General features: G+C 45.6%; 1 protein-coding gene across 1 annotated transcript; it reads right to left on the bottom strand.

The window, feature by feature from the left end:
* Nucleotides 1–25,191: 25,191 nt before the first annotated feature.
* On the bottom strand, nt 25,192–82,993 carry LOC146018483 (baculoviral IAP repeat-containing protein 1e-like). The gene is made up of 15 exons (XM_083151877.1): nt 82,925–82,993; nt 66,390–66,972; nt 64,040–64,139; nt 60,344–60,425; nt 51,210–51,261; nt 49,667–49,786; nt 47,552–47,651; nt 43,706–43,787; nt 41,860–41,902; nt 39,270–41,363; nt 36,273–36,449; nt 33,388–33,549; nt 30,505–30,591; nt 27,874–28,041; nt 25,192–25,626 (listed from the first exon to the last, which is right to left on the bottom strand). Exons 2-15 carry the CDS (start codon nt 66,967–66,969, stop codon nt 25,262–25,264), a joined length of 4,212 nt encoding a protein of 1,403 aa, XP_083008003.1. The 5' UTR covers nt 66,970–66,972; nt 82,925–82,993; the 3' UTR covers nt 25,192–25,261.
* Between the last annotated feature and the right edge of the window lie 21,220 nt (nt 82,994–104,213).

The raw sequence follows: 104,213 nt of genomic DNA, 5'->3' as shown, positions 1-104,213 counted from the left end.
TGAGGACTTAAGTCAGGAGGAGACAGGCAGCACTTTCCCAGCTGGACAGCTAGCTTTCAAAGCCCCATGGGAATTGCCAGGGTGGCGATACGCCGGGCTGGTTACTTGGGTGCCATGAAGGTAGGTGAGTCAGGCGTATCATCTCGCAGTTGCTGGTTACACATGGTTTGGGCATCACCACCTGCCACTGCATGCTGGGGAGGTTTTCAAGCATTACTGTCTGCGACTTTAAGATAGGTGAGGTAGTGTTTGGGCATTAACTATAAATGTTGTGCCCCCCTGACCCCATATGGTATTTTAGTGCTACTTACACCTAATGCCCAGTCGTAGTGCTGCCTGTACACATAATGCCTCCAGTAGGTCCACCAATACACATAATGCTCCCAGTAGTTCCACTTATACACATAATGCTCCCAGTAGGTCCACTTATACACATAATGCCCCCAGTAGGTCCACTTATACACATAATGCACCCAGTAGTTCCACTTATACACATAATGCTCCCAGTAGGTCCACTTATACACATAATACCCCCAGTAGGCCCACTTATACACATAATGCACCCAGTAGGTCCACTTATACACATAATGCCCCCAGTAGGTCCACTTATACACATAATGCCCCCAGTAGGTCCACTTATACACATAATGCACCCAGTAGGTCCACTTATACATATAATGCATCCAGTAGGTCCACTTATACACATAATGCACCCAGTAGGTCCACTTATACACATAGTGCCCCCATTAGACCATTTCTTGGTCGACCAAAAATTGTAGACATGCCCAAGATCAACACTTGGTTCTCATGGAAAAGGTCATGGAAAAGATCAACATGCATTTTTTTTAAAAATGTTGTGTCAATGTCAAGCACATCATGGCGCTCACCATGCTTCAGGCACGGTGCTCAATCGGAGTTCCTCTGAACGGTAAATTATTAAAAAGTCCACATATAAAAATAATTATGAAAAAACACATCAACATTTTCATGTGTAGACCATTGCTTGTTGACCCCTTGCTTGTGTAAAACTTTTGACCATTTCAACCATATGTATGTCCACTATACAGGGCCGGCGCCACCACTAGGCAGGACTAGGCATTTGCCTAGGGCGCCGGCCACTGGAGGGCGGTACTGAACCGCCGAGGTACCATAGAGAGGTACCAGAAAGCATGGAGCGGGGAGCAGGTGAGTAGGTAATCCTCTCCCCTCGCCGACCCCCATACCACCCATTAATTAACGCTGCCCCCCCCCCCGCGCGCCACCCGCTTCCTGCTCCCCGCTGGGGGGATTTCAGTATCGCCCGCACACCCCCCCCTGCCGTATCGTACCCGCCGAACCCCCCCCCCCCCCCCCGTGCTGTAGCGCACCCGCCGAACCCCCCCCCCCCCCCCCCCGTGTTGCAGTATCGTCTGCACCATCCCCCCGAACAGGCGGTGGGCTGCACGGGGGGTTTTGCCTGGGGCGAGCGGGGGGCTTGCACTGGCCCTGCCACTATATGTTGTCATTTGTTGACTGTCTATCTAGACATTGTCTGTCAGCCATCCGGATACCTATTTCAGCCCCAAAACATATTCAGTATTACAGTATAACGTCCAAAATCTTTGAAGTACTCAGTGATTATTATTTTTGTATAAAAATACTGTATATAAAAATTACCTATAGCAAGCAGTACTCCCCAATTAGACAGAGTATAAGGCCGGGCCATTCGGTAAAGCCAATCCCAAGGGGCTGTCAGGAAATACAATCCAGGTTGCGGTGGTACTTGTTTCAGGAATGGGGGTTATTCAAATCCAAAATGATCTGCGATATCAGGCTCAGGATCCATTCTAAGCATGAGCAAATGGGTCCTGCAACATTGGATGGTGATCGGCATCCAGTGATTGACAGTCTGATGCCGGTGGGGGTGGGAAGTGGATCATGATGCCATTGAAGGATAGCGAAGAGATCAGGGATCTCTATCATTGGAGAGAGTTTTCCATGCTTCTGTAAAGGGGGTCTTGCAGGCGACTCAATGGTGAGTGATCTAATGCTGCATCCTAGGATGCAGGTTGGATCACTTTTGCAGCAGGGGCATCTACATGTAATAGACACCTCCTGCTGCATTACCATACAGAGCCATACCAAGGAAGCAACAGCGTTAGCAACTACAGGCACATCTATATTATCCCAACTTTTGCAGGTTATTAAAACATTGCTTCATCTTACCTACAACAGTGTCGTGCATTATCTCTATACTGAGCAACACTGCAGCCTCTCTATCTATCTATCTATCTATCTATCTATCTATCTATAGATATATATAGATATAGATATATATATATATATATATATACACAGTGGTCGAACTGGGGCGGTATGCAATGGTATGCAATGGTATGCAATGACACCACTATCATCGGCCTAATCAAGGATGGTGACGAGACCGCATACAGGCATGCAGTGGAGAAGCTGACACAGTGGTGCAGCAGCAACAACCTCGATCTAAACCCCACCAAAACAGTTGAGATGGTGGTCGACTACAGGAAAAAAACAAATGCACTAACCCCGCTAACAATAGCCAACGCAGTGGTGTCGCGGGTTGATTCCTTCAAATTCCTAGGGACAACCATGTCCAGTGACCTAAGATGGGGATTAAACATAACCACAAACATCAAAAAGGCCAAACAGCGCCTGTTCTTCCTGAGGCAACTCAGGAAATTCAACATCCCACAGGAGCTGCTGTGCGTATTCTACACCGCCATCGTGGAGTCTGTCTTATGTTCCTCGATCACAATCTGGTACGGTGGCGCAAGCGAGAACGACAAACAAAAACTGCAGAGGGTAGTGAAGACTGCGGAAAGGATCATAGGGACCGACCTCCCCCCGATAAGGGATCTGTTCTCATCCAGGGTAAGGAAACGTGCTGAGAAGATCGCAAACGACAAGCTGCATCCTGGTCACAACCTGTTCGACATCCTACCATCCAGAAGACGGTGTAGGTCCATCCCCGTCAAAACGTCCAGATCAGCAAGAAGCTTCTTTCCGTTAGCCGTCCATCACCTGAACAATCCAATCAAAGCGAATGCAAGTGTGATGAACCGGAGTGTAAGGGGAGGGGATTACCTTGCGTTGCCGGACGCTCTCGATTCCACACGGATTCTTCACTGAGGGGGGTTGAGATCTCACTCCGCAGGAACCAAGATGAGGCGTTCAGTGAGTGCAACTGCGTATGTTTTATTTTAGTGCAGATATGACATCAAGGGTTAGCGTGTACTAAATTGACAACAGTATTTTAACGACTTGCTTATCTAATAACAATTTATATCCGTCTCGCGGATGAATACTCCAATACTGTCAGTAAACTCTGTAACCCATTCCCGGCCAATTATCCAGTATACTGGGGAGTGGCTATACTGATCTTGTTGACCACCAACCGGGTCCTTACAAGCAACAATATTCCCACTCGACTATGCAATGGGAAATGAATGGCTCTAGCCACCTACTACATATGTGATCACAATTTACACGTTCTATAATGCATACAAAACTCAAATAGTGCAAGACATAGAATATGACTTTCAACTTATCTTACTAACACGATATTAAATAAGTACCGCCCGGGTAAACACCCTAGACTGATGTCCCTGAATGGAGAGAGAACAAAAGATTCCGGGATAAGGATAGATACTTGCTCTGGGCAATATAAACTTTAACCACGAGGTGGCAGTGTACTCCTCCTCCTGAGTAGGTGCAGTACAGCAGCGTCCCTACACTTTTAGGTAGTTCCCAATGGAGTTGTACATGAGGGGTGACTCCTTTAGGCTAGTGGGGCTCCCTGGAGGTAGGAACAATAAGCGGGGCAGTCCTCACCCTACTTGGGGTGTCCCCTTTGGTGCCAGGCATACCTGGTGCTCTAATGCAGGGCTAACACCCCTGATAGTCCCTGCGCGTGGCGTGAGCAAGGGGTTCTGGTGCGGTAGGTGGGGAAACAGGTGAGTCTGCTGCGGTACAGTACATTGGTGGCAGGGAGTGGATGGGGGTAGGCCGGGGGTGGCGAGCACCAAAGATACCTGGTCTCGGGAGCAAGTTACTGGCTCCTGCCCGTAGCGATAGGACCTCCTCACGTCCCGACGGCTGCTGCTGGGCTTCTTCAGTTGCAGGAGGGTGCACTAGTGCGGGCGCTACTGCTGCAGCGTTGCCGCACTCAGTCGCACCTCCCCCGTCCCGTGTACTCCGCTCTCCCTTCTTCCCCGCTGGCGTCTTCTCCTCTCTGCGGCATCAGCTGACCCCTGGGCGGTGTGCAGTCTTCATCCTCGGCTCACCACTGGACATCCTCTGCTCCACTCTGCTTGGCTCTGTCGTCCCTCTTCTCTCTCCCCGCCGGCACACGCCGTCTCTCTTCTTCACACGCGCTCTGCCTCGTGCTGGGACCTCTGACCCCCAGTCTCCGCCTCCCCTCCTATATATATATCACAGGCTGTCAATCAGCCTGAGGACAATTTCCTTTGCGCCCTTCAGTCCTCGGGGTATTAACCCCTTGAAGTCCGCTGTCTGGGCGGTATTCAGTGCGGTTGCCCAGCAACCGTGTTAGCACGGCCCCCCACTGGAATAGGTGGCTCAGGTTGGGGTGCCACATATCTCCACACTTAAACAATACCCGTCCTCGGTATTGATAGGGGCCATGTGAAAGGTTCGGGCGAAAATCCCTCACTTTGAATTTGGGCCCAAGTGTCCACGGTTCCTGTTGGGGGCCTACACATTTAAATCACAGAGTTACAAATCTGAACACAACATATAAAGTACACAACATCAAGCAAAACATTCACACGGCAGGCTTACTCTCTGTACCGCAGAGGCAACACGCCTCCCGTTCTCCTGACTAAACGCCTCGCCCCAGCCACAGGGGGTACGATCTCAACGGGTTCCGGACCAGGTTCATCGATCCTCAGACTGGTCTGCGGCGGTTCATCAGGAGGAAACTGCACTGACCATCCCACATTCAGCATCAGCTCCAACGGGTCTTGGGGCCACCTCACGACGGGATCCTTGTTGTTCAGGCTTCCTGTGCTGCTTGACTTGGAAAGAACTGGGATTCGATTCGGATACGCTTTGATCCGGTTGTGATGGATCCAGTGTGAGTGTGCACCATCGCGCTGGGTGATGTGGTAGGCTGCTGCCGTATCCCGCGGTTCTTCTACCACCACGTAGGGGTCCGGTTCCCACTTCGCATCAAATTTACTCTTGGGATGATTGTTTCTTTTGAACACCGGGGTACCAACAGGTATGCGGTCAGCGTAGGCATTCTGGTCATGGTGAATCTTCTGGCGGTCTCTACTTTGCGCCAACTTTTGGTCGCCCACGGCTCTTGTGTTAGTCAATCTAGGCTGATGTTTTTGCACCCGGGGTGCACATGGTTCCCAGCGGGACGGCACTGGGTTGGTGAAAGTTGGTGTCTCTATTTGGTCCCTGCTATCCTCCACCTCTCCCTCCAGGTGTAGAGGGAAGCGGGAGGGAGCATCAGCGTTGGTGTGGGAGCGCCCACTTCGGCACCGGTGAAAACGCCTGCGGGCCTGATTCCTGTTGGGATCAAACCGGCTTCCTTTTACCGGTACCCCACCTGGGCCCGTCACGTCCACTGCTTTAGCACCCTTTTCTCCTTCTACCACATCGAATTCCACCGTCTCGCCATCTTCGACACTGTGCAGGAACTTCTGCGGGTGGTTTCTCTTTATGGCCGTCCGATGGACAAAAACATCATCTTTCGTGTCATTCCGGTTAATGAAGCCATATCCTCTTCGAACATTAAACCACTTGACAGTTCCTTGTGCCCGTGTGGCCAGCGCTTTCTTCACCACCTGACTCCTCTGGACGCAGATGATGTGTTGCAGGGTTACCTCCTCAGCCTGATCCGGGTTAACCTGTTCCTGCTTTAGTGCCGCAATCAGCTCTTCAGGGCAATGTCTTAGGATGTTCATGCCCAGGATGATGGGGGAAACCTTACCTTCCCTTCCCCACAGGTGATCACCAAATATCCCTGTTTGGGTAAGTGTGTTTGTCCGATCTTCAGGTCGGCTTCCCAGTACCCGTTGCAGGTGACCTCTCGGCCGTTGGCAGCGACCACTTTCACCTGCGTGGGGGGCGGTCTAAATGGTACTTCTTTTCCCCAATATTTTTGGAGGGTGGGTAATTGTATCATAGACACTTGCGACCCGGTGTCGATCATGGCTACTGTCTCTATCCCGTTGATGAACACCTTGCTCCTCGGGCATTGTCCTACGTATTGGGCCCACCATTCCTCCGAGTCTGGGTCCCAACGGCTGTCCGTTCCGCTGCGCCATTCAGTCCGCCCCTCGGACTCTCTATCGTTATATTCTGGTGTTCTGGGTGGCTGGCATATTTCCCTCTGCATGTCTGCCATGCTGCAGGTGAGGTTCTCAATTTGCTTTTGTAGAACCTTGAACCGGTCGTCCGGTAGGTTCTGTGTGGCCCGTATGGCTGTGTCTCTGTTCTTCTTTGCCCCATCTGGGCTGGTAGAGAAGACTCTCCGTGCGTACGGTTGTTCGTGAAACCCTAGGAATTCAGGGTCCTCCTCTTCTTCTTCATCTCGTGTCCCGACCACCCCAATGGCGGCGTCTTTGAAGTCGGCGAAGGTCGCACCTGACATTTGCCTTCGCAACAGCCTCAGTTGCGCCCGTATGCTCTCTCGCCCGGCCCCTTCGATCAGCTGAACTATTAGCGTCTCATCCACATTCCTCATTTCTTCCGGGTCGAGGGCTTGTATTTCCTTACTCATTTCTAGTAGGCTGAGAGCATAGTCCCGTAACGTCTCACCCGTACGCTGCTTCCTTCCGTACAATTTTAGCTTCAGTCCTGGGAGGCTCCTTGTCTCAAATGTGGTGGACAGCTTCTTTAGTATCTGTCTCACAGTCATCTTTTGTTCGGGTGGCCATGACATCACTTCACGGAGGGCGGATCCAGTCAGTTGTCCGATTAGGATCTGGACCTCCTGTTGCTCTTGCAAGGTATACAGCAGGCATGTTGATTCAATTCCTCTTCTGAAATCTGCGAACGTATTTCCCGGCGACTTGTGCTTGTCCCCGCTGTAGCTAGGCAGCCACGATGCTCCGAAGTAATACGGGAGTGTGATTTGGGTGGTTGATGCAGCGGCGGCTTGCTCTTGTTGTTCGCCCCCTGGTGCTGGTATCTTTGCGCCTTGTGCTGGTGCCGCTGGTTGCGCAGGTTGTTGCTCCATCTTTCCTGTTCGGTTGTCTTCTCAACCCGACTCAGATCCTGTTCGGTCTGACGCCAAGTGTGATGAACCGGAGTGTAAGGGGAGGGGATTACCTTGCGTTGCCGGATGCTCTCGATTCCACACGGATTCTTCACTGAGGGGGGTTGAGATCTCACTCCGCAGGAACCAAGACGAGGCGTTCAGTGAGTGCAACTGCGTATGTTTTATTTTAGTGCAGATATGACATCAAGGGTTAGCGTGTACTAAATTGACAACAGTATTTTAACGACTTGCTTATCTAATAACAATTTATATCCGTCTCGCGGATGAATACTCCAATACTGTCAGTAAACTCTGTAACCCATTCCCGGCCAATTATCCAGTATACTGGGGAGTGGCTATACTGATCTTGTTGACCACCAACCGGGTCCTTACAAGCAACAATATTCCCACTCGACTATGCAATGGGAAATGAATGGCTCTAGCCACCTACTACATATGTGATCACAATTTACACGTTCTATAATGCATACAAAACTCAAATAGTGCAAGACATAGAATATGACTTTCAACTTATCTTACTAACACGATATTAAATAAGTACCGCCCGGGTAAACACCCTAGACTGATGTCCCTGAATGGAGAGAGAACAAAAGATTCCGGGATAAGGATAGATACTTGCTCCGGGCAATATAAACTTTAACCACGAGGTGGCAGTGTACTCCTCCTCCTGAGTAGGTGCAGTACAGCAGCGTCCCTACACTTTTAGGTAGTTCCCAATGGAGTTGTACATGAGGGGTGACTCCTTTAGGCTAGTGGGGCTCCCTGGAGGTAGGAACAATAAGCGGGGCAGTCCTCACCCTACTTGGGGTGTCCCCTTTGGTGCCAGGCATACCTGGTGCTCTAATGCAGGGCTAACACCCCTGATAGTCCCTGCGCGTGGCGTGAGCAAGGGGTTCTGGTGCGGTAGGTGGGGAAACAGGTGAGTCTGCTGCGGTACAGTACATTGGTGGCAGGGAGTGGATGGGGGTAGGCCGGGGGTGGCGAGCACCAAAGATACCTGGTCTCGGGAGCAAGTTACTGGCTCCTGCCCGTAGCGATAGGACCTCCTCACGTCCCGACGGCTGCTGCTGGGCTTCTTCAGTTGCAGGAGGGTGCACTAGTGCGGGCGCTACTGCTGCAGCGTTGCCGCACTCAGTCGCACCTCCCCCGTCCCGTGTACTCCGCTCTCCCTTCTTCCCCGCTGGCGTCTTCTCCTCTCTGCGGCATCAGCTGACCCCCGGGCGGTGTGCAGTCTTCATCCTCGGCTCACCACTGGACATCCTCTGCTCCACTCTGCTTGGCTCTGTCGTCCCTCTTCTCTCTCCCCGCCGGCACACGCCGTCTCTCCTCTTCACACGCGCTCTGCCTCGTGCTGGGACCTCTGACCCCCAGTCTCCGCCTCCCCTCCTATATATATATCACAGGCTGTCAATCAGCCTGAGGACAATTTCCTTTGCGCCCTTCAGTCCTCGGGGTATTAACCCCTTGAAGTCCGCTGTCTGGGCGGTATTCAGTGCGGTTGCCCAGCAACCGTGTTAGCACGGCCCCCACTGGAATAGGTGGCTCAGGTTGGGGTGCCACATAATCCCAATATCAACAGCCAAACAACGTGTCCCTACTTGGCGACCTGACCACCATAGTCGTACCGTAGCTAGAAATTAAATGCTTGTAATGTCTTTATGTAATATATGTAATGTCTCCCTCCCCAGTAGCGCACGCAGGGGGGGTTTCTGAGTACCCAGAAACCCCCCCAGGAGTCTAAGGGAACTAGGCTGATAGCTGTGGGTCCCCTCTTTCCATGGGTACAAGAATTTTAAAAATCGGCCCTTGGGAACCGGAGATATCTGACTTCAAAGCACTGGTCCCCATCCAAGCCTGTTGATTGCTCTTCCCAGTCAGATATTTCAGGTTCTGTCTAACTTAGAGTTTTTCTGAGGGTAGATTCCAAAAGCTAGGACTCTTCCCCTTTGATGGACACTAGTTGCTTGTCTCTACTCTTCCCAGAACCAGAGATATCAGCCCTCCAGCAGCTGGTTACTGCTCCAGCTCCACACACCTGGTATGTAGTTTTATATACTCGTTGGTAGATTGCTCTGCCTCCTGAACTCTGATCCCCTAGTCCCCAGTACCATTCGGTAGGTGGGATTCTCTAGTTTTTAATGCCATTAAAATCTAAGAAATCTATTTCTGGGAACTGGAGATATCTGCAGTCAAGCAAGCTGTCCTCCCACCAGAAAATTGTGAATAATAAGCCCACTCCAGTATACACCCCTCCTCTGCGTATTAAACATCCTCTACCACCCTGGAAGTTATGTATCAGGGCCCCTTCATTCAGCCCAATGCCCCCTTCTCCCTCCATCTGTGCAGTAAAGGGGTAATTAGTGGAAATTACTGATCCAGGCCCTACATGCTGAGCGGTTGATATAATACCCCCTACCACCCGTGGGACATCAAAGCTTCCCCCACCCCTACCGCTGGAGGATCGGTAGGTGCCCCAATACATTGCTATGGCCAGGGGTCTACACTGCTGTTGACGCCCCTGTGTGTGTGTGTGTGTGTGTATATATGTGTATATATATATATATATATATATATATATATATATATATATATATTATTTATATACATTTGGTCTATCTATAATACTTTAACTGACCCGGCATATACTGGGTCACCTAAGTGTCTATCTCCGTGCTTTGCTCCGCCCCTCTGGAAACCCCCTTCTGAAAATCCTGCGTTTGCCACTGCTCCCCCCCTTTTCATCCCTGCTTGATGCTGCACTGTGTGTGCGCATTCCTAGTGTGCGCAAGCACACATGGCCAATAAAGTTGATTCTATTCTATTCTATTCTATAGCATACCGTCACCTTTCTTCCACTGATCCGGAAATGCTTTTTTATTTTTACACTGATTAGCCTTCAGAGGCTGCCCTTCGCAGCAGGAGGCGGGGGAGTGGCCATCCTGCCGCACTTAAAGGAGGCTCCTCTGTTATAGGCTGTGAGTTGTTGGTCCCCTCCCTTCTACTACCGTTCACACTCCCATTCGCCCTGCCGCACCCAGCCCCTCACGTTTGTGCTGCCAGCCTGCTGCCCACCACTGTGGTCTCGGCTCTGCTCCCGCTACTCTCTCCGCCCTCCCCTGCCTGCAGTGAAGTGGGTCTCCTCCAAGCCACTGCTGGGTCCCCGCCGGGATGCTCAGTATGTTCCTGCTGACAAGTAAGTGATGGTGCCGACCTTCACTGCCATGTCACTGACTCACCTTCCCTGCTGGAGTCCCGCCGCCTGCACCTTCTACCCTCCCTAACTTCCAAGAGTTTACCCATTAGCCGCTGCCCATCAGTAGTGAAGTCCAGCTGGCTGCACTTTCCACCCTCCCCGGGGTTTACCCTGCATCCGCTGGCCCACAGCAGTGAAGTCCCACCGGCTGCACCTTCCACCCTCCCTTCCCGGGGCTGCGCCGGCTGCACCTTCCATTCTGCCGAAAGCACCCCTCCCCGCATATTCACCCTTCCAAATTCCACCCTCCCACCGCAAGCACACTCGTTTTAAATTTAAATTAGACACACCCCTTTTGACTGACCACGCCCCTGTTGATTGACCATGCCCCCTTTCTTGAGCGCATGTTTTCATTCTTTATTTTTCCAATACCCCCACTTTATATAATTAATTTAAAGTATAAAATAGGAAAGCTTTCAGAGTTAAATTGCTGAGCGAAGACTTGTTAAAAACCTACATGCATGCTTGCCTTCCTGTGGGCACTGTTACTGTTATATATGACTTAAGGGGGCAGATGTATTAAACCTTAACAAGAGATCAATGCGAGGGGGATAAGGAGAGATAAATGTCCAGCCAATCAGCTCCTTACTGACTTTTTTCAAACACAGCCTGTAACATGGCAGTTAGCAGGTGATTGGCTGGACGTTTATCTCTCCATATCACACTTGGATTTATCTCTTGTTAAAGCTTAATACATCTGCCCCAAGGTGCCCAAACATGTTACAATTATTGTATACAATATCGCATCTTGGGTTTTGCGATGAGATGAGATTTAGTACAAAAAGTTTGTGCTGCACGTACTTTTTGAACTAGATCTCATCACATCTCATCGCAAAACCGAGATGCGATGAGATGCGATATTGTATACAATAATTGTAACGTGTATGGGCACCTTTAGGAGCATTTTATCAAAAAAATTAATTTACATCAGGTTCAATAGAGATTAATACTAAACAAGGCTTTTAATATTTACCACAATAGTTTAAAGCATAATAATACATAATAAACACTGCTTTGTTGGGATATGATGCATTATATTGCAGCCTGTCCATTATACACAAAACTTACTTTAGCTCCAACACTTATCTATGGTTAAAAAGGAAGAATCTGTATATGCTATATAGTAGGAATCAGCTCCTCCCAGCATTAGTCATACAATGAATTGTGCAGAGGCACATTGTGTTTGTCATTGTTTGTGTATGAGTCAGAAGGAAAATCCCCATAATAGGATTACAATTCAGTGTAGTTGTAATATTATTTTTGTCATTTTACAGATTCATCTGAATATTTGTCTTAAAAAATAATTGAAATCCATTTGAAATCCATTGAAAATCCCAAAAACATGTGCCGAAAAAAAAAAAAAAACATTAGGAGGTCAATATGGTTTCAGTGTCATCATTGACATAATGTCTACATTGGAAGCTCCATTCTTCTACACATCCCCTCTTCTACACTTCTTCCACCCACCCACCCCCCCCCCCCTCCCCCACACACACACACCCACACACCTCATTAGGCAGAGCCTAGATCAGTGCCAGGGAATTTGTGTCCTACCTCCCATAAAGGGATAATGCTCCAACAAGGAGGGGGTGTGGTCACAATAGCAACGCCATTAAAAATTACAACACGCAGTATCATAACCATATAATCATTACACCAAATTTAGTGCCCTTGATTCATATTAAATCACACAGTGGTGCCCCTTATACACATAGGGGGAAATTGACTAAGAATAAGAATACGAAAAATCATATTAGTATTCTTAATACAAATGGATACGACTGCATACAGCTGTTTTAGCCATATGCAAATTCGTATTCCAGAGGAAAATGTACTAATCAGTCGTATTTGACCGATTCATATTTTCCAATGGCGTATTCATACGCCATTAGCCAATACGAATTCGTATTTTTTTTTCATCTTTAAATTTTTATTGATTTTCATTAGTTAACAGTGAAAATGGGGAAGGGTATAGAAATAAAGGAGGGGAGGGGGAAGTAATAAAGTAATGGGGGGTACAGAGTTGGTACATATCCGGTGATAGAGCAATTAAAACAATCAATTCAATTGTAAACATAACCAAGTCTCCATTGAGGAATTGTGGTGGTACGCCAGTTGCGTGTTTAGTAGTGGATAAAAGACATATACGTCTGAGGGGGGGGGGGGATGTTTTGTGGGAATAAATGTAGAATGGCTATTTTTGGGTGTGCGTGAACTATACATTGTGAAATAGAAGATATTAATTGAAATACCTGTTTCCATAAATTGGTTAACAATGGACATGCCCAAAAAATGTGATAGATCGACCCTATTCCCTGACAGTCTTGCCAGCATGCTCTCGAAGTACAGTATCTGGCCATATCCTATGGAGCAAAGCCGGAGTCATATAAAGTAGAGATGAGCGGGTTCGGATCCTAGAGATCCGAATCAGGTTACAACTACTAAGTTGGCATTACTAAGGCTACTACTAAAGGGGGCTGTTACAGTATATGCTACTACTGTTATATGGGACTACTGTGGGGGACATCTAAGGGGCTCTCTTAATAAAAAGTTTTTTGTTTTTTTGATTTTTTATTACAGGGCTGCCCCAAATTAGTCCAGCTGTGCTGCCCAGTGTCCCGTATCAGTCCAGGGGAGCTACCTCCATTTTTTAATTGAAATAAAAAAAGGTGTTGTTTTTTTTTTCTTAACCTGCAAGGGGTGTTAAGTGTGCTGTATCAGTCCAGCTGTGCTGCCCAGTGTCCCGTATCAGTCCAGGGGTGACTGCATTTGTGCCGTATAATTCCAGGGGTGCCCAGTGTCCCGTGTCAATCCAGGGGTGCGCCCATGTGTGCCGTATAATTATATGGGTGCCCCCATGTGTTCCGTATCAGTCCAGGGGTGCCCCCATGTGTCCTGTATCAAACCAGGGGAGCTGCCTTTTTTAATGAAAATAATAAAAAGGTGTTTTTTTTTTTTTTTTTTTTTTTTTTACTGCAAGGGCTGTTAAATGTGCTGTATCAGTCCAGGGGTGAGCCAAGAATGCCGTATAATTCAAGTCTGCCATATTATTCCAGGTGTGTTTGTGACAGTGCCCCTGTAACGGTGTGGTGTAAGATGGTACCTGAGTCTGGAGCTGATGACGGCGGCAGCTTCTGGATTTTTAACGGCTTCTTCCGGAGAACCTGTGGCAGGGAACGGCACAACCCAAGGAGACCCACAAAAGACAACTCTACCACAATTAGCAGCGACAGTAATTTATTTACTAACACACGGACTGACCGCTGCAATATCTCAATGACAAATGACAAGAAGAAATACTTAATGAACAAACGTCTACAGTAAAGCATACAATCAAACAATAATCACTCTATCTAGCAATCAATTTAAATGGCTCAGAAATCTCAATATAATCTAATGGCAAATGAATCAACATACACTGTCACGGAGTACCAGTCTCTGGCCCAACATAATGGTCCCACGTCGACAGGTCCTCACATGTAAAAGGGTATGTCCCTATAATATGCACACTGACGTAAAACGATCCTCTGAATCGAGGGACAGGCAGATTCCCGTTTCCTGGGGCAACCTCCTGTATTAATGGCAAAAACAGGCTTCAGGGGTATCCTCAGACTAAAACTGGCCTTGACAATCTGGGGCTCTGCAACGGGGTCAATGGGGTTACAGAAGGATGTTAGGAGCTGGATCCGGGGGTGTCCCCGTGACTCGGGGTTAACAGGGCTGTTTGGAGCGGGGTTGTAAGTGGGGCAACTGAAATGTCCCTGGTATCGCAGACTGCCTGGGTTGGGGTAAATGAACACTTGCACACTGGCTGTCTCTAGCAATGTGAATCAGTGGGTCTGGCAGCTGGGTCACAAGGGGAACACAGGTGAGGCCACAGGGTCACTCCTTGCTGGGGAACAGTAGCGTACAGGCCGGGATAGAAAGCACAGGTTACCTGGGTCTCAGCTGCAGTTGCTGGCTCCGGCCAGTAACGATCTTTCTGTGTGGCTCCTGGCTTGACTCTTCTGCACCCGCTACACTCTGTTCCTGAGCCGCTCCTTCCTGGCTCCACGCTGCTGGCTCTGTCCTTCCCACATGCTGCTGACTTGCTTTGCTCTCGCGGGGTCAGCGGGGGTCATGGCCGGTCTGTGCACCCAGCGGTTCCTGCGGTGCTCCTGCGCCCGGGTCTGTCCTCTGGCCAGCGCACCCTGTGATGTCACCCGGCGGCGCCGCGGCTGTCAGTCACCGTCGGCGTTCTCTACTCCCAGGCACTGCGTGGCCGGCTCTCCTCTGCCGCCGTCAATCACCGCCCGGTCAGCTGTGGATGCTTGGGGTCAGCGGGGGTCATAGCTGGGCAATGAATCCGATGCCGCCTCTCTCCTGGTCAGTCCTCCTTCCGCGCTGCTGCACTGCGCCGTCCTCTTCACTCTGGACGCTGACAGCCGGCTGCACGCTGCTGCCGTTTCCTTAGTTCCTCGGCTTCTCTCAGCAAAAATGACAGCCCACCAAGCTGCTCTCTCCTCTCCGCACACTGCCAGCTCCCAGGTCACCTTTGACCTCTCTCTTCGCGCTGTCCGGCCAGCCAATCAGGGGGGTGTCAGACTCCCTGCACGTGGATGTGAGCTGGGTCTGTTAACCCCTCACATCCCTGCAGTGTCTATGAAGATGCAGTCTTTCTTAATAGCAGCATTGGCTGCAAATAAACCTTTGGGGCACAGGGGCAAGGGGGCATCCGGAGTGGACTGCCACATGTTGCTCTTTTTTTTGATTAAAAGAATAAAAGTTTTTATTTTTTTCACTGCAGGAATGTTGCCACGTCTGCCGTATAATACTATGGCCCTTATTCTGGTTGGTGCGGCCAGAGCCGCACACGGGGCTCCGGCCGCACAAACCAATCCCCGCCCACGATACGGATCGCCATGGCCGTCCGTACACGGACGGCTGGCGATCCGCAAGAAAATGGTGGGGCGTACGCCTCCACCATGGTGGGAGCTGCCCCCTGCATTCGATGGTCGTCGACCATCGAAGGCAGGGCCGCACGCCCCACCAGGTCCCGCAAGCTGAGACCACACGGACAATCGTCCGTGTGATAGCTTGTATGGGGCCGGAGAACTGACATCCGGCGACGTCAGCTTTTCGCCCCCATCACTGGCGTCATACCCTCATTAGCATGCATACGCCCCGCGTTTGCATGGGAACGCCCATGAAACGCGGGGCGTATGCATAGGGAAATGAGGGTATGAAGCCCCTCACGCCCCTATACGCCCCCTTTGCGGCGGACGAACTACGTCTGCGGCGAATTGGGCTGCACATGCGCAGATTGACCTCTGCGCATGTGCAGACTGAAAACATCGGCGGTACGGCCGCACGCGGGCCGTACCGCACGATGCAGAATAAGGGCCTATGTCTGCTACCATGTGTGCTGTATCAGTCCAGGGGTGCCGCCATCTGTGCCGTATAATTCCATGTGTGCTGTATCAGGTCAGGGGTGCCACCATCTGTGCCGTATAATTCCTGGGGTAAGCCAAGTCTGCCAATTCATGGGGTGCTGTCAAGTATGCCATATCAGTCCAGGGGTGATGCTAAATGTGCCGTATCAGTCCAGGGGTGATGCTTCCTGTGCCATATCAGTCCAGGGGTAATTCTAGGTGTGCAGTATCAGCCTAGAGGGGATGCTAAGTGTGCCATATCAGTCTAGTGTTTGTGCCGCACACTTGTGTGTTCTATGTTTCTATGTTATCATAGTTATCCAGCTACCTCGGTGCAACCTTTTGCCCTAAAAACAATATTGTAAGGTGTGAGCTGTTCAGAATAGACTGGAAATGAGTGGAAATGAATGTTATTGAGGTTAATATAGCGTAGGAGCAAAAAATAAAAACCAAAATTCTGCAATTTTAGCAGTTTTTATGCTTTTTTAACAAAAAATCAGAACCCAAAACCCCAAAAATCCAAACACAAAACACTTAGGAGGTGTTTTGCCAAAACCCATTAGAACCCAAAACCTCAAGGTAATTAGAACCCAAAACCCGAAAAGTGGCCGGTGCACGTCTCTAATATAAAGCCTATGGATGAGTTTGAACTGCTGTTCAATATGTGATATGCATTTAGAGCTGCCACAATTAAGATAAAGCGAGGGCTGTATAGGCATGAGGGCATTTAAGAGCCTTAAAATTTTTGTGATTGTCCTAATAAAGTTATTTGAATAGCTTTCTTACCCATAGAATTCAGTGATGGTAGGTGTAGCCAATCAGGTGTAGAATGGGTGGTAGCTTATGCAGGGGTATATAAAGGATAGTCAGGTGATTCTGCTTCCTCTTTGAGTCTGGATTCCCACCCTCCCTCCCTTGCTTTTTTCAATTACCACCTGGCCTTTCGGCCTTCACCTAATTTGGCTTCACAAAATTAATTACTAATTGGCCGGAAGGCGCTCTCGACCAGCGGTCAATTTTGAGGTACAGGAGGTCACTGTGCGGTATTGCCACCCTCTGCCAGGACAGCTGGTGAGTCCTGCCCCCGAGGGGGGACGATGGCCACTTCCTTGAACTGTCCTCGCCATGCAATAGGAGGGGCGGTAAGACCGTCACAGTGCGGGCTGTGTCTTAAATTCAATAGGGGCGGTTCATCGCCCTGGTTACAAGTTGGGGCGTTGTAGTCACCACCATTGATAACATTTGTGACTTAGCTGGTCTCCAAGCACTTTCCTGGCCATCCCTTTCGATAGGGTCATACCATCAATAAATACTGTTGAACTTTTAAACTTATGTAGTTGTTGTCCGTGTGATTATTTTAGGATAAGGTGTCCGTGTGATTTATTTCTAGGGGTAATTAGAGTTAAGCTAAGGTAAATGTCAATCGCAATAATTCAATAGGCGCCTTACATAAAATACTGCATGCCTTTCATCATCTGTCACTGTACATCCCATGTCTATCTCCCAGTTTCCCAGTGTCGGAAATTTAGGTTGTTTGCCTGGAGTCACAAGTGCCGAGTACCATCTAGAAATTGCACCCTTCTTGTTTGACCTATTTAGCAGAGCTACCACCAGACTAGGCATCGGTCGCAGGGTAGCTAGGGAGGGGGAGGAGCAGTGTAGCCAGTGTCAACTGGAGGTACTTATAGTGACAATCGGTATTAGACTGCATGCGCAGTCTAATACCGAAATACCGGGATTGAAATCCCGGACTTTTTCGGCCAAATCCCGGGATCCCGCCGATCCCGATCCCAGGATTGGCCACCCTACTCATGACCCAGGAGCCGCAGGATGTAAACAAACATTATACGTACCCCTATGGATTACTTCAGGACCGGACCACGAAGTCACCCAGCTACCTCAGTGCAACCATTTGGCCTAAAAACAATATTGTGAGCTGTGAAGTGTTCAGAATAGAATGGAAATGAATGTAATCAACACTCTTTTGCTTTGTCAGTATAAGAGAGATACTTGGGGACTCTTACATCTATAGTGCACTTTTCTTATAGAACATGCTACACATGTATGGTGCTCTGAATAACTACTGAGTAAGAGTAAGATACATCGGGGCAGATGTATTAAGCCTTAACAAGAGATAAATGCAAGGGTGATAAGTAGAGATGAGCGGGTCCGGATCCCTGAGATCCGACAGATCCGAATATCGGGGATCCGGGCCAGATCCGAGCCGGCTCGGGTGTTCCCGCCTGAATTCCGGACCAATAACGAGGCCGAACGTCATCATCGCGCTGTCGGATTCTCGCGGGAGCGGGATCTTATAAAAGACGCACGCGCGCCCGCCATCTTCACTCCAATCTTGGAGAGGGAAGAGGGTGGTTGGGAAGCTCCGTGTGCTCCGTGCTGTGCTCTGTGCCATGTGCTCCGTGACCTGACCTGTGCCCTCACTGCCCTGTGCTGTGCTCCGTGCCATGTGCTCCGTGCTGTGCTGTGCTCCGTGACCTGCCCTCACTGCCCTGTGCTGTGCTCCGTGCCATGTGCTCCGTGCTGTGCTGTGCTCCGTGACCTGCCCTCACTGCCCTGTGTTGTAGACTTGTGGCCTGAGCCCTGTAGTGTGATTTAACTAACTAGGTGCTGCAGTGCTCACACGCAGGGGCTGCAGTGTCCACTGTCCAGGGGCTGTCCTGTGGCCCGTGCCCTGATGTGATTTATTTAGCCCTAAGCCCTGTGTTGTGATTTATTTTATTTAGCCCTGAACCCTGTGTTTTTTTTGTGATTTAACTAACTCAGTGCTGCAGTGCTCACACACAGGGGCTGCAGTGCTGCTGAGTAGTACACTGTGTACAGGGGCAGCATTAATACAAGGGGCTGTGTCCAGTGTGACGGCCTATATCTTATCCATTGTCCAGTGTCACAAGTCACTCACGACATATATCCTGTGTCCTGTCCTGTGTGACGACTGACGACATATCCTGTGTCCAGTGTGACGACATATATCCTGTGTCCAGTGTGATGACATATATCCTGTGTCGTGCTGCAGTGCTCACACGCAGGGGCTGCAGTGTCCACTGTCCAGGGGCTGTCCTGTGGCCCGTGCCCTGATGTGATTTATTTAGCCCTAAGCCCTGTGTTGTGATTTATTTTATTTAGCCCTGAACCCTGTGTTTTTTTTGTGATTTAACTAACTAACTCAGTGCTGCAGTGCTCACACACAGGGGCTGCAGTGCTGCTGAGTAGTACACTGTGTACAGGGGCAGCATTAATACAAGGGACTGTGTCCAGTGTGACGGCCTATATCTTATCCATTGTCCAGTGTCACAAGTCACTCACGACATATATCCTGTGTCCTGTCCTGTGTGACGACTAAATAAGTGCTGCACGAAACGCCCACTGCTCCTTGGCTGAACATGAGGAAGAGTGCTCAATCAAGCCAAACAGGGGTTTTGGTACTTGATTGGATCTTCTACCAGAGGAGCGCAGCTACTAGTATAGCTTTGAACGAAGATCGGTCCTTCTCTATTGGGGAAGAATAGATGTCATCAGTGACATCCAGAGTATATCCTCCTTTTGGGATAGTATGGATGGATTGATAAATGTTTGGGAAGAAGTAGTCCCAACAGCTGCTGATGGTCAGTGTACTAGACCAAGTGCGTGCCTTCGGGAGGAACACATGTAATGTGGTGAAGTGGTGAGGGAGGAAATGGAAAACGTACGCCTAGCCTGTTTGATCAAGTTTGATAAGGAGGTATCTTCACAAACCACGTGACCTCACGCCAGATAGGGGTCTTGTTAGATATTAAACTAATCAAATGTTCTCTTCTCTTGCTAATGGTGTGGAGGTTCTAAAAGAGGAGTGCAGCTACAAGGGGGGGGGGGTTTATTAAACTGCCACAATGTCTGCCCCTGTAGTGCTGCTCTGCTTCCGACATGTGCCAGGTTGGAAGTGTAAGGTCCACATGTATGTGATGCCCACTGCTGTCGCCTAGCTTAGTCATCCAGCTACATCGGGATAAACTTATGGCCCTACTACAGTAAATGAAAACGATTTTGTGAGCTGTGAAGTGATCAAAATTGTCTAGAAATGAGTGGAAACTAATGTTATTGAGCTTAATAACACTTTAGGGGCAAAAACAGGCCTGAAAACTATTATTTTAGCAATTTTTAGCATTTTTCCAAATAAATCCAGATCCAAAACCAAAACCAAAACCCGCAAGGGTGGTTTTGCCAAAACCAATCCAGATCCAAAACACGAAGGGAGATCCAGAACCAAAACCAAAACCCGAAAAAGTGGCCGCCGCACATCTCTAATGATAAGGAGAGATAAACGTCCAGCCAATCACATCCTAACTGCCATGTTACAGACTGTGTTTGAAAAAAGTCAGTAAGGAGCCGATTGGCTGGACGTTTATCTCTCTATATCACCCTTGCATTTATCTCTTGTTAAGGCTTAATACATCTGCCCCTTAGAGTCTTCTGTGAACAGACCCCGGTGAATTGATACATGCAGATACTGGCTGCTTTCTAGCGCCTAGAGTGGTTTTTGCCTCAGCTTCCATATAAACGATACCAGTAGAAAGTAAGTTGTCTTTGTAATAGTTTCAGATAATTTACATGCAGGTGGAGTCATAATGATTATTTTAGGCCATATAAATCTTGTTTGGCAAGTTCTTATCTGAAGATTTGTCACAGGTGACTCTGGAAATGGGAGGTCAGCCATCTCTAGGGGCCAGATGTATCAAGCTTCAAAAAGTGATAAAGTGGGGAGTGATAAAGAGCCATCCAATCACCTCCAACCTGTCATTTTTCTAACCCAGCCTGTAACATGGCAGGTAGGATCTGATTGGCTGGCTGTTTATCTCTCTCTGTTTTATCACCTTTGAAGATTGATACATCTGGCTCATTATCTTAAGAAAACACAATTAACTGCCCCCTAGGGGATCTATAAAGCAAAGTAACTGAGCCAAGCTCAAAAAAGGACTTTTACAACCTTTTTTTTGTTTTTATTGCATTCTGAATTATAAAATGGTATACAATAAAAAAAAAAGAAAGGGGGGGCGGGTGGAGCTAAGGATTGAGACCTATTCACTGGGATGTGTGTGTTCAGAGCCCAGAAAGCAGGTTAACGCCACCCTGCCGAATGCATGCCCCTCCAGCTGTGCAAATCCCTGTGCAGGACTGTGGACAGATGTGTACGGGTACTTGGTTACTTGCCATCATAGGATTTCTCCTCTGTCCAGTGCTCGCAGCCACTGCGTGACCCAGGAGTGTCTCTGTGGCTGCTTGTAGCTATGCGAATTCAGGGTGGGCACCGAGGTCATACGCCAACCCCGAGCAGGCAGTGCCGCAGTGGAATGACTATGTTTGCTGGGGCATGTCCAGCATTTCTATGGACACGCCCAATGTTTTTGTGGGCACGCCCATGAAACATGGGTGGTCCACCCCAGAATGGCCCCTGCCTATCAATCAGGTTACGAGTGCCTCGGCGAAGGAAAAATCAACCGAAGGAGCTTGCATCCAGGGCCTGCACAGGCGCATTACAGACTGTGCATGCGCAGATCCCCAACACTGGAAGAGAGGCAGAATTTGAACTGAATCAGCCCCTAAAACACACAATATTTTATATATATAGCAAAAAAAAACCACAAGATTGTAACCATAAACATACTGTATGAAACATAAAGTAGGTCATTAATTGACCCAATAATTATCATTTCTTCTATCAGTTATTCATGGCAATACAAGATTAAGTACATCATGTATGTATCATTATCCATGTGCAGGTTAGCGGATTACCGTATGTTTCCGAATGTATGTACTGTAACAGGGATTTCTGCAGTACTGTTATCATGTAGAATGTAAATGTCATTTGCTGCTCCATTGCATTAAGCTGGGGGAACTTGTTTTGTTGTATCAAGTTATATTCAACATGTGATGGCTGTTGGGATCATGGGGCCAGAATCCTAACTGCCACCAGAAGATCTTAACTGAAACTCCAACCTGAACTACAAATGCCGTCACGGGAATCCCAACAGCCAGTATCTTCACATGTAAGTGTGAAGGGTTTCACAGCATTAGGTGGAGGGTTAGGTTTAGGGACTAGAGGGGATTTAGGATTGTGAGGAAAAGGTTAGTTTTAGGTTGTAGGGATGGAGTGGGTTAGGTAGTAACAGGTACGTTCTGGCGGAGCCCCTGTTGGGATTCTCTGCATTGGAATGCTGGTGTTGGTCTTTTGACTGCCGGCATTCCAAGCAATGTGAATATATCACGTGGATATATCTTGCTTAGTCACCTGATATATCTTCCTTATTCATATCTCAATGGTGAAATTATCCAAGTGCAAAATCCAAAAATGTTATAGAAATAATTAATTTAGAAAATGTATGTCGAAATATAGAAGACTTGGTTTATATTTGGTACATATAAAAGACACACTTCCATCTCCCCATTAATTATGAAAGAGATAAATCCCAGACAGTTTAATCTATCTATCTATCTATCTATCTATCTATCTATCTATCTATCTATACACAACAGGTCTCATTTAGAGTAAGAATCACACAATTTCTTTTCATAAGATACTTTATTCCATATTGTACATGTGTAAGCAGACATTTGTATAGAGATCTTTAAAGTAATGTTGACTTGCATATCCTTATGACTGGACAAACATAATAAGTGATGGCAGGCATAGGCCTTTAACAGAAAAACCATGGTCATGCCACTGCGGGGCAATAAAATATAGATGCAGCTTTTAGTAGGTGTGCTTAGCAAGCGGCTGGTGGCCAAGATGACAGGCAGAGGATACACCCTGGTTTTTTCCGATTGCATCAGAGGCCTCTGCTGTTTTTCAGCCACCTGTCACATGACACATGCACTGAGCTGCTGCTGGAATGGTGATTGGTAAATGATCTGGCTATCTACCAATCACAGTGTTGTGACTGCTCCACATTAGTGATTGGCTGGAGCCATCCTTTAGTCAAAGTACAGGAAGCTGAAGTGTACCTCTATAGATGATGAGGGGCTGAGAGAATGATAAGTAATCCATTGGGTCGCTTTACAGATCCAGTTCTATTTAGTTTGTCCCTTAAAAGTTACATCTTATTATTTTTTACAGTAAAATAAATAGAACTCATGGATTGTATGTAGACAATATACTTTAAAATAAAAAGGATGGTCCTGAATCCAATTTGTACAGTATTACAGAGTGGCTATTACAGCAAAGCTGCAGGAAGCATTGTGGTGCCCCCACCTCCCCACCCCCCGGCCCCACCAGGCTCCTCTCCAGCGTGTTTCCCCAGCGCATGACGTGATGACCTCACACGCATAACGGAGAAGCTGAAGCAGGAGAGGAAGAGAGACCAGCAGACACTGCTGCTTCCTTTGGCTCCGACGCATCCCAGGCCGCCCTAGCACATCCATCTGCCTGCCCATCCTGTACACAGTAGCCAATAGCTGGCTCTGTGTACAGTCAATTGAATCAGTGGGGGGATTTATCTCTGCCATGGCCGCACCCATGCTGTGGATGACTTGCCTCCAGTGCTCAGTCAGAGGGCAGCGGTGGGCAGCGGCATGCAGCAGCATGTCAGTGTGTCGAGCGGGTGCCGGCGCCCACACAGAGCCCTCTTCTGCTTGCTCCCCCAAGTGGCTGCTGGGGCTGCCTTACAGTAGTTACGCCACTGAGTAGGAAAAAGACCCCTCCTGCCAGCATCTGCGATCTGAGTGCTGTGTCCAAAGATGCAGCATCGGATCACCCTTGTGACGATTATCACAGCTGTAAACCATCTGCATAAGCTAAAGCTTACCCAGACCATCGAAATGGCCAGGTCCAGGAAGTGTGGATTATGTACAGTATAACCTGGGCTGTGCACATCTGCAGAATGGGGGCAACATGACCAGTTTTGTAAAACGGTACCAGTTGCCGCTACCACACTGTTCTCCAAAAGCTGAACTCTAGGGCTTGTTTTGCATTTGCAGCACATCCACCATTGGCATTGTACATAAACCATCAGGTTTACATACAAATCCAAAAAAAGGCCCAATCAACATATACACCAATGTCTTATAACGAGCAATGGTTATATTGTCGGGATACAGTCGGTTGGTCGATCTAAAGAGGGTCGACAGTCATTGGGTCGACACCACTAGGTCAACATACTGCACGGTCGACATAGGTCTAGATCGCATGGGACAAGGTTGACAGGTCATGAGGTTGACACAAGCATTAGGTCGACATGGCCTAGGTCGACAGTCAAAAGGTCGACATGGGGTTTTCACTATTTTTTGAGCCAACGTGTGCCGACAGGCAGTATTTCATGCCTTACTATCCACTAGGGCGTGGTGGGAGAATAAAATAAGGTACTTGTATACTATCACGGCTCCCATCGCATGCCATACTGTATGTAATGGCATACGATGCGATGCGATTTTACTGGGTTTTTAACGCATTTGTGTAAAAATCGCATGCGATCGCATCGCATACGATTGCATGCGATCGCATGCGATTTCATTTTTCACAGAAATCATGGACAAGTGTTCAAATCATGTGAAATGCACCCCAAATGTAATTTTTCACACTATCACCCCCGCTATCAATGCCAACCCGAAGCGTGGCGAGCGTCGTCGGTACGCGTCCTACGACCTTTTCATACCCCCACTATCCACGTCGGCGTGGAGTTGAGAATAGAAAGTGTGGCGAGTGCAGCGAGCCCCGCGAGGGGACGCGGATACCTTTACAGCTATCGGTGTCCCCTCGCGGGCTTCACAGGTATCCGCGTCCCCTCGCCACGCTTCGGGCCCGGTGGCACACTGCGCTCGCCACACGTTCTATTCTCAACTCCACGCCGACGTGGATAGTGGGGGTATGAAAAGGTCGTAGGACGCGTACCGCCGCCGCTCGTCACGGTTCGGGTTGGCGTTGATATGGCGATGCGATGCGATTTTTCCCTGTTCGATGCCCATCGTGCGAGCTGTGATAGTATACAAGTACCTAAAATAATAGTATATAAAATAGTGTCCCAAGCGCAGCGAGCCATGTGAGGAACGTGGTGCATTTAATCCTGTGTCCATGTCGACTGTGTCGACATACCGGGTAAAAAAAACAGTGAAAAACCCCATGTTGACCTTTTGACTGTCGACCTAGACCATGTCGACCTAATGCTTGTGTCGACCTAATGACCTGTCGACCTTGTCCCATGTTGACCTAGACCCATGTCAACCTTGCAGTATGTAGACCTAGTGGTGTCGACCTAATGACTGTCGACCATCTTTAGGTCGACCATATGATCCAGACCCATATTTCAGGAACTACAACATGCAGGGGAAAATGATTGGTTATTCCGTGACAATCGGAGGGAATGGCAGTATCGATTGCCACATGTGCATTAGACTTTTTGCCTGTGGATGTTTTGATTTCATTGCATTAAACATCTCAATATCTTTGTCGTCCAGCAGCCATCCAAACATGACTAACATATTCATGCTATGAAGCCTGGACACGCACTGAACTAAGGCAATCAGAGTGACAGGGTCTGTTTTGAATTGATGAGAATACGGTCTTGAAATATTGAGTTCATCCAGTTTTGGCAGATTATCTACAACTTGGAAGAAGTCTCTCCATCCAGTCTGTGTGACACGGAGATTATTGTCAAGATTTAAATTCTGTAGATTTCTTAAATGGCCATCTGCGCACACTCTCGCTGAAAAAGAAATGACATATTTTAAAGAATGATAAATTATTTACAGGAAAAAAAAAGAAGAAATCTAATATAAATACTTTTTTTTGTATGCTTGATAGTTCAATGCTATGGACTTCCTAGTACTAAAGCAACTAGTGGTATCCTGTTGCACAATAATGTAAAATAACAAAAGTAACAATGTAGCAGTGGCGCACGCAGGGGGTGGGGGGGGGGGGGGGGCTCCAGAATACCCAGACTCCCCACCCACCTGATAACCAGGTTTTATTTCCTTTGTAGGCAGAAGCAGATTTTCACCCACAGTGATAGTGACTTCAGCCTGTGACTCCTCAGGAATAACCCCACACGCAGTTGCTTGCCGTTTCCCTTTGCAGTCACACAAACTAGTGGCTGGTCTGCCCTGAAAGCCAAGAGCCTCCTCTTTTGTACCAGTCTCATGTCTTCAGAACTGGCGCAAAGTGAACTCATTTTCCCACAGACTATAATTCAGACCCACCCTGGGTTAATTCAGACCCACCCTGGGTTCCAAAGCTTGCCGTTAGCCTTGTGGGGGTCACATAAACTTAGGGTTGGTATTATCTGATAGCTAATCATCTTCCCTTCCACACAAACCCAGTTCTGAGCCAATTGGACCCCTAAAATGAGAGAAATTAAGCTTTAAGCCCATTTTAGGTTTGGTTGGTTCCATTGCCATCATATCTGCTTATGGTGTATTGGCTACGGGACCATTGCTGGTTTATGTTTGTATATGCTTTTTTGTTAAATGATTTGTCTAGTGGACTTGCATGCACATACAAGCCGAACGTCAATGGACAATTGATTTAACATGTTTGTTTGCGTCTGTATACGGTATTTGTGTAGGGGACTTGGGCACACACATAAACCGAATTTTAGACAGTGCCTCTGAATTCCGCTGGATCCCCCCACCCCTCCATCCCCCAGCCCTAGGAGACTGCTCAATTGAGACTGCTAAATTGGCAACACAATACAGTATGTAAATGAAGGGCTGATACTACAGTCGCTTTGGTTGGGGGAAGGCACTACAGAAAAGGCCCAAGTGCATGTTCAATACAGTACATTAAAGAGTTCAGCAATTTGCTTTGGATTGTGCGTGTCAAACGCTCAGGCAGTTAGTTATGGAAACAGGGCTTTTGTGATTGCATACTTCTATTTAATCTAAGTTTCTTAAATATATGAATGTCAGACAAAAAGCATAAAGAAAAAAAAAAACGTTGTCACTTAGGGAATCAAACCCGGTGGCACACTTATCCACTGTCCTATGACATGTGGTGATAGTGACCCAAGCTCATGTGTCAATGTAAGCAGTTATCCCTTGCCATCAGATCTGCCTGTGCTGTATTGGCTACTGGACCATTGCTGTAACACGTTGGTTTGGGTTTGTAAACTCTATTTTTATTTAATGATTTGTCTAGGGGACTTGCACGCACACACATAAGCCTAACGTCAATGGATCATTGATTTAACACATCATTTGCAACTGTATACACTATTTTCATTTATTTTTTTATTGACTCTCTTTGTCTGGGTTACAGTATACAGTAACGTTACAGTTGTCACTGTCCATTTGCAAGAGCTTGTACTACATATTATATCCATCTGCCGTTATTCGATCTACGGTACTGGATTAGTGAAGCATTAGCCACCCAGTGCTGGAGAAGTGTATTTCATGGGGTGCTGGATGGGGTCCCGACAGGCATTTCCCCGTTGTCGGGATCACGACTGTCAAAACCCCAACACTCGGGTTCCCTCCCATAACGGGAGAATAGAATAGGTGGCTCACGTAGCGAGCCACCGTGCCCGCAGCGTGGTGAGCACAGCGAGCCCGCAAGGGGCTTAGTTGCACTCACCATGCTGTCTTGGTCCGGCCAGTCGGGATCCCGACGTCGTGATAGTGACTGTCGGGATCCCGACTGTCGGACCCCTATACCACACCCATTTTATGGTATGCTTATTGTCGTGCCGCAACGCACCTGTCCGTGCTCCAACTGAGGCGCGTCAAAAACCTCCGATAAGGCAGAGAAAATGCAAGGATGAGGAAGGCTCCATCTGTATACTGTATTTATTGCTCAGAAATGCTATTGTTACCGTCTAGAATGCCAAGCTTTTTTTCATTTGGAAATATATAATATATCAAGTCTGTAGTATATCACTGAAGTCAGTACTATATTTTTAAGATAAGCAAAAATGAATCTGCTAGTCACTACGCAGTGAATCTCACACATCACTTACCTAACTCCAGCAGGCTGCTGTCACTCAGTAATCTATGGTTGATGCTGAGCTTCCTGAGGTTGGGCATATACTGGAACTGCCATATAAAACAGGTCATTGTTTCCATTACTGCAGACCCGCCTGGCACACAAAATTCTTCCAGGAGTGTGAGAGATGACAGAGCTTCAGCTGAGGATCAAGCAGTCACGGGCATAGGAGATACAGAGTAGTCAATAACATGGGATAGTCATATGAATATACATACAGTATGCGTACAAACAATGGTCATTGTGGGAGTTATGTCACCCAGTTCTTCTGCTTGTTATAAGCCTCACTATATAGGATATATAGGAAAGGGCCCTATACCGCACACTCTAACTACATATAATATGTTGTGCACTCTGCTGAGACTTTTAGTACCACACAAAAAGAAAGAACGTACCTGTAGGTGCACTATTCAAACTTTACTCATCCTAATTTAATTTTTATTTTTATTAAATCTAATTTTTTTTGCATTTTGGCCAAATCCACCACGTCCAGTTAACCTAATCATCGGGTGAGTGTCTAATATCCTAAGTCTAGGACATGTATAAACCCCACTAATAGCCTCATAATTAGGCTTTAGAAACAGATCCATGTTTCACCCATAACAGCAATCTTTCCAATAAAGCCAAGCATTCCTACAAGATATTTTACACGCTGTAGTGTAAATTTAGTAAGAATTAGTTTTGACTAGGGATGCTCAATCCCGGGATCCCGGGATTGGCATCCCTAAAAGAAAAACACGCCCTGTCCACCCCTACATGGGCAGGCGGGTGCATGGCAGCCAGGAGCGGGGCAGAGCAGCACTGCGGGGGGTGCCTGGTGCCGCCCCGCAGAATTACTTCCATAGGAGGGCAGGATCAGGGCAGACAATCCCGGGATTGAAATCCCAGACATTTTGAGGCCAAATCCCGGGATCCTGCCGATCCCAGGATTGGCCACCCTAGTTTTGACATCTATCCTACTTATCCTGTTGTTTTTCGTTCGTCCACCCACCTATTTTTAGTATGTTAACTCTTATGAGTAGGGTCCACCTGCCTCACGTACTCACCCTACCTCTTTACCTCACCTGTCCTCCTGTCCTGTTCTTCCCTTCCTCTACTTCATCTTCAGTCTCCTCGACAATTTTGACACCTACTTCTGAACTGATGCTGATTTTATTTCTACCAGCTATACCCCTATTTATACTGTATTTTTCAACACACCCTGTACGTTACCTTGTCATTTGTTTTTTGTTTGCTATGTACAGCGCTGCAGACACCTTGCGGCGCCTTATAAATAAACCTACTACTACTATTGCAACCCAATGGACACCACTGCTTGCTGATTGGACACCACAGATCGCTGTCCAAAAAAAAACAGCATTTTGATAAAATTTGCATCATATCTGAGTGTCCATCAATTCTAACAGTCATGCTCATTGTATATTTGTTGTCTCAACCACTGTTGGGTTACCAGTTTCTGAGAGAATCCTCCATCAACAGTTGTTTCAGGGGCTTAATTAACTTTAGTAAATATTGTTGGAGAGAGTGCTCTGCGAGCTGTCTTTCTCTTCTGTCCAGGCACTAGGACAATTTTGCTGTTGCACAGGCGTCATTCTACTTCCAGTATCAGAGTGAAGGACGTGCCCCTTGGTGTCTCCAATGTGATTAGAAAGAATAAATTTTTGTTTTATTCACTTTACTCCATTGCCTTGTTTGGTTAAAAAAAAAAAGTGCTATGTATACTGCAGTTAAGGTGTATACACACTGGGCTATTTTGCCCAGCGATGATGAGGACAATCGCTAGGCTGAAAATTGCTCAGTGCATACACATTGAGCGATTTTTGCCCTTTTGAGCATTTTTTCCGGGGATGGATGACTTTTTATAGCAGGATGCTATAGAACGCCGTCCACCCATCGCTTTACTGCTGCTAATACCAGTAGACAAGCAGCGCATCAGTGTTCAACGCTCAACGCTGGCCTGTACACACTGGGTGGCTTTTAAGCTAATAGCAGCTCAAAATCGTCCAGTGTGTATGGGCATTTAATTTTATACCGCTTTCACACTACCAAAACGTTTTAAAAACCGGTATTTTTAAACGGTATTTAAAACGGGTCTGAGCCTTTACATTGCAGTAGATTACCGTTTTAAATACCATTTAAGTACCATTTGCATCAGTCAACCCGTTTAATTTCCTGAACACGTTTCAAGGCAGAATGCAGGCGACAGCCTATCACAGGTCTGTAATCTGTTGTTTTTACTAAATACCATTTCAGAGCCATTTTCACTGCATAAAAAATGGCTCTGAAACGTGTAGGACTCTGCTTTTTAAACGTTTTGAAATACCGGTTATCTTTAACCGGTAAATCAACTCAGGCACTTTCCCACTGCAGCCTTAAATGTTTTGAAGTAGGAAAAAAAAACTGCAATATACCGTTTAACAAGTGCAGTGTGAAAGGGGTATTATTGATCTTACATCTAAAGAATTTATCCAGTGTTTGCATAATTTTTGGTCTTCAAAAGTTTTTGTATTTGAATTGTATCATTTTTGGAATATTCTTCTAGCAAACAGAACACCCTGCTGTTATTTATATAAATGAACTGTAAAAATAATGAAAATATTCATACCAAATTTTTTTGTTGCTTCAACTTTCACGGAATAGTTAAATCCAATCTCCAAAGCTTTGAGGTTTTTAAGAGAGGGTAATGCCAAAGCTGAAAGGAATAAATAAGAAAATGACCCAAATAAGTAGTGACAGTAAATTATGTCATATACTCTGAAACATGTATACTGTCATGTGCTGTTGACCACAAGTCTGTGCAGTGCATCTTGCACAACACATTTCACCTTACATAGGCAATGTATAGTGAGGGCGCATCAATGACATTACCGGCTATATAGATTTGTGTGTATGTGTAAATACTCCTCATTTCAGCTGGACACTGTGAACCAATTACAGGGCTGTTACAAAAGTGCACGCTGATAATGGTTATGGCTCAAAATGTACAGCTAGGAGCCCATCAGCCTCAGTGATATGGACGGGGGTTGGATGGACACCTGTGTAGGTGTCTATCGGGGGGGGGGGGGCGCTCAACACGGGGGGCTTTTCACAGCAGCTGCGAATGTCAGGTTAGTCCTACCCGATAAACTACAAGGAAAAAAGATTTGAACCCAACAGTTCCAAGCAGCGCTAGTATATTTTTTATATATATGATGTCAATTTAGATGGTAAATATTACCATGCACATATTAAAAAATCCTTGCTAAAGCTGTATTTGGGAAAGCATTGAAACACATTGGAGACTCTAACCTGTACCTACCACATACCTACAATATGAGTGGATTCTGAACCAGCCTTATTACCTTTGGAACTCATAGATAACGCATACATATATTGGTAGGCTCCTTGACTTATTGCCATATCTCATTCTGTGGGAAGCTAACAAGCCAGGAGTGCCTCCAGTGACCTCTGAGCCATTATCCATTGTGCCACTTATATCGGAGAAGATCGGCCAAGCACCCACCAGACTACCATTTCCCCACTGGCCAAATGGGATCGATATTGTATCACCAAAACCCACCACTTCTTAAATAGAAGAAAATTTTATTCCATACCGGCCCAACGGGACATTCTACTCACCTGTGATTGAGCCAGTTGATATACAGGAGGACTTTTAACATCACAAGACTAATTGGAGTGGTAATTATAACATATTCCTTTCATACTGTCATCCCCAATAGGACAGTTTATATTTAAGGCATTAGAGGAACAGATTCACCACGCAATATATATGGTATATGTGCAGATACAAAAGGTGCCATTCTTTTATTGTTTTATGTGCTGTTTATTGTATTTAATTGGCTGATGCCATTTTTGGAAATAAGATTTTTTATTAAAGAGATTTTGTAAAGATCATCCAATTGATTTAGAAAATATGTGTATACTTGCCATCTAAATTGACATCGTACTGTGTATATATAAAAAATATACTAGCACTGCTTGGAATCTTTGGCTTCAAATCTTTTTTCAGTGATATGTACAACTTGTAAAGTATATGTGCATGTGCATTTTGTTAACATATCAGTACTTGTTTATATAACTAGAATTTAGTAGTAGCAATAAAGGATATTGTTTGAGTTTAAATGTCATTAATGATTAAATTTGATGTTAACCACAGTTAATAGTTTATATCAGGCTTGCCTACCCTCCCGGAATGGCCGGGAGCCTCCCGGAAATTAGGTCCGCCTCCCGCCCCCGCCCCCCGAGAAGGTGAGCAAGTCTCCCGTATTCTGGTAATTGCCCCCGCTCCCCCTTGCCCACTGGTATAATTACCTGAAATCGCGGGTCTGCGGAGAGGGGGTGGGGCTAAAATGACGCGATCGCTGCCTTTTGCGTCATTTAAGCCCTGTGAATCACATAGCATGGGGGCGGGTTCAAGTGATGTCAGCCTTGCTCCCACCCCCCTGACGTGTTGCCTCTCCGGGCTTCTCCCGAATAGGTAAAATTGGAAGTAGGCAAGTATGGTTTATATATTTTGGAGTAAGGAGTATATGCAGTGCTAGTTTTCAGCAGGAACCAGCAGGAACTCAGTTCCTGAACCTCTAATTGAACATGACATTGAATATAACATCAAATTTTTTCCCCCAAAAAATAGTTCTGAGTATATGTGTTACAATAATAGTATTGGGGGCAATCCTAATAGGTCATCCCAATTAAAGAAAAACAACAAAAAAACACATTATTGACTTTTCATTTCATAGCTTTATTAAATAGATCAAAAGGTTTCAAATAATAGTCAGCATTAAAAAGCAAATTTGAAATGAAAGATCCTCAATCTAAAATGATAGGATGCCGTAGTGGAGATGATTAAAGTTAACATTTAAACTTTTTACTAATTATTATTATTATTTAAATAAGATCATCAAATTCTTTGTAAAAAAAAAAACAGTGAGCATGAGCTGCATACTTCATACCAAAACTGAATCATATATATAATGTATATTGGCAGTAATATAACGAATATGTTGAAGGCCATTGCATAAGTGACATTTGATCGCCTTGGCATCCAGAAGAGTGGGTGGTCCTCCCGGATTCCTGTTCAAGTGGCTAGAATGGGGAGAATAATGCCAGGACTTGTGGTCATTGGGGAGGGGTGGGCCAGTGGGATGTGATTCTATAAAATTGCATTATTTTAGTGTTGCCCCCTCTTCATAGATTCATGGTATTATGCTGCACAAAGGAGGAGCCTAATCATGCTAAGAGGCCTGACACACCCCAATCAGCTGTGAGGAACATTTTCTCTCTGGGCTAGGGTAAGGAGAATCATACAGTTGAAAGTTACCGTATATTTTTTTTGTTCAATATGTACTAGACAGACAAAAGTAAAATGTTATTTGCCCTTAGTGGTTTCAGCATAGACCTGTGAGATCTTTGAGCAAGATTAGTAATTAACCTTTTATGTGTGCATAGCAAAATAGTAAGGACTAAAAGAGAACTTAGAATATCTTACCCAGATGTATTATATCCTTGTCCCATAATTGATACTCAGATAAACAGATTTCCTGCATTTTTCCATTCTGACATAATGCAGTAATAAGCTTCTGCACCTCAGGGCACCAATTAGAACTCAGTGTGAAGGACGTCAGATTGGGGAAATGTTCAATAGACTCTGCTGCAAAGTACAATGCATATATAGTAAGTAATGACAATAGTAAATTGGGACTGGTACAATAATGTTTACTCAATCTACATCAACAGCTATAGAATATTTAGCACCTATTATTTCATCACTTGTTTAACCCAAGACTTTGTTTAGTGACTTAAACCATCAACAACATCAGACACCATCTTAATCTTTTTCTAATGGGCAAATCATGCTACACTGCAGATGAGGCAAATGTAACATTTGTAGAGAGAGTTAGATTTGGGTGAGTAATTCTGTAATTTTTACACTGCAATTGAATACATCATCCAAATCTAAATCTCTCTGCACGTTACATTTGCCCCGCTTGCAGTACTTAAGCACTTTCTGACCAGACCAGCCCTGGACCCCAACTGTTGTCATCTTGAACACTACAAGATACCCAGGACCCTTACCATTTCTCTTTGGAGATTGGCGCTTGTTTACTCCACTCTCCATGTGGACAGCCACTAATACTATCTAAGAAGAAAGCTCCATTACCACAAGCCCCCGGAGCAACCATGTACCTGCCTGACTTTTATAGGATTATTCATTACCAGGGCAGGGCATCATAGGAACCAACATTATGCTGTCTTTACAAGTGCAATGACTGAATCATTCTCTATTGGTTGAATATTATATGAGATATACATTTAATTTACTCATAATTTCCGAATCATGTTTTTAATGAATGTATATTGAATATACCCCAATTTTATTCCAACAGTGGACATTTGTTAAATGAGCACTGTTAAATTTTGTTCTGTTTTTGTTAGAGGCCGCATGAGCAGCTCCAGCGCTCACACGGCAGCCTCTAAGCAGCGTGTCCCGCATGTTGCTAGGCAACCGGGACGTCGCCGCGTCATCACGCCCCGACATCCGGCGGGCCTCGCTGAGCGCCCGGGATGCTCTGCACGGCCTCTTCCTCCACTGCCACAGCGGTTGCCTAGGTGACGGGGGACGCCAGGTGGCCGCAGGAAGGAAGAGGTGTAGCGCTCAGCTGCGCCGTTCTGATTAGAAACAGCAGCAGCCCATTGGTCACTTGTCCTATTGAAACTTCCTGGGCAGGCTGGTCAGACGCCGGTTATAGTTCTGTGTCAGCGTGTCCAGAGTGTTCCCGGTTCCTGGTGTCTTGCTCTTGTCCATTTATCCAGCCTGGTTCCCTGTTTATCCAGAAGTGTCATCTCAGTGTTCCAGTGTTCCTGCCCTGGTGTTATTCTGCCTGTCAGTGCCTCAGTGTTCCCACTTCCCTGCTGTATTACCACCTCGCAGATAAGTTGGGGATTCACCCACCGTTTCATTATTGACAAATTCTTGGTTCTTGTTCATAACATCTTTTGTGTATTGTTACACTGGTATTGCGCATAACATCTTTTGTGTATTGTTACACTGGTATTGCTCATAACATCCTCTGTGTATTGTTACATTGGTATTGCTTATACGACCCCTGTGTATTGTTGCACCTGCGTTGCCCAAGGTACCGTCACCTTCCAGGGTCACGTCAGGCTCTCCAGTCTGTTGCAGGATCGGTGCCCCGCTATTATCCTGTTTAGTTAGTCTGTCCACTTGTTCTTGGTCAGTCTCCACGGATACGTTGTCCTCACATAACTCCTGCCTGTAACGGAGTCTGGGCGGACCAAATTCGCCCTTACAGCCGCGACGGGTACAGGCGAAGCCTAGCTCTAGCACTTATCCGTGGACACTAGGCCAGGGCAATAGAGTTAGGGAGCGGGGCCACCGATACCTTCATAACAGTTTTAACATTGTTTATTTGAAGTATACTGTGAGGCTGCTACTGTAATTGGGCCTACAGGTAGCCATTTTCTGAGCGATTTTACTTAACTTAATTACATCGTTGTGTGTTTAGGAGCCCAAGCGATAGCAATGCATGGCCCCACGTCCCGCTATCTCCCGGGGATTCATGTCTATAAATATAGACGCAGGGATTACTAGGGCGGCCACACTAGGGCTTACTCTACTACAATCTGCTGCCAACCTGGACACAAACATAAGGTATAAAATGCCACATTGCTGCCAGTGCTATAATAGCGGGGTGTCAGGGCCAGTGTTCTAACCGGAGAACACTGGCCCTGACAGATTCCTCAGCGGCACACTGCTATGCAGCGCTGTGTGATCTAGCATCGCTGACAATGCACATCAACACACATGTGTAGGCCCCATTAGTAAGCCATCTAATTACATTTTCCAGAAGCACGGTTGCATGTTTAATTAAATGTCACATGGAACTTGGTCTAATGTTCACATCTATAGAGATAGTCTCTATTACAGTATGTAGTACTTTTATTTACCAGGCTTTTATGTGTCATCTTTCTAGGTATCAGACTATGGAATATGTAATGGATACACCAGTCCACCGTACTGTTCCAGAAATTATTTTCATTATTATTGTTGCTTTTTTCCCAGTGTTGTTTAACATGGTGGTATATTTATGTTATTCTATTAAATAAAAGTCTAACGCTGCTCCTCAACTCTATAAATTCAAGTGTGTTTTGCCATGGTGGCCACTAAATGGCATCGAAAAAAAGAAATACAAGTTTTGCTCAAATTGTGAAAGCTCAACTGCGGCACTGATATTACTGTTATGTCGTTCTGTCATTTTGATGAGTTTGTAACTAGTAAATGTATCAAATAAAATCCCCAACTAAGCAAAACAGATTCAATCAATAATATTATTATTGAAATACATTAATTACCTAATCGGGAGCTCTGTCCTTTCATATTAACTTTTTTAAACACAAGTTTTTCAATTCTGTTCAGGATTTTAAATTCGGGATGAGGGAAAATCTCTGTTACATCCCATTCACCATCTGAGCATTCCAGCACTATTTCCTTTAGCTCTTTCAGTTGATGTATGTTTAAAAGTAAGTACTCTGTAGAAGAGAATATATGGTTATGTAGCATTAGTATGGAAGAAAAACTAACTGTAATTGCCATTTTTCATTGATCTTCCATATATTCTTTACCTTACATGCCCTCAACACTCTCTCACTACATTTAGGGGTATATTTATTAAAGTGTGTTATTTTTTAGCAGTGGAGATGTTGCCATAGCAACACATTCTAGCTTTTACTTTCTAGAAGGTGCTAGATGAATGATCACATCTCCATTTCTAAGAACCCACACTTTAGTAAATATTTTCCTTAGCCTACATGAAAATGGCCTATTACCTCCCAGTTACACACATTCAAATGCAAGTGGAGTTGCTACGGAGATGGCATTGAGATGTGCATACTGTATCTTGGATTTGTAATTGTATGCATATACTTATTGTTTAAGTCAACTCCAGTCCTCAGGAACCCCTAATGCCCCGAACACACGGTACAGTTCAGTGTCACTATCGGTTTGATTTAGATTGTATTGTCCAAATTGAATCAAAAGTGACCCTGACTCGTACAGTGTTACAGTGGGTACGAGCAGCGCGATTTTGCATGCGATTCGATCCCAATTTGATTGGGATCAAAATCATCAAATCGAACAGTACGCAAAACACATTTGATTCGGACTATATAGTACAGATCTGCACTATATAGTCTTGCCTGCCAAGACTATTTTTCTATTCAATTTACACTACAGGGGAGCGCACATCAGAATCTAATCTGAATCAAATGCTGCTAAAAGCATTCGATGTGCATTCGATTTCGATTCTGTTTTTGCTTCTATAAGCAAAATTGAATAGAAAAATAGTGCATATCTCACCGTGTGTACGCACTGTTATTCTCATTTGAAGCAGATTCAATCCCAATGTGTTGCCCTCCGGCATCGGGAGTGAAAGCAGAAATAGACTGTGCGGGCATGTCTATTTCTGCTTCGATCTGTTGATCGAAAGCAGTGCCATGCTGCTAAATGGTCCCTGAGAATTAGACTTGGACAACTCATAGAAAGGTATTAGGGTTGTTTGTGCATATAGATATTTAGGTATTTAGAGGAGAAATTCAGATGTGTAATCACTCAACTGTAGGGGAATTCAATTGCATGCATTAAGGTAAACATCCATACAGGGCCAGTGCAAGGCACCAGATCGCCCTTAGGTGGGAGAGGGCGCCCTGGTGCTCACCCTCTCCACAGGGGGGGTGGGGTTGATGCGGCGGCTTCACTCCGGGTAGCTCTACATGCGGGGGGGGGGGTGCCGGGCGATGTGGGTGTGTGCAGGAGGAGATAGCCCACGCAGTGTGTGGTGTGCCAAGTCACTCCGGGGGGGGGGGGGCAGGGGGAGGGCGATGCGGTGCAGGCCGTGCGGCGGACCCGGGCTGCTGCTGCCAGGTAGCTCCACATGCGGGGGGGTGCCGGGCGATGCGGTGCGGGCCGTGCTGCCAGGGTAGGACGTGGGTGCGTGCAGGAGGAGATAGCAAACGCAGTGTGTGGTGTGCCAAGTCACTCCACGGGGGGGCGGGGGGATGGGCGATGCTGCTGCGAAGTCATCGCATGGGGGGGGGAATTACCGATCACCTCAATCCCATTCAGGGGGGGGGGGGGGGCACTTGCTACAAATTTTGCCCTCCAGTGGCCGGCGCCCTAGGCAAATGCCTTAAACTGCCTAGTGGTGGCACTGGCCCTTCATCCATAGCTTCCGGCCGGCTAGAGGAAAAATCATTAGATTTTTACTCACCATTAAATGATTTTTTCTTTTGACCCTGGTGTTCCCAGCCGCCATGTAGCCCAGGGCTTACTTGGTGGCTGTGAAGAAAACAGCAGCTTCCGGTTGGCTGCTGACGTCATCCGCCCTCCCCCTGCAGGCAAAAACACACCTGCATTTTCCCGGACACTCCTGGTGTTCCATTTGGCCCACCCACCGTCCATGAAACGGCCGAGATCCACTTCCACACACCCACTCCCTGTCAATCACGCTGGATCAGCTTGCGAATATAAATATTTGCCAAAGCTGATCGCAGCCGGGCCTTGTGCATGCACATTGCGGACAATGCACAGTAGCCCAAACATCAGCCAGTGTCTGAATCAGACCCATGGTTTGTAATGTACACATTGGTTGAGATTTTAAACGGTATCGCTCAGAAGAGCGAAAATGAGTGACATTTTAAAATATCATGAAGTGTGTACACACTTTTAGAAAGAATAATAATAATAATAGTGCATCGTGATACAAACGGTGTATAGTAATAAAGTCAGGGTATTTATAGCATGATATATTAGCATAAAGTTTTCTCACTGGCTGGTATAATTTAGGGATGTACTTTTTAAATATCTATATAAGAGGATCAAGGGTGAAATTTAATAGGATGAGAGAATCAGAAAGTGAGAGATTTGGTAAGTAATCTCCAGTTTTTTTAAAGCGGCAATCATTTACACTGCAAAATCATACTGGTTTGCAGTGTAAATGATTGCCGCTTTAAAAAAAAACAACTGGAAATTTCTTACCAAATCTCTAGCTTTCTGATTCTCTCACCACGTTACATTTCACCCAAAATAATCTGGAAATAACCGATTATCAGCGCTTTCTGTTTTATATTTTCTTGTTCTAACTATAGAGGGTTAAGTAACCGCTTCTTAATTGGCACCAGGTGTGCAATTAATCTATTTCTTATGGTGTACACACAAGGTACGTTTTGTACTAGATTGCATGCACAAACCCTGACCATCTGGGCTGAGGCCGATTTCAGATCGCAACAAGCGATCCTGAATCGGACCCTTAAGGTGTTCTTTTTAAACTTGAGTCTTTCAATTACAGCATTTACCTGTTAGTAGTTTCACAGTTATATACAGGTATTGCAATGAAGTCATGTGCGTAATCAGTTCTTGTTCCTCTCTGGTCAGCTCTGCAGAGATAATGCTGAACTTCACAATGGACTCTTTGTATTGATCAAAGCATGGCAAGATACTGTTTAGAAACCCTGGGCAATTCATCAGGTCAAGTTCAATGTGAGTGGAGAGGCTGCAAAAATGCATAACATTAACCAGAATGTTTTCATCTTCTACAGGGCGGCCATAGGATTTAATTCGCAGCACAGAAATTCGATGGATATCTTGGGTGAAGCCAAACGTGGACAGATCAGCAATTTTGATATTTGCATATTTAAATTTTGGTTTCTTTCCTAGAGTATCTGAAACAAGCTGAAAGGCATTGGAATAGTCTGTGTCAACTGTGGGTACGTTCCAAAGAGATGCAAAGCTCTCTGTGTTCCAAAACTGAAGGCTTGAATCCTGTTGACTGTGAGATACATCTATATCCAGGCTCTGTATTAACAACAGTCCTTCTGGGTACCTCTGCAGAAAATCAAGCAGCCAAAATTGCGGCTGTTGCAAACTGATCGAAATGGTTTTTCCTTTGAGAAATTGCAAAATGATGGGAGCGCAGGAAGTCATGTATTTACTCTTATTGGCTATGGTAATAGCAAACTCCAATAATAAATTGATCACATACCCATGACGGAAGCCTAAATTGATGGTAATTACTAAAGTCAGTACTTGTTCTAAGCACGCTAGCTCAGGGTGGTGTTCCAGGTAAAGATTTGTTTCTCTTTGACAATCGAATGCGTCCCGAGACTCCAATAAACTGAACAGGTGGGAAATGATCATCTTAGTCGTTCTGGGGGAATGCATGCAAGAGTGCTTCAGAAAATAGTTGTAGCGCCCAACAACTTTTAAGAAGGTATTAATCTTCTGCAGGTATGACAAACCTCTTTCATTTTCTGCTCTGTCTCCAGATTGCAGAAGTTCATGTAACCTACTTCCAGCTAAATACTCCTGGAGTGAGGGGTGGAAGAACTTGAAAATGGGGTGAAGTCTCTGTGATGTGAACATATTCAATATTCCAAATTGGAGAGCATCATTTGTATTCACACCAGATTCATCAAGATCCTTACGAGTAAATTCAAAGAGTGATTGGAAGATGCCCCGTAGAGCAAGTTCTCCACATGTCATGAGCACAGATTTGATTCTCTCTGTATCAGTGGGATGCTTTAGGATGCTGTGCATCAGATAGGACTTGCATAGAGCTGTTTCCCCTGCTATTCCTTCATTTGGGTCTTGCACCCAAAATATACAGAGAGAGAAGGTAAAAAGAGGAGTCTTTAAAGCAGCCTGAAATGCGTTGGTCATGCCCACATTCACCAAGAAGCGCTCAATGAATGACACATCGTGTGACAAGAGCTGCCTATAAATATATATTGAGCTATAGAGAGGAAAGGCCTGGATGCTCATTATGTTCCTCGCATGCTGACGCAGCTTCCACCCCTTGTCCGTTCTCACTGTAACTGCCAGACTCACTCTATTCCAGGGGTTCTTCAGTAACAGTTCATCTATGGATCCTGGAGTGGAGTCCATCAAACCATAGTCATCCAGGAGAAACAGGACCTGATTGTTTAATTTCTTTATCATGTCCTCCAGGGTTTCCTCAGTAAGAGATGTTGTGGATCGAATCAGCTGCTGACAGATTATGTCACTCAGAGAATGCTGGCTGTCAATGCTGGACATGGAGATGTAAAACACAAGTTTGAATCTGCTGAGCACAGGACACCTCCCGGAGGCCCAGAGAATGGCAATCTTCCTGAGCAGAGCGGTTTTCCCACTGCCAGCTTCTCCTTCTATCATAGTGATGTCCCTCAGCTCTGACAGGATGTCCGGCAAAGTGAGCTGCCTCATTATCTGGTTTCTGGTGTCCTTCAATGCAACAGAGATATCTGCAAACAGTGAGCTAAGATCTACAGAAACGTGGGAGGAGCCTGGAAATGGTGCCAATTTCTTGAAGTTAGAATCATTGTACAGATCCATAAGACATTGTCTTAATTCAGTTGCTTTATCAGACCAATCTTCCTTGTGGAGATTCAAACCTGACAATACAGAATTATTAGTTAACAGTCACATCACATAAACACAATGGACCTGAAGACATGTGCTTGGTAAGAACATATGTTACTATTGTCAAAGGGCATTCAGGGCTTTCAGGAGGGGATGGAAATTAACCAGGACCGGGCTTGTCAGCAGCTGGCTCGGGTTCATGCCAGGCACTTCTAAGTTATACAGAAAGATTCAGAGAGAGCCAACAAAGGAAGATCTCACATCGGATTAGTCATACCGGATGTCACAAAGTAAATACTGCTGCATTGCATTTATAGGTTTGAGGACATATTTGTGAGATATAACAGAAATGCAATGAATGAATACAGTAACCACATTATGGGTAGCACATGGACTGCAGTTTTCCTAACAAAGAGAAGTACTGCCAAATCCTGCAACTGGGGGTTTGGGGTGTCAAAATCATTAAGAGCAGACAAATAAATCTAAGACAATAATATTTGTGCAAGTTTGCACCAAACACAGACTCACCACTGTACTCATCGTGTATAACTTGTTTTTTCTCTTTAGCAAGCTGCAGAGAAAATAAATTGGATGAATAATACCCTTCTCAAAAGCAAGAGTTTTTTCAACACTGAAACTCCTTGCCCACAAAAGTATCCCTCGCTTACCACAGCTCAGTGACTCAATCGTTGTGCACACTACAGGGGGTGGCTGATGGTGATCACAGGGGTGCATACTTATGGAAGAGAGGTTTGGATGATTGCTACAGGGGTGATGTACATTGGATGCAGTCAGCATCCCTGTGGGCAGGATACCAGTGTTCATTGTTCATTATGCCAACATGGGCTGGATCATTTAAAGGATCTAGATGCCAATGCCAGAATAGCCTGTCCACATCCCGGTCTGTAAGTAATCGGGACTGACTAACAGGTGGCTGGGGAAGGGGGTTAGGCTTATGCACCAGTGGGTGGACTTAGGGTTTGGCTACAGGAAGGGGGGTTTGGGTTAGGCTGGGGGGAGGGGTGTTAGATTTAGGCAATTAGACGGAGGGTTAGGTTTCGGCTGTGGGTAGGGGGGTTAGCTTTGGGCACTTAGAAGGGGGTTTGGAATGATCTGTGGGTGAGGGGGTTAGGTTTAGACACTTAGAATGGGGGTTAGGAATAGACTGTAGGTGGAGGGGGTTAGGTTTATGTGGCAGGGAGCAGAGCTTAGGTTTAGGCGCTAGTGGGGAGGGTTAGGATCAGGCTGTGAGGGCCGGTAGTTAGGGTTAGACTGCTGCAATGGAGAGTTAGGGGGCCAGTGGGAGGGTAGGCAAACTTACCTAACCTCTACTGGAATTCTATCCTTTGTGATGCTGGCATCGCTACTCTGACAGGTGACATCCTGTATCCGTGGTACACTATGAAGGGTGGCTGGGGGCTGGCTACAGGGCTAAAATTTTGGTTGGGGCTTGGTTACAGGGGTGCACACTATTAGGGCTGAATGGAGCCTGGTTATAGGGGTAGACATTATGGAGGGGGGGGGGGGGTTATGGGTCTGTCTACAGGAGTAGATACATAGGGTGGGAGGCTGGAGATTACTGTAAGCGGTCACATAAGTATAGCACATCATCACAGGAGGGAGCTGGAGTGGAAGCAGAATGTTGAGCTGTTCTGGGAAAGTATGATTCCCGGTGCTTGCTGTGTGGTGTTTCTGTGGCCACTTCCCCCGTTACAGCCGTTGCCAGAGTTTGCAATGGTATCTTGTCTCACTCTTCTGATTCTGGGCCGGGAGAGCAGGGTGCCATCTGCACCCTAGGCCATTGCACTCTTAGTGGTATGGGGCCAGGTCCTGTATACCTGACTGGCTTAGGGGCAGGAAGAAAGACGGCTGCGGGGACAGGATGAACTCCTGGTCACTCTCAGCCAAACTTAGCAAAGTCGCTTATAAAATGCTCTAATATCGGCATGTGTGTAGGGGCCATAACAATACATTCGGAGCCAGCAGCAGCTCATCATCCCAGAGCGCCTCTCACTCACAGCAAGCAGCATGTGCAGTTGTGGGTGATGAGCGTATGGCTGCATGCCACCCCAGGGGAGAAAGCTGCTGTCTTTCAAGTTAATCAGCGCAGGAACAGACCACACTAAAGAAATATAATCAGCACAGGAACAGACCACACTAAAGAAATATAATCAGCACAGGAACAGACCACACTAAAGAAATCAGCAGGTGATTTTGCTGCCCCACAGAGAGTACTAGGGGGTGGTGGGCATTTAAGGTGCTGGGGGTGGGAGGTTAGTGAAGGGTGGACATTGAAGGTCATCCTAGTGGCCCAATATGCCCCTGAGTGAAATGAACAGAAATAAGGATATAGAAATCTTAGGAACAAATGTACCTGCAAATGCTGGTTATCTGCATCTCTTGCTGTTTCCATAGCTTTTGCTTTTATTTCACAATGTTTTTGCAAAAAATCACAGCTGCGAAATAGGCATAAATGACAACATCAAATGAATCAAAAAGAAATGTACTTATTTTAGAAACTGACACAAATATTAGTCAAGGCAGACAGCAATCACAGTTCTATCAAAAAATTGTAAAAACCCCACAGCAAACGTTCATGTTAGTGTAGCATAGCCACAAACACTTATGGTTACCAGAACCGAATGGCAATTCGATTTACACATGGCGCACTACACGGAGTAGTGTAAGCTCTATTTGAAGAGATAATGGGACATCTCAGAAGATCCTAACAGATATATATATATATATATATATATATATATATATATATATATATATATATACTGTGTCAGTCTCTATAATGTTGGGGCCCTGCTATCCCCAATCCATTCCATTGTCTATTGCTTTCTATTCAATCACTGGAACCCCAGGCTCTGGTTTCTCTTAAGCCGAGGTCAAACATATAAAAACTTCTCTGAAAAAGTAGAAAGCTCCAGATGCAGACAGTTAAATCTTTTTTGAAATGAAACTCCCATTCTGATGGGGATGTTTTAGCTAGGATCCTCCCCTGTTTCCTATAGAGATGCTGGATGTCCAGATCATCACTATTCCAAAATGGGTTAAAGATCCAGCCAATACACACAAATACCATTCAATAGCATCATAGCTGCCTACCCTCCTATATTCTGCAGGAGACTCCCTGAAATAACAGCAATCTTCCTCTCTCCCTCATTAGTCTAGCAATCTCCCTCATTTCCCCCATATTACACTGTTACATTTTTGGGGACAAAAGGAATGAGAGATAGATACATTTACATTGAATCATCAGCACCATTTCCCAGCACTTTACCAAGTATAATATCTCTTACTAACTGCTTTGGGCTCATCAGCATTTGGATAAGTCATTTTAAAAGATTCCTCTCAGATATAGCAGTACACGGCCATGCTTCTTGGTGCCACGTTGAGCACCTCTTTTTACAATCTCTCCATATATGAAGCTAGGCACGCCCTTTGGGTGGAGCATGACAGGCCCCCTCAATGGTGAGCTGTGCAAAATTCGACTACCAACTAGTTTTCAAAAGTAGGCAAGTATGATAGCATTATTCAATGCTAACATTAAGTTAGTGTTTAGTAAGAGAAAGTATGAGATTTGTAGATTGAATCCACTACTTCCTCTGTCAATTAATCTAGTTTTCTTTTTGATATGTCCAGATCCACAGTGGGGTATTTGTAATCCAAAAAGCGCTGGTGACTGGTACACAGGGCCTTATTCTGGTTGGAGCGGCCGGGCCGTACGCGTACGTCCCGGTGTTTTTCATGATCTGCGCATGTGCAGATACGCTAATGCGCCGGCGCGAACACTCCACAACGCTTACGGCCGGGTCTCAACGTGCGAAAAAACCTGTACGCGAGTGTACGGGTAATGGGGGCGGCATAGGGGCGTGTTGATGGGAGCGGCCGAAATAATGAGGGAAAATGGGCGTAAATATGGGCGTACACGGGGGTGTGCACCAAAAATGAGCGGTGCTACTACCGCACGATCGACTAAAGCACCGCTCATTTCGGACACAAAACAGGCGGCCGCCAACCGACATCTCAAACCACCCCTACAGATACCGCATGCCAGCGTGCGCCTGGGTTAACTAATTTACGCGGATTACTACTCAAACACATACACCTGAATGTAATAAGCAATGCTGCAGTCTATTAAGTCCAAACCATGATTTCACTGCCTGCAAGCCACACACACAGCACGCAAACACATTGGAAGGTTATCTTTCTATACTTCTCTCCATTTAAAGGTTTGTTTAATTTAAGGTAAGAATCTTTGTAAGACCTGCTTATATATGCTAAGGTAGGTATTTGTTAAACAGGTCGACACATTCACTACGTGCTTTCATCGACTTTACACAGTAGCACACTCAATCTACACAAGTCGACATGTGTCAACGTGTTCACTCTAATACAAACATAGGTTTTGTATTTATGATACAATAACATAAACCACATCTAACACCTACAAAGGATGTTTCAGCAATGTTTTAAGCCCATGGCCACTATTTTGCACATTAATTAATTCAATCAATTAATTAATTTTCATAATTATAGTTGAAAGGCAACATTTGCAGGTCCATATATATGAAGGGTATGTCAGCGTACACGGACGTACGCTCACTCTCACGAGCGGTGACATAAGCTGACTTTTCTATTGAAAACAATAGGGACCCGTCCGTGCAAACTGGCGTACGCTCAGATCTCCGCAAGAAGTCGGTGGGGAGACGGACGGAAGACGTCCGTAAACGGCGCCGTACGCTCAGTTGTACGCCTGTTGTCGGAGTGCAGGGGCTGGGCCGTCCGCGTACGTTGCCGTACGCTCATTTGTACGCCACTCCCCTTCTACGGTATTTCTGCCCGTAAGTAAGCGGCTGATTTGTGGGTGGACCTAACCCTAACGGCCGCGTACGGCTAGCGTACGTTAATGGCGAACGTACGCACGTTTGGCCGCTCCGATCAGAATAACCTCCACAATGTGGCTAGAGCGGGCTCTAAAACGAGTTCCTCTGCCTTTTTTCTATTCGGCGGCTTCCTCAGCATTGTGTACCAGTCACCAGCGCTTTTTGGATTACAAATACCCCACTGTGGATCTGGACATATCTTGGGGTGGAACCAGTGCCTGGAGCTTACCTCCCATAGCAGGGAGTGAACAACACACTGCAATACAACAGCAGCCATTGCTCAGATATAGGACCTGGTAACCTGTATCCATTACAGCGAGAATTTACATATCCATGTGGGACTGGTAACTATTTGCTCATTTAAAGGTTTATATTGCCTCATAATAATATATATGCAGCCATAAGCCTCATAGCCAGCCCATGCCTTATGTGTTCTATGTTGTATGTCTTGTATGTCTTTTTTGAGTATAATTATTCATATGTAAAATGCGCATTTTTTATTGATGTATGATATGGTCTTTTATTAAAAGAAAATATTAATTGTATCTTTCTAACAGTGTCTTATTGTTACTTTATTGAGCGGAGCAGCGCCACCTGGTGGGGATATATTATCTCCACACACACCTAGTCTGCTTCCTGATCACAGAGATACACAATCTCTCTGTACAGGTGGCAGCAGCCCCACTCAAAACTGTATAAACCTATTAAGTGTGAAATCGGGTCCCCTGGTGTAACAGCCAGCGCTACTGAGTGATTCATTCACTCTTCCTTTTTCTTTTTAAATTTGGCTATTATAGTATAATCCGCAATGCCTTTCTTGCTCTATACTCATCCCCTAGGCTGGTCAACAGCTTCCTGTCATCCATCTTTTCCATTACAAAATAAAAACAAAAAAGGACTGCCCACTTTGACCACATGACAAAAACAATAAAACTATTGACTCAATCAGCTGCTCTGTAATTCACGTTTTTCATCCTATACTCAGTCTATATTGTTTGCAAATTACTTGCTGGTCTTCCCTGCATACCCTGAGACCCCATTGCTTGATATCCATGCTGTGTTGGATGCTTACTTCAGTATGTCATATTACTAAGTAAATAAAACAAGATCAAAATCCATCAGATGAAGAGGGGCTTTTCATCTGTTGTTAGTGCTTCAGTCTCAATAGATCTACATCTAGCAACATAATTTCTTAGTCATTTATGCACCACCCCCTATTGCACAAATTGGAGTCAGAAAGCACTGGATGAACCATAAGGTTAAAAGTTGGCAACCATAGAGTACATGGATAGGAAATGGCATGGCTTTCTCCAATATATTCTTACTTAGGGTTGTGCTTCTTATGCTCTGTCCACGCATCTTCCCCAGGTTCAAATGCAAAAAGGCCGATAGTACATACGAAGCATCTCACGGTGTCTGATTTTCCTACAATTAAGAACTTGCTTAGTTTCCATTATGCCCGTATTTCACCATTTCATGCTTCACTGATAAGTTTGCTTTAGAAAAAGTATATCACGTTCCAGAGTGTCCTTCCATAATACTATATAATGTACATTGTACAGGGAGGGGGTTGTTGTACTGTAGATAGCAATGCTCTCTATAGCTTAATGATCTACTGTATGTACTGTATATAGCAATGCTCTCTATAGCTTAATGATCTACTGTATGTACTGTATATAGCAATGCTCTCTATAGCTTAACGTGCTATGTACTGTATATAGCAATGCTCTCTATAGCTTAATGTACTGTGTACTGTATATAGCAATGCTCTCTATAGCTTAATGTGCTATGCACTGTATATAGCAAATCTCTATAGCTTAATGATCTACTGTATGTACTGTATATAGCAATGCTCTTTATAGCTTAACGTGCTATGTACTGTATATAGCAATGCTCTCTATAGCTTATTGTACTATGTACTGTATATAGCAATGCTCTCTATAGCTTAACGTGCTACTGTATGTACTGTATATAGCAATGCTCTCTATAGCTTAATGATCTATGTACTGTATATAGCAAGGCTCTCTATAGCTTAATGTACTATGTACTGTATATAGCAATGCTCTCTATAGCTTAATGTGCTATGCACTGTATATAGCAAATCTCTATAGCTTAACGTGCTATGCACTGTATATAGCAATGCTCTCTATAGCTTAATGATCTACTGTGTGTACTGTGTATATAGCAATGCTCTCTATAGCTTAACATACTATGTACTGTATATAGCAATGCTCTCTATAACTTAATGTACTATGTACTGTATATATTTATTATTATTATTTATTTGCAGTTTCTTATATAGCGCAGCAGATTCCGTTGCGCTTTACAATAGTAGACAGTGATAAAACAAACTGGGTAACAGACAGACTTGGTGGTTAGAGGGCCCTGCTGCAAGCTTACAATCTATTAGGTATATAGGAGGGAAACACAAGGACAGGCATCAGTAATAGCATAGCAGTCCCAACAAGTTACAAGTCCAGAAGGGAAGCTATATAATACATAAGTGCCTCAGAGGGTTATGCGTGTAGAACTTAAATATGATAGGCTTGCCTGAAGAGGTGAGTTTTCAGGGAACGCTTGAAAGTTTGGAGGCTAGCGGAGAGTCTAATTGTGCATGGAAGGGCATTCCATAGGATGGGAGCAGCCCGATGAAAGTCCTGTAATAGTGAATTGCTGTATATAGCAATGCTCTCTATAGCTTAATGTACTATGTACTGTATATAGCAAATCTCTATAGCTTAACGTGCTATGCACTGTATATAGCAATGCTCTCTATAGCTTAATGATCTACTGTGTGTACTGTGTATATAGCAATGCTCTCTATAGCTTAACATACTATGTACTGTATATAGCAATGCTCTCTATAGCTAAATGTGCTATGTACTTTACATAGCAATGCTCTATGAGCGTCAGCAGCCCTCCCTCCCAACAGCCGGGGAATGCCTTCATATTCTCGGGCACTCCCAGAAAATGCCCCCAAATGACCACAGGGTGTCAATCGCATTTGGGCAGGGGGCTTGAGTATGCGCAATGCGTACCATGCATGGTCATTCGATAATCGCTCGGGCTGGAAATTCGCAGCCAGGCGAACAGGGCTGAATGACCCCCAATGCCTATATTAGACAGAAGCCTACAGCTGATGCGGTCAGCCTCCATAGGCACAAATATAGAAACATCCAACATACAGCGGCACTCAGAGGAATAAATAACGACTCAACCTATAAGGTAGATAACTATATTATTGGTTGAGTCGTTATTTATTCCTCTGAGTGCCGCTGTATGTTGTGTAGTGGACCGTTGAGGTTTTTTTGGTGGATACTGGGGATAAGCAAAGCAGGACTTAGGAGTGTCGGTTCTATGGACAATATAGAAACATGAAAGGAAACAAGAACCATTGTGTTAATTAGTAAAAGTTATTTATCAAAAAAATTTGAAATGACCTGTGTAGTAAAATCCTGCCTTGGCAAGTGCAGCAGGTTGGACGTTGGCATCTGGAGGCCATCTCTTAAAGGACTCTAAACGGACGTTCTCATCCTCAAAGATGTTGCAGCTGATCATGCCTTATAGACACATACAGTATAAACATCATATATGAGTGTATTAATATGTTATGCTGTGCTTCTACATCATATTATTGTTTCATAACAAAAAAGGCTAGTGTCTGTTAAAAGCATTATTAACATAATACACTGCATACAAAGTTTTACCATTACTAATATAGAATAGAACATATTTGCATATTGATCTTGAAAATTGGATTGCGAAAAAATTTGGAGAAAAAACTGAATTTTTAAAGGTGGCCATAATGCACACATCTGCAGCTTGTGGGCACTTCTCACATAAGATTTTGAACATAAGTGACAATCACAACTAAAGACCCATACACTCTGGGCTGAAAAGCCGCCCAGTATGTACAGGCCAGGGATGAGTGCTGATGCCCGCTTCATCATCGTCACCAGTGGTAGTCGCTCATCCGCTGGTATTACCAGCAGGCTTCTTAGCAATGAAGGCAAACTTCAACCTTCTGCCCCCACCACAACAACACACAGCCACCAATAGCCACTGTTCACCCCTCAAGTGAAAATGTGAAGGTGGTGTTTTTGAAGTTCCACAGCCATCACCTGCATTAAGTACAACAAGAATGACTTTCTCATAGACACCCTTCATTTTGTTATAGGCCGAATCTGTGCGCTACCTGGGCAGGCCGGTGCAAGGCACCTGAGCACCCCAAGCGAGGGGTGGGTGTGGGCGCCCCGGGGAGGTGCGAGGGTCCGGGGGGGGGGGTTGCGGGGGCCTGAGGGGTACCTGCTGCACCGTCTGGTCAAGTTCGCCCCCCCCCCCCCCACGGATGGAGATGAGCGTGCAGAGACTGGAGCTGGCAGGAGCAGGCAGGGGGGTCCGTGCCGCGGGGATACCTGCAGCGCTGTGTATTAAGCTAGCTGGGGTCCCTGCAGTGATTAGGAATCAACTAGCACTATCCGTTGGGTGGCGGCGCGGGAAGTGCTTCTGATTGTGAAAACGCTGGCCACATGCTGATTGGCTGAATCTCAGCTAAACAGCGTGCGGCAAGTGTTTTCAAACCCAGGAGCGCTACAAGCGCCGCCGACCGGCGGATAGGGCTAATTATTTCCCAATCACTGCAGGGACCCCGCCGCCGCCAGCTTAATACACAGCACCGGAAGTACCCCCGCTGCACGGACCCCCCTGCCCAATCCTGCCAGCTCCAGTCTCTGCACCTCCGCTCACCTCCACCCGGGGGGCGGGGTTCCAACTGCCGCCCTCCAGTGGCCTAGAGCTGCCTAGTGGTGGCGCCGGCCCTGTACCTGGGATATGGTCCCGTCTAAGATAGGCAACTTTTAGAAATGTTTCCAGGGCCACTTTTTATTTCCCAATCCGTCCCTGTCTGTGCAGACCAAAAAAAACTGATCCCAGCCTGCATCCGCTATATATTACATTTTGTGTACAATTACTGTAAGCACTTACATGGTTCAGTGAGAACAATCTTATCACCAGCAGCAGGAAAGAAATGCTTCCCCTAGAATAGACGGTAGATGTTAATCACTAGTTTTGTATGCATTAAAATGTTTATAGTAGAATCATAAAAATGTTAAGCCATATTGGTGTTACTATAAATAATTACTAGTAATAAAATAAACTTTTTTCAAATACACAGTGTTTAATCTTTCCAAATTTTAAGGAAGAAAACTATTTTATCTATAAAAATTTTAAGGAAGATTTATACAGTAGGAGTAAAACTAGGGTGGCCAATCCCGGGATCGGGATCGGCGGGATCCCGGGATTTGGCCCCCAAAACGCCGGGATTTCAATCCCGGGATTGGAGTTTCCAATCCCGGGATTTCGGGATTAGACTGCGCATGCGCCCAGTCTAATGCCGGGCAGCGTCTGAGCATCGCTCAGACGCTGCCCGACTTCTCCCGGCAGCACTGTGTGCAGCGTGAGATCAGGGGTCACGCTGCGCAGGCAGAGGACGCGCCCGGCATTGTATTGCCGTGCCGGACAGCGCGCCCACCCACCCGCCCAGCCCAAGCACCCACCCAGCCAGCGCGCCCACTCGCCCAGCCCAGCGCCCACAGCCAGCGCGAAGCCAGCACGCCAGCGGCATGGACGACCCGTCCCCCCACCCGGCAACCATCAAATGTAAGTTTGTGGGGCAGTCTTTTAATTAGGAAAGCCAATCCCGGGATCCCGGGAATCCCGGGATTGAGCATTTTTCAATCCCGAATCCCGGGATTGAAAAAATGCCCCGGGATTGGCTTCCCTAAGTAAAACACATTTATAGAAGTAAACAACACATTTCTAAGAGTGAAACAAATTTATAGGGGTAAAATGCCCTGCTGTGAGATCTTACATACTAAATGGGAGGAGCAGACAGACAGGGGTCAGTGAGTAGGAGGAGCAGACAGACAGGAGTCAGTCCTAACAGTGGGTTAGGATGAGAGTTGGGCTGGGTTCGGTGAAGAAGTGGTTCTTGAGAGCCCAGTAGAGAGATGGAGAGTCTGATGGAAGATGTAAAAAGATTTCAGAGATAGGGAGCAGCACGTGGAAGCAGGAGTGGGAGGAAGTAACCAGTTGGCAGGAGAGGTGCCATGCATTAGCGTAGAAATAAGGTCAGAGATGTAACTGGGAGAGGAGTGGATGAGGGTCTTGTAAGTAAGGGCCAGATGTTTCAAGCTTCAAAAAGTGATAAAGTGGAGATTGATAAACAACCAGCCAATCAGCTCCATTATTCAAACCCAGCCAGTAACATGGCAGTAAGGGGCCTATTGAATGTATTACATTTGGTGAGGAAGATGAGTTGAGCAGCAGAATTGAGAATTGAGGATAGATTGGTGTGGAGAGAGGTAATTGTCAGTGGTACCACATAGGAGTAGATCAAAATAATCGGTACTTGTTTCCTAGCACGGCGCCCGTCGGGTCCCATCACATTCCATAACTTAAGGTATGCGATGGGACCCGATCAGACCTGACCGACCCGATTTTCGGGCTTTAAAGAAGATTCTGTACAATTAAAAAATCGGTTGCATCACATGCGATGCGATGCAACGCGACCGACCCGATTTTTACATTGGGCCCAATGTTAAATGGTCCCTGAGACCCGATTTTACATTGGACCCAATGTTAAATGCCCCCCAGACCCGATTTTTTATTGTATACCCACCCTGATGGTTAATTATTATGTCAAATGTCCCCCATTGTTAACGCAACGCCGCGATCAATGTCAAAGCGAAGTGTGGTGAGTGCAGCGAGCCCGTGAGGGGCGGCGGTACGCATCCTCCGTCCTTTTCATACCCCCACTATCCACGTCGGCGTGGAGTTGATCAGTGGCGTAGATACGTTTTGGGCGCCCCCCCGCCGTTAGGGGGGGCGCCCCCCCGTCGCCGCCGCCCCGCCAAGCACCCCTACCCCGCCGCCCATGCAAACCCCCCCTCAATCCCCCACAGCCTTACCTATCGCGCTGGTCCCGGCGGCTCCGTTCTTCTGCTGAGGACCACCAGAAAATGGCCGCCCCCATACAGCAGACAGTTTCAGAGAACTGTGTGCTATATGGGGGCGGCCATTTTGTGGTGGGCCTCAGCAGAAGAATGGAGCCGCTGGGACCAGCGCGATAGGTAAGTCTGCGGGGGATTGAGGGGGGGTTTAACTATAGCACCGCAGCCCCCGGCGCCCCCACATGCACAGCGCCCCCCCCCCCCACGGTGGCGGGGGCTGCGGTGCTATAGTTACGCCGCTGGAGTTGATATCATATAGTGTGGCGAGCGCAGCGAGCTACCGAGCCCAAAGCGGGGCGAGCCCAGCGAGCCTCGCGAGGGGACGCATAATACGTGTGAAGTCATGTGCAGCCCCTTGCCACATTTCGGGCTCGGTGGCTCGCTGCGCTCGCCACACTATATAAGATCAACTCCACGCCAACGTGAAAATCGGGTCTGGGGGGCATTTAACATTGGGTCCAATGTAAAATCGGGTCTCAGTGACCATTTAACATTGGATCCAATGTAAAAATCGGGTCGAATCGGTCGCATCACATCACATGCGATTTGGTCGCATGCGATGCGACCGATTTTTCTGACCTGATGTCATAAAATTCAAATCGGTGGCACCGTGCTAGGAAACAAGTACCAAATAATCCAGTCTGGAGATGTTCTGTGAGTTAGTAAGGTTCTTCGTAGCATCCTGGGTAAGAAAGAGTCTGAATCATTTTTGAGATGAAAATGTTAGATTTGTGAGAGGGGCTGAATGAGAGGGAATATTTGAAGGAGAGGGAATATTCTAGGATTACTCCAAGACAGAGGACTTTGGGATTAGAGTAGATAGCATAGATAATGAAATTGTGGGAGGTGAGATAGTGCGGGAGAGTGGGAAAATGACCAGCTCAGTCTTGGACATGTGGGGGGAAATTTAGTAAGATGTTCATGTCTGACAGATCCGTGCAGGTTGCAAAACTTGCCGCAAAAAGATGTTCTACGTATCATTTGTATTTACTGGTAAATTCGTATTCACTAGTACAAATGATAGTAAATTTACAGATGATGCCCGTGTTCTTTCAATGTTGAATGCATTTATATTACATACGGCATTTGGCTGATAGTAAATCATCTAATGTGGTGTTCCCGTCCGTATAACTGCATATCATGGAATATCTTAGTAACTTTTTCCCGTTGAGTTTAAGAAACTGCTAGGACATCCAGTGGGGAGAGCAGGTGAGAGGTCAGAAGAGGAAACATAGATCTGAGTATCATTAGCCTAGAGATGCTATTGCAAGTCACAAGAGCGAATGAGTTCACCTATAGAGAGAGAAAAGGAGAAGACCAAAAACATAACCTTGTGGAACACCTACTGTTAATAGAATTGGGGGGGGGGGTGTAGTCATGAGAGGAGTCAGAGAAGGAATGGTCAGATAGGCAGGAAGACAGCGAAGAGAGGTCAGTAACATGCAGACCAAGGGAGTAAAGGATTTGGAGAAGGTAGTCCACAATGTCAAGAGCAGCAGAGAGGTCAAGTAGAATAAGCAGAGGGTAGTGGCTCTTGGATTTAGACTTTAGTGAGGTCAGTTTCAGTGGACTGGAGAGGACGGAAGCTGGACTGGAATGGGTCAAGCAGTGAGTGGGAGTAAAGAAAGGAAATAAGGCAGTTGTAGATGAAACACAACCAAGGAGTTTGGAGGCAAAAGTGAGTGAGATGGGTCGGAAGTTGGAGGGTGTTAGGATCAATGGTAAATTTTATTATTGGAGATGAGTGCATGTGTAAGGGGACAGTGCTTGATGAGAGGGAGAGATTGATGAGGTGGGCAAGATGGGAACAGAAGGGGACAGGTAGTCAAGGAGGCAGGAGAGGATAGGTGGGGTTGGATAGGTGTTAAGGTGGGGTCGGATAGGAGGAACAGATGAGGGCCATCACTTCCTCACCAGATACATGGGAGCAGTATGTCAGAGCTGGTAAAAGGCATGTGGAGGAGTGGTAAGTCAAGGGATCAGCTGGTTGCTGATGCTTTTGTGGGATGTGAGGTCCTGATGTACAGTATGAGTAAAATTTGGATGTGAAGTAAATGGCAAAGTCAAGAGCAGAGAGGCCCTTATTCTGATTGACGCGGACTTTACCGCGTACTTACGGATCGCGTCTTTATGGCGTCTGCGCATGCGTGGAGAACGCTACGCGCATGTGCCACGCCTTGACTCGGTACCAGTTCGGGCAAATCCCGTCCAAAACTGTTCACCGCTATCAGTCGGGAAATAGGGGCGTATTATGGGCGTCATGCGGAATGACACATGGGCGTAGTTTCAAAGTGGGCAAAACGGGGCGGAAACATGGGCGGACACGGGGGAGTACACTTATGTTGGGGGGCGTACATTCGGAAACCACTCCGAATGCACGCGATCAAAAAGGGCAGAAATGTGCGGTGTCCACAAGTGTACTATTGCTTTGCGGACACCACTCGTTCATGCGGTAGGCGAACGTACGCCTAATGACTACAACCATTAACACCTGAACCCAATAGAATCGACTCCTTTACTCATTACTCACTAATAGGACGCTTGTCAGTGCTTTAATTGAAACCATTGCTGCTTCAAGGAAACCGTACTAATCCCCCACATATGCTGTACTTGTCAGACACTTTCAAACTGCTAACAATGGACATGACAGAATATTAATACTAGCAATACACATGTGTATTCGACATGTTCCAAATAAGCAGTTTTTTATGAGGATAGGTAATTGAATAAGTGGGTCATGTGATGTATAGCAGAAGATACTTCATAGTGGGTTGTTTGGCGTAAATACTCCGCTTACGTGCGGTAGCACCGCTTGGCTCCCGTTCGGATGCGGTATTCCCGAGCATACTCTGTAATACTCTGTAATACCGTGCCGAATCGGAGTGTTTCTCCCGCACACGCATGCTTTGTATGTCGTCCGTAAACACGCCCTGTTCTTAAAGAGTGAGTCCGTCCGAATGCGGAGGACCCGTGGGCGTTTCTACGGACGATGGCCGCACGCGGCAAAACACCGTGGCGTGCGGACCGCACCGTAAGAATGCGGGAATATCCGCACCGATCAGAATAAGGGCCAGAGTGAGGAGGTAAGAGGAAGTGGAGGCGGGCAGAGAAGAAAGTTGACAGTTGGTGGTTTTTAGACTTGGATGAGATACTTGAAGTATGACTGAAATAGCAAGGAAAAGGGCGCTACTGAAGGATGGCAGCATAAGTTTGAAATGGAGGAATATGGTTTTCTCAGCAGTATGTGAGCATTAATTGCAAAAAACAAATTTATAATAGGGGTATGCTATAGACCACCAAATATAAATGAAAGGGAAGAGTCTCTTCTTTTAAACCAAATCAAACAAGCATCAAATCAGGGTCAGGTATTAATTATGGGGGATTTTAATTTACCCGACATTGATTGGGAAAACGAAACAGGTAAATCAGCAAGAAGCAATGGGTTCTTAAGCTTACTTAAAGACCAGTTTATTACACAAACGGTAGAAACTCCAACTCGTGATGAGGCGCTCTTGGACTTAGTATTAACAAATAACACAGACTTAGTTTCAAACACAAAAGTAATTGAACAATTAGGGAATAGTGATCACAATATGGTTTCACTGGAAATCAACTTCAGTAAATTACATCAAAAAGGATCTGCAAAAATACTAAACTTCAGAAAAGCGAACTTTGAATTATTCAGGGAAGCCCTTACAGGAATTGGGTGGGAAACGGTTATGGAGGGAAAAAATGCAGAGGAAATGTGGGATACTCTAAAAAAGGTGCTTGATTCACTAACTATTGAATACATTCCTAAAGTAATTAAAGGTAAATTCAACAAAAAAAAGCCACCATGGTTGGACAAAGAAGTAAGGTCAGCTATCAACAATAAAACCAGAGCCTTTAAATTCTATAAAAATAACTTGAATGAGGAGGCGTTCGCAAAATACAAAGAATCAAACAAAACTTGTAAAGGGGTAATCAAAGCAGCTAAAATATTATATGAAGAGTGCATAGCCACTGAAAGCAAAACCAACCCAAAGAAGTTTTTTAAATACATAAATAGTAAACGTTTAATTAAGGAAAACATAGGCCCACTAACTGATACTAGTGGAAAAAGTGTTACTGAGGACAAGGGAAAAGCAAAACTGTTAAATGAGTTCTTCTCATCAGTATTTACTAAGGGAGAGCAGACTGTGGAACGAACATTTACCACAAACGGGACAAATAAGCCAGATCTCATTGTGGATTTCACGCCGAAGGAAATAATACTGAGGCTAAGCAAACTCAAAACAAATAAGTCACCAGGGCCAGATGGGATTCATCCGAGGGTATTAATGGAATTAAGGGATGAACTAGCTACCCCCCTACATTATATTTTTAGCAAGTCACTATCGTCAGGTATAGTACCAAAAGATTGGAGAATAGCAGAGGTAGTGCCAATATTAAAAAAAGGAAAAAAGGAAGATCCCGCTAATTACAGACCCGTTAGTTTAACATCAATTGTGGGTAAACTATTTGAAGGATTTTTAAGGGATGGTATCCAGGAATATTTAGATAATCACCGTCTACTCAGTACTAACCAACATGGGTTCGTGAAAAACCGTTCATGCCAAACTAATCTACTAGGGTTCTATGAAGAGGTTAGCAAAAACCTCGATAATGGAAATGCTGTAGATGTGATTTTCCTAGATTTCGCTAAAGCATTTGATACTGTCCCACACAAGAGATTGATTAATAAAATGGAGAACCTAGGATTGGGTGAAAATATCTGCAGATGGGTAGGGAATTGGCTATGTAATAGAGAACAAAGAGTGGTTGTGAATGGTGCCGTATCAGATATGATACCGGTACTAAGTGGAGTGCCCCAGGGCTCGGTTTTGGGGCCCATTTTGTTTAACATTTTTATTAACGATATTGGGATAGGGTTACTCAGCAATGTATCCATCTTTGCGGACGATACAAAACTTAGCAAAGTCATCAAATCACCAGAAGATGTCACCATGCTTCAAAATGATCTTGCAATTCTAGATGAGTGGGCTAAAAAATGGAAGATGAGGTTCAATGTAGATAAATGTAAGGTTATGCACCTTGGGAGACACAACCAGTGTGCAAGTTACAACCTTAGCGGAGAGGAACTGGGTAATTCCATACTTGAAAAGGATCTAGGAGTCCAAATAGACAGCAATCTAGGATGTAGTGCCCATTGTAATGTAGCTACAAAAAAGGCCAACAAAATGCTGGCATGTATTAAGAGGGGAATGGAAACTAGGGACTCAAGGGTAATTATGCCACTATATAAAGCATTGGTGAGACCTCACCTAGAGTATGGAGTACAGTTCTGGGCCCCACACTATAAAAAGGACATCATAGAATTAGAAAAAGTCCAAAGGCGAGCAACAAAGCTTATTAGGGGAATGGAGAATTTAAGCTACGGGGAGAGATTAAGCAATTTGGGACTATTTACATTAGAAAAGAGACGTTTAAGGGGGGACATGCTCAACATGTACAAGTATATCAAGGGCCAATATAAGGAACTGTCACACACCCTATTTTCTACTAGAAAGGAATCTAGGACGCGAGGGCATGAGTATAGATTAGAAGAAAAAAGATTTCATTCAGCTAGTAGAAAGAATTTCTTTACGGTCAGAACAGTCAAACTCTGGAACTCTCTTCCCAGAGAGGTGGTAATGGCTGGCTCATTAAATGCGTTCAAGGCAAAGTTGGACAAACATTTACTGGAGAAAAACATCCATGGGTACAAATAAGAAATATAATTTGTCTGTAAAATACCAGAACCTACCAAATCAGCAATGGATATCTATACCAGGTTGAACTAGATGGACGCAAGTCTTTTTTCAGCCTTACCTACTATGTAACTATGTAACTATGTAACTATATATCTGGTGCATTTTGGTGGTCCAGGATTGAGGGGTTGATCTGCGAGGATGAAAAGTGGTTGGTGGAACATTAGACTTAAGAGCAGAATCAAAGGATGTATTATATAGGGAAGTGTCTTGTACAAGACATGAGAGAGAACGAATAGGATAGTGAAGCGAGTTGAACAGGGAAGATAGGGAAGTGGTGTTAATAGCCTCAATGTTACACTTAGTGATGGAAGTCTTGGAAGGTAGAGGTGGAGAATCAGAGAGAGATAAGTTAAGAGAAGGTGATGGTCAGAGAGTGGAATTTAGAGAAAATGGGGGACAGTAAATGACAGCAAGTTGAAGATGGACAGGATGTAAGAGGCATATACAGTAGCATGAAACTCAAATGTAGCGAATGTAAGGGATGGTTCTGGGTAGAAGTTGGTAAGAGTAGCTAGAGGTAAAAGGTGGCCCTCCCTTCCCAGAAAATGTGAACAAAACCACTGAGTTTCTGTGAACGTTAAATCCCCCCCCCCCCCCCTGTACACTTCCCACTGCCCCAATGCTGCTGCCTGTCAATCATGTAGTGGCATAAAGGAAGTGTGGGCGAGAATACAAGGCACATTCTCTGCAGAACGGGTTTTGCCCAGCTGCAGTTTCCCGATAATCTTAAATGTACGTGCAGGAACTGAATGGTCGACTTACTCATGGTCAACAGGGTCTAAAGGTCAACACAAGCTTTAGGTCAACAATGGGATGCTTGACATGTGCCAATAGGCAGGATTTCAAGCTGTACCATCCTCTACGGCGTGGTGGGAGACTAAAATAATGTGCTAAGCATAATGAGGCGCTGTGGCTGAAGCATGGTGAGCGTAGCGAGTCATGCGAGGGGACGCGGTGCACTTTTTTAGTGTCCATGTCGAGTGTGTTAACATTTGGGACAAAAAACTTGAAAAACTCATGTCAACCTTTTGACTGTCAACCTTCCCATTGTCGGCCTAAAGCTTGTGTCGAGCTTTAGACCCTGTTGACCATGAGTAAGTCGACCTACTAACTGTCGACCATAGGGTGTCGTCCTAATGAATGTTGAGCTAGACATGGTCGACCTAGAATACCATAACCCAGCCACAGACCTGTGTAAATCTCTGAATCAGGCCCTTGGATGTTTTATTATTTGTGTCACTTTTATAACTTCTATATTATTAATTATATTCAATTTTATCTAAGGCCCAAGATACCAATAAAATAAAAAACTCACCTTGATGCCTTCAAATCCACTGTAGGATGAAACATATGATTTGATTTCATCAGGAGTTTTCTTAAGTGTGAGAAAATCACATCTAAGATAAAAATGATGCTGATTAGGAAAAAACTGTTGTGAAAAACACACGACCACATTTGTACAATGATTTAATCACATTGACAAATCGCAATCTTCAAATAATCACAATCTACAAATTACCTATATAATGGCAAGTAACTCCTTGTGCTGGAAATCTTCCTGTGCACATTAAGCTCAGGTCAACAAATACCTCTAAAATTAGTTACAGACTAGGCAAACAAGAGCTGCAAACAGCAGGGCAGGCGACAGGGGGGGTCGTGTGACGGGCCCCAGAGATATGAAGGGCCCCTGAGCTTCCATGCCTGGGCACGGCCACTGCCTGTTCTAGCTGGCCTGTCAGTGACCCTTGCGGGCCGGCCGTCTACTGTACACCATCTGTTTTGGCTGAGTCTGACTGACTCACTGTGCGCCCTGCCACTTGGTGCTCAGAGCCATCTACTCTGCGCCTTACCCACCACTGGTGCTGTGGCCTCAGTTTCTGGCTCCTGTACTTTTACTGCGCTGGTCGTCTGTTCCGCACTCTGCGAAAGACCTGCCTTGTCTGCTCATAGTGCTCGGCATTCTTTTGTGAAAGTGACAGGCCAGCAGCAGCCGGAGCCAGCAGAAAGCAGCAGGAGCTAAGCCATCAGGACTGAGAACAAGAGAAGTCCACACCTGAAAGCAGGATCTGGAGCAGCGAAAAGTTAAGGCTCATGTAGAAGAGCGTTGTGTGGATTTGGGATTAGGTAGAGGGCCCCTGAAATATCATTGTAGAGGGCCCCAAGATTTCTGTTGCCGACCCTGGCAAACAGATGCCCCATCCCCCGGGCAATGCTGTTTCTGATCCTGGACACTCAAGGAAATGTAAGGGTACATTACTATAGTAGTGATTAGATGCATTGTCTATCTGTGTGAATACCGAAATGAGATGTGTCCCAAGATACAAAACAATTAGTTTGGTGGGCTTAATTCAAAATTTCTTGGCATATATAAGGATTCACAGGTAATGGGTTTGTTATATTGCTCTTTGGGTTCTGTCGCCTACTGTATGTCCAAGATCTGCTGCTTGAATTCCTGACAAAGGTCTGTTAAAAACGTAACATGGATGTATTATAAGTGAGATTTAAGAGATTAAATCGTTTTGCCTTTTTCAGAGAGGCAAGGACCCCCCTACCCTTTCCGTCTAAATTTTAAAAAAAGGATTTAGTGTTATTTATCTGGAGCCTTCAGTGGAACTTTCAAGTATTTTTTTTTTTTACGTTAATGTTTCACCACAACAAAAATGACAAACAGAATTACCTCAATGGGGGGCAATTCAATTGTTCTGCTTCTATAAGTAATGGGCACCTGACAAAGCAATTCAATTGTCCGGAGCGCCTCTTAGTTATTGGAATTGTTACACACAATTAGCAGCATATACTGTAGTAGCTTATTTGCAAAAACAATTATTAGGATGCACAAGCACCAAATTGATATGAATTGCTACTTTAGTGTTTTCCTGGAAAACACTGTCATGTTGCATTTCATATGTAGATGCAGCCAGACACAGAATATAGGCATGCTGCATATCATTTTAATCAGCAGAAGTTGCTTGTGTGTCCTATTCACTCAGTTAAGAGTAAGAAGCATTTTAATAAAAAGAAATGCATGCAAGATGCCAGGCATTACAGAGTCGTATGGCACTTATTTATATAACGCAACTTGTATCTCACGAAGGATAGATGTATGTGAACACATCTGTAAAACAAATTATTTAAGTCTCCAATTATGTATATCAAAAATATGTCCATATATATTACTGTATAACTTGTTAGTAGAAGGTGACCTGGGCCTTAAGTGGAAAATCAAAAATGGAAATACTGAGTTACACAGTTCATGTTATGAAGCCACTCCTTTTTCTTGCCCCAATTTTGATGAAAACAGATTTCTAATATAGACTATAAGGACTTTAATTACATACTTAGAGACAGGGCTTAAAAGTGGAGAGGTGGTGGAACTGATTTCCTCTGCCAGTGCGCCCCCATACTCATTTGGTGGAGTCAGACCATTGCCAGGATTTTTGGCCCTCCCTGCAAACTATTAATTTTTTCCCTATTTTCCATACTTTATAAAGGGACACACAATAGTATGCCCAATTAAAATTACTCCACACAGTAGCCACAAGCATATTCACTTTACACTGCATGTAATGCCCCTTATTCACATTATGTCACTCAGTAGTGCCCCTTATTCATGCTACGCTACACAGTAGTGCTCCTTATACAAGTCAGCACTACAGTAGTGTCATTTATACATTTTGCCCACAGTAGTAGTGCACCTACACACATTTCCCAGGGCTATTTATTAAAATGGTAATGCAGGAGAAATCACAGATAACTCTTGTTTATCTTTCAGTTCTGATCTTGCAAGCTATCCATGTAAACTAGTATGGGGACCTAAATTCATCACAATCTGAAAATGCAATATTTTTGGAGCTTCACTGCAGGAACATTTGCAATTTCCAGATAGCGTTAGATTGCGTCCAAAGACAATTTTTTGCTAATCCTAAGAGATTTATTAGGAAAAGTGTAGAAACTGCGTTAAATATGATAAGGCAGTCTAATCACTCTCTGGCAATGTTCCCTCTAATTTTACGAAGGCTGTGTGCGTCAAAAAATTTTGGCTGTGCAACTTTGGAATGAAATTTACATTTTTGAGCGTCACTTATATATAACTGGAAAATGACGTTCAGCATTTGTGTTAACTTTACTTCAAAATGATATTAAACATTTAAACATTCAAAATACAGCACACAATGTAGTTAATGGGTGAAACAGACATTAATTGAGTCCACAACTGCAAAAAGGGACCACTGATGCTTTGTGCACTCAGTTGTAATGTCTGTGCGCATGCTCGTCAAGGTGTGTGCGCGCGCACGTGCGCACAGCTTAGAGGGAACACTGCTCTCTGGTTGTTTAAAAGCCCTGCTCGACCATAACTATTTCTGGAAGCGTAAAATATATGGGGTTGCCTTCAAATTTTGTGCAACAGGAACTTAACCATGAGCAGCGATAAATCTGTAGTGTTCCCTCTAAACTTTTGCAGTGTCACCAGAAGCAGGGTAAGGGTGGCCTCCCTCCGGCCATACACTACATAATTGAGGGGTCTATGTACTAAGCCTTAAAGAGAGAAAAGTGAGGGAGATAAAGTACCAGCCAACTAGCTCCTGGAATTTTTCAAACCAGCCTGTAACATGGCAGGAAGGAACTAACTGAACTTATCTCAGCCGAATTTCTCTCTCTCCAAAGCTTTGTACATAGACCACCTAGCCCAGGAATGGGGAACCTTTGGCTCTCAGCTGTTGTTATTAAACTACATGTCCCAGCATACCCTGCTACAGTTTTGCTATTCGCCAATGCCAGCATGCAGGGCATGCTGGGATTTGCAGTTCAACAACAGCTGGGAGCCAAAGGTTCCACGTCTCTGACCTAGCCGCTCAATTCCTATTCCTGCCTGCAGCATGAGGTTGTGAGTCTCATGAAGGGAACCGGCACTCTGCCTCATTCCAACAATAAAACAAAAAAGTAGTGGAAAGGATCCAGAGGGGATGGGGGGGGGGGGTAATGGTGGCATGTTAGATGTTCTGCTACTCACTCAGGAAACCATTTGGCATGTTCCTTCCATGGGTCATCGTGTTCCTGCCAGTGACCTAGGCAGCCACCACAGGTGAAGCACTGCACAGTGTCTCTTCTACCTATATGAGTTGGAAATATCATATAAAAAAGTATCCAAAAGTATGTCCTGGTGATAGAATGTAAAAAAACAAACATGTTTAAATGCTGGTTAAATATATGTTTTTTGCTTTGTTTTTAAATAAAATATGGGTCGTATAGCCTTAGGGGTAAATTTACTAAGATGGGAGTTCTTCTCATTTATTTAGCACCTTCTAGAACAGTGGTTCCCAACCCTGGTCCTCAAGTATCTCTAACAGAACACTTTTTCCAAGTCACCTGGCCGGTGCACCGTGTATCACCAACTGTCACATTGTAAAAAGCCAGAGATGACCTGGAAAACGTGAACTGTTAGGGGTACTTGAGGACCACCAAATGCCATGGTTTTGCACCACTGCACATCCTGTCACTGTCACATGATGCCTCTGAGGCATTTTGAGGCACATGGTAAGTATAGCTGTATTTCAATGTCCTACCTTCTAATACCACATCTCTCTTTTTTTCAGTTTTCTCCACAAAATATGGTTTAGTTTAACCTAATTTGACAGTGAAGTGACAAAGGTATAGGGAAGAAGTGATTAATGCAGTTTCAGAGTTTACTAACGTCTTTATATGGAAAGGAAATGATCCTGTTCCCCTTTATAAGGCAAAGTGTGCCTCTAAAGATGAGTCCAATTTAATCTAAATGTAATAATATGACAGAACGGGCTTACTCAGAACAGGGGTACACTTACCTAGATAGGAGTTCTAGTAGTAGCAGTACGTTTATTTATAAGGCCCCACAAAGTGTCCGCAGTGCCATACATAGCAAACAAAAACCAAATTACAAGGTAACATAGAGGGTGTGTTGATAAAATACAGCATAAATAGGGGTATAGCTGGTAGAACTAAAATCAGCATCAGTTCTGAAGTAGGTGTCGAAATTGTCGAGGAGACTGAAGATGAAGCAGAGGAAGAGATGAACAGGGCAGGAGCACTGGTGAGGTAAAGAGGTAGGGTGAGTACGTGAGGAAGGAGGGCCCTACTCATAAGGGTTAACAGACTAAAAGGAGATGGGTGGACGAACGAAAAACAATAGGATAAGTAGGAACGGATGGGAACGGATGGAGGGGTAGGGTAGGCAGGATAGGAGGAGCAAAAGAGGTTAGGAGGAGGAGGGATAGGCTAGTCAGAAGAAGTGGGTTTTGAGGGAGCACTTGAAGGAGGTAAGGGAATCAGAAAGCCTGATGGGTGGCAGGACTTAAGATGGATGTTGCCCATAGCAACCAATCAGATTCTACTTGTAGAAGATAATAGATAGAATCTGATTCTGGTTGTTATGGGCAATATCGCATCTTCAATAGAACTCGCATCTTAGTAAATGTACCCCTTAGTTAGCACAGATGATACAAAGGGGTGTAGCCATGACCTATTTTAAAAACGAAATGGAAAATACGTTTGCTTCCACAAAGCTCACAGGGCATCTGCCAGGCCCCTCAAACAATGCCAGGCTGCTAATTACCCGTTGGTACCCCTGGGCTTGATATGCTAACCTGCTCTACCATACTTTTAGGCTTTTACTGGTTGTCAGTACCAGTAATGGTGCATCTTGCCATGGCAGACACTCTCCAGTCATGAATTTCAACTGAACGCCGATGTGGTGTCCTCAACACCAGGCTCCTGGAACCTCTCACCCTTTTTGGGCAAAATGTTGCTTCTACAGAACAAATTTGCATTTTTAGTCGAATACTTTTTGAAAATTCAGATAAAGAATCACTTCCGTTCAATGGCCCAGATACAAGATGGATTCATGTATGTCCTACAAGCCCATAACCCAGAGATCTTGGCTCATGCATGCTCTAGCAATAGTGGCGGTTCGCTGACATCATTAGGGGTGCAGCGGGGAGTCAGGGCGTCATCGAGGGCGGGAGTGGAGGCAGTGCTTGGAGCTGGCATTGTTCCAACTGTTCATAACGTGAACGGGAAATTGGTCGCTCGGCCCGTTTAACCCGTTCACACCGCCATGCAACACGGCAATGAACCGGTAAGAACTCTGCTTACTTATCGGTTCAAATTACCGTGTTGCTACCTGTTTTAGGAAACCGGTAACCCCTTTCACATCAATTACCGGGTCAAAACTACTTGTACCTAGTAATTAGTTGCGATGTGAAAGGGGTATTAATGGATTTACATGATAAATTATGATGTGCTAATTTCAAATAATTTTCTTAGAATATATCCCAGATTATTAAATAAATCAGTATATTGCATAAATAACACATTTGTGTGCTCACCAGTAAAGAAGAATCCCGCGCTGGCAAGATGACCTGGTTGAATCCTGGCATAGAAAGGCCAATTTGTGAATGAGTTCAATCTGGATTCTTCTGTAGAATATTCCTGTAGAGATTCGTGGTCAGTCTGTGAAGGTTGAACCCTTACTTCATATTTGGAAATATTGCCAATGTCTTCTCCTTTTATGAATCTACAGGCTGGGTTGTGATTTGCATGATATTTGCTTGGTGGGGTTCTTAACGATTTGCAGTTGAACACAATCCCACAGCAGAAGCACTGGACACTGAAGCTGACACCAGTGAAATATAGCCCAGCACTGGCCATCTCTTTTGGACACCAACATGACACTTTATGAAGTGAATGGAAAGATCTCAGTCTCCTGGCCTCACATCTCATTTCGAAGTTGTAACTTGTGCCCAGTTGTTGGCGTATGGCGACATGACTTTTATGATCATCAGTGTTAAAATCAATGCCAGAGAAAAGGGTGAAAAGTTTGTTTATAGCCTCCAAAGGATTGTTCTCTTTGAAATTAATTAAATCAACATTATCCTCACCATCTTCGCTGTGGTCAAAGGAAGCCATTTTCTACAAGAATATTTAGTAAAAAAAAAATCTAGATTACCCTTGTTATATATATACTGTACTTCCATTATGTTCTGTAGCTTTACAATTTTACACAAACAATATTAAAAGACACGGGGGTATATTTCACAAAAATATGCTCCAAAAGCCTTTTTTTTTTTTTTTTTCAATTCAGTTTTTCTTTATTGTTTTTTTTTTGTTTACATCCATATAAAAACATATTATCGGGTATACATTCAATATAACAACATACATGCACATATTTAATGTAGTGGCCATTGTGCCTCCTTTTTCTAGTCCATACCATACTTGGACCACACATCATCCTATCCTTATAACCTACCCCCAACCTCCTCCCCCCACCCCCCTTCCCACAAACCCGTACTGCTTAAGTTATTGCATCCCATTTCTTTGCTGGTTTGTTTGTTATTCGTTTCTTTCTTTTAATTATTACTTAATTTCCTACCCCTAAGTTCAGAGTGAGAAATTATCGTGTTTACCTTGTGCATATTTAATTCACTTTCAGTATTTATATTATATTTGTGATCCAATAATTTATTTGTCGATACAGTGTTTATATAAGCGACCAATAGGTTGTAGTCTAGTGCTTCTCTACATGTGTGCATTTAACCCTATATATAATACTTTGACCTAATCCATTTACCCCACGTTTGTGTGTGCTTATTTATTGAGTGCATTCTTCTAATAGTGCTATAACTCTCGTGAGTTACAGTCATATTAACCAGGTTCACCCATTCTGTTATATTCGGGCATATATGTGGCATCCACCTTCTGGCAATTACCACTTTAGCCAGAGTATCCAGGAGCGACTATTTTACTATACGATCCTATCCTACCTCGCTCGATATTAATACCCAAAATGCAGGTTTTTACATTTACCCATTCCCTAACGATCCCAATTTCCAACATTATACTCCCCACATTCTCCCAGAATTTTACTACATTGCCATATCATGTGGAAAAAGGTGCCTTGCACACGGCTGCATTTTGGGCACAAATCATTTTTATTCCCATCCATTTGTCTTAGCCTTTCTGGGGTAATATATGCTCTGTGGAGTATATAATATTGGATTTGTTGAAATCTAATAGATTCCATTGCTCGTGTATGTGATGCTAATGCCTGCTCCCAAGCTTGATCTGATATGACTCCCACATCCTCATGCCATTTTTTTCCTTGTTTTCTCAATTTGGGGATACCTATGTGCTTTTAGTAGTATTTTATATATCCCTGATACCCGAACCTTTTTATTCTGCATTAGTATTCTTTTTATCGGGGAGTCCTGAATATTTACTGTACTTTCCCCCATCATCTTGCCCAATCTACTCCTGAGCTGCAGGTATCGGAAAAATAATCCTTTCGGTATCTTATATTCCTTCTCCAGCTGGTTGTAGGTCTTAAAGACCCCATCTTGATACACCTGTCCTATAGTTTGGATCCCTACACTCTCCCATTGTTCCTTGATCCCTTTTTCCATTTTCCTCCTCCCACTGCTACCCATATCGGGATCTCAGGGTCCAGATTTACACTCCCCATGATCTTATTGGCATACTGTAGATCCATAGCCTCGTTGCTTGTTGTACTAATGGGTTCGTAATCTTGATTTTATTACCGGATAGAGTATTTGCTTAGGGGTATAATTCCCCTGGGTTTGTGTAATTAATCTATTAACATACCCCTTGGCTTCCCATGTCACCCATGTCTGTAACTGAGTTAATTGGGCTGCCACATAATACAAACGGAAATGGGGAAGTTCCAACCCACCTTGCTTTTTTGCTCTAGTGAGTATATCTAATTTTATCCTTGCTCTGTCTTTCCCCCATATAAAGGAAGTTGTGATATTAGCCAGTTGCTTAAACACTTTTACTGGTATATACCAAGGCGACTGCAGAAAAATATACAATAGCCTTGGCAGTACCACCATTTTTACTAAGTTTATCCTACCTGTCACGGTAAAGGGAAGTTTAACTTTTTCCTGATAGAACTTAATAACAGGGATGATATTTAATACCAAGAACTCCTTAGGTACGTTAGATACAATTATTCCTAGATATTTCATATTATCACTCCATTTCAGGGCCACATTATCTACATTGCTGAGGCATTTACCTTTCGCAGGGATAATATTAGATTTTCCTCAATTGATTTTTAACCCTGAATATTCTCCATGTTCCTCAATTATTTTTAGTATCTGTGGTAACCCCTGGGTATAACTATCCAAATATATCATCATATCATCTGCATACATGGATAAAAGTTCTTTGTTCTGGCCTATTGGTTCAACCTTTTAGTCCCTGGGCATCTCTTAGGATGCATGCCAGGGGTTCCATAGCAAGATTGAACAGAACCGGTGATAACGGGCACCCTTGCCTAGTTCCCCTTGTTAACCCAAAGAGCTCCGTAGTGTACCCGTTCACCTGGATTCTTGCCCTAGGTGCTTGATATAGCACTTTTATCCATGTTACCATCTGTGGTCCAAATCCAAATTTGTTTAAAACGGCCCAGAAGTAGTCCCATTCCACGCAGTCATAAGCTTTTGCTGCATCCAATGTGACCACCGCTGCTCCGTTATCCTGTTCTCTCGCAGTTTGTATGTTCATATAGAATCTCCTAATATTAATAGATGTACTTTTCCCCCGGGTGAAGCCTGTTTGATCTGTATGAATAATTTTATTTACTACCCCATCCATTCTACTTGCTATTATTTTTGCTAATATTTTAGCATCTAAATTAATTAAAGATATGGGCCTATAAGACTCTGGTTGGGTTGGGTCCTTCCCCTCCTTCGGGATAACTATTATTATTGCTTCATTCATAGATTCTGGCAATTTCCCCTCCTTTAGGCATTCATTGTATACCTCTGTTAACCAGGGAGCAAATACTTCTAGATGTTTTTTATATAATTCAGATGGAATTCCATCACTTCCTGGCGCCTTACCACCTGGTAGTGCCCTAATGCCCATCTTAACCTCCTCCACATTGATTTTCTGTTCCAGATCTTCACACTTTCGACTACTTATTGCAGGCATCATTACCCCAGACAAATACCTCACTATCTCATCCTCTCCCTTCAGTAGTATGGATGTGTACAATTTTTTATAATACTGGGTGAATATCTGTCACGGCTAAAGGGCTGGATGGAGTCGTGTGGTGCACAGGAACTGGAGACGGACCAGGAGGAGTAGGATTGAAACGTGCCGGTTTAATAACGGATTTCATAAATGATAAACTTCACTCAAATACTTCTTTAAGTGACAGTTGGATAACTTAAATAGAGTCCAGCACAATACTAATAACGGGCAGGTAAATCTGGAAACGTATACTTGATGAGCCAGAGTACATAGAGGAAGATCCGGAAAGAGGTTGATTTGATGATAGAAGAAATGGATCCGGATGACTGAAAGATGATGGAATGAATGAGTTGAATGAAGAAGGACAGCGGAAAGCTGAGCAGGGTAATTCTGGGACACAAGCAGGAACAAGCACTAGGTAGGACTTGCAGCATTGGTGTCAGGAGAAAACTTCCTTGTAGAAAGATGCAGGGAGCAAGGCACCAGAGTCAGGAGAGAAAGAGCCAGGATCCAGGAAACAGCTAGGAGTTGTGAATGACTCCAAAGACTCATTGCACTGACACTGAACAGCCTAGGCAGATCCCCTATATCCCCAGGGGGCGGCTGCCATTGGCTGACAGCGCAGGAAGAGGAGGGAACCTCCACTCTGGGCCAATCTGTCTCCTGCCCTCAACCAAGATGGCGACGCCGGCCTCCCCTGCTGCCATCCCTACCTGGAGCTGCCCCTACTCGCACGCCGCAGCCTGGGACCTGCACACGCTAGCCGGCGGCGGGCGCGGACGGGTGAGTACTGTACCCGCCGCGCTCCGTCGCGGCTACGTGTGACAGTACCCCCCCTTTTTAGGGTGACCCCAGGGCGCCTATGGGCCTTGTGAGGATTTCTCTGAAGAAATTGCTTTATCAGCTTCGGAGCGTGAAGATCAATGGAATCCACCCAAGAGTTCTCTTCGGGACCAAACCCAACCCATTCCACCAGATACTGGGTACGAGATTTGCGGCAGCGAGAGTCTATAATGCGTCTTACCTCGAATTCAGCCCCACTCTCGGAGTTAATCTTGGGCGGTTTGGGAATCCTATTTTGATAAGAGTTCAACCTTAAAGGCTTGAGGAGGGACACATGGAAGGAATTCGAAATCCTTAGGGAAGGAGGAAGTTGAAGTCTATAAGCGACCGGATTAATGACTTGGATGATAGGGTATGGCCCAATGAACCGAGGAGCCAGCTTCATAGAGGGCAGACGGAGGCGTATATGGCGGGTAGACAGCCATACCCGGTCTCCGACTTTCAATCGGGGCGCTGCCCTTCTTTTTCTGTCTGCCATCCTCTTGTATCGGGCGGAAGATTTAAGAAGAGCGGTGTGGACTTCTGACCAGATTTTAGCAAAGCGTTGTAATGAAGTGGTTGCTGCAGGAACTTCGGAAGAGGATAATTCTGAGAAATCCGGAGACCGTGGATGTTTGCCGAATACTGTAAAGAAGGGAGTGGTTCCGGAGGAAGAGTGATAGGAGTTGTTATGCATATATTCTGCCCACGGGAGAAGATCCACCCAGTCATCTTGGGAAGACGAGACAAACAGTCGGATAAAGGCCTCCAAGTCTTGATTCACCCGTTCTGTCTGGCCGTTGGTCTGGGGGTGAAAGGCAGTGGAAAACTTGAGTTTGACCTGTACCGCGGCACAGAGAGCTCTCCAGAACTTTGCAACGAACTGTACTCCGCGGTCGGATACAATCTCTTTGGGCAGTCCATGGAGTTTAAAAATGGTTGAGATAAACAGCTGGGCCAGTACTGGAGCAGAGGGGAGACCTTTCAGTGGGAAAAAATGGACCATTTTAGAGAATCGGTCAACCACTACCCAGATTGCAGTATGACCTTTTGAGGGAGGTAGTTCACAAATGAAGTCCATTGACAGATGGGTCCATGGTTCTGTGGGAATGGTTAGAGGGCGGAGAGGACCAGCGGGAGTTGTTCTGGGCACCTTATGCTGAGCACATCTCACACAAGAGGCGACGAAGTTGGTTACGTCGTGGCGGATGGTTGGCCACCAATAAGAACGTGACAGGAACATCAAGGTCTTTTGTGCTCCTGCGTGCCCTGCGAAGCGGGAAGAATGTGCCCATGTCAATATTTTCTTGCGGAGTTCGGGGGGAACAAACGTTTTACCTGGAGGAGGAGATGGCTGTATGGTTACTTGGGCGAAGACCACCGGATCGAGGATTGGACGAGGAGGTGTCTCTAGGTCAGAAGTCGTCTCAAAGGAGCGGGATAGAGCGTCCGCCTTAGTATTCGTGGTTCCAGGTCGGAATTTAATTTGGAAATCAAAGCGTTCAAAAAACATCGCCCAACGGGCTTGGCGGGCAGTAAGGCACTGAGCCTGTTTAAGAAAGGACAGATTTTTGTGGTCTGAATACACGGTGATCTTATGCCGTGCCCCCTCCAGAAGGTATCGCCACTCCTCTAACGCAGCCTTGACTGCAAGCAACTCCTGTTCCCCGATGGGGTAATTCCTCTCTGCCGGAAGGAATTTTTTGGAGAGGAAGGCACAAGGGTGTAATTCTTGATCCTCACTTTTTTGTGACAAGATGGCCCCGATCCCTTCCGAGGATGCGTCCACCTCGAGAATGAAGGGCCTGTCGAGGTCTGGTTGGAGGAGGATTGGTGCCGTCACGAATGCTCTTTTTAACTGCTGGAAGGCAGAGGATGCTTCGGGCGACCATCGGCTTGGATCAGCTCCTTTGCAAGTGAGAGCAGTGAGGGGAGCAGCGATAGTAGAGAAGTTCCGGATAAATCGCCGGTAATAGTTTGAGAACCCTAGGAATCTCTGAATTCCTTTGAGCGTTGTGGGGGCTGCCCAGTCTTGGATGGCTCTCACCTTCTCTGGGTCCATCTCTATCCCAGTGGCGGAGAGAATGTGACCCAAGAATGGAATGGACGTGACCTCAAAAACGCACTTCTCCAACTTACAGAACAGTTGATTTTGGCGAAGACGTCGTAGGACTTCGGACACTGTCTGTCTGTGAAGTTGAAGATTTGGAGAGAAGATGAGTATATCGTCTAGATAGACTACGATGGAGTGGTACAGCAAGTCCCGAAAGATATCATTTACAAACTGTTGGAAGACGGCGGGGGCGTTACAAAGGCCGAAGGGCATCACCAGGTATTCATAGTGACCGTCGCGCGTATTAAAAGCCGTCTTCCACTCGTCACCTGGACGGATCCGGATCAAATTGTAGGCCCCTCGCAGGTCCAATTTAGTAAAGATTGCCGCCCCTCTGATCTTGTCAAATAGTTCTGCGATAAGGGGTAAGGGATAGCGGTTTTTAATGGTGATGTCGTTCAGGCCCCTATAGTCGATACATGGCCGAAGACCGCCATCCTTCTTTTTCACAAAGAAAAACCCGGCCCCGGCCGGAGAAGTAGATGGTCGAATGAAACCTTTGTTTAAGTTCTCTTGAATGTACGAGGACATGGCCTCAGTCTCGGGTAGCGACAGAGGATAGATGCGGCCACGAGGAGGGAATTTCCCGGCCACCAGTTCTATCGGGCAGTCCCAAGGACGGTGAGGAGGCAGGGTGTCGGCACCTCCTTTACTGAAGACATCTGTAAATGAACGGTATGGTGCGGGTATAGACAAGGGTGGAGCTGAAGAGGATGAAGGACAGTTATCCTCATGTTGTGGATGGGTCTGGTAGACCGGAAGGATCTGAGGAATGCAGGTAGACTGGCAATCTGTTCCCCAGGCCTTGACCTCCATATTGGTCCAATCGATGTGTGGGTTATGTTTAGAGAGCCAGGGAAGGCCCAGGACCATTGGATGTGAGGACTGTGGAAGAATGAAGAATTCAAGGGTCTCTTGATGTAGAGCTCCTATGAGCAGTGTCACCGGGGTGGTCTGATGGGTGATTTGTCCACTACGAATTCGACTCCCATCCACTGCAGTGAGGACCAGCGAATGATCCAGGGGTTGCACCGGCAGGGCATGTTGGGTGACAAAAGAAGACGAAAGGAAATTTCCCGCTGCCCCAGAGTCCAATAGGGCCTGAACTCTTTTTCTCCCTTGGGGACACACAAGGGTAACCGGAATGGTGGAATCAGAAGAAGAGGGAGATGGAAGCAAGACTCCTAATCGGACCTCCCTCGTGGAGATTAGGAGCGGTCGTTTCCCGGCCGCAGCGGGCAGGAAGCCAACAGGTGAGCTGAGGAGCCACAGTACATGCACAGATTCTCTCGCCGTCTTCGGGACTTCTCTTCGAGAGAAAGACGAGAGCGGTTGATTTGCATGGGCTCATCTGTTGACACCGCAGGAGGCGGGGTTGGTCTGGAAGCGGGTGCGACATTGGAAGGGAATCGAGGGCGAAGGCGATCAGAGCGATTCCTCTCAAGTTGGCGTTCTTGGAGTCGCAGATCGACCTTGTTACATAATGAAATGAGTTCAGCCAGGGTGGAAGGAGAATCGCGAGTTGCTAACTCGTCCTTGATGCGGCCGGCTAGGCCGTTCCAGAAGGCAGAGACGAGAGCCTCTTCGTTCCATCTGAGTTCGGAAGCCAGGGTTTGAAATTGCACAACATATTGTCCCACTGGGCGACTGCCCTGACGAATTCTTAGGATCTCCGTGGCTGCGGAGGACACTCTGCCAGGCTCGTCGAAGATGCGACGGAAGGAAGCCACAAATTCTTCATAGTTGTTGAGGATGGGATCCGCACGCTCCCAGAGGGGGGACACCCACTCCAGGGCTGGTCCCGCCAGTAGGGACACGATGTAAGCCACCCGAGTCTTGGGAGAGGGGAAATTGGAAGGCTGGAGGGTAAAATGGACGTCACATTGATTCAGGAATCCTCGACACCCCCTTGGGGACCCGTCATATTTACTGGGGGTTGACAGCTGCAGATGGTGAGGAGCAGCTGGCCCCGGAGAAGCAGCAGAGGCCGAAGCTCCGGAGGTAGGTGCTGCCGAAACTGAGGGAGCCGCCTGAGGTGGTGACAAGGTCTGGAGGAATTGAGCCACTTGACGCTGGGTAGCCTCTACTTGTTCCAAGCGAGCCATGATGCCTTGAAGAACATCCGTCATGGAGGCCTGTGCTTCACCCGATTCCATCGGGTCAGTGCAAACTGTCACGGCTAAAGGGCTGGATGGAGTCGTGTGGTGCACAGGAACTGGAGACGGACCAGGAGGAGTAGGATTGAAACGTGCCGGTTTAATAACGGATTTCATAAATGATAAACTTCACTCAAATACTTCTTTAAGTGACAGTTGGATAACTTAAATAGAGTCCAGCACAATACTAATAACGGGCAGGTAAATCTGGAAACGTATACTTGATGAGCCAGAGTACATAGAGGAAGATCCGGAAAGAGGTTGATTTGATGATAGAAGAAATGGATCCGGATGACTGAAAGATGATGGAATGAATGAGTTGAATGAAGAAGGACAGCGGAAAGCTGAGCAGGGTAATTCTGGGACACAAGCAGGAACAAGCACTAGGTAGGACTTGCAGCATTGGTGTCAGGAGAAAACTTCCTTGTAGAAAGATGCAGGGAGCAAGGCACCAGAGTCAGGAGAGAAAGAGCCAGGATCCAGGAAACAGCTAGGAGTTGTGAATGACTCCAAAGACTCATTGCACTGACACTGAACAGCCTAGGCAGATCCCCTATATCCCCAGGGGGCGGCTGCCATTGGCTGACAGCGCAGGAAGAGGAGGGAACCTCCACTCTGGGCCAATCTGTCTCCTGCCCTCAACCAAGATGGCGACGCCGGCCTCCCCTGCTGCCATCCCTACCTGGAGCTGCCCCTACTCGCACGCCGCAGCCTGGGACCTGCACACGCTAGCCGGCGGCGGGCGCGGACGGGTGAGTACTGTACCCGCCGCGCTCCGTCGCGGCTACGTGTGACAATATCTGTGCAATCCCCTGGGTGGTGTCAGTTACTGACCCCTGCCCATTTTCCAGCCTTAAGATGTTATTGGATGGGGTATTATTTCTAATCAAATATGCCATATAGCTACCTGGTCTATCACTATTTAGATATTTTCGATGAGACCTGAACATTTCCTGCCTCACTGCGCCTTCTCGTATATCATTTACCCACTCCCTATTGGCCTGCAACCATACTTCCTTGTTTGCCAGTATACCACTTCAAGTTCTTTACTTTTCTTTTCTAGCTCCTAGTTCTTTTTCCTGGATCCTGATTTTATTTGTGCTATTCTCCTAATCAGTGACCCTTTTATAACGGCCTTCCCGGCATCCCACACAATACCCTTAGTTGATTTATCATTATTATTACTCCAAAAGCCCTTTAATGTATTCAAGGTATACTAAAAAAGTGTGTGAACACACCTTTTTCTCATGTTATATTAGTAAAAAAGTTGTGTTGAAGAAATCCTATTGCTTCAACCATATACAGTATACTGGAAACAGTGGTGTAACAACAGAGGGGGAAGGCTGTGCAGCTGCAATGGGGCCTGAGCTGATTCTAGGGCTCACAGCTCCCCCAGCACCCAATACTGACTGCACCCAAAATTCAGCGCTCCCTGCTCCAACTTGCCCACCAGACAGAGCAGCCGCTGCCACATCCCACTCACCACAGTGCCGTAATGAGGTAATGCTCGCTCATACCCACTCTCACTCTATCTTCCTCCCTCTGTCTTTCTCTCCCAACCCCACCTCCTTTCGGATGCTGTCTCCCCCCCCCCCCCCTCTCTTCAGTCTCTCTTTCTGATGCTCTCTCTATCTGCCTCCATTTCTCTGCCCCATCCTCTCTCTCTGATGCTGTGTGCAACAGAATACGAGGACATTCACTGAAACTAGAGGGAGGAAGATTCAGGGAGAAGTTGAGGAAAAATTACTTAACAGAAAGGGTAGTGGATAAGTGGAATAGGTGTGGTATATGGTCCCGACAGTCGGGATCCCGACAGTCATTAGCACGACGTCGGGATCCCGACTGGCTGGACTCAGACCGCGGGGCAAGCGCAACAAAGCCCCTTGCAGGCTCGTTGCACTCGCCACCTATTCTATTTTCCCTCTATGGGGGTCGTGGACCCCCATGAGGGAGAATAGCCGGTGAATGTCGGGCCCCCGAGTGTCAGGGTTTTAACTGTCAGGATCCAGACTGTCGGGAAATAGCCTCCCATCAGAGGTGGTAGAGGAAAATACAGTAGAGCAATTTAAACATGCTTGGGATAGGAATATTTATTTATTAACCTTAGTAACATTTAAAGCAGCACTTTACAGAGAATATGTGAACAGTCATAATAGTCCCAGTGGAGCTTACAATCTATACTACCTACCACATGTGCACACACGCATTCATTCTAGGGTTAATTTTGTTAGGAGCCAAATAACCTACCAGTATATTTTGGATTGTGGGAGGAAACCGGAGTACCCGAAAGAAAACCCACGCAAGTACAGGGAGAATACACAAACTACGCACAGTTAGGGCCATGGTGGGAATCGAACCCATGAGTGCTGTGGGCAGTAATGCTAACCATTACACCATCCATACTGCCCCTACACCATCCGCACTGCCCCATTGATATACAAAGAAATAAAGATCAAATATGGTTTGAGGTAACATGTTTAGAAAAGGGGCAGACTAGATGGGCCAAGTACAAACAAAACACAACAGGGGTGGACAATGATGCGCTGTCTCTAAAATAAGGTGTGATGTTCACTCCTCTTTCGTTGGATAGATGTTTCGCCACAGGTAAGTGCTCATATAAGAAGCAAGAATGTAAGAAGAATGGATAAGTCAACAATCCAGTGGATAATCAGCAATCAATGAGATACTACTCGTAACTAGATACATGTGGGCCCCATAGCAAAAGTTTGTAAGGGCCCCTATTTATCACCTAATGCTGACATATGTATACAGAAAATGATACTTTGACAGGCTAAGTGGGCATCAATTGGCGCTTCCCCCCTGTCCCCTTAGTACATATTAAACACCAAGTGTGGTAATATGGACAAAATACATAAACCTGATGGTCAGGACACTCTTGTTTACAGAGCAATCATGGTTTCTGAAATGAGAAGAATGGGTCTTTGTTCCCTCCACAGGGATGGCAGACCACAGAACACAATAATTGTGCAGCACCTTTGAAAAGGTATAAAATTTTAATACAGCCTTGCACTTACAATTTGCTGACAAGTACAATCGCATAAAAATAATCCCACTGGCAAACTCCTGATCTCCTGGACCAATCTCCCTCTGAACTCCTGCAGGGCGTCCGGTCGGCAGATGATGGTGAATAGATCGTCGGAATCAGGTGCACTTCAGCTGGGACAACGTAGATACCCTTAACGCGTTTCGAGCCTAAGCTCTTTGTCAGAAGTGTACCTCTGGACTGTCTGTAATGTCTATATATACCCCCTTTCCTAATTGTCCGGCCATCAGCGCCTCACGCTGATGCGGGTCGCATCGGATATGATGCACACTTTACCGGATACAGTATGGCCGCCGGGCTGATTCCTTTGTTTGCGTTCCACCTTGTGGTCCACACATCGGAAGTAGTCACTGTCACTGATCGTGACATGAAAAAGGGGGTCATTTAATATTGTCCAGAGAGCATCCAATAAATAAACAATGAGTTTAATAATCTATAAATGAAATATGATAAAAATCAATACAATGCATATAAAAAACAGTTTATCATGATTAAAATTGTTTTTTAATCATGATAAACTGTTTTTATATGCATTGTATTGATTTTATCATATTTCATTTATTGGACGCTCTCTGGACAATATTAAATGACCCACTTTTTCATGTCACGATCAGTGACAGTGACTACTTCCGGAAACACGGATGTGTGGACCGCAAGGTGGAACGCAAATAAAGGAATCAGCCCGGCGGCCATACTGTATCCGGTAAAGTGTGCATCATATCCGATGCGACCCGCATCAGCGTGAGGCGCTGATGGCCGGAAAACGGACAATTAGGAAAGGGGGTATATATAGACATTACAGACAGTCCAGAGGTACACTTCTGACGAAGAGCTTAGGCTCGAAACGCGTTAAGTGTATCTACGTTGTCCCAGCTGAAGTGCACCTGATTCCGACGATCTATTCACCATCATCTGCCGACCGGACGCCCTGCAGGAGTTCAGAGGGAGATTGGTCCAGGAGATCAGGAGTTTGCCAGTGGGATTATTTTTATGCGATTGTACTTGTCAGCAAATTGTAATGTAGGGTACACACCAGGACGACCCGCTCACGGTGACGCGGGGGGGCACGACCCGCTCACGATGTGCACCGTGAGCGGGTCCGATCCGATGGCGACCCGCACCCGGCTGTATGGTCGTCATTGAGATCCTACCTGCAGCAGGTAGGATCTCAATAACGACCGACCGACTCGCGGGACCGCGCATCGGATCGGTATCGGTCCACACCAGGTCAGAAAAGGGCCCAATCAGCACACAATCTACATCCAATTGATCGGAATTGGATCTAGATTGTGGGGATCGGGCCCTAGTCTTCCTGGTGTGTACCCAGCATAAGTGCAAGGCTGTATTAAAATTTTATACCTTTTCAAAGGTGCTGCACAATTATTGTGTTCTGTGGTCTGCCATCCCTGTGGAGGGAACAAAGACCCATTCTTCTCATTTCAGAAACCATGATTGCTCTGTAAACAAGAGTGTCCTGACCATCAGGTTTATGTATTTTGTCCATATTACCACACCTGGTGTTTAATATGTACTAAGGGAACAGGGGGGAAGCGCCAATTGATGTCCACCAATCCCTTTTTTTGTATGTCTATTTCTGTGTAGTGGTGGCACTTACACTACAGGTGTTTATCAGGCAGCATACCCCTTGGCAGCGCTATCTCTGAAGGAATACCCCCTTCACTACAGGCTAAGTGGGCACCCCCTGCCCCTATGGTAGTTATGTGATAAAACACCACTCCAGACTTCTTCACAGATAATGAATTCATTATTTTATGCTGGTCAGCTGCTCCACAACAACTCTGACGCCTTTCAGACCTAATGGTAATTTTTCAAGATGTGGAGTGAAAAAGTGTATTGCAGGTATTTATAACCACTACCCAGAATGATGTCAATGAGTGCACAAAGAAAAACAGAACCAGATTGTTCCGGGTCAGTTCATAAAAAAAGGCATACATATATTCATAGACAAAACCAAATAAATATGGTATCACCCTAATATACATACATAAATAAAAACATAATCAATGCCGGCATAATTCATATAAAATAACATTGAGACATTCCGGTTTCCCGGATCCAGGTCTTTTATCACGCCGTAGAAAACGGCGCCAAAACATTGCCCTTACACTCCGCTGTAGCCGCTTCCTGGTTCTGCGGTGGAAGCGGAAGTGACCTTTGTTTCCGGTGCCTCCTCCTCCTCTGTCTTTCACTCCCCACATTCTCTCTCTCTTGCTTCCCTAATCCCGGGTACACAGTCACTAAAGTTATTCCTGTGGCTACTAATATAGTTAACTATAAAGGCAGTGCTGCGGGAGAACAACCTAGTGCATACATACTTACAGATATTGTTCACAATATCGGTCAGCGACGTCACCTGCCCCGAGCTCCATACATGCAGTCGCAGACAATATTGTCAGATTGAGCTGCATGTACAGACAACAAGGGGGTCATTAACGGCCGTGGCTGCACGCATCCTTAATGATAAGATAGTGACCATAAACACTGGATGATATGTATGTGATATCGGTAACAATATTGTCCATATCTTTACCTATAAATCACTCAGTGTGTACCCAGCTTAAGAGGCATTGTAGTGACAATGTGGGGGCACTTTCAAGGTTTTGCTATGATGCCCACAACGTTCTAGGGTACTTACATGTTAGTTGGGCGCCCACTAAGCTATTTGCTTAGTTTTCTGCGTCCGCTCGCCACGCTTCGGGCTCGGTGCCTTGCTGCGCTCGCCACACTATGTAAAATCAACTCCATGACGACATGGATAGTGGGGGTATGAGCGTACTAACTATAGTGGGCACCCAACTAACATATAAGTACCCGTTCTAGTTATGCCACTGGCTGGACATGGTTCTTCCAAGTTGTCACAATATATACATATTATTTATATTTGATACATTGAAAGTATAGAAAAGTTTTTAGTGTTAAATTGCCGAGCTAGCATTTTTCCAGCCAGAGACTTTCACATAATCCTTCCTCATACAGGCTGGGCAAAAAAAAAAACAGTGTGTATGTACCTTAAAACCTGTTAGAATCTGTGTGCATGTTTGCCTTTCAGAGACCACTATTATTTCCTAAGTATGACATAAAAGCATTTTATTGAAATACATTTGCATCAAGTTCTACAGATAGAGATTCATAGGGAAGGCTTTGAAATGCAACATAATGGGTGAGATTTAATAGGATGAGAGATTCAGAAAGTGAGAGATTTGGTAAGAAATCTCCAGTTTTTTTAAAGCTGCAATCATTTACATTTCGAAATCAAACTGGTTTTGCAGTGTAAATGATTGCCGCTTTAAAAAAACTGGAGATTTCTTACCAAATCTCTCACTTTCTGAATCTCTCATCCTATTAAATCTCACCCATTATTTCAAAGCATAATAATACAGTATGGCCATTCAGATCTGATCGCAGTACAAATTTGTTCTCAAAATGTGCAAAACCATGTGCACTGCAGGTGGGGCAGATGTAACATGTGCAGAAAGTCAAATTTGGGTGGGGTGTGTTGAAACTAAAATCTAAATTGCAGTGTAAAAATAATTCAGCCAGTATATACCCAGCACAGAAACTAAAATAAATCCCCCAAATCTAACTCTCGCTATACATGTTACATCTGCCCCAACAGCATGGCTTTTCCCATTTTAAGAAAAAATTTGGGTACTTGTTTCCTAGCACGGCGCCCACGATATTACATTGTATGGCATCTAATCGCATCACATCGAGCCCGAAGCATGGCGAGCGCAGCGTGCCCCGCGAGGGGGCGCGTATTACTTCACATGTATTCCGCGTCCGACGTGGATAGTGGGGGTATGAAAAGTTCGGAGGACGAGTACCGCCGCCCCTCGCGGGCTTGCTGCGCTCGCCACGCTTCGGGTTGCCATTGATAGTGGGGGTGTCGTGGGGGTGCTTTTAATATTGTAAGCAACCATTACGGTGCTTATACAATTATTAATCTTATAGGGGGCCATTTAACATTGAAAGCACCCATTAGGGTGCTTATACAATTTTAAATCGTATACATCGCTTTGTATGGCATTGTATGCCATATACAATGGTATACAATTTTAACATTGTATGACATCGGGGGCCATCGCGTCCCATCGCATACCATTGTCTGCCTTATGGTATGCGATGCGATGGGCACCGTGCTAGGAAACAAGTACCCAAATTTGTACTGCGTTCAGATCTAAATAAGGGCCTATAAACACTGCAGGCCCATAAACCTTGGGAGATTTTGAGCTGAAAGCATATTCTGGTTGATTCTCAAGGCTGTGAATTTTAACTGAATGTTTGCCGTGGGTGCACGCAGGAATGCACATGCGCACTAAAAACAATCGGTCCCCATGTGACTGCAGACTAGCTGCGGATGGACCAGAATAAGGTCCCTGGTGTGTGGAGCTGCTTTCAGCTCAAAACCACCCAGTGTGTATGGCTGGGTAATGAGTGGTGAGCGCTGATGCGCACTCAGCATCATCGCTGGCCGCCGCTGCTCATCTGCTAGTATTACCAGCAGATGAGCGACGGGGTGGATGGCTTTCCATAGCGTTTTGTGTGTGTGCACTGAGCAATTTTAAGGCCAGCAACTTTCACATTATCGCTGGCTATACACGCTGGGCAGAATCGCTCAGTGTGTATGGACTTTTAGTTAAGATATGCAGCATTCTACTGCAGCCTGTGTATAATACACAAAACACTTACCTTAGCTGCAACTTGTCCACTTGTCTTAATTAAGAAGGAAGGGATCTGTATACTGTATATACAGTAGGAATCAACTCCTCCCGGCATTAGATTAGTCACACACTGCAAGGAATTGTGCAAATAAAGCCACAGGAAATCACATGATGTTCAGTGTTCTGGTATAAGGAAGTCAGCAAGAAAATTCCCATCACAGCATGATAACTTGTTGTGATGTGTTTTCTTTTATTTATTTTTAAATCAGAATTAATAGTGAAATTTGCATCCAATGCAGAGTTATTGTTATGCACACATCATAACTCCCAACTGTCTCGCTTTCCAATTTGGGGATGTTCCCATGTTCCACCCGGGGACAGCAGTGTCCCGTGGCAGGGAGGGGGGGCAGTTGGGATTCCCCCCTGTTGCCTGGTGAGCAGCAGTGAATAGCATGCACACAGCATCTATTCACGCAGCCAGAGGGGCTGGAGGCATGGCTAGAAGCTCGCAGAGCCTCTAGGCCATGCCTCCACAGTGGCAAAATAGGGCATGGCCTAGCATAATTATGCAACATGTTAACTAAGCCCATTTCTAGCAGGCCATGCCACCAAAGGTACAAAATATTGCTGTTCAAAAATTCAGCATCACTATGTGCGTACATGTGTGAATAAGGTCCACTGCACTCTACATACACCAAGTGAATTAACATACATATAACACAGGAATGCTATGCTCCCTAGCACAACACTCATTCCGAATCAGTACCAAAGTAACTCATTTTCACTCATTGGAATCCACTGGATTTTGACATTGTAAAGTTGAAAATGTTTTGAGGGCAAAACCCATAATATTGAGGTGCCAGTGCCTGCTCCATTTATTCTGTAGGTCTGGGGTGGTCTTAAATGGAGCATGCATTATAATACAGAGAGCACCAGGACAGTGCAGAGCCAGCAACATAAACCTTGGGGCCTGGTACTCTGACATCTCTAAGGGCCCCCATCAACACACACACAAATTATATGAGATGGGTTTTTGCTGGTAACTGAGAGCTATAAGTAAGTGAGAAGGAGCCGAGGGGCAGAGAGAGAGGAGAGACAGAGAGAAAAAAAGAGAGACAAGGGACAGAGATTGGGGGAGCATTGGCAGAGAGAGGAGAAGAGGCAGATAGAAAGAGGTATAGACCAGAAGCAGAGAGGGAGAGAAAGGGGACAGGGAGGGAGGGAGGGAGACTAGGGACAGGGAGGGAGAGAGAGAGAGAGACCAGAGGAAGATAGGGAGAGACACCCAGGCTGAGAGAGAAGAGGCAAAGTGAGGGAGAGCCCAGAGGCAATAATTTTGTCTTAAGAGTGCCCCAGCAAAAAAAGTGTCTTCGTGTTTGCTTCCTCTCCATACGGAGCGGACAATACAAGGAAACAGATGCATACAAACAGTGACAGATGACAATACTTTGAGTTGAAATTTCACATCTGCCTTCCTAATACTCCTCCACTGTTCTACCCTGTGGTTTAAACAAATGAGTTTATTTAGGCATTTTAAAGAAAACAACACAATCATTGCAGTGCAGCAAAAAATATATATATATTGGGGGCTATTGTGTCTAATTTGGCTATCCACCGGGCCTCGCAGCGCAATAGCTGCAGACCCCGATTGACCCCCCACCCCCCCCTGTATTGATAATGGGACATGGTCTATCATCCTATATTTTAGTGATGACAGGCCATGTTTTGCCTGTGCGAAATGTCTGGAGACGGGTTGATCACTGGTGCCTTTGGCAAGTGCCTTGCGAATGGAAGATCTGTGGGCCGCCATCCGTTCTTTGAACGGTCATTCTGTTTTCCCAATGTATGATAACCCACACGGGCAGATAATTTGATACACCGTGAATGGTGTGTTACATGTAAGTGGATGTCTAATCGAAATTGATCTTCCCATGTGGGGATGATTGAACGTGGACCCGGGTATTAGAAAACTGCATGTGGTGCACAGACATCTGATGCATCCCACTCGGTGTGGGGGTCTGAGTGTGCTGTATAATGATGCATCTGATTTAACCAATAAGTCCCTGAGACTTTTGGAGCGTTTATAGCTGGGTAATAAAGAAGTTTGTTTAAGTCCCAAAAGTGAATCAGCTTGTACCAATGGCCAGTGTTTACGCACAATAGCTGTGGTCTTAGGGCTATCATGGTTGTACGTCGTAACCCAAGGTAGGCGGTCATGTTTCTCGTCTACTATACGGGTCATATTTAATAGTTGGTTACGGTCCAATGCAAGTACCTTAAGTTTGGTGGCCTGTAACTCATCTGCAGGGTATCCACGTTCTGAAAACCGTGATATCATAGTGTCCATCTGTGTCTCCGCTATCAGCGGGTCTGATACGATTCTCCTCACCCTCATCAATTGGGAGTAGGGGAGACTTCGTATAGTAGACCTTGGATGGCAACTATGATAGTCTAGGAGGTTGTTCCGGTCAGAGGGTTTGGTATATAGACATGTGGTAATTACTCCTTCATTTAATTGGATCAACACATCCAAGTAATGAATTTCCTGGTTGCTATAAGTGTAAGTGAATTTAATGGGGTGATCACTTTTATTTTGGGTCTCTAGTACATTGATGAGATCCTCCGGAGGGCCCCGCCATACAATCAGGTCATCTATATAATGATTATAGTGGACGATTCTCTCTGCAACTGAGGGCGTGTTGAAAAATAGGGATTGTTCGAATTCAAACTGTCACAACTGAAGGGCTGGATGAAGTCGTGTGGTGTGTAGCAACCGGAGACGGACCAGAGGAGGAAGGATTAAATCGTGCAGGTTTAATAATAGAATTCATAAATGGAACAATACACACTTGAATACTTTCTTTAAGTGGCAGTTAGTGGTAATAAGAATTGAGCCAGCACGGCACTTTGAAAGAAGCAAAAGTTCATTTAAACAATAACAGTTCAAGCACTGCGGACGGCAGGCTGCGGTCTTGAGAAATGAGGAAATCCGGAAAGAGAATGTACTTGATGGTAATGAGGGATCCTTGAAGACTGAAAGAAGATGGATGATGACAGAAGAATGGGAAGTTGCTTGGAAGCAGACGGCTTGAAGAGCTATAGGCCAGGAAGCTCAGGGATGCAGGCAGAGACCAGACTGTGGAGAGAACTGGCAGCGATGGGGTTAAGCTGAACCGAGACCAACACAGAGCACTGAAGCAAGGCACCAAGTCAGGAGAGGTGAGTCAGAGAGCCGGAGTCAGCTGGGAACGCCTCTGGAGACTCTTTGTACTGACACTGAACAGGCCTAGGCAGATCCCCTATATCCCTAGAGGGCGGCTGCCATTGGCTGTCAGGTCAGTATGGGCGGAAACCTCAGACAAAGACCAATCTGCTATTTGCCCTTAACCAAGATGGCGGCGCCGGCCTTCCGGCGCCCCTACAGCACATACCGCTACACTTGCCGGCGTCCCACGCTGTCTGCTGCCCACCAGACTGCCGCTGCCTGCTGCCGCTGAACTGGAGACCACTACACGCTAGCCGACGGCGGGCGCGAACGGGTGAGTAGTAAGCCTTTGAAAGAATTGTCTCACCAGACGGGGAGCATGGAGATCTGCAGCATCAACCCAGGAATTCTCTTCAGGACCGAATCCAAGCCACTCTACCAGATATTGAAGATGGGTATTGCGGCAACGTGAGTCGATAATGCGCCTCACCTCGAACTCTGTCTCTCTCTCTGAGCCAATCTTGGGGGGGTTTAGGCACCTTTTTCTGGTATAAGTTCAATCGCAAAGGTTTCAGAAGAGACACATGGAAAGAATTTGATATCTTTAAGGAAGAAGGGAGCTGTAGTCTGTAGGCCACTGGATTAATCACCTGAGTGATTGGGTACGGCCCGATGAACCGAGGGGCCAGCTTCATGGACGGTAACCGAAGGCGTATATAGCGGGTAGACAGCCATACTCGATCTCCAACCTTCAACTTAGGAGCCGCTCTTCTTTTCCTGTCCGCCATCCTTTTATATAGAGCGGATGCTTTGAGGAGAGCGGTATGAACGTCAGACCAGATCTTTGCAAACCGTTGTAGAGAAGAAGCAGCTGCAGGGACTTCGGACAACGATAGATCTGAGAACTCCGGAGATCGGGGATGCTTGCCAAAGACAGTGAAAAAGGGAGTGGTGCCGGAGGAAGAATGATAAGAATTGTTGTGCGCAAATTCCGCCCAAGGCAGAAGGTCTACCCAGTCGTCTTGAGAGGAAGAGACAAACAAACGAATGAAGACTTCCAAGTCCTGGTTGACTCGTTCTGTCTGCCCGTTGGTTTGTGGGTGGAAGGCAGTGGAGAACTTGAGCTTGACTTGTACAGCGGAACAGAGGGCCCTCCAAAACTTTGCGACGAACTGCACACCACGGTCAGATATAATCTCTTTCGGCAATCCATGGAGTTTGAAGATGGTGGAAATGAAGAGCTGAGCCAACACTGGAGCAGAGGGAAGGCCTTTTAATGGGAAGAAGTGCACCATCTTTGAAAACCAGTCAACCACCACCCAAATTGCCGTATGCCCTTTGGAGGGAGGAAGTTCGCAGATAAAGTCCATAGAGAGGTGGGACCATGGTTCTGTTGGTATGGCTAGAGGTAGAAGAGGACCGACAGGAGATGTTCTGGAGGACTTATGCTGAGCGCACTTTACACAGGAGGCGACAAAGCTGGTTACATTGCGACGAATGGTAGGCCACCAGTATGAACGCAACAGGAACATTAAGGTCTTCTGTGCCCCGGTATGCCCTGCGAAACGGGAAGCGTGTGCCCAGGACAGCACTCTCTTATGGAGACTGAGGGGGACGAAGGTCTTGCCTGGTGGAGGTGAAGGCTGGACTGTTACTTGAGCAAAGACCAGAGGGTCGAGGATGGGTCGAGGAGGAGTCTCTAGGTCAGCTGAAGTTTCAAAAGAGCGTGAAAGAGCATCGGCCTTGGCATTCATCGTCCCGGGTCTGAATCTGATTTGAAAGTCGAAGCGTTCGAAAAACATGGCCCAGCGGGCTTGACGAGCTGTAAGACATTGGGCGTGCTTGAGGAATGAGAGATTTTTATGGTCGGAATACACAGTAATTTTATGTCGTGCCCCCTCCAGGAGGTACCGCCACTCCTCCAACGCAGATTTGACTGCCAGTAACTCCTGCTCCCCAATGGGGTAATTCTTCTCTGCTGGAAGAAACTTCTTGGAGAAGAAGGCACAGGGGTGAAGCACCTGGTCCTCCCCTAGATTGCCCCTACCCCCTCTGAGGATGCGTCCACCTCAAGAATAAAGGGTTTGTCGAGGTTTGGCTGGAGAAGAATTGGGGCGGAGACGAAAGCATCCTTAAGTTGTTGGAAGGCTTGGGACGCTTCAGGTGACCACTGACTTGGATCAGACCCCTTACGGGTGAGAGCAGTAAGGGGTGCAGCAAGGGTGGATAAGTTCCGGATGAAACGACGATAATAGTTTGAAAAGCCCAGGAACCTCTGGATGCCTTTGAGCGTGGTGGGCGCTGTCCAGTCTAAGATGGCTTTTACTTTTTCTGGATCCATCTCTATCCCGGTGCTGGAGAGGATGTGACCAAGGAATGGAATGGAGGTGACCTCAAAGACGCACTTGTCTAGCTTGCAGAACAATTTGTTTTGGCGAAGGCGCCGCAAGACCTCAGTTACTGTTTGCCGATGGAGATGGAGGTTAGACGAGAAGATGAGGATGTCATTGAGATACACCACAACGGAATGATACAGTAAATCTCGAAATATGTCGTTTACAAATTGTTGGAAGACGGCTGGAGCGTTGCAAAGACCAAATGGCATCACCAGGTATTCGTAGTGGCCGTCTCGGGTGTTGAAAGCCGTCTTCCACTCATCTCCAGATCGGATTCGGATGAAGTTGTACGCCCCTCTTAGATCCAATTTAGTAAAGATGGAAGCCCCTCGGATTTTGTCAAATAATTCGGTGATAAGGGGTAAAGGATAGCGTTTTTTGATTGTGATATCGTTCAGGCCCCTGTAGTCGATACACGGCCGGAGGGTTCCGTCTTTTTTTTTTACAAAGAAAAACCCCGCTCCGGCTGGCGAAGTAGATGGGCGGATGAACCCTTTATCCAAGTTTTCACAAATGTAGTCGGACATGACCTTGGTCTCAGGCAGAGACAAGGGGTAGATGCGGCCCCGTGGTGGGAACTTCCCAGGTATCAATTCTATCGGACAGTCCCAGGGACGATGAGGAGGCAGGGTATCGGCACCTCCCTTGCTGAAGATGTCAGAGAAAGAAAGATATGGTGCGGGCAACGACAAGGGTGAAGCTGGAGAAGACGAAAGACTGGGACCTCCTACTACTTGAGGATTAGTTTGATGGAGTGGAATGACACGAGGCATGCAAGTAGTTAGGCAGTTCGTACCCCAGGCTTTGATCTCCATACTGATCCAATCAATATGAGGATTATGCTTAGTAAGCCATGGTAGGCCCAGGACTACCTGGTGTGAGGACTGAGGAAGGACAAAAAATTCTAGAGTCTCTTGATGTAAAGCACCCACGAGAACTGTCACTGGATTGGTTTGAAGGGTGATTTGCCCACTGCTGATGCGACTCCCATCTACTGCAGTGAGAACCAATGGATGGGCAAGAGGTTGCACCGTCAAGGAATGTTGAAGGACGAAAGAAGAAGAAAGGAAGTTCCCGGCCGCTCCGGAATCTAGTAGAGCCTGGATCTTGATTTTCCCCTGAGGGCACACAAGGGTAACAGGAATGGTGGGCACAGTAGTAGAGGGAGATGAAAGCAGAACTCCTAACCTGACCTCCCTCGGGAAGGTTAGGAGCGGTCGTTTCCCGGACGCAGTGGACAGGAAGACAGCAGATGAGCGGAAGAACCGCAGTACATGCAAAGATTCTCTCGACGTCTACGGGACTTCTCTTCAAAGGAAAGCCGAGAGCGGTTGATCTGCATGGGTTCATCTGGTGGTGTAGTTGTGGAGGGACTTGGTCTTGGAACAGGAACAGCGTTGGTGGTGAGACGAGGGCGGAGACGATCGGAGCGATTTCTCTCTAGTTGACGCTCCTGCATCCGTAGATCTACTTTGTTGCACAAGGAGATAAGTTCAACCAAAGTAGCAGGAGAGTCACGGGTAGTTAATTCGTCCTTAATACGACCTGCCAGGCCATTCCAGATGGCGGAGACGAGGGCCTCTTCGTTCCATTTTAATTCCGAAGCCAGAGTCTGGAACTGCACAACATATTGTCCCACTGAACGACTGCCCTGGCGAATCCTCAGGATCTCAGTAGCGGCAGAAGACACTCTGCCCGGTTCGTCGAAGATGCGACGGAAAGAGGTAATGAAAGCTTCATAGTCATTGAGCAGGGGATCAGCGCGTTCCCAGAGAGGGGACACCCAGTCCAGAGCTGACCCTGCCAGGAGAGACACAATATATGCCACCTTTGCCTTGGAGGTAGGAAAGTGAGAAGACTGCAAGGTGAAATGAACATCGCATTGGTTCAGAAACCCACGGCATCCTCTCGGTGAACCATCATATTTGCTGGGGGTTGGTAATTGCATATGATGAGGAACCACGGGTCCAGGTGTAGGAACAGGGACTGGAACCTCTGGTGCTGAAGCCACAGAAACTGAGGGAGCCGCCTGGGGCGGAGCCAAGGCCTGAAGAAATTGAGCCACTTGACGTTGGGTAGCCTCTACTTGCTCCAGATGAGCCATGATGCTGTGAAGTGCGTCCGCCATGGAAGCCTGTTCTTCACCCGACTCCATCGGGTCAGTACAAACTGTCACAACTGAAGGGCTGGAAGAAGTCGTGTCATGTGTAGCAACCGGAGACGGACCAGAGAAGGAAGGATTAAATCGTGCAGGTTTAATAATAGAATTCATAAATGGAACAATACACACTTGAATACTTTCTTTAAGTGGCACGGCACTTTGAAAGAAGCAAAAGTTCATTTAAACAATGACAGTTCAAGCACTGCGGACGGCAGGCTGGGGTCTTGAGAAATGAAGAAATCCGGAAAGAGAATGTACTTGATGGTAATGAGGGATCCTTGAAGACTGAAAGAAGATGGATGATGACAGAAGAATGGGAAGTTGCTTGGAAGCAGACGGCTTGAAGAGCTATAGGCCAGGAAGCTCAGGGATGCAGGCAGAGACCAGACTGTGGAGAGAACTGGCAGCGATGGGGTTAAGCTGAACCGAGACCAACACAGAGCACTGAAGCAAGGCACCAAGTCAGGAGAGGTGAGTCAGAGAGCCGGAGTCAGCTGGGAACGCCTCTGGAGACTCTTTGTACTGACACTGAACAGGCCTAGGCAGATCCCCTATATCCCTAGAGGGCGGCTGCCATTGGCTGTCAGGTCAGTATGGGCGGAAACCTCAGACAAGGACCAATCTGCTATTTGCCCTTAACCAAGATGGCGGCGCCGGCCTTCCGGCGCCCCTACAGCACATACCGCTACACTTGCCGGCGTCCCACGCTGTCTGCTGCCCACCAGACTGCCGCTGCCTGCTGCCGCTGAACTGGAGACCACTACACGCTAGCCGACGGCGGGCGCGAACGGGTGAGTAGTAAGCCCGCCGCGCACCGCAGCAGCTGCGTGTGACACAAACATAAAAATGTTTGCGTATGAGGGGGCTACCTCTGCCCCCATCGCTACGCCCCTCAGCTGCAGAAAGAATTTGACCCCATATACAAAAAAGTTTTTAGTTAAAATGAATGTCATTAGTTCAAGTATGAAGTCTATCCCCGGTCTTTGATAATTCGGATTATCTGTAAGAAAGCTGCGTAGTGCTGCCAATCCCATTGGGTGCGGTATAGAAGTATATAACGCACCAACATCGATGGAAAAAGGTAGGTGTTAGTATCTAATGTCGGAACTCTGTGCATTTGTCTAAGCAATTCCGTTGTATCAAGGAGATATCGGGGATTAGCCTTTATACATGTCTGCAATAAACTGTCGACATAGATGGATGCCGGTTGTGTTAGAGACCCTCTAGCAGCCACAATCAGGCACCCTGGAGGGTCCACGCTGGCTTTATATACTTTGGGGACACAATAAAATTGTGGAACCAGAGGGAACAATGGTAATAGAGCATTTTTCAATTTTTCAGTAATGTCACTGGAATTCAAAGCTCTCTGCAGAATTTCATTTAATTAAACTGTAAATGTATTAGTAGGGTCGGTATGCAAACCTCGGTAAACACATAAATCATTCAAATGAACCATAACTTGTGCATGATATTTACTTAAATCCATGATCACTAGTGCTCCGCCCTTATCTGCCGGGCTAAACACTAGTGATCTGTCACTGGACAAAGATTTGAGTGCCTGGCGTTCTAATCTACTGATGTTGCTATGTATCGGGCTCTGGCTTTTCACAGCCGAGTGCACCTCAAAGTCCGTGATCTTAGAAAAAGTCTTAATGGTGTCATTATATGAGGGGGGATCAAAAGTGGATTTGGGGGGGGGGATCTCCTCTGTGTTTGCAGAGGTACTAGTACTCACAGTCTCAGGTGGGTTCAGCTGGGGTTTGTTGAAGAATTCCTTGAGGCGTAAAGACCTCGACAGACGTTGGTGTTCCACTGTCCATTTCACTCATTATGATGGGTGGATGGTATGAAAGACAGTCCTTTTGATAAAATAGTTGTTTTAGTGTCCGTTAATGTATAAGATGATAAGTTCAAGATAAGGTTTTCTTTCCCCGTGCCGCCTTTCTGCCTCCTCTCCCTGTTCCTCTGGCCACCCCGCCGGGTGAATCTTCGGGCCCGTCTGTGCGTGCCCTCGTTGTAACTCCTAAAGGGATAGGGGCTTTGCGGTTCCTGGGTCGATGCGTACTGTTGTCACTACTGATGGAGTTGAAGTCAGTGTTGTTGTTCAAACCTTTTTCTGCCACTGCGAAAGAATGGCCTGGTGCCCTCCCTATCACGGTAGGGTTTTTCCATTGGTATACTGTTTGTAGCTCGTGCTAGAACATGTGTTCTATCACGAATGGTAGGTGTACCAGAATTGGATCAAACACCCTAGACGGGTGTAGGCTGGTAGGATATCAAAAATTCAGGATGGATTTATAAACTATCCGACTGATGTCTTCACCAGATTTAAATTCAAGGAGAGTACTGTGTGTCTCTTCAGTCAGAGAGCGAATGCCTCTGACTGATGAGACACACAAACACTTTGTCATGTATTTACTGGACCTGATGAAAAGACCCAGCGGGTCTTGAAACGTTGTCCTCCTCTTTTATGCATTAATATAAATTGAATTGATTACAAAAGACCGTGGAGTCCCGCCTATACATCTCATCGCCTTCTGGGGATAACGGTGGGTGCTATTGTCTATATCATTATTCCCTTTGGAAGGCACCGCGGCATTGTACTTATATTCTGGAGTGCCGATAACCTACACTTTGTATATATATATATATATATATATATATATATATATATATATATATATATATACACAACAATGAGGCCGGCACTCAGGTCTGAAAGTGGATGCCACAATAGCTTGCTCCGGTGCCCTCTTTCAAAAGGGGTGTCCTTAGGTAGTATACTGCAACAAATAAGTGGCACTCGGAGGCTTGTTGTGCTTTCTTTATTTATGCCGTTACACTTTGCCCTTCTGGTGTATGCCCCCGTGCTGACACATATTGCCTGTTCCAGTACATGGGAATCGTCTATACATGACAGCCTATTCCCTGTTCATCATTAGCAGACTTATACGGGCATTCCTAAAGCCCTCTGCTCTGGCATATGTTGAACTGAGTACTCAGATGGCAGGGACAGTTCCCTAATGCTGTTCGCATTATTTTAAACAGTCTGTCTTAGTAAATGTCATATTTTTTTTTTTTATATATATATCTTGTTGATACACTCACTGCCCAATAGATGGCAGCCTTACACCACTGTTCACCTTTCACACTGATCATACACCATCCTGCTTGTTTAAGTTTAATGTTTCCCCTAAGTTTTATGTGCATTTGGAAGCATGTGTCACTTTGTATTGTTTTTTGCGTTATGCCATTTTGATCAGTACACTTTGTTTATCATATGTTTTTTTGCATTAATGTAGCGCACAGCAGCCCCACGTGACCCTGCAGTTGGCCGCCGGGAGCGCGCATCAGTGACGTTGCGCAGGAAACCATCGCGACCATCGCGACCATCGAACCTGCACCAGTGACGTCACAGAGACGGCGCCAACCCGGAAGCCACAGGAGGAGGACACGAACGGGACGCTCCGGGGGCGGGTAAGTCTCCTATATAACACACTGTATATGTTTTTTCACTGTGCATTACCTGAACTGACGACGGGGCCTCCGTGCTCCGAAACGTATTCCCTGCACTAGGAATAAATATTCCTGTTTCTTCACCATTGAACAAGCCTCCGAGTGCCACTTATTTGTTGCAGTATATATATATATATATATACACACACACACACACTCGTAGTAGTGCCGGGCACGACCTCCAATAGGCGTTGCTTGTCGGGTGCCTTCGTCCAATATATTATGTAGACTTCTTGGGGGGTAGACGTAGCACTCCAGACTTTTTCATATCCAAAAAATGTTTTTATTGAGTCACAGCAACGTTTTAATGCGAAGGCATTTTCGGAGCCTGATGATAATGCCTTCGACGTTTCGGACCACAATAGCACGGTCCTTTGTCAAGACAGCATAGGAGACATCTTAACAGCAGAGTAGTGAGCAGTGAACACTGTCAGAAAGCAGAAGAGTCTCCTGCTTTCTGACTGAGGAAGGAAGGAACCTCAGTCGATTTCTGGTTACTGATGGAACCATATTATTCTACATGACGTAATACTATGCCCGAAATGTTGGTCAATACCATGACTCTTAGGGCCTTATTTTGGTTCACTCTTTCTGACTAAATCCTTCTTAAATGGACAAAACCATGTGCACTGCAGGTGGGGCAGATGTAAAATGTGCAGAGAAAATTAGAATTGGGTGAGTTATTTTGTTTCTGTGCAGGGTAAATACTGGCTGCTTTATTTTTACACTGCAATATAGATCTCACTTTGAAGTAAAACCCCACCCAAATCTAATTCTCTCTGCACAAGTAACATCTGCCCCACCTGCAGTGCACGTGGTTTTGTCCATCTAAGAATGATTTTGTCAGAAAGAGTGAACTAGAATAAGGCCCATAGTTATTGAGGAGAATTAGACCTTTTACTTTATTGATTTTTGAACCAATTCACCCCTGAAGAAGTCCGAATTGGACGAAATGCGTAGAGATGTTTTGAGTCAGATGTTGGATCAATTATTGACATTTTATGAGAATCACCAAACTGAAAGAGATACATTTTTGTACCGATGCTCTGAATAAACACTATTTATTTTAAATACTGTGTACCATTTCTGTTGATAATATAAGAGCACACTTCTATATCTTTACTTTTTATCCCTATCCCTTGTGCCTTTATTAAAAGCAAGACACTCTAGAAGTGCTGCCACCCCCACAGTAGGCCACAAACCCTCCTTTTCTTGTGTGTGTGTGTGTATATATATATATATATATATATATATATATATACCACTACGCAAACAGTGGAATACTGAAGCGCCCTATGACGTAAAACAAAATGGCTCCCATTTGGAACGCACGGCGGGTTCGCCCTGCGTTCCACGGTTAAAATTTATGTTATACCACGGGTTAGTTTACATCTGTATTACCCGCATCCGGACATGTATTAGCCATAATTTAGGATTTATGTATAATCCATCTTGGCACCGTATCTGTAAACAATTGGTGGATATTTGTGAAACATTATGCCCATAGCATACACTGACAGGAAGTGACATAGTCACCTCTCACTATAAATAGCTGCAGCAGATACCAGGCATTCATTCTGTGCTTGGATATTCATGAATCCACATCCGGTTCTACAAATAGATGTAAGTACTTACCTATGGCACTCCATTTTTTGGTAATTGTCCCATGTTAGCCTATTTACTGAATGGAAACCTCCCTGTTGTTATTTTGAAGTTTCTGATGATACTTGGATTTCTGGCTTGAAAATACCTACTTCCTGACTTTAAAAGTTGTGAATTCTTTTTGGCGGTCTCAGACCCTATTGCCAATTTATCGTGCTGTATCGGCAAAAGGTAAGTTTTGATTTCATTTTTTGTAAACCTCCCCCACTTTAATAAGAAATAGGTGTTGGTGATGGTTAAATCCATTGGAAAGCCATCTAATGATGAAATGTATGCCTCTTTCCTTCAGATGTATATATATATATATATATATTTTGTACGGTCTACCACTGGGAAACTCAGTTTGCTGTTTCAAACAGTTGGAAAATCTTTCCATCAAGAAGGTATAAATTCTGATTTTTTTTCTCACGGTGATTATGTGCCACTTATGTACCTAAAGCCTCTCCCCTGGGATATTGGTCTCTTTTTTAAACTATCGGTATTGATTGTACTTATAAATTATGGTAATTTCCAAAAAACAAATGAAACAATTACGGTAGGCTATTGTTATGGCAATTAATGTTCTATTAATCTACTGTCCTCCTCTCCATACCCTATTCCTCATTTATGTAATTTTTATGCGTGTTCATATTACTGAACTGTATTGTTTGTATTATTTACAGTACAATGTTTGTTCGGTACTTATGTAGTATCTGGGCGTCCGATTTAGAAATCGGATCGCATCGCATGCGACCAAATCGAATGCGATGCGATGGTCAAGATTTTTCCATAGGATTCAATGTTAAAATGGTCTGAGTCCATTTTAACATAGAATTCAATGGGAAAAAGGGGTCCTTTTCCTTTCCCCACTATCCAAGTGGGCATGGAGTTGGATATAAACCTGTGGCGAGCGTAGCGAGCCACCGAGCCCGAAGCGTGGCGAGCCCCGCGAGGGGACACAGAATACTTTTTAAGAAATATGCGTCCCCTCGCCACGCTTCGGGCTCGGTGGCTCACTGCGCTCGCCACGCTATATAAAATCAACTCTATGCCCACTTGGATAGTGGGGAAATGAACAGGACCTTCTTAAAATTGAATCCTATGCAAAATCGCATCGAATCGCATCGCATCTGATTGTATGCCTTAAGGTAAGGCATACAATCACAAAATCGGACGCCCAGATACTACATAAGTACTGTTTGTTCATATTATTGAACTACATTGTTTGTATTATTTACAGTGCAAAATTGTCTTGCCAATCAATATTTCCAAAGCCCCTGATGAAGTCAATTCGTTGACAAAACGCGTGGGGCCTGCAACTTCATTGGATCAATTTAAAGAACTGTTTTATCAGTCATGTTATGTAGTCTTATAAGACAATATTTTATTAAATTCTAGTGTTTTAAATTGTGTATTGATCTATAGCGCACTCTGAACCTTTCTCTCACACATATATATATATGTATATATAGATTTTTGGAATTCCGCACTCCCAGCCAGCATTGAAAAATAATATGGGGTGCTCCTTTAAGGTAACACAATGTGTCCCAAATGTAGAGCAGGGTAGGATATGGTTAATCCAATAAGGGCACTCACCAGCGTCTCATCATGAAAGATTTATTGGTACATTACCAGTCAAAAAAAGGGTGTAGGTCTACGTTTCGGCCATCAGGTGGCCTTTCTCAAGACACATCAGCAGTTGACGTCTTCACAGCACAAGAGTCAGGATACACTGACACTGTTTCCCCTTGTTCCTTATAAAGCACTGTTCTCTAATTGCATCTTACTCAGCTGTGTTCAGCTGGTACGGGTGCCTGTTAGTCTCAATGCTAGGCGCACCATGTGATAGCAGCGTGCCCTGTGATAGGCTATTTGCGGCTGTTCACTGAAAAAACAAAATGGCTGTGCGTTCCAGACGCTCTCCGGTGCGTTCCACCGGGTTTTACGATACTAGGAGCTGATTTAGAGGTAGAGCAGGCAATTGTATCTATACATGGGGATATCGCCAGGCACATAGTTTGAAAAAAACTTTTATAGCCGCACTTAAGCCCTAAAAACGGAGCTAGATAGCTCCTGGTACAAAATTTAAAGATGGCCGTGCGTGTCAGCTGGCGATTTGCGTTCCAGCAGTTGAATAGTATTAATTTGTGCAGTGTCTTATATATAAGGAGAAATGGGGTCAGTGTCAGTTAACAGTTCCAGGACATACAGAACAATATACTCATATTATATATGTTTCATAATGGTATTATTCATAAAAAATCGTCTTTATAAAAAGACAATATGAAAAACACTAAAAAAGGGGGGGAAGGGACGGTAATAAAGGACTTGTCTGCTATGAGTACAGAAAAGAAAGAAAAAGTGGATTCGCTATAATCCGTACAATGCAACTCTAATACTTTGGCTACATTAGGTATATTATCAAAAGGAATCAATTTATTTGGTTGCTCTCGCAGAGATGTAACATAACTCAAGCTCGAGTCTATACAGGATAATTCATATATTAGTGTAACCCACGAATACTATCTAAGAGTATAGCCACACACATATCATTGAATAAAGAAATTAATAAAATTAACAATAAGCAGATAAAGCTAAATAAAGGTAAATAGTGGGGATGTACCAAAGGTCCGTACCATCCTCCTCATCTCAACACCATTGATCACCAAAATATTTCAAAAAATGAGCATCAGAGAAAACAATTTAGTGGATTATTTTCGTTTAAGCCCCTTGGGGCTACCGTGTCCAGGTCAAATATCCATCGTGCTTCCAGTTGTTTTAAGGTCTTTACTCTGTCACCACCCCTTGGGGATGCAGGGACGTGGTCAGTGAGCATTGCTTTGATGGTTGCCACCTGATGTCCAAATTCCATACAGTGTTTGGCCACCGGTTTATCTGTTACACCAGTTTCGAGGGCAAGCCGAATGGTATAGCGGTGGTTTGCCATCCGCTCTCGAAAGGGTCGTGTCGTCATCAGGGGCGAATTTAGGGGTCAGGCCGCCCCTAGGCACAACATTTTTGGACGCCCCCCCCCCCTATTTTAATGTAATCATTATTAAGGTATGAGTCCTAACTTGCCAGTATACTGTAATAGTAAAATGAGCCTATAGATAAAACCTTTTTCAATAATTTATATATATATATATACATATGTATATAAATATATATATAATATATACACATACTAGGTGATTCTTCGCGCCCTATGGGCGCTCTTCACACCATCGTAAGGGGCTCCGCCCCCTTAACATGTAAATGCTTAATGGGCAGGGTAGACGCTGAGGGAGGGTCAGGGTTGACAATGAGGGAGGGAGGGTTGACGATGAGGTAGGGTTAGGGTTGACGGTGAGGAAGGGAGGGTTAAGTTTAGACATTGGGAGGGAGGGCGGCTACATAGTGGAAGGGAGGGAAGGCGGGCGGCTACATAGTGGACGGACGGACGGAAGGGAGGGAGGGCGGCTACATAGTGGACGGACAGAAGGGAGGGAAGACGGCTACATAGTGGACGGACGAAAGGGAGGGAGGGCGGCCACATAGTGGATGGACAGGAGGGAGGGTGGCTACATAGTGCACGGACAGACGGGAGGGTGGGCAGCTACATAGTGGACAGAAGGGAGGGAGGACGGGCAGCTACATGGTGGACATAAGGGAGGGCGGGCGGCTACATAGTGGACAGACGGAAGGGAGGGAGGGAGGTCGGGCAGCATACATACTGTAGTGGACAGGACGGACGGAAGGGAGGGCGGTTATCCTATCCCCCGGCGGCTCCCTCCAGACGCTTGCGCCTGCTGCCAATCCTGCTGTGTGGCAGCGCAGCAGTGTGACGGGGGCGAAGTGGGCGGCTCTGTGCGAGGGGCTTGCGAGGGGCTTGGCGTTATACACACACTTACACACACTGTTCTTCTTATATATTTAGCTAGTGTGTATAACGCTGGGCAGGGTGTAACTCCGCCCAGCGTTATATACACACACACATGATTGACACATGTGGCTAAATATATAAGATATATATATATATATATATATACTGTATATAGATATAGATATATATAGATAAATATATCTATATATATATATCAATATATCTATATATATAGATATATATATCTATATATATACACATATATACACATACACATTACATGAACAACATCCTTGTTTTAAGAAAGTAAGCCTTAGCAAGGCCCTTACTTTGGTGCTGGCACAGAGACAGGCTGTCATTAGTGTCATTCTGGAGCCAGGAACTGGAGGACACGCTGCCGATGAACAGACAGTCACAGGACAGCCGCGCTGCTTGCGCTGTCCCTGTCTGCAAGTGCCACTTCTGCAACTCCGGGTGCCGACCAAGCTGCCCCCTTACCTCCCCTGTTCTGATGCCACTGCCCACACATACATCCCGGTGCCCGCACTGGGAGCCGGAGCCGCAGCCGCTCAGGCCACACAGCAGCAGCTGCTGGAACACTTCGCACGGCCCTGGCCGGGAAAGAAGCAGTAAGAATCTGCTATGATCCCGGGAAGCGCCCAGGCTGCTCTACTGACACGCCGCCCGCCCAGTTGACACAGGTACTGTTTTATAGCCTCCCTTGGCGCTGGCGGCTGTCAGTCAGCCCGGGTGCGAACGTGTACTGTGTGCATGGCAGAGCGGGAGGGTAGCGGCGGGTAACGAGCGACGCTGCCGCTGACATATGATGAATCATGTCAGCGGCGGCACCGCTTGTCACTTGCCGCTTCCCACCCGCTCTGCCATGCTGCTATATAAAAGAATGGCAGCCCGCTGTGCCGCCCTTGATTGGTGCCGCCCTGAGGCCCGTGCCTCACGGGCCTAGGCACAAATCCGGCCCTGGTCGTCATCCCAACGTAGTATGATCCGCATGGGCATACCAGAATATATATTATGAATGCTGACATGCAGGTTAAACAATGTTGTTTTTTTTTTTTTTGATAAACATTTTATTATTTCAATGAGTACATATTCACAGATATGCATTAATAATAATTGTATCAATAAACAATAAACAATAAACAATATCTGATGCCTCCTATGCTTCAAGTGCTTCAAGAGGGACAACTTGAGTTATCATATGGAGCAGAGTCCAGGGGGGGTGGGTACAAAGTAAACAAAGGTTCGGACATTCCCAAACCACGGGTCACAGGTGTCTTCTTGTTCAGCTAGTTTGAATAAAGAGCTTACTACTCAAGCTTTCATTCCCGAAATTGGCCCGGGTAGGTCAATGAGCCTTAGCAGTATAAACGGCTCTTCCTGGTATATAGGTGTGTTGTCCCACTTGCTCTTAGAACTTATCATACATTATCGACGGCATCCACATTATATTGAGAAATTAGAAAGAGAGCAGAAATATGTAAGAAGGAGAGAGGGGGAAGGGAGAAGGGGGGAGGGAAATACACGTTGATTGCTGGGTCTTCTTATTTTCAACATTTTTAGAACCTGGGTTGGTTCGGGTCCTTTTAAGTGCCTCAGGATTTGTGGAAGGCTCTGAAGGAAGCCATATCTATCACAGTCGCGGATAGTGGTCGGGGAAATCGTATACTGGTTTGATAATTAGGTCAGACTTCATTGTTGGGCTTATTAGTTGAGACATTCTGATCTGTACCTACTACCATGGTTTGTCTGCCCATAGACCATGACTGAAACTCTGCATACCTGTAAATCTTTAATTGGGTGTCTGGGTCTAGCGTTTGTACATACCTTCCCCATTTTCTTTGGAAACGGGAGGTACTAGCGTGGGGTGACTCGGTCAGGTGTTTCCGGTCATAATACATCTGTTGGATCACCATTCTGTGTAGATCTCCCAACCTCGGGCTAGCCTTGGTTGTCCAGTGTTTTAATATCAATTTCTTAGATATTGTGAACATGACTATGAGTAATGGGATCGCTTCTCTGTATTGAGCCATGTCTGCCCACCCCGTGAAATTAGCGCATATCCAGGCTGCCGGGTTAGGTGAGATTTTAATGTGCAGCCTTAAATTTATAAATTCAAAAACCTTATTCCAGTATTTTTTGATCTTGTGACAGTCCCAAAAACAGTGAATCAAAGATGCTGACAGCATGTCGCATTTTGGGCAGCGTCCCTCCTCGTCCGGTACAAAGTGTGCCCTGACACTCGGTGGCATATAGGCCCTGTGAAGGGTCCTAAAATGTACTTCTTGCAAATAGGCTGAATGTAAAATTTTCATTGTAGATATATAGTTACTCGTAAGGTCTGCTGCTATCTTAATATCTTTCACATCGTGGTGCCATCTGTCTGCCAGCTTTGTCATGAGTTCGGTGGAGGGAGCATTAACTATAAGTGTGTATATCTGCTTCAGTTTATATGGCCGGGTCTCCCATCTCCTCAGGACTCCTAAGATCTCTGTCAGAGGCGGCTGTGCATTGTTAGTAATTTGTAAGGATTGTATGTAGTGTCTTGACTGTAGATACATAAAAAAATTTGAATTGGGTATGAGGAAGCGTTCTCTCAGATCATGAAACGGAAGAACCACACCCCCTGGGTCAAAAATTTGGCTTGCGGAAGACAGTCCACTCTCCCTCCACTGGAGGTAAGTGGCATTGTGTAGGGATGGAATGAATGAGGGGTTTCCCCAGAGGTGAACATAAGGAGTAGCTTCATGGCGTGTCTTAAGCTTCTTGTTGAGTGTTACCCAGCTCATATATGTGTCATGGAAGAGCGGGTGGCCTAGGATTTCAGGGGGGATCAGGTTCCTCTTGGTGTGGAGTAGCGCGTTTGGTGAGTACGGGTGGAAGATTTGTGCATCCAGTGTGAGATCTGTATAGTTGCTTTGGCCTAGTAACCAGTCCGCCGCGTACCTCATGAGTATGGATAGGGAATAAGCGGGCAAGTCTGGTATACCTGAGCCTCCCTCCTCTTTAGTCATAGCCAGTTTAGCAAAGGCGATTTTGGGTTTTTTCCCCTGCCATATAAATCTTGTAATGGCTTTCTTAAATTTTTGATCGTCTCCCCTGGTTATTGTGTAAGGTAGCAGTTGCATTACATAGAGAATTTTGGGGAAGATAATATTTTTTATTATTGCTATGCGTCCCATCAGAGAGACTGGGAGGTTGTGCCATCCGTCGAGTTTGGTTATGATGCTATTTATAACTGCCGTGAAGTTCAGATGGTATATATCGGAGGGGGATTTTGGAATCAGTATTCCTAGATACTTGAAGTGTGAGTGGGTGATTTTTAATTGGGTTTGCGTGGTTAGGGTCGAAATATCCTGTTGTGGGATGTTGAGTGGTAAAAGCTCAGATTTGCTAATGTTAATTTTGTATCCCGCCCTATTTCCAAATAAAGATATGAGCCTTAAAATTTCAGGGATAGAGACTAAGGGGTCAGAAATAAACAGGAGCATGTCGTCGGCAAATAGCGCGACCTTTAGCTCTGCCTCTCCCACCCTTATACCTCTGTATGTGTCCGAGGACCTCAACATCATTGCTAACGGTTCTAGTGCTATAGCGAATAGCAAGGGTGAGAGGGGACAACCTTGTCTCGTGCCCTTTTCAATACTAAAGGGGTCTGACAGGAATCCATTGCATGCAATGCGGGTTTGGGGGTTATTGTATAGTAGTTGAATGATTTTGATGAATTGTACTGGGAATCCAAATTTGACTAAGGTGTTGTAAAGGTGTGGCCATTCTATGAGATCGAAAGCCTTTTCGGCATCAAGGGACAAAATTGCAGTGTGGACATGGGGGAGAGAAGATTTCGAGGCCACCAGGGCTGCCAAGACCTTCCTTGTGTTCACCACCGAGTGCCTTCCTGCTATGAACCCCGTTTGGTCCTGGTGGATTATATGTGGCATAATGCTTTTTAGTCGGGTTGCTATTATTTTGGCCATCAACTTGTAATCTAAGTTTAGTAAAGATATAGGGCGGTAGGATCCTGGAAGTGTCAGATCTCTACCTGGCTTTGGGAGTATTTTTAGCGTAGCAGAGTTGAAGTGTAGTGGGGGGTTGTGGCCTTTTAGTATGTCATTAAGGGCTTTTGTAAGTATAGGAGTGAGAGTGGGGGCGAGAAGTTTGTAAAATTCTCCGCAATATCCATCTGGGCCAGGAGCCTTTCCTGCTTTGAGGGCTTTTATAGCAAGTGTGACTTCTTCCTCTGTAATAGCCTTTGATAAAGAGGTGGACATTTCATCTGTCAGGGTCGGGTATAGAATGGAGTCCCATTCGCTGTTGGGAGGGGGTTGAGGGGTGCGGTCGGTCGGGGAGGGTGATTGGGTTCCCACTGGAATGGAGGTGGAATATAAGCATTCATAAAATTGATGCATTATTTGTGCTATCTGAGCATTGGAGTTGGTCATTGACCCATCTGATCTGCGTAAGGGGTGTACCACTGCGGGCTTGTATGTTCCCTTGAGGATATTCGATAATAGGGCT

The sequence above is a fragment of the Crinia signifera genome, chromosome 1 (genome assembly GCF_055691185.1).
Source record: "Crinia signifera chromosome 1, ASM5569118v1, whole genome shotgun sequence".
Classification (NCBI taxonomy): Eukaryota; Metazoa; Chordata; class Amphibia; order Anura; family Myobatrachidae; genus Crinia; species Crinia signifera.
Note: the sequence above shows the minus strand (reverse complement) of the source record. Positions and strands in the feature narration are given on the sequence as shown.

What these genes read in the sequence shown, in the direction of transcription:
- LOC146018483 (XM_083151877.1), bottom strand. Translation starts at nt 66,969, where the DNA reads ATGGCTTCCTTTGACCACAGCGAAGATGGTGAGGATAATGTTGATTTA. An exon ending in TGAAGCAACAAAAAAATTTG is followed by an intron (nt 28,042 to 30,504) that starts GTATGAATATTT and finishes CTTGATCCTCAG; the next exon opens with CTGAAGCTCTGTCATCTCTC. An exon ending in CAGCAGCCTGCTGGAGTTAG is followed by an intron (nt 25,627 to 27,873) that starts GTAAGTGATGTG and finishes TTTCTTTTTCAG; the next exon opens with CGAGAGTGTGCGCAGATGGC.